Source organism: Caretta caretta, chromosome 11 (genome assembly GCF_965140235.1).
Source record: "Caretta caretta isolate rCarCar2 chromosome 11, rCarCar1.hap1, whole genome shotgun sequence".
Classification (NCBI taxonomy): Eukaryota; Metazoa; Chordata; order Testudines; family Cheloniidae; genus Caretta; species Caretta caretta.
Window position 1 is genome coordinate 73,409,758 of NC_134216.1, and position 135,243 is coordinate 73,545,000.

Below are 135,243 nucleotides of genomic sequence, written 5' to 3' on the forward strand. Positions count from 1 at the left end.
CCTTCCAGCCCGCAGAGAGGGGCCATGCTCGGGCACGGGCTCCCGGGTGGCGCCGTGGGGCCCGGAGCTCCCCACGCCCGGCCGAACGGGGCACTCCCCGTGGCGGCGAGGGGCCGCTCAGGAGAGAGGAACCAAGCAGAGGAGGGACTGAGAGCAGGCGCCTCGCCCCAACTCGCCCTCTCTACTCAGGCGCTCGCCGCAGTCACCTATGCACCGGGCCCTCTGACGTCATCTCCGCGCGGGCAGCCGGTTAGGCCCCCCTTGAGGGTCCTTCTGCTGGTGGCGTCGTGTCGGTCTCAGCGGAAGGGCGTCCTCCTGCTGCTGTGCTGGGTCCGCGATGTCCTTGCGGCTGGGGAAGCTCGCCCGCCCGGGGGCTGCGGCCGTTCGGGGCCGCCCGGGGCTCGGCGCCCTGCGAGTGGTGAGGCGGCCTCCCGCTGGCCGAACGGAGCGGGGGGCTTGTGGCCTTCCGCGCCCTAGGGCGGACCCTGGCCGGGGGACTGGGCGCTGTGCAGCGCCTGGCAGGCCGGGGCCAGCTCCCGTGCTCAGGGTCTGACCGGTCCCCCTGCGGGGCGGGGGGGAGTTTCCCCCAGGAGAGACTGGCAGAGGCCTTGGCGGGTTCCCACCTTCCGCTGCAGCGTGGGGTGTGGGTCGCTTGCTAGGATCATCTGGGGAGAAATTCCTGCCATTGAGGGGGGCCTCGGGCACTGGTGCAGCTTGGTCCCTGCTGCGATCCGCCTGTGGCACGTAATAGTCTAGTCTAGTGTAGCCTGTAATGCTTAGGTCTCATTTTGGTGGCTGGGTTTAATGTGCAGGGGCTGGGTCATGGTGGTGATCTGTGATCTACAGGAAGTGGGACTAGTCCGTTCGGCCTTAAATTCTATGACTTCTTGTAGCCTTCAAATGTTACCTCAAGCTGTGTTTAGTAATAATCCTGGGGAGAAGTACTGGATCGGTACTGCATCTTGCTGTCACAAGTGACGGGGTACCACAGAAGTGATGCAACTCGACCTTTTGCAAGGGTTCAGAGTGAAAAACGTGACATGAAGATTCTTTATAAAATTCATGTTTGGTAGCCACATTTTATTTATGTATATATATATCTATGCACGCACACATCTAGGTGAACTTAATTCATATTCTAACCTGGAATTCATTACAAATCTGAAGACATTCCTTGTGTTTTCTAACAATTTGGCTACATATTACACGTAATCATTGGCAGATCACTTGGACAGGAAGAATGGTTTTGTTATTAAGGCACAGGGCTGGGAGTCAGAAAATCAGCATTCTGCTCTTTGTTCTGACACAGGTTTCCTTTCACAAGTTATTTCAGTACTCCAGCACATTTTTTTTCTGTACAATGGAGTCCCTGATACACTACTACAGTACTCTTCCAGAGACTTGAGGCTTGATTCACCCATATTTAGAAGGCACTTAGAAAGTTTTGGGTGGAGGCTACTATAGATTAGTAAAGCGCTGTTTATTTTCTTTATTGTTTGAGAGTAGCCTGAACTCTACATTTAAGAGCTCAGTCTTGCAAAAATGTTGTTCATTTTTACCAGTCTAAATACACAATCTTCTTGCCGATTCTTTTTGATGATGATGAAAAAACTAGTGATGTTTTGCTTACCTCTATAGGGGGAAAAAGCTGTTCAGAATGGACGTTATGAGACTGTGCAGGCTGATCCCTTCAGTTTAATTGTAAATCTCTAAAAGTGGACATGCTGTTGCATAGAATATGATCGCTTACATAGCACTAGCATAGCAATGTAGCTCATGTTACGTGGATTGGAAACTGGTTAACTGACCAATCACAAAATAATTGTATGTGGGGAATCATCATCCAGTGGAGGTATTTTTAGCAGGTCCCGCTGAAGCTTTTGTTAGTGGCCTGGGAGAAATTTAAAATCATTGTTGGTAAAGTTTGCAGATGTTGTTCTTATTGGTTGAGTGGTAAATAATGATGGGGACTGGGTCAGTTATACAGAGTAATCTAGATTCATTGGAAAAGGGATCAATTGAAGAACACATGTTTTAGAACAGTCATATGAAGTGTTTGACCACTAGAAACAAAAAGTATAAGTCACACTTACAAGATAAAGGGTACTGTATCCTGGAATGCATTGATTCTGAAAAGTACTTATGGGTCATGGTAGATAACCAATTGAACAAGAGCTCCCAGTGATGTTCTGTAGCTTGGTAAAGATGATCCTTTGATATATAAACAGGGGAATAGCAAGTGGGAATATGGAATTGGTATTACTAGAGCCCTGCGCAGATACACAAATGTGTATCCCGATCCAATCTGCTATCCGCAAATAATTTTTGCGGATTTGCAGGGCTCAACACTGGGGGCTGGGCTGAGGCTCCCAGGCATCCCCCAGCCGGAGCCCGGTCGGGGAGAGCTGCGGGCAGCTGTAGGGAGCCCACGCAGAGTTGCGGACCCTCCGCCACCCAATGTCCCTGCCCCCCATCTCCTCCACCCAGGGCAGGTGGAGGAACCCAGATTCCCCACAGCTGCTAGCACAGCTCTCCCTGCTCCGGCGGTGGGGAGGGGGGACTCTGAGTCACGGCCCGGCCACAGTAATTGCCGGGCGGGGAGCTGTGGGGACCCACGGCGGACCGCTCCACCTGCCCTGGGCATGGGGCTCAAGCAGCCCCCCCAACTAGTGTCCCTTTGCCGCAGTTCCTCCTAACTGCTTGCCCGGCTCTTACCGTCAGAGCCCTGCGCGGATACAAAATTTGTATTCACATCCGTGCTGTTATCCACAGAAATGGTCCACAGATATAAAGTGGATACCCATAGATTTCCATGGCTCTAGGTATTACCTCTGTATGTAGTACCAATGAGAGCATTACTAGAATGCTGTGTCCAGTCTTGATGTCCACACTTCAAAAGGGAATTGGAAAGATTGGAATGGGTTCAGACAAGCACTCCAAGAATCATTAGAGATCTGGAACCCTGCCTTAGATTGAGTTTCCTTAGTCTCTCATTGTATTTAGTTTAGCCAAAGGAAGGTCAAGAGGTGACTTGATCATTTTCTGCTGGTATGAACACGGAGAAGCAATTTTTGTTAATAGATGGCCCTTTAATCTAGCAGAAAAAGGCACATAAGGTGATCCAATGGTTGGAAGTTGGAGCTTGACAATTTTGGAGTAGAAATTGGGAGCAAATTGACCATTAGAACAGCTTATCTAGGGATGTGGTGGTTTCTCTGTTGCTTGAAATCTTTAAAACAAATTTGTATATATTTCTGAAATATATGCTCTGGCTCAACAGATGCAGATTCTGTGATCTGTGTGAGATTCTATGTGTGTGATTCTATGGTCTGGTAAGCAGAAGATCCGTCAAAATGATCAGGATGGTCTCTTCTGGCCTTAAACTGAGTAGTGGACATAGATATGTATAAAATTATTAGTGAATTAATTGTCCCTTAAAATAAGTCATTAAAGATCTTTGGCACTTTTTAGACCAGGGATATCAATCCTTCTGGCCAAGTTCTATTTTGTGGTAACATATTGAATCACTTTAAATCATTCGTGATTTCTATTAAATACTATTTTCTTCACTTCCTGGGTTACGCTACAGTTAAACAAATTTAATCATTTCATAGATCGTGATTCTACAATCAGATCTGTAGGGCACATGGTTGTACTCTCATGGATCTGATTACAAGGTCAGGTCCTAAAACTGTAAACTCTCCAATGATGCCTTGAATTGTGTTAGGCGCTATACACACTAATGTAGGCATTGATCCTGATTGGGGCCTCTAGGTCATTGTATTAATATAAATATTATGTTAAAATCAACAACTTGAATTCATTAGTTTGGTGGTTGTGTTTTCTTGCAGGCAAAAATTCACGTGAGCTCTCAGCAGAAGTTGCGGTATGGCTGGTTGGCTTATATGCTGGGAGAGAGATCTACTAAAAAGTTCAATAAATACAGCAAAATCTTTACTGTGGATGGCAATTTATCTTCTGGGAAGGGCAAACTTGCACAACAAATAGCAGAAAAGCTAGGTATGGCTGATTCTTTTTCTGTCCTCTATAATATTTTATGGAACATAACACATTATTGCAATCCTTGTACAAGCAAAGGCACTGATTCATCAAGTATCAGTGATTTGGGGTGGCTCAAATAGTTCTTTGCTGCCATAGTTAATGTAGTGGTTTGACTAGCAACGAGAATACCAAATATATAGCAAACTGGGATTTCTGGATGTCACGTTTTCCAAATGTGTGGGCAGTTGTAGGGGTGTTGATGGAAGAAATCCTGACCCTAATGAAGTTAGTGGGAGTTTTCTCAGTAGGTTGTCCTAGGTTACACTGCAGTAAAAATGTTCTTGCAGCAACAGAGTGGGGTTATAAGAACTTTGGAGAGGGAAGTGGCTGCTCAGAACAACAGTTTAGAGGCCATTTTGAAGAAGGAAGAAGAAATTGAAAGATATAGTTTTTAACTTGGTTGTGCATCTCTAATCATGATGGCATGGTGAAATTCATTGGAGAACATTGTGTAGTAATATTTTGCTCAGAACTTGTGGAGATGAGTTATGCATGCTTGTAAATAAAATAAACTACAGTTTTAAAAATAACTAAAATGAATAGGAAATGTCCAGTTTAAACCAAACAATTTTATGATCTTGATTCCTCTTTGTCTCAGGTATGCAGTATTTCCCAGAAGCAGATGTCCATTATTTGGACAGGGTCACAGGAGATGGAACACTACTTGATGAGAAATTTAATGGCCATTGTAGTCTAGAGAAATTTTACAATGATCCTAAATGTCCTGATGGAAATTCATATCGCCTACAAGCCTGGTTGTACAGTAACCGTGTTTTACAGTATTCTGACGCACTGGAGCTCCTCCTGTCTACAGGTTAAGTTTGGTTTCAAAATTAATTGGTGAATTTGGGTTCTAGAGTTGTTAAAATGATTGAGCTGCCTTTAACAGTTTGGCTACCCCCCATAGCTGTATTTTAAAATATAAAATCTCGTTATTCCATTAGTTTTTTTGAATAGTCCTTTTTATAAAGTAGTGTTCAAAAATGAGAAACCTTCCGAATTATTAAAAAACAAAATAACAGTTCTATTGTTAATGTATATTCTGAATAATGTTTTTCTATGTTGTTTTTGATTATACCTGTCTAAAAGGCATCACACTGTGATGGTGAGCTTCATTAGTTCTTTCAGAGGGAGGGCAGAGTTACATTGGTAATCTGTCAGGTCAGCTTGGCAGAATTTTCCAGAGGAAACTGCACTTAGAAATGTTAATGTGGCTTTTTGAATATAATAATTAAGGTGGCACAGTTAAAATCAAAGTCGAAAAATACATAACTCAAATTGTATAGTCATCTTGCAGGATAAAAATGCACATTGCCTTGTAAGGCCCCATACCTGTGGCCACTCTGTGACTAAGCAGAATTGATCTGGAAGCTTAGGGGGCAAAAAAAGTGATTTTTCTAACATCCAGTCCTGCAAGCTTGACCTGGAACCTGAAAGTTAAGCTGTGGTGTTTCTGGCTCACACATCAGCAAGAATACAGATTCTGTCTCCCTTTTCAGTAGCTGTATCAGATTTGCCTCATTAACATAGATAAAAATTAACAATCTTACTGTAATCAGTGTAAAGTAAGCGAATGAGAGGAATGGATTGGTTAGGTAAGAAGTTGCTATTTCTATAGCCACTTTTTTACCCTAACTATACTTTAAGGTTCCAGCAGCAGCATTAACTCAGCCATCTTTCACCTGCTAAATACATGTATCTAAGTGCCCTTTGCGTATTTGAGATACGAGAGCACTTTCCTATAAGGAGGAACAATAATATCCTTGCCTTCACTTTAACAAACTGCATTTCAGATGGGGGTCTCCTCATGATGTATTGCTTATTGCATCACTGGAAGGCATTTGGATATCATGGTGATAGGTGTGGTATAAAAACCTTAATAGAATCGATCAATACGTATGTTCAGTAGTGTTAGAGATGTATGTTCGTTTGAACTATGCCTGGTATTATGTTGAGGGGTGAAATCTTTACTCTTTTGGTATGTTAACTTGGTTAGAGAAGAGTGTGTTCCAAGATGATGTAATCACAAGAGCCTGACTGTTGCTTATTATCTAATAGATATGACTTGACATGTTGTTGCAGCGTAGTTTTATTGAGCCTTTCATGATTAGAACCTGTTTGTAATCATAGGACAAGGTGTAGTGATGGAACGCTCCGTCTACAGCGACTTTGTGTTCATGGAGGCGATGTTTCAACAAGGCTATATCCACAAAAGATGTAAGTTCCTATCTGCAAAAAGAAACTTAATTTGTAACACTGTCTGTGAGGAATATGGTGGCCATGTAAACAGATGGAAAGGCAGCAAGTCTGAATCCTTAATGTCTGAAGGTGTCATTTAGCCAGTGGGCCATGCTACTGACCTGTACGCCAAGGAACTCTCTAGCTGCAGGATTCCAGTCCCTTTTGTTCAGTGCTTCAGTTTTATTTCTTTAACATTAAAATGGTTGAACACAAGTTCTTCCTATCAATTATGTTCTTTTCCCTGATTCGGGAACATCTGCAGAAGCTCTCCTGTTCCTTGCAACTCTCCCCCTAATTGTGCTTTTGCTGCCTCTTATGAGGACCAGGTGATCTTCAAGCTATTTACCTGATCTCTGGCCACATAACACCAGCTGGGAGACAGCTGATTCGAGCTATGCCCAATTCCACTTAAAGGGCAAGCCATCTTGTGAGAGTGTTTAAAGGTATTCTTAACAAATCAAATGAAGTTGCTTCTACAGTCTTTTAATGATTACCCAAGCCTCTTAATCTGTGGTGTGATGTTCTTCTATGTTTCCTTTCACACTTCTTATCACAACATCTGAGTGCATATAGGGGACAATTCTGCTGTGGTTATTCCCTTAGTCTTGCCTGGATTCAGTGATACCCTACTTTTTTTTTCTTTCATGAAATCATAACCTATTGCTATGGAAATAGTCCCTGAGTAAATCTGAAAGGGAAAGGGGTAGATTAGGAGAAAGAGCTAACTTGGTGATCAGCAGGCAGGAGAAAGATACAATGCAATATTATTAAATCCACACTGTCGCACAGCTGGGAATAAAACTCAGGAGTTTCTGGCTCCCAGCTCTCTGCTCAGTGCACTTGACCATGCTGCATTTGGTGCCTGCCTTCCCTGCTCCTGATGGAATTATTGAGATGCTTCAACTCAGAAGTTGAACTAACAAGAAGAATTTTTGCTATAAAATGGGGGATTTATCAGTTGGAAGTGACAGAAGAGGAGAGAGACCTGGATGTAGTGGTTGATCACAGGGTGACTATGAGCCACCAATGTGATTCAGCTGTGAAAAAGGCTAATGCAGTGCTAGGATGCATCAGGTGTGCTATTATGAGTAGAGACAGGGAACTTTCAGTAATGTTATACAAGACACTAGTGAGACTTCAGCTGGAATATTGTGTGTAAGAAAGATGAATTCAGACTGGAACAGGTACAGAAAAGGCTACTAGGATGATCTGAGGACTGGAAAACCTGCCTTATTAGAGGAGACTTAGAGCTTGGTTTGTTTAGCCTAATCAAACGAAGGCTGAGGGGAGATATGATTGCTCTCTGTAAATACATCAGAGGGATAAAAACTAGGGAGGGAGAGGAGTTATTTAAGTTAAGCACCAATGTGGACGCAAGAACAAATGGCTATAAACTGGCCATTAACAAGTTTAGTCTTGAAATTAGATGGTTTCTCAACATCAGAGGAGTCAAGTTCTGGAACAGCCTTTCAAGGGGAGCAGTGAGGGCAAAAAACCTAACTGGTGTCAAGACTGAGTTTGATCAGTGTATGGAGGGAATGGTATGATGAAACTGCATACATGCTCATTGTAGGCAATCTGTGACTGCTAACAGTAAATATCTCCAGCGGCTGGTGATGGGACACTAGATGGGGAGGGCTCTGAGTTACTACAGAGAATTCTTTCCCAGATGTGTGTGGTGGGTTTATCCCACATGCTCAGGGTCTAACTGATTGCCATGTTTTGGGTCGGGAAGGAATTTTCCCCTGGGTCAGATTGGCAGAGACCCTGAGGGGTTTTCGCCTTCCTATGGAGCATGGGTCACTTGGAGGTAATGTAAATGGTGAATTCTCTGTCACTTGAAGTCTTTAAATCATGATTTGAGGACTTCAGTAACTCAGCCAGAGGTTAGGGGTCTATTACTGGAGTGGGTGGGTGAGGTTCCGTGGCCTACAATGTGCAGGAGGTCAGACTAGATGATCATGATGGTCCCTTCTGGTTTTCAAGTTTGTTTGAGTCTATGAGGAGTGAGGCAGCTTCTTGAGCCATGTAGGAGTATTTCCTACTAGCTGAGAATGGTCCTTAGAAGCTCCAAGGCGGAGCTCCTGGGCTACTGAAAGATTCAGAAGTCTGTAGAAATGACTCTGAAATGAAGCATCAAACCTTCCCCAAAATCAGTTCTTATTGCATGGTTGTTTTTATCAAGTACAGTTTGGAATTTGTTTAAACCAGTGTGGAATTTGTTTCTGAAGTGATGTTTCAGAAAGTGAAAACCCCTTGTCTGTCTTACCCTGTATGTTTCAAATGTCTTGTCTCATTCATGTCGGATTTAGTTAAAAACAAAATCACTTGTTGCAAGAGACCACTGTCATATTGTGGGATGCCATCATATCATAGACTAGTGCCATCATAGAATATCAGGGTTGGAAGGGACCTCAGGAGATCATCTTGTCCAACCCCCTGCTCAAAGCAGGACCAATCCTCAATTTTTGCCCCCAATCCCTAAATGGCCCCCTCAAGGATTGAACTCACAATCCTGGGTTTAGCAGGCCAATGCTCAAACCACTGAGCTATCTGCAGTCCAGACCAGTGCAGAGTTGTCACCTCTTACCTGTAATGTTGAGTGCCTCACAATATTTTGCTATCATAGTTCTCGTGCGTGCAGGTCACACCCCAAAGTGTTTGTGTACTAGACCAGAGGTGCTCAAACAGGGAGGCACGGAATGTATTCTGGTGTGTGTGTGTGTGTGAGTGTGAGAAACTTTCGAGGGGGGGAAACTTACTGTGAATGTTTTACCCACAGCAATGAATAACTCTTCAAGTTTGAGGGGGACAGAGCATCCATCGTAGACCCTGGCAGCTGTTCAATATGCCGCCTTTACTTCTGCACTGCTGCTGGTGGCAGCACTGCCTTCAGAGTTGGGTGTCTGGCCAGCAGCAGCTACTCTTTGGCCATCCAGCTCTGAAGGCAGAGTGGAGAGTGGTATTGATATGGTATTGCCACCCTTCTGCTCCGCTGCTGGCGGTGGCACTGCCTTCAGAGCTGGGTGCCCAGCCAGCAGCCACCGCTCTCTCGCCGCCCACCTCTGAAGGAAGCACAGAAGTAAGGGTGGCAACAAGTGACCCCCCACAATAGGCTGGCAATCCCCTTTTTGGTCAGGAACCCGTTTGAGAAACGCTGCTCTATATACTTCAATAGCTGTGTTTGAATCAGTGCCTTACTGTTTTTCATATTTAGTGAGAGTTGAAAGACCCATCTTTCTCAGCTTGTAAGAGCTATATTTCCTTGTATCTGTCTAGTGATGGATGCCAAAGATGGCTTCAGTCCTTGCTTATATCACCAAACATTCAATGACTTTGTTTCAAGAGGCATGATAATACTCAGGGTTCTTTTCCCATCCGATGAAGTGAGCTGTAGCTCACGAAAGCTTATGCTCAAATAAATTTGTTAGTCTCTAAGGTGCCACAAGTCCTCCTTTTCTTTTTCCCATCCTATGAGTGTCCTATCCCCCTGCTGATCTCTATATAAATGCAGCTTCCATTGTTTCTGGGCAGACCTGACTTAATTTAAATAGCTGTAACATTCCCTCCTGTCCGGGTGGGAACTGTTGCTTCCTTTGTTGTCCGGGTGGGAACTGTTGCTTCCTTTGTTCAACCAATGCTTTAAAACATAATATTAATGAGTATCTATAATTCCTTCTGTAGTGTTAATATATAAATTTAACAGCCCTGGTCTACACTACGGGGTTAGGTCAAATTTAGCCGCATTAGGTCGATTTTAAAAATGGCTGCGTCCATACAACCAACCCCGTTCCGTCGACCTAAAAGGATCTTAAAATCGACTCCTGTACTCCTCCCTGATGAGGGGAGTAGAAATAAAATCAACCTTGCTGGGTCGAACTTGGGGTAGTGCAGACACAAATCGACGGTATTGGCCTCCAGGAGCTATCCCAGAGTGCTCCATTGTGACCACCCTGGACAGCACTTTGAACTCCGATGCACTAACCAGGCACACAGGAAAAGCCCCGGGAACTTTTGAATTTAATTTCCTGTTTGGTCAGTGTGGCGAACTCAGCAGCACAGGTGACCATGCAGTCCCCCCAGAATCGTAGAATGTTTCTACACTCCCCCCATCATCTCCATCCCTGAGGTTATCGCAGATTAGAAGGTGAAAAAAACCGCATTCAAGATGACATGTTTTCCGAGCTCATGCAGTCCTCCCGCACTGATAGGGCACAGCTTAATGCATGGAGGCATTCAGTGGCAGAGGCCAGGAAAGAATTAAGTGAGCGCGAAGAGCGGAGGCAGGATGCGATGCTGACGCTAATGGGGAAGCAAACGGACGTGATGAAGCGTCTGTTGGGGGAGCAAATGGACATGAAGTGTCTGTTGGAGCTGCAGGAAAGCCAACAAGAGCACAGACCCTCACTGCATCAACTGTATAACTGCCTACCCTCCTCCCCATGTTCCATAGCCTCCTCACCCAGACGCCCAAGAACGTGGGGGGTGGAGGCTCTGGGCACCCAGCCACGCCACTCCACTCCAGAGGATGGCCCAAGCAACAGATGGCTTTCATTCAAAAAGTTTGATTTTCAGTGTGGCTACAGTAAGCAATGTGGCCTTGTCCTCCCCTCCTTCCAAGCCCCACCTGGGCTACCTTGTCCATTATCTCTTCTTTTTTTTTAAGTAATAAAGAGAGAATGCATGGTTTCAAAACAATAGTTTCTTTATTTCGAAGCGGGGAGGGTGGTTGGCTTACAGGGAATTAAAATCAACAAAGGGGGCGGGTTTGTATCAAGGAGAAACACACAAACTGTCACACCGAAGCCTGGCCCGTCATGAAACTGGTTTTCAACGTCTCTCTGATGTGCAGTGCACCTTGCTGTGCTCTTCTAATCCCCCTGTGTCTGGCTGCGCGTATTCAGCAGGCAGGCGAATTGCCTCAACCTCCCACCCCGCCATAAACATTTCCCCCTTACTCTCACAGATATTATGGAGCACACAGCAAGCAGCAATAACAATGGGAATGTTGATTGTGCTCAGATCTGACCATCAGCGCCAGCGAGCTTTAAACGTCCAAAGGCACTTTCTACCACCATTCTGCACTTGCTCAGCCTACAGTTGAACTGCTCCTTACTACTGTCCAGGCTTCATGAGCCATGGGAGCAAGGGGTAGGCTGGGGTAGGTGCGACTGCTCGGTGCTGCTAGCTGGGAGAGCAACCTGAGGCAGAAGCCTCCAGCTCGCAGGAGAGTAGAGTTACAGCGGAAGCGATGGAGCCATACACCATGCCCTGGAGGTTGCTAGGAGCCGGGCAGGGAAGACGTTCCCAGAACCCCCGGTCAAGCTACATAGAATCATAGAATATAAGGGTTGGAAGGGACCCCAGAAGGTCATCTAGTCCAACCCCCTGCTCGAAGCAGGACCAATTCCAGTTAAATCATCCCAGCCAGGGCTTTGTCAAGCCTGACCTTAAAAACCTCTAAGGAAGGAGATTTTACCTGTCCAACGAGGATGGCTACCAGTCCTACTGCACCGTCTGTTGCAGGAGAGCAGAGTTCCAGCGGAAGCGGTGGAGCCATACACCATGGACGAGGACGGCTAGCAATCCTACTGCACCGTCTGCTGCGAAGGCACCCAGGAGCTGCTGCTGTGTAGCAATGCCAGCTGCTGCAGGTGTTTCTGTGTCGAATGCTTGGAGGTCCTGGAAGGGCAAGGTACCTCGGACAAGGCAAAAGAGCAAGAGTCCTGGAGCCGTTACATGTGTCAACCACAGAAGTGCTATGTGGTGTTACAGCGCTGACTGGACTGGAATGTATGGCTGCAAGACATCTTCACCAGTGACAAAGGACAGGAATATGATGCACCTACAATCTAAAAAGGCCCACACATTTCCCAGAGTCATTACCCTTGATAACAGAACGTCAATGATTGCATTGGCTACTTGGATCACAGCAGCCCCCCACAGTAGACTTGCCCACAACAGCAGCGGTGACGGTGAGCTGAGTGAGCTCCATGCTTGCTGTGGTATGGCATCTGCATGGGTAAACCAGGAAAAAAGGTATGAAACAATTGTCTGCTGTTGCTTTCATGGAGGGAGGGGGTGACTGACTACATGTACCCAAAACCACCCGTGACAATGTTTTTGCCCCATCAGGCATTGGGAGCTTAACCTAGAATTCCAGTGGGTGACACAGACTGCGGGAACTGTGGGATAGCTACCAACAGTGCACCGCTCTGTAAGTCAATGCTAGCCACAGTAGTGAGGATGCACTCCGCCGACTTAATGCGCTTAGTGTGGACATATGCAATCGACTGTATAAAATCGAATTCTAAAAATCGGCTGCTTTAAAATCGACCTAATTTCATAGTGTAGACATACCCACAGTGATATTAATCACTAGTGTGGCATTTGCTTTGAGAGAAAACCTCACTTTGTACACTTACACTACAGTAATGTTGCATGCGATCAGTTGACTTAGTTGCTTACCACTTGAGATTCAGCCCCCCGTCTTTATAGACCAGTAAATCTTTGAAATGACTTCTTTGAGACCAAGCTTCTCTCTCCTGCTGGGTGTAGATGCCATGTTGTCTTCTCCCCCACTTGCTAGTGTGAAGTTTGCTTCCATCCCTCATTAGTTTGATGTCTGTTTGCTGCTTATACGTAAAATTGAGGAGGAACACATGTTCCTTTGCTTAGGATTGACCCGTTTAACAACTCCCCTTACATACCTGTCTTTAAAATATTTTAGTTATCATTCCTGCATGTGTCCATATCTCTTAATACCCACCATGTACATACATGATACAAAATGGTAATACACAAGGCATATTATGTACAAAGATTATTACAATAGCGTGTAGGGTGTGAATAAAGTGGTGCTTAGTGTCACAACCATAGAGGAGAAATTTCATGCTGAATGGATTTGTTTGGAGAAATTTTGTGAAGAAAGATGTGTGTCAAAATAAGGCTTATAATAGAAAGTTAGTTACAACCCACTGTGTTGCTCTAATGACTCATGTTGATCATGCTCAGGAGCTTAGAACAATAATATCTTGTTTAGGAACACACCCTTGTGCATAAATCTTCTTTTATAGGAAGCAACTAATCTGTTATGAAACATCCAGCAATACTGATCTCCTTAAACAAGAAATACTGTACTAACCATAAATATGGACATCCCAGTAAAGACAGGTATCAATGGTGCTAAAGATCAACTTGCAAAACTGGAAATATCTCCAACTATTTGGTTTAGAACACAATAAAATATATGTAGCCAAATTCACCCTTAATTTCCACTGACTTTATTAGAACGGCACTAAAGATGAATTTAATGGAGGCATTCTGGGCTACAGTTGAAAAATCTACTACAGAAGAAAAGAAAAGGAGTACTTGTGGCACCTTAGAGACTAACCAATCTGATGAAGTGAGCTGTAGCTCACGAAAGCTCATGCTCAAATAAATTGGTTAGTCTCTAAGGTGCCACAAGTACTCCTTTTCTTTTTGCAAATACAGACTAACACGGCTGTTCCTCTGAAACCTGTACAGAAGAAAAGATTGGCATAGAAATCTGTTCATGGATGGTTATTTCTGGTTGTGCCCAAAGACCTCGGTCATGGTTTAAGCGAAGGGAGAGGGTCCCAGAGCCCAGACTCCAGCCCGAGCCTGAACGTCTGCAGTGCAGTTAAACAGTGCTGTAGCCTGAGCCCCATAAGCCCGAGTCAGCTGACCCAGGCCAGCCGCGGGTGTTTAACTGCAGTGTACACATACCCAGAGGGTCTTTCTTTACTGCAGGCTGAATCTGGGTTTTAACTAGTCATCCTCCACCCCACCATCCACGCAGGAAGAAAAACAGGTTTGGAGGTGCTTTAAGCCCAGGCTAATTTACTTGACTGTGGCTGTGCGTTAGAGCCCAGGTTCCACTTTAACTCTGGCTGGAATCCACCAATTTTGCTGTGAGGATGCAGGCAAGATCATTCAAGTGTAGATAGTTCTCCCGTGCCTTCCAACAGTTCTTTGCAAAGTACAGATTCTCCCACAATGGCCTGGGGAAGAACCCTAAAGCTTCTCTGCACAAAGAACCCTGGGCTATGCCCCTAGACCTGCAAGGGCAAGTGTAGAAAGTCTGAGGGTATAGTATGGCTTCATTGTGGGAATGCTTACACCTGGACTAAGCTAGATCAGGTGCTTAACCTGGGTAATCACCACCTGGTCTAACTTCTTTCCCAATGGGAGAGCACAGAGCTGTTGGGAAAGTAGCAGTAGAGCAGCAGTTCTCAACCCGCTGCCCGTGGACTGCATGCCGCCCAATTAGCTCAAAGTTGTGGCCCAGCTCAGGTGTGTGCTGAAGGCCGGCCCGCGTGCTGGGGTCCGCCAGGTTCCCGGCTGCCTGGCGCAGAGTGGGCCGGGCTGTCCCACTGCCCAGCACAGCTGGGTTGGGGTTGAGGCAGCTGCCCGGCCCTGCAAGCTCCAGGGTCCAGGGTAGCCAGCTGTCCTCTGTGGCCTGAGTAACAAATTGTGGGCTGCATCTGCAGCCAACAATGTGTAATAAGTTGAGAACCACTGCAGTAGAGAGTCGGGGCTCCACGGACTGTAGTGGGAGGGAACACTGAGCTTACAGCTCAGTGCACTCAGATGTTGGGCACCCTGACAACATTTCCCTTCCTCCGAGACGTCCCTGTTGGCGGGGGGGGGAGGTGTGTTGTGGGAGGGCAGATGTGCCTCTCACGCTTCCCCTCAGATTTCTTTAAGATGGGATAGGATGGGGTTTTTGTGAAGTGACGTGACGTGGTTATTCCTCCGTTTCTTCCCTAGACTCCCTAAACCCACTTTGCCCCGCTGCCATGTTGTCAGTGGGTGCAGCTTTCCTCATACTGTGGCTATTGGAAGTAGCAGCCTGCAGCCTTCAGGCAGTCTCTACAGCTGCCTCTGCCAGTGCCCTCTGCTGTTTATATAAGAATCTACCTGTGCAGGTTGGGGGAAGGGTCACCTTTCTGCAAGTTCATGAAAGGAGGGAGGGTTAGGGGGCAAAATGGCTAATGCAAAATAATTAAAGGGAACTGGGATTTGTGGCTTGTTGGGCTGAGGCACTTCCTGTTAATAACATTGACCTCAGTGAATCTGGCGACATTTAAGTCGGAAGTAAACTACCCTATAATGTTGTTTGTTGCTTATTTTCTATTTCTATAAGGCTATTTCAGCTTTAAATTTGCTAAATCCCCTTGCTTGGGATAAAAACCCAACCTGAAATGTGTATTCCAGCTGAAATCTTTGCAGAGAGGTAAGACTTCATAAACACTTCTATTGGGCAGACAGACTCTTCTGAAAATGAAATGCAGTTACAAATGCTAACAGAATCCTTTCAAGAGGCTGTGTTGATCATTTACCTGGTGGATGGGATGATGGTGATCAAAATCAAATTGTTTCTTTTCTGTATGTTCTTGAGCTTCATTACATACATGGTGAATACAGATGGTTATGTATTTCTATTTAAGGAATTCCCTGCTCTATTTTTGTTTTTTAGGTGTTGATCATTATAATGAAGTCAAGGGCATCAGTATCTGTGAATTTCTGCCACCTCATTTGGTGATCTATGTTGATGTACCAGTCTCAGAGGTACAGAAAAGGATCCAAGAGAAAGGAAAGGTAATTCTAGCTGTTAGCTTGCTTTTTTATGTTAAAATGTCATGATCAGGGCCTTGTGCATGAATCATGCGGCTGAGGAACTTGCTGCCTAGTCTGTCCCTCTGCTGCAGAATTGTGCTCCAGAATCTTAAGTGTTTTTTTTTTTAATTGTGTTTCTTCCTCTTGTGAAGAAAACCTTCAGAAATGTTCAGAGTCCCATCAGTGAGGTTCTGTCTTCCTGGCATACAATTAGAATAAAAGAATAGCAGGTTTGGAAGGGACCTCAGGAGGTCATCTAGTCTAACCCCCTGCTCAAAGCAGGACCAATCCCCAACTAAATCATCCCAGCCAGGGCTTTGTCAAGCCTGACCTTAAAAACCTCAAAGGAAGGAGATTCCACCACCTCCCTAGGTAACGCATTCCAGTGTTTCACCACTCTCCTAGTGAAAAAGTTTTTCCTAATATCCAACCTAAACCTCCCCCACTGCAACTTGAGACCATTACTCCTTGTTCTGTCCTCTGCTACCACTGAGAACAGTCTAGATCCATCCTCTTTGGAACCCCCTTTCACGTAGTTGAAAGCAGCTATCAAATCCCCCCTCATTCCTCTCTTCCGCAGACTAAACAATCCCAGTTCCCTCAGCCTCTCCTCATAAGTCATGTGTTCCAGTCCCCTGATCATTTTTGTTGCCCTCCGTTGGATGTTTTCCAATTTTTCTACATCCTTCTTGCAGTGTGGGGCCCAAAACTGGACACAGTACTCCAAATAAGGCCGCACCAGTGTCGAATAGAGGGGAATGATCACGACCCTCGATCTGCTGGCAATGCCCCTACATATACATCCCAAAATGCCATTGGCCTTCTTGGCAACAAGGGCACACTATTGACTCATATCCACTGTAACCCCTCGGTCCTTTTCTGCAGAACTACTGCCGAGCCATTCGGTCCCTAGTCTGTAGCAGTGCATGGGATTCTTCCGTCCTAAGTGCAGGACTCTGCACTTGTCCTTGTTGAACCTCATCAGATTTCTTTTGGCCCAATCCTCTAATTTGTCTAGGTCCCTCTGTATCCTATCCCTACCCTCCAGCATATCTACCTGTCCTCCCAGTTTAGTGTCATCTGCAAACTTGCTGAGGGTGCAATCCACACCATCCTCCAGATCATTTATGAAGATACTGAACAAAACCGGCCCCAGGACCGACCCTTGGGGCACTTCACTTGATACCGGCTGCCAACTAGACATGGAGCCATTGATCACTACCCGTTGAGCCCGACAATCTAGCCAACTCTGTATCCATCTCATAGTCCATTCATCCAGCCCATACTTCTTTAACTTGCTGGCAAGAATACTGTGGGAGACCGTGTCAAAAGCTTTGCTAAAGTCAAGGAACAACACGTCCACCACTTTCCCCTCACCCACAGAGCCACTTATCTCGTCATAGAAGGCAATTAGATTAGTCAGGCTTGACTTGCCCTTCATGAATCCATGCTGACTGTTCCTGATCACTTTCCTCTCCTCTAAGTGCTTCAGAATTGATTCCTTGAGGACCTGCTCCATGATTTTTCCAGGGACTGAGGTGAGGCTGACTGGCCTTTAGTTCCCAGGATCCTCCTTCTTCCCTTTTTTAAAGATGGGCACTACATTAGCCTTTTTCCAGTTGTCCGGGACTTCCCCCGATCGCCATGAGTTTTCAAACATGATGGCCAATGGCTCTGCAATCACATCCGCCAACTCCTTTAGCACTCTCGGATGCAGCGCATCTGGCCCCATGGACTTGTGCTTGTCCAGCTTTTCTAAATAGTCCCGAACCACTTCTTTCTCCACAGAGGGCTGGTCACCTCCTCCCCATGCTGTGCTGCCCAGTGCAGTAGTCTGGGAGCTGACCTTGTTCGTGAAGACAGAGGGAAAAAAAGCATTGAATACATTAGCTTTTTCCACATCCTCTGTCACTGGGTTGCCTCCCTCATTCAGTAAGGGGCCCACACTTTTCTTGACTTTCTTCTTGTTGCTAACATACCTGAAGAAACCCTTCTTGTTACTCTTAACATCTCTTGCTAGCTGCAACTCCAGGTGTGATTTGGCTTTCCTGATTTCACTCCTGCATGCCCGAGCAATATTTTTATACTCTTCCCTTGTCATTTGTCCAGTGTTCCATTTCTCGTAAGCTTCTTTTTCGTGTTTAAGGTCAGCAAGGATTTCACTGTTAAGCCAAGCTGGTCGCCTGCCATATTTAGTATTCTTTCTACACGTTGTGATGGTTTGTCCCTGTAACCTCAATAAGGATTCTTTAAAATACAGCCAGCTCTCCTGGCATGTCAGCTCTGACAGGTGAATTGCCCTGACTATCTCTGTGGGGCATTAGTGCTGCCACAGAAAGTTGACTGACTGTTAAAAATTGTGCATTGCAAACTCTTTTGGCTAGAATTAGAGCCTGGGAAAATTAGATGCCTAACTTCTATTGGAAATTGTGGCCTTCACTGCTAATCATTTTAGTACAGACATCCTACTCTGACTGGGCTTATCCCAAAAGCCTTAGCAACCTCCCCACTCAGCTGCAGCCTCCCCTTCTGACAACCCTTTGGGTGCAGTTATATATCGTCAGCATGTGGTCAGTGTAAAATGAATAAAACTTGGTATTCAGATAAATAACATGAGGGCTACTATTCTGATTGCTATTAACTTTCATCTTTGATTCAGTAAGAATCTTTTTTTATATTTAAATCAAATTGCCATAGATGTTTCCACATGCTGCAGAAACCAGAGGGCCTTGTTGCTGGTTCTTAAGTCCAGCTCATTGCAGAGCACACAGAGACTTGGCTATTATTTCAGTTATTCATTGTAACATAGAAATGATTTCTCTTCCTAGTCTGAAATTCTGGTACTTGAACTCTCTTGAGACTGGGATATTCTGTGAAACTCAAGGGTGTTCTCCCTTTTGTTTTCAAAGTCTTCTAAAAGCAGGATAGTTTCTGTGGGAGAACAGAGAGAACCTGCCTTTTGTTAACATATGGTACTGAAAGAAGAATAACAGTTTTGTTGACTGCTTTGACTTCTGGTATTCTCAAGCAACATGTTTTAAAATTACCCCTCTAAGGGTTCCAGAAATTTGGGTCAGTAACACCTTCTGAGAGCAGGAGAGTTGTGGAATGTTTTCATTTAACAGATAATCTGAGCTAGTTTCCCCCTCCCCCCCCCCCCCCCCAAAATGGTATTGATCCATGTATCAGTAACTGTTCCCAGATGTGCTACAAGAGCCAAATGATGTTTACCCTGCACCTTGTTCAAAGGTTACAGGAAATTGGATCTGAGTGAGGAATTTAACCATGAGAAGTCTAATTTTTTTTTTAAAAGCCTTTTATTGAGATCTTTACAAACATTTGACCACATCTGTTTTCCAAAGCCCTTTGTGTATATGGTATATGGGAGGGCAGCTTTGGTGACAGGCTTGGAAATTGCTGTACTCGTGTCAAACAAAGTTGACCATTGTTAAGGAAAGGTGTATATGGCAGTGGAAAATAAAAAAAACACAGGCAGTTTTTTGTAACTTCACTGTGATAACATTCTGCTAAGATAGGTTTGTCACTGGCCTGAGTTGCGTTGTCTATCAGTCTTGCACTTCTTTAATATAATAAAATGCCAGACAAATATTCAAACCATGACTGAACGTTACTCTTTTGTTTAAAGAACAGGATGTTACTTTATGCAACAGTAATAATGGGCCGTTCCTTTACTAGAGGAGAGCGTCTCTCTTTAAATTAAGCTGCTTTTTTGAATGATACCTTATGAAGCACTATGAGAGGTTTCTAATTTTTATCTCCCTCTGCTCATCTTGGGGAAAACAGAACTGGTCTCCTTGACCCTGCAGTCCTTTTTATTCTGGCACAAACTGCTCCGACAATAACATTTCTCAGGGGTAGAGGCTTTGAAGGGTGAATGTATTTATTAATATATCATTGTTTGTTAGCAGCAGCCCCTGGATCTCTTCTGTCTGTTTACATTAATGGCTTGTAGTTGGCATTGACTGAACAGTAATTAGAGGCTTGGAATAGAAAATACTTCTGTCTGCTCAACTGACGGAGGAGCCTAATTCTCCAAGGTGCTGCACATCATCTCTGACATACAGGTGTGAGCATTCTGTACCTCACAGGCAGGATCAGGCTGTAAATGTGTAGGGAAAGAGCAGAACAGTTCTGCTCTTAAGGGAAGAAGGAAATCATGATGAACCGTGCACTCAGGAAATGTGATGAAAGAGCTGTATAGAGTAACTGATGCCTGCCATTGATGGGTAACCCCTTGACAGTAGAATTGCAGTCCACTTAATTTATAAGAAAAAGTTGTTTGGCTTTGTATTGAGTGCACTGTTGCTCATCTGTCTGCCTGAAAATTAGGGAGGATTATATTTGGGGTGCACGCTGTAATCATGCATGTCCTAATCAATCCTCAAGAGAAGAAATGATGGTTAGTTGGCCCATTTGGTTTAACTTGCTGAAGGGCAATCCTTTTTTCTGTTTTTTTTTAAACCAGCTGACTATACGTAACTTCCTTAAATGTGCAGGTGGGTAGGATTAGTCATTTGTTTAGAAATTAATCTGTCTGGAGCCTGTTCTTGGTTGGTAATTCTGTTTGTGTAAGCTTAGAAAAATTGAGATTCTTCCACCGTTCATCTCAGCCTGGTAGAGAAGTGTCACTTTGTGCTTTCTTCAGTAGTATTTGCCTTTTTCTGTCTTTCTAGACTCTCTTATATACCAAGGGAATCCTATTAATCCGCATCATTATTAAAGGAATTGCAAAACAAATATGTTCAACTTTATGGAGAACATACAAAAAAGTACAGTGAACAGCTATGATTCTACAGCAGCTGCAGTTTATTCTGTTTGCCACATGTAGTGTTCTATATGTTAATACAATATTCTGTAATCCCAAATACTCCATATGTTAGTCATAATTTTGAAGTCTTCATAAATGCATGTGGATGTAAATGACTGTTTGGCTGTTTAATGCAGGAGCTATGTTTCAACAGATGGTGTGGGAGTCGTGGCTTCTACTTGCGATCTCTGGAATCTGTACCAGTGTAAAAAGAAAACAAACACACACATTTCACAGTGTTTTGTTTTCTTTGTGTTTAGCCCCATGAGAAAAAGGTGTCTCCTGCATACCTCCAGAGCATTGAAGATATCTACAAGAAATCTTTCCTGCCAGAGATCAGGTTAGCAGCTTCAGCCTTTTTGTGTGACAAATATTTATGCAAAACTATTTGTGCGTGTAGAGCTAGAATCGCCACACATACACTTGATTCAAACTGCTTGTATGTAAAAATCCTCCTTGTGTTTTGTTACCATATTAAACTCTGGATGTAGTAAGTTACGCACCTACACAGTTGGATCCCTATGCTAGTGCTGAAATTTACCCTTTTGAAATTATTCATTGCAGTTACCCGTCATGTCAGGGAACATCATAGAATCTTAGGACTGGAGGGGACCTCGAGAGGTCATCTAGTCCAGTCCCCTGCACTCATGGCAGGCCTAAATGTTAACTACATCACCCCTGACAGGTGTTTGTCTAACTTGCTCTTAAAAATCTCCAGTAACGGAGATTCCACAACCTCCCTGGGCGATTTATTCCAGTGCTTTACTACCCTGACAGTAAGGGCTTGTCTATACTGGTACTTTACAGCGCTGCAACTTCCTTGCTCAGGGGTGTGAAACCACCCCCCCACCCCTCCCGCGCTGCAAGTTTCAGCGCTATAAAGTGCCGCACTTCCAGTGCTGGTAGCTACTCCCCTCGTGGAGGTGGGGTTTTTTACAGAAGCCACGTTAAACTTTTTTCTGAGTTTCAGATCACTGAAGATCTCATGGTCTCTTGCCATACTTCCTATCTTTCCTACGCAGTGGGATAGTTTGCTCTTGTGCCCTTAATAATGTCTCTTTGAAAAACTGCCAACTCTATTGAACTGTTTTTCCCCTTAGACTTGTTTCAATGGGCTTAAGAAAGATAAAAGATTTTATTTGAACTTTTAGGTTTCAATAGCTTTCTTAAAAGCATAAAATTATTTTTGGGGGGCGGAGTAGTTGCTAATGGTCACTTGGATTGTATCTCAACTGGATTTCAAGACTGAACTCAAATTTCTATGTGGCAGAAACATTGAATATATTACAAGGTTTATGGACCCAAATCCGTAATTCAGTGCCTTTTGTCCTAGTATCTCCGAGCACATTATAAACAGCCTCACAACTCCACAGTCAGGTGGGGAAGTACTATCGCATTTTACAGAAGGGTGCACAATAGTGCAAAGAGTTTCTGGCTTGCTCACAACCACACAGTGAGTCAGGGATAAAGCAAGTAATAAATCCCAGGATCGGAGATTGCTGTCCCCTTTACACCAACTATGAGAGATTCATATATATTAAGGTCAGAAGGGACCATTATGATCATCTAGTCCGACCTCCTGCACAATGCAGGCTACAGAATCTCACCCATCCACTCCTGCAATAAACCTCTCACCTATGTCTGAGCTATTGAAGTCTTTAAACCGTGATTTGAGGACTTCAAGGAGCAGAGAATCCTCTAGCAAGTGACCCATGCTTCAGAGGAAGGTGAAAAACCTCCAGGGCCTCTTCCAATCTGCCCTGGAGGAAAATTCCTTCCCGACCCCAAATATGGCAATCAGCTGAACCCCGAGCATATGGGCAAGATTCACCAGCCAGATACCCAGGAAAGAATTTTCTGTAGTAACTCAGATCCCACCCCATCTAACATCCCATCACAGGGTATTGGGCCTATTTACCATGAATAGTTAACATGATTTTGGCAATTAATTGATCTTTATCCCATCATACCATCTCCTCCATAAACTTATCGAGTTTAATCTTAAAGCCAGATAGGTCTTTTGTCCCCACTGCTTCCCTTGGAAGGCTATTCCAAAACTTCACTCCTCTGATGGTTAGAAACCTTTGTCTAATTTCGAGTCTAAACTTCCCGAATACCAGTTTATATCCATTTGTTCTTGTGTCACCATTGGTACTGAGCTTAAAAAATTCCTCTCCCTCTCCGGTATTTATCCCTCTGATATATTTATAGAGAGCAATCATTATCTCTTCTCAACCTTCTTTTGGTTAGGCTAAACAAGTCAAGCTCCTTGAGTCTCCTTTCATAAGACAGGTTTTCCATTCCTCGAATCATCCTAGTAGCCCTTCTCTGTACCTGTTCCAGATTGAATTCATCCTTCTTAAACATGGGAGACCAGAACTGCACACAGAATTCCAGGTGAGGTCTCACCAGTGCCTTGTATAACGGTACTAAAACTTCCTTATCTCTACTGGAAATACCTCGCCAAATGCATCCCAAGACCACATTAGCTTTTTTCACAGCCATATCACATTGGCAGCTCATAGTCATCCTGTGGTCAACCAATACTCCAAGGTCGTCCTCCTCTTCCATGACTTCTAATTGATGCGTCCCCAGCTTATAACTAAAATTCTTGTTGTTAACCCCTAAATGCATGACCTTACACTTCTCACTATTAAATTTCATCCTACTACTCCAGTTTACAAGGTCATCCAGATCTTCCTGTATGATATCCCTGTCTCTCTCTAAATTGGTAATACCTCCCAGCTTTGTATCATCTGCAAACTTTATTAGCACACAAACTTTGTGCCGAGGTCAGTAATAAAAAGATTGGTCCCAAAACCAATCCCTGAGGAACTCCATTGGTAACTTCCCTCCAGCCTGACAGTTCACCTTTCAGAATGACCTGCTGTAGTCTCCCTGTTAACCAATTCCTTATCCACCTTTCAATTTTCATATTGATCCCCATCTTTTCCAATTTAACTAACCGTTCCCCATGTGGCACAGTATCAAACACCTTACTGAAATCTAGGTAAATTAGATCCACTGAGTTTCCTTTGTCTAAAAAAATCTGTTACTTTCTCAAAGAAGGAGATCAGGTTGGTTTGGCACGATCTACCTTTTGTAAAACCATGTTGTATTTTGTCCCATTTGCCATTGACCTCAATGTCCTTCAAATTTTTTTCCAAGACCTTGTATACTACAGATGTCAAACTAACAGGCCTGTAGTTACCCGGATCACTTTGTTTTCCTTTCTTAAAAATAGGAACTATATTAGCAATTCTCCAATCATACTGTAGAACCCCTGAGTTTACAGATTCTTTACAAATTTTTGCTAATGGGCTCGCAATTTCATGTGCCAATTTCTTTAATATTCTTGGATGAATTATCTGGACCCCCCCGATTTAGTCCCATTAAACTGTTCGAGTTTTGCTTCTACCTCAGATATGGTAATATCTACCTCCATATCCTCATTCCCATTTGTCATGCTGCCATTATCCCTAAGATCCTCATTAGCCTTATTAAAGACTGAGACAAAGTATTTGTTTAGATATTGGGCCATGCCTAGATTATCCTTAACCTCCACTCCATCCTCAGTGTTTAGCGGTCCCACTTCTTCTTTCTTTGTTTTCTTCTTATTTATATGGCTATAGAACCTTTTACTATTGGTTTTAATTCCCTTTGCAAGGTTCAACTCTACTTGACTTTTAGCCTGTCTCACTTTATCCCTACATGTTCTGACCTCAATAAGGTAGCTTTCCTTGCTGATCCCTCCCATCTTCCACTCCCTGTACGCTTTCTGCTTTTTCTTAATCACCTCTCTGAGATGCTTGGTCTACAACTCCTGCCTATGAATTTGTTCCCCTTTCTTGGGATGCAGGCTTCCGATAGCTTCTGCAGCTTTGATTTAAAGTAATCCCAGGCCTCCTCTGCCTTTAGATCCATAAATTCTTCAGTCCAATCTACTTCTCTAACTAATTTCTTTAATTTTTGAAAGTCAGCCCTTTTGAAATCAAAAACCCTAGTTGCAGATTTATTTTTGTTTATCCTTCCATTCACTTTGAACTGAATTAGCTCATGATCACTTGAACCAAGATTATCCCCTACAACCATTTCTTCTATGAGGTCCTCACTACTCACCAAAACCAAATCTAAAATGGCATTCCCTCTAGTCGGTTCAGCAACGACTTGATGAAGGAATCCATCAGCTATCGCATCTAGGAAAATTTTAGCCTTATTATTATTACTAGCACTCGTCCTCCAGTCTATATCTGGGAAGTTAAAGTCTCCCATGATCACGCAGTTTCCATTAGTATTTACTTCATTAAAAACATTGAAAAGGGCTCTATCCATATCCAAATTAGATCCCGGCGGTCTATAGCACACCCCAAGCACTATCCCAGGGGAGGCTCTAGTAGTTTTCTTCCCCAATGTATTTTTGCTCAGACGGACTCTGTCTTATCCATTCCATCGCTTCTTATTTCTTTACATTCTACCTCATTCTCGATATACAATGCTACTCCACCACCTTTACCTTTATTCTGTCTTTCCTAAGCAGCATATACCCTTCAATACTTGTAGTCCAGTCATGACGACTATTCCACCATGTTTCTGTTATCCCTATAATATCTGGTTTCACTTCCTGCACCAGTAGCTCTAGTTCCTCCATTTTGTTACCTAGGCTCCTCGCATTGGTGTACAAACATCTTAATTTTTGCTGTTTGGCCTCGCTCGTATTCTGTACCCGATTAGACACAGTCATTCTACAGCCAGTATGACCTATTGGACTGGTATCCACACTGCCCTTCCTCCTTATGTCCATTCTCCTACCCACGGCTGTATCCTTTCTTGCTTTGTTTTCTTCCCTCTCAATGCTAAAATCCGGCACGGAGATCACCTGGACGTCTCCCAGCCATCTCCCCCAAATTCCTAGTTTAAAGCTCTCTTAATCAGTTGTGCCAGCCTCCATCCTAGAAGTCTATTTCCTTCCCTACTCAGATGAAGTCCATCCCGAGAGAACTGTCCTCCGTCCATGAATGCCTCCCAGTGGCCATACATCCCAAAGCCCTCCTTATAGCACCACTGCCTAAGCCATCTGTTGATAGTCATAATCTTGTCCACACCTTTGTTGCCCTTCTCTAGGAACAGGCAATCCCACTAAAGATCACCTGAGCCTCGATCTCCTTAAGCGTCTTCCCCAGCCTAGCATAGTCTCCCTTGATACGTTCCGGTGAGAATCTACCGGTATCATTTGTTCCCACATGAAGGATAATTAGGGGGTTCTTTCCCGCTCCCTTTAGGATCCTTTTCAATCTCAGTTCTACATCCTGTATCTTAGCACCTGGAAGACAGCACACTGTTGCCAGCACCCAGTGCCTAGAGGCAAAACAACAGCAGGGGTTCGTTACCCGGTGTGTTTCACTCAATAATCACAACGGGGTGGAGAAGCAGAAAAGTTTATTTGCAGCTGCAAACAAGGTACAGGGAGAATAGAATCTCAAATCCTGCACACCAGAGCAGGTCATTACACACACTTTTATATTCCTTAATGCTACTGCACTACACATCAGCCAATTAAAACTTTGCACAAATACTCTGCCTTCCTTATATGGGTTACAACAATGTTTATTTCCTGCAACCTCTAACAAGCATTCCTAGCAACTTAAACAACCAGCACATTCTGTCTGGCCTTGTAACTATCTCCTATTATTTTTAGCTTGGCGTCAGCAAACCTTACACTATGAGGCATTATCTGCGGCTGCAACATTGTTTTAAGAGCAAAAGAGCTTACTCAAACCAGCCAGGCCTGAATTCTATTAAGGGGGGTTGAGAAGAAGCCCTTAGGCCTTCAGCAGGGAGACTTCCTCGACCCTTATGGCCTTCCATCCCTTCGACTTAACTAGTGGCCATGTCCTGGGGTCTCCAACCACACCCTTCTATTCTCTGGATCAGCTCTGGTTACAGGCCTGTCTATTCTTCTCAGTAAAGAGTCCCCAATCATGTAGACCTGCCTTTTCCTGGTGACGGTGCTATTCTCCAGTCTATCCCCTGTTCCCTCTGGTTGCAAGTTCTTTCTATTCCTATTCTCCCTTGAAATCCTCTTCAACCCATCCTGTATCCTCCTGGGGCTCATATTTGGTGTAGTCTTCATTAACTCTTCCCCTTTTCCTATAGGACTAGCCGCTCTTCTTTTTCCTTGCCCTTCCACCTTCAGTGACCACATGCTGAGCCCCTTCTTCATTTTCCAACTCTGCAAACCTATTCTTGAGCTCTGTTTCTCCTTTCCTCTCTTCTGGTGATGTACCGTGGGCGTTTGGCATTAGCATCCTGGCTGCTTATCCAGTTGACAAGATATTGTGGACAACTTATAGAGATGAAGAGAGCACTTTCCTAGAGTGGGGTCTAGTGGCTTTAGCTCTTTATTGTTGTGTGTGTTTGTGGGGGAGAGGGCATTGCAAGATGAGGAGGAGCAGAGGTTTCCTAATATGATCACCTGTCCGATTTTGTTTGGAGAGAATACTTGCTCCCCCCCCCCCCCCCCCAGAATGTTCTCATGTGGTAGCTCTGTAATAGCAACTGATGATAAAAAAAAAAAAAAAAAATTGCGGGGGATTTTCACATCCTTTTCTTGCTTTAACTCTCTAGCCTCGTATCCCATGCGGCAACCACTTTCTGAGCATACTTCTGTGGCCAGAAAGGACTCCTTAGTTGATTTTGTGGAGCTTCTGTTAAATGACACTTACTCCTCCCTAACCTGTTAGACTGGAGGTGCTCTTCTCCACAACACTCCTAGCTCTGTCCAAGTAGGAAGGACGGACCTAGGAACTGAATTTGAGTATGGCAGCTCTGAGCAGTATCGTGGAGACAGTTTCAGTTTTTCCCCTATCCCAGTTCTGATTTTAATGAGTCTCTCACATAAGAACTATCTTGTGAGCTAAATTTGCGTGAAAGTAAGTGCCTTTGGGGCAATTAACATAGGCCATTTCTACACTACAGGTGCTGTAGTGGCAGTTATGACTCTGTAGTGTTAATGCTTCCTACATTGAAGGGAGGGGTTTTTCCATCACTGTAGCTAATCTGTGTCTCTGAACAGCAGTAGCTAGTTTGATGGAAAAATTCTTCTGTTGACCTAGACACATCTACTTAAGTAAGCTTAACTGTGGTGATCTGGGGGATGAATTTTTCACACCCCTGAACACAGTACCTATATTATCTAACTTTTAAGTGTAGACCAGGTCATTATCGTGGCGTGGCGTGGTGTGATGACTCTGGTCAGGAAGGGTAACTTTCAAAGGTCACAAAGCTAATCCTGCTTTGAATTAAAACAAGGTAAGTATAATCAAGCTGGGGTTGGCTTCTAAGTTCCCTCTAAGCTGCGTGGCCACCTATTAAGCCCCGTGCAGGGGCTGAGGGCTGCGGCGGGGAGAGATGCCTCTCCCACAGCATGGACCTGCTGCGGCGGGGAGAGGCGCCCCTCCCCCAACCCAGCCCTGGCACGGACCTGCCGCTGCCAGGAGAGGCGCCTCCCTACCCAGTCCAGGTGCTGCTGTGGGGAGAGAGAGCTAGGAGGAGTCCTCTCCCCACCGGAGGCCCTGGGAAACCTCCACCCCAAACCCCTCATCCCTGGCCCTACCCCAGAGCCCGCACCCCCCAGCCAGAGCCCTCACCCCAATCCTCTGCCCCAGCCCTGAGCCCCTCTCCCACATGCGTGGGAAAAATTAGAGGGAACACTGGTTGGCTTGTGTATGCATCTGGTTATCTAGTCTCATTGATGTAAGTCAGAACAAACCTTAAAGTGTGTCATCCATCTCCTCTTGTTTTCTTGCTGCAACTCCCAAGATAAATCAGGGTAATTGTGCTGCCAGCAATTGAAATGAATAATTTCATGCCGTCATCCTGAAGCCTCTCTGTCATCTGGGGCATGAGATGTTGATGCAGCTAAGGTCAGCTGCCTCCCTTGGTGAGTTCACCCCCCATTGATTAGCAGCTAGTGCACAGCTGTAAGAACAAAGCTGGAACTAAAGGCTGAAGAGAGAGGGTGGGAAACCTTAGGACTCCCATCCCTGAGGGCAGAATTGTTTTAATTGACCAGGGAGGAGAAAAATGTTGTTTGTTCTTTGGATCAAATCGAGCCCCTGAAACATACCATTGTTACTTCATTCAGGTTACATCCTGATCTAGCTGGTCCTCCTGTGATTTCAACTCTTCATCTGTATGTGGTTTAATACACTTTTTAAGCAGTCACTCTGCTTGGCATCTCCAGTGTATGGGTTTATAACAACCTGTCAAATGAAGTTTGTACTCAGTTTCGAAGGAGGACACATCTGCCCCAAGATGTTAAAAGTTTTAACATATATGACAGTCAAGTTTCACACAACGATGGAATTCATCAGTAGTTTATGTATTAGACGAAAACAGGAGGTTGATGTCATACTCGAGATACCAGAACCTTTCCGTGCGTCATCTGATAGTCTCATAAATGACTAATGCTGGGATAGGTGCTCCTCTTCATCATATTGAACAGATCACTTCAGTCTTTTTGGTAGTCTTTTCCTGGCCAGAAGCCTAAAATTGCAAATCTGTTCTTTTAGAGTAACAGTCGTGTTAGTCTGTATTCGCAAAAAGAAAAGGAGTACTTGTGGCACCTTAGAGACTAACCAATTTATTTGAGCATAAGCTTTCGTGAGCTACAGCTCACTTCATCGGATGCATACTGTGGAAAGTATAGAAGATCTTTTTATACACACAAAGCATGAAAAAATGGGTGTTTACCACTACAAAAGGTTTTCTCTCCCCCCACCCCACTCTCCTGCTGGTAATAGCTTATCTAAAGTGATCACTCTCCTTACAATGTGTATGATAATCAAGTTGGGCCATTTCCAGCACAAAGTGATCACTTTAGATAAGCTATTACCAGCAGGAGAGTGGGGTGGGGGGAGAGAAAACCTTTTGTAGTGGTAAACACCCATTTTTTCATGCTTTGTGTGTATAAAAAGATCTTCTATACTTTCCACAGTATGCATCCGATGAAGTGAGCTGTAGCTCACGAAAGCTTATGCTCAAATAAATTGGTTAGTCTCTAAGGTGCCACAAGTACTCCTTTTCTTTTTGCGAATCTGTTCTTAATCTTCATATCCAATTCTGCTACCACTGAGCAGCTGCTGCTGCTTTGTGAAAGCCTGCAAAGAATCAAGAGGCTTGATCCACTCTGTAATGTAATTGCCAGTTTAGAACTCTGTATTTGATCAAAACCCACTATCCTTTGTTTAGTGAAACTTGAAACTGAAAATGCAAAAGTCTGTGCTGCATTGTGATGACAGTCCCCTTTGGGGGGGAAAAAAGTAAGACCGTTTTGTTCCTCTGCCAGTTCACTGTAGGGCGATGAACGTTGGAGTTGAGAATTTCAAGAATCCTGCAGCTTCTTTGAGTAGCGTCCCTATGGGTGCTCCATTGTAGGTGTGCTTGTGTCCTTGCGCTGCTGATCAGAGAACTTTGGTAGCAGTGTCCATTCGGCCTGCATGTGCTCTGTCTCCCCTCGTGCCCCTCTCACTGAATTTTTGGGTCAAACAGCTGCTAATAGTTTGGAGAGCGGTTGTCTGAATTGAATAGGAGCAGAAGTGCATAATTATGACAAGTCTCATATTAGCAAACTCTTAGATTCAGCTGTACTTAGTTTTCAGTTAATTCTGACATTGGGAATTTTAAACACTTTCATTGCAGGGAAGAAACATTGAGCAATACAGGGAGTGTTCTACTGCAACAACTTCTCCAAATAACTCCTCCACAAAAAAAAAATCTTAATTTGAAATTATTCCATTTATCTTGGTGTATTACATCTTAATTTCATTTCAGCATGAATAATTGGGGTCTTTTTTTTTCTGGGAGGCAAGGTAGCTATATCCAGTAAATTTAATATTATTTATTTTCTTTGCAGTGAGACCTCTGAGGTTTTGCAGTACACAGCGAGTGCGGCACAGGATGTAGAGAAGGTAAAAGAGCTTGCTGCATGGAGTTGATATCGTTAAGCTTTGATTAGGGAAATCTGTTTTTTGAAATGCATTGTTCTGGCCATCTTTTGTAGTTAATCTTGGATTTGCAATTTAGTCATGTCTTTTAGAGTAACAGCAACATAAAATAATCCACTCTTAAAAGAAACTAGTTCCAAGACTAGTTAAAGGGAATATCAAGTTATTTTATTACTTTGCTAGACAACTACTAGTGGATCTAAAGTTTGACTCCTTTTACAATCCCACGGATTTTTTGCTCTGAGAAAAATGTTTGTGATAACTGTAAGGGCCAACTGCTGGAAGGTAATCATGCAACCACAAATGTTGAGACTGCTAAAAGGCCAGTCACTTGATCTGTATTGACAGTTGCATATGGTATCTGTGAATTGCAGTTCTTCTCTCCAAATGGATTGATGCAGACCAGTGTGGACGTGGGGAAAATCAACCAAACTGCAGGGTAATAGGCCAGTTTATAGTATCCAGTTCGATTAGCCTGGGATTCTGTATGTGTCTTTATTCTGGAAAAATGCAATCCACTTGGTCACAGTGTGGGGAGAATTCAGAGAAGATTGTAGAGGATTGATAATGGGATAATTAAGGCCTTTCACCTCTTGTTTGTTTTGTTTCTACAGTTGCGGCTAATTTCTAATGCCTACTTACTGTCTTATATAGCTTTGGACCAGTTTGTAGTAGATTTGATCCCTCATCAAATGATGATCTTTCATTTTCAGTACACAGCCTGTTAAAGTACTATCAAATTTTATACAAGTGATAAGGTTCTGCACAGCTCTTAAGAGCTACATCACCCATATCTTTTTTTTTTTTTCCGATTTATTGAACCCCATTCTCCCCACGCGTCTTGCTTTGAAGGCCTAATATTATGGGGACCTTCCTTGTGACTTCATCAGGAGCTTGTCTAACTTAACTCTTTTCATCTGCTAGAGAAAGAGAGAGGTGCAAAGAATCCTTCCCAGGGCTGATTGCATAGCCCAAGAGATGAGACTCAGACCCCTGCATGGTAGCATGTTGCTTACTGCTGAAGGAGGAGGTGTGATGGGTTGGATCACAGAAACCCCCCTGGGGTTGATAGCTGTTGTGCCAAGACTACTTCTGCCCCTGCTTTCCCTGCCAGCATGGGACACCAGCACCCTGTCTTGCTGGGCCAGACACGCCAGTCTGCTCCAACACAGACCCAGGGTCTGAACCGCGTGCCCCAAAGCTGCAGACTTAACTGAAAGCAACTTAAGTAGTGTTCCGGTCTTAAACGCTCAGATGCTCAACTCCCAAAGGTGTCTAAACCCCAAATAAATCTGTTTTACCCTGTATAAAGCTTATACAGGGTAAACTCATAAATTGTTCGCCCTCTATAACACCCTCTATAATAGAGAGAGATGCACAGCAGTTTGCGCCCCCCCCCCCAGGTATTTATACATACCCTGGGTTAATTAATAAGTAAAAAGTGATTTTATTAAATACAGAAAGTAGTATTTAAGCGGTTCCAAGTAGTAACAGACAGAACAAAGTGAATTACCAAGCAAAATAAAAAACACACAAGTCTGTCTAAGAAAACTGAATACAGATAAAAACCTCACCCAGTAAGCTTCCTTTTACAGACTAGTCTCATTCTAGTCTGGGGCCAGCAATCACTCACATCCCCCGTAGTTACTGTCCTTTGCTCCAGTTTCTTTCAGGTATCCTTGGGGGTGGAGAGGCTATCTCTTGAGCAAGCTGAAGACAAAATGGAGGGGTCTTCCACAGGCTTAAATAGACTTTCTCTTGTGGGTGGAGACCCCCTCCTCTTTCCTATGCAAAGTCCAGCTCCAAGATGGAATTTTGGAGTCATATGCACAAGTCACATGTCCATGCATGACTCAGTTTTTTCAGGCAGCAGCCATTGCTTACCTTGAATGTCCTCAGGTAGACTTCTTATGTGGATTGGAGCATTACAAGTTTCATTGTCCTTTAAGTGTTTCTTGATTGGGCACTTAATTTGCACATTCCTTTCTCAAGAAGCTGACCAAATGCTCTACAAAGTCTACTTAGAAATCAAGCAAGTATACAGCCAATATTCATGACTTCAAGTACAAAAATGATATGTGCATACAAATGGGATTAATAGATTCAGTAGATCATAACCTTTACAGAGATATGTTACATGGCATATGTAGCATAAAACATATTCTAGTTATGTCATAATTCATAAGCATATTTCCATAAAGCCTTAAGGGGTGCACTATCAGAGAAGGGTTGGGAAGAGAGGATTTACAGAGGGAGATGGGGACCTAATTGGTTCAGGGATCTACTAGCAAGGTAATCCTCCTAGTTAAACCCAGACTTTGCTATGGATGAAACTTTCTCAGGAACAGCACAGTTGATGCATGGGCATGGAGAATGTTCTATTCAGGTTTCCATGGCAAGTGTGGAGTGGGAGGTTTTTATCAACATTTGATAAATTAGACACAGGGATGTATATTGGTCTTAAAAAATGTGCGTATGCACAGCTGTTGCCAACAGAAATTTAAACATACACATTAATAATACAGTTTCTGCCATCATGTGAAAAGGATCTTGCTCCTTCACCCTTAGGGTATGTTTGTGCAGCACCTGAGGTTTTGTTTCCCAGTATGGGTAGACAGACACTCACCAGCTCCGCTTGAGCTAATTCGCTAAGAATAGCTGTGTGGCCACAGTGGATTGTGCCAACTACCTGAGTACAAACCCGCCTGACCCTCTGCATGTGTATTTGGGTGGTGAACCCGAGCTGCTGTGGCCACATTCCTATTTTTAGCACTCTAGCTCAAATAGAGCTCACATATTTCTGTCTACCCATGCTGGGAAGTGCCATCCCAGGTGCAATATAGACACACCCCTAAAAGTTGAAGAATTCAGACATCTCATAACTTTCATGAATTTCCTGCTGCTGTGGAAAGCCCACTTTCCATTTGGTGATCAATGTGTAAATAAACACATTTGAGGACCAGTCCAGAAATGCTTAAATAAAAGTTTTAAGTAGTTAACATGGGCAGGTTCAGCCATAATATTCCATTATGCTATGTCTTGTTCTGATCAAAAACGAAGCCTCATAAGAGATTGGAGACTTTCTAACGGTGACAGCGTACTTCAAAGATGTGCGGGAGATGTGAATTTCAGCTTTACGTGGTTGCTGAGCAATCAGACAGCAGAGCAAAGTTGTAGCTTTGTAATTTTCAGAGCTCTGCCTCTTGATAAGGCTGAAAACATGAACAGAAATTTAACATTGTGAATTCATGTTGGAGCAGTTCATTACTCTGATTTTATTTTTAATGAGAAGTGATGCATTTTTGTAGGGAGTGGGCTATAAGAGCCTGGATATAATGGGATGTACATTTGAATTCAGTGCAGCACTCAGATCCAAGTATACCTCTATTTTCCACCTCTATACAACTGGGGGGATGCCAAACTGATTTTGTTTTAGCTATGAAAAAAAGCCACAAGTCTTTTACATAACTTTGCAGACTGTGTAATCTTAACTGTAATAAAAACATTGTTTTTCAGTGCTGTGTGGTAATTTCAGAGTGCTTTTCTATGAAGGACAGCACATCTAAATTTGCCGTGGGAGTGATTTTTATAGCATTCAGGTTCGTATGCTAATACCATGCTGCTGGTTCTTTCTTCCCCATACAATGATCTTGAGTTCCTCTTCTCCACCTGGTCTGCAATGAGATGCTTAACTGAAGATATTTAAATGTAGATAGTCAGTTAATAGTAAAAGAGGCTCCTGACCTGGCTACCTTACTGCTACCTTTGTGAAGTTGTTATACTAGGATTTTTGCTTTTCAGCGTTAAACAGCTTTAAAATCTTTGTTGAAGGTCACCTGCTGTCACTGCGCCTTGCTCATTGATAATGACATAATGCCACATCAGGGTACAAATGAACCATGGAAATCCTGAAATCAATTGCTTTTGGAGTCTCTAGAGAAAACAAATTGTGAACTGGAGCCGAATAGCCTCTGTCAGGCAGCAGGAAAGTCTTTGTGCCACCCAATTTCTGTTGGAATCATCTCTGTAATTTCTATTAAATCATGTTAGTTAATATTTTTATAAATTCCACTTTCTGAATTGCAGAATGAGATAGGTCTGTGTTTTGACCAGGAGCAGTACAAGGCAGAGAATGGGAGGAATGTGATGTAACGCCTACTTCCAATTGGTAGATCTCTCTAATTTGCAGGTATTGCAGCCTGTGTTTTAGCTGCATCTCATAAAAAAAAAAGTGTAAAATGAAACCTCATCCCAGGTGATGTGTGTTTAACTGTTTAATCCAGATGGTAAAGTCTAATAATTTGGTCCAATCTCCCCTTTCTTATTGATTAGTTTTGATGGGATGAGCAAACTGGCATTATTTATGTTCTGTCAACTCTATTAAAATCTTGGGTTGGGGAACCTAGTTACCTCCATGGTCATGCTCAACACAGTTGGGTGTAGAGCAGTGGTTCTCAACCTATTTATCATTGTGGGCCACAGGTTGAGAACCACAGCGTCCCCCTCAAAACTCCACACACTCCCCTATGCCTAGCATCCCCCGCCCAGAGACCCCTCCACAGAGAGACCAAGAGCGGAGCCGTGGGGCCGAGCAGCCTAAAACCTGGGAGTGCTGCAGCACCACCACAAACTCCTGGTTCTCAGTACCTCCCACCCCCTCGCTGCCCAGAACACCCCCTCCCCCAAATCTGCCCAGAGACCCACACTCCTGCACCCTACCCCCCTGATGCACTCACCAACCCCCTGGTGGCAGGTGTGCTCCAGCAGGCTGCCAGATGCTGTCTTCCCCTCAACCGGCCCTGCCCCCTTTCAGACCAAAGTGGCAAATTTTGAATTTTTTTTAGCATACAGCTATGTGCTAATTGAGAACCGCTGGTGTAGAGGAGTTCGGACTGTTCAACTGGATTACTGAGTTGTGTGAAAACCTTGGGCTTAATTATCCCTGTTACTACACTTCGCTGCACATTTTAGTCCATTTTATGTTGGTAATACAGATGTGTGTTGGATACTACTGTGTTGTAACCAGATTCCCTAACACTGTAGGTTTTGGTACCATAAATGAGGTCTTAGTGTCTCCTTGAATCCCTTTTGAATAAGCAAAGACTAATTAAGAAAATCTCATTTAAGTGGTTGGTTGAGGGACTTGTCAGGCAGCTTGATTTCAAAATTACAAACAGGGTTGGTTGGTCCAGTGTGCATATGATGATGGAGCTTGTTAACCATTTCCCCAGAACACGCATTTATAAGCAATGATTTGCGTCTCATGTTGGTGGTTATTAAATGATTGTCAAAATAATTATTGTAGAGATAAAGATGTGTAATAGCTATCATTGAAAGCTTGCTTGAACTTGTGCATAAATTGTGTTTTTTTTTTTTTTAAAAGAAAAAGTTCTTTGCATACTTTCTAAGATCCAATCTTATTTATGTATCTGATTACTGAGAGTCTTTACAATTGGCAGTCTGACATTGTGGAGTAAGAAATAGTTCTTAAGAGTTAACATTAATCCTCAACCTAATTTAAGAAAATAAACACTCAAATTTTGGTTTTTTAACTTTTAAATGATCTATCCAAACTGCTGTTTAAATAGGCCTCAGTCCTGCAGACACTCACAAGTGAGCAGTCTCTGGTCTCCATTTTACTCCTTCGGTGCATAAAAAAAGTTACGCACCTGTTGAAGTGTTTGCAGGATTGGGGTCCTTAATTTGTGCATGTCTAGATGGATACATAGTCTGTGCAGCACCTCTGATCTGTATTCCACTGTGTTATGTTCAGCTACTACAGCCGCCACACTCACTGTGGCCGTATTGGTGTGAAACATCCAGTTTAAGTACTGCCTGCAGATTTAGGAAGTGTAGTTCCTTCTTTTCTATTCTAATCTTGATGCTATTCCTAGATTTGCTACTGGCTTGCTGTTTGTTGAGTTACAAGTCTGTATAGTGCCCAAATCAGATGTTTCATAGTTGTACAACTACAGGTGTGAGTTTGCTGTAATGTTAACCTTTATTTCTGTTTCCCTTTCTAGAAAATAGGGATCGTACAACTTCCCTGGTGCTCACAAGTGTTATGAGGCTTAATTCATCTGTGTTTTAATGCATACTGGGGTCTTTGATAAACAGTTGCTATAGACATGCAAGATATGATCAAGAAAGTGGTCTGTGCTGTGACAAAGCTCTGTCCTTGTCTCTGTGGGTCCCGCATTTCCTGGCAGATTTCGCTAGCCTCAGAGGCTCACTGTGACCGTCCACATAACCCTTCTTTCTCTAGAGACAAGGGTCACAGTCTACTGAGCCTTTTTCATCATAAGCCAGAGAGGGAGGTGAGGAGAAGCTATCCTCCCTTGCACAGTCTCTGTTGTCTCCCAGTCTCAGTGATTAATCAGGGAGGGGGCAAACGGGGAGCCCAAGCCCGCCCTCTACTCCAGGCTCCAGCCCAGGGACCCTAATAGTATCCACTATGGTAGCTGACCTTTTAGAAACAGGACGCATACAATTCCCTGGGCTACTTCCCCACAACAGCCCCCACTTCCTCAGGCTCCACTTCACCCTTACCTCAGGGCCTCCTTCCTTGTGCCTGATATGGTGTGTACTGCTCAGTTTCTCCAACAGCGCAACTTCCTCACACAGCTCCTGACATCCACACCCACCTGACCAACTGGGAGGCTTTTAACTAATTTCAGCCAGTCCCTGATTGGCTTCAGGTGTCCCAATCAACCTAGCATTCTCCCTGCCTTCTGGAAAGTTCTTAATTGACCTGGAGCAGCTGCCCTTTAACTTATCCTGGTACCAGGGATTTGTTTAGCCTGGAGCTAATATATCTATCTCCCACTACTTTTCCATAGCCATCTGGCCTTGCCCTGTCACAATGTATATAAATCCACACAAGGCTGGTACAATAGGAGCACAAAAATAGCATTGTTTTGGTATGAAACTAATTCCTAAGTAATTCCTAACTAATTCCTAAGCTTACAGTCTAAATTACTAAAATGGAACATGCTGGGAAGCATTGACAGAGCCAGAAGAGTACCCAGAAGTCACCTACTACAGGGCAGGCCCAATAAAGAAAGTAACAGAATGCCACTAGCCGTCACCTTCAGTCCGCAGCTAAAACCTCTCCAGCACATCATCAAGGATCTACAACCTATCCTGAAGGACGACCCATCGCTCTCACAGATCTTAGGAGACAGGCCAGTCCTTGCTTACAGACAGCCCCCCAACCTGAAGCAAATACTCACCAACAACCACACAACAAAAACACTAACCCAGGAACCTATCCTTGCAACAAAACCTGTTGCCAACTGTGTCCATATATCTATTCAGGGGCCACCATCATAGTGTGGCTGATGTGATTAGGCCCTATCCGAGGCTCGTTCACCTGCACATCTACCAATGTGATACTGGGGGGGAGGGATAGCTCAGTGGTTTGAGCATTGGCCTGCTAAACTCAGGGTTGTGAGTTCAATCCTTGAGGGGGCCATCTAGGGATCTGGGACAAAAATTGGGGATTGGTCCTGTTCTGAGCAGGGGATTGGACTAGATGACCTCCTGAGGTCCCTTCCAACCCTGATATTCTATGATATGTGTCAGCAATGCCCCTCTGCCATGTACATTGGCCAGACCGGACAATCTCTATGTAAAAATAAATGGACACAAATCAGATGTCAAGAATTATAACAAAAACCAGTCGGAGAACACTTCAGTCTCTCTGGTCACTTGATTACAGTGGCAATATTACAACAAAAAAACTTCAAAAACAGACTCCAACGTGAGACTGCTGAATTGGAATTAATTTGCAAACTGGACACCATTAAATTAGGCTTGAATAAAGACTGGGAGTGGATGTGTCATTACACAAAGTAAAACTATTTCCCCATGTTTATTTCTCCCCCCTACTGTTCCTCACACGTTCTTGTCAGCTGCTGGAAATGGCCCACCTTGATTATCACTACAAAAGGTTTTTTTTTTTCTCTCCTTCTGGTAATAGCTCATCTTACCTGTTCACTCTCGTTACAATGTGTATGGAAACACCCATTGTTTCATGTTCTCTGTGTATATAAAATCTCCACACTGTATTTTCCACTGCATGCATCCAATGAAGTGAGCTGTAGTTCACGAAAGCTTATGCTCAAATAAATTTGTTAATCTCTAAGGTGCCACAACTATTCCTTTTCTTTTTACACAGGAGATTGTAACTTAAGATGGTTCTGGTGGTGTTAGCTCACTTCCTGCAGCTGCCACAAAAGAAAAGAGTCTAGAAGAGTCTTGACTAAGGAGATGAAGATAATTTAAGCTATGGCTACACTACGAGGCTTTTAGCGACACGGCTGTGCCGCTAAAAGGCACACAGTGTAGCTAAAAGAAAAGGAGTACTTGTGGCACCTTAGAGCCTAACCAATTTATTTGAGCATGAGCTTTCGTGAGCCACAGCTCACTTCATCAGATGTGAGAAGTGAGCTGTGGCTCACGAAAGCTCATGCTCAAATAAATTGGTTAGTCTCTAAGGTGCCACAAGTACTCCTTTTCTTTTTGCGAATACAGACTAACACGGCTGTTCCTCTGGAACAGTGTAGCTAGTGTTTGTCGGCAGGAGAGAGCTCTCCTGCTGACAAAGTGCTGTTCACACTGCTGCTTTTCGTCGACAAAACTTTTGTCGTTCGGGGTGTTAAAAAGCCACCCCCAAATGACAAAAGTTTTACTGACGAATTGCCAGTGTAGACAAATCCTTAGTGAGCCACGATGGGGAGAGCATCCATCGAGCAGTATAAAAAAGGTAGCATTGAGATTAATAGGGTGACAAGGTAGATGTCATTGATGGAGGTGGGGCTGGAGAATATGAAAGGAGGTCAGATGCAGGAGCAGATTTGTGTATGACCTTTAGAGGCAAAAGAAAAAGGTCTTAAATCTGAGTTGTTGGACAATGTGGTGCAAGTGAAGTGATTCAGGAAGTCTTGTAATGCAGTCAGATCAACAGGCAAGGAATAACATGTTCAGTACTTCATTTTGGGTGCACTAAGGAGAGATGTTATGGGTGTCAGATATGCAAGGGAGGAGGAGGCTTCAAGAAACAAGAGGAAATAAATAAGCAGGGTGTTGATGAAAGGAACAGTTGGATTTTCAATATTTTGCAGAGGAAGATACCGCAAGATTTGGCAGGACCTGCATGTGTGGGAAAGGGTGGGAGGAATCAAAAGATGATCCCAGGTTGTATGGCTATGGATGGGGATAGTCACAGGCTCAATAGGGAAGTGGAGAGGCTTTAGGAGAAAAAAATTACATCCCTTCTATTCCTTCCTGGTAACAGTTAGCAAATCCCATTGCTGACAATTTTATTTTAATCCTGTAAATTGGGGTTTAAAGTAGTCTAAAGCTCTTATTGCTCAAGCAGATATTCCTCCGGGCCAGCAATATTACATCATCACAGTACATGGCCAGGGAGTGTATTGATGACCCATGTCAAATTTGGGTTTGAGCAGCTCTGGAGTAGAGTAGGAATTTATTATTTGCAGTCATTATTTGCAAGAATAGCATACAATTTTGCAAGTTAGATGCCAAGTGGGAACCATAAACATGGGTATTAATTCTGTTTAGAAGGAACTTGTACTATATTTTCTCTTTTGAGATTGTTTCCCATTAAAGTGAAATTTTCCTTAAAAGCTGTTGGAAGATGGACAAAATCATTTGCAGTCTATAGATTCTGTAGACAAAAATACATGCACACTGTCACCCACCCACAGTAATACAATGATGTGATCTGGATAAGAAGCTGCTGAAAAGATGCTCTTTCCTACAGTCACTTGAATAAATGCAACTGATTAGAATACTGATTGATTTCACACATGCTGATTCATGATGTTTTTAGTAATTAATGCGCGGGCTCTTTCTCCAGCCATTAAATGGCAGTGATTAAAGGGTTACCTCGGCATGAAAAATAATTGCTTTCTCATTTGTCAAGTGGAACATATGGTATCTAATTTGAGTATTTGGAATCTAAAATTAAGAATAAGGAAGGGGCATTTAAACTAACTTGCCATACCATTCCCCAAGAAATATTTAGTGAAATCAAAGACAGTGAAATATAGGATATTATTTAATGCTAAAAGAAAAGGAGTACTCCTTTTCTTTTTGCGAATACAGACTAACACGGCTGCTACTCTGAAACCTATATAATGCTAAGGTACATGCTTTATAAGTCATAGACATTGTAGAGTTTGGCACAGTTAATTTAGCTCCTTATCTTGCCAATGTTGCACCTAGTAACAGATCAACAGTGGGCATAGAGAATTCAGGGTTTTCTTTAGATTCTGTCAGATTTTGAGACTATCGCACATCAACCATCTGTTTATAAGTTTACATCAGCTAAATGATTTTAAGAGAAATGTACACTGCAATGCTCAAAGTAAAATGATGATAAAAGGTTAGTAATACCTGTGTAAATCAACTCTTGTTCCTACTTAACATGAGGAACAAAGCAGAATTATTTAGGTAATATAGAGCCTTTTGTAATGTAAACAATGGATACCTTTGCCACCCCTTTCTGCCAAGAAGCATTTGTTGCTCTGTGAGGTATAGGGAAGTGATTACTATACTATGTAGCATAGAATAGAAATGTCTGTCTGTCTGTCTGTCTAAGTAAGTGTCAGTAAATAGATAAATAAGAGTGGGCTGGAACCTCTGCTGCTGTAGATTATCGCTCCCTTGAAGTCAATGGAGCTATAACAATTACACCTGCTCAGGTTCTGGCCTTGTAGATATATTACTAACTGTTTCATCTAAAGCAGTGGTTCTCAGTCAGGGGTGCATGTACCCTTGGGGGTACACAGAGGTCTTCCAGGAGGGTACATCAGCTCTTCTAGATATTTGCCTTGTTTTATAACAGGCTACATAAAAAGCACTAGCAAAGTCAGTACAAACTAAAATTTCATACAGACAATGACTTGTTTATACTGCTCTATATTACTACACACTGAAATTTAAGTCCAATATTTATATTCCAAGTGATTTATTTAATAATTATATGGTAAAAATGAGAAAGCAAGCCATTTTTCAGTAATAGTGTACTGTGACACTTTTGTATTTTTATGTCTGATTTTATAAGCAAGTAGTTTTTAATTGAGGTGAAACTTGGGGGTACACAAGACACATCAGATTCCTGAAAGGGGTACATTAATCTAGAAAGTTGAGAGCCACTGATCTAAAGGGTCTTCTTGGAAGACCTGTTAGGAACTACCCTCTTCACTACATCCTCCCAGATTTTCCCCAGCTGTTAATCCCTACCTCATAAGAATATAAGAATGGCCATACTGTGTCAGACTAAAGGTCCATCTAGCCCAGTATCCTGTCTTCCGACACTAGCCAATGTCAGGTGCCCCAGAGGGAATAAACAGAACAGGTAATCATTATGTGATCCATCCCTGGTCGCCCATTCCCAGCTTCTGGCAAACATAGGCTAGGGACGCCACCCTGCCCATCCTGGCTAATAGCCATTGATGGACCTATCCTCCATGAATGTATCTAGTTCTTTTTTGAATCCTATTATAGTTTTGTCCTTCACAACATCCTCTGTTTAACTAACTTCCTCATTTTTGTGTAGTCCCCGTTTTTGAAATTAAGTGCTACAGTGTTGGGCTGCTGTGGTGTTTTCCCTGCCACAGGGATGTTACATTTGATTATATTATGGTCACTATTACCAAGCGGTCCAGCAATATTCACTTCTTGGACCAGATTCTGTGCTCCACTTAACACTAAATCAAGAATTGCCTTTCTTCTTGTGGGTTCGAGGACTAGCTGCTCCATTTAAGGTGTCAAGAAACTTTATCTCTGCATCCCATCCTGAGGGGACATGTACCCAGTCTGTGTGGGGATAGTTGAAATCCCCCATTATTACTGAGTTCTTTATTTTTATAGCCTCTCTAATCTCCCTGAGCATTTCACCATCACTATCACCATCCTGGTCAGGTGGTCGGTAATATATCCCTACTGCTATGCTCTTCTTATTCGAGCATGGAATTACTATCCATAGAGATTCTATGGTACAGTTTGGTTCAGCTAAGATTTTTACTTCATTTGATTCTATACTTTTTTCCACATATAGTGCCACTCCCCCATCAGCACGACCTGTTTTGTCCTCCTGATACAGTAATACCAGGGTACAAAATATATCTCATTGATTATTCTCATTCCGCCAAGTTTCTGTGATGCCTATGATATCAATATCTCATTTAATATGAGGCACTCTTGTTCCCCATCTTATTATTTAGACTTCCGGCTTTGGTATATAAGCACTTTAAAAACTTGTCACTTTTTAGCTGTCTGCCATTACATAATGTAATTGAATGGGCCTCTTTTTCATTTGACTGTTTCTCATCAGATCCTACCTGTATTTTATAATCTTCCATCTTCTCCTTCTTACTGGGATGTAGAGAATCTCCATTAATAGATCCTCCCCTAAGGGATGCCTCTGTATAACAGCTGCAGTCTGGACTATGTGTGCATCTAGTCAACATCATAGCCAGTCACTTTGGAGTGTTTTGAGAGTAGCACAAACAAAGTCCCTACCAGCACCCTAAGTATTCCCCACCTATCACTCCATGGGGATGTAAAGCATCAGTAAGTGAACTCAGCAAGAGTTCCTCAAGGACTCTGGTCACTGCCTGTGGGGTGTTCTGAACATGTAATTGTTACTAACGTTTTGCATTACTGTTGGAAGGTAATAGCAAATCACCTATTGGGATGGCTTTGTTGTTTAATTGCATGTATTGTTTGCTTGACTGACTTTTATTTTTCTTGACTGAGGATATATATTTTGATAAACTCTTGTAATTGTAACGTATGCCTCTCTTTCAGGTAGTTGAAGATATTGAGTATCTGAAGTTTGATAAGGGACCTTGGCTGGAACAAGATGATGTTAGTTTCCATCACTTGAGGCTTTAGTAAGTAAACCTAATCCTATTCAATGTTGCCAGTAAGGAGAAACTTTTATTGTCTTTTACTTTGAAAAAGAAATTGCATATTTGCACCAAGACTTAGTTTTATACATTGTCTGTCAGAGGTAAACAATGAGAGGATGGTTGCCACTAATCTGGTCTGGGACCACCAACTTTTAGTAAGCCGGATATCAGATGGTGGTGGCTTTTTGGTTACTACCAACTTGAGCTAGATTCAGCCAGAGACCCACAGATAAAGGCTCCATATCCAATTAATCAATCCCCAAACCACAGAATTCTATGCTTATTTCATAATATAAGAGTTTTGCCATGAACTGTGGCTTTTTGAGCTGTAGGAAATTGTGTTTGATGTGCAAGTTATATCAGTGGAATTATTCTTGTCCCCAAACAATTACTGTACCAAGATGAGAGCGTAAAGACTTAAAAAAACAAATGCTGCAATGTGCCAGGAGCACATCAAATTTGAAGCAATCAAATTTTTGAATTGCTCTGCTCCAGCACCAGTAGTGACTGCTCCAGCTCCGTTCCAACTCAAATTAATTTTTAACTAAATAAAAAAGTGCAAACTGAAATTTTGAAAAAAACATTATTTTTATCCAGACTTTTAAAACAATTTAAATGTCATCAACAATGATACAAACTAGAATCATTCATAATTCATTCTGTAAAAAATTATTGCAGCAATCAAGTCGTCTTTCATAGCCTGCCGCAAATCATTTAAAATGAACTTTAAAGCCAAAAACAGTCGCTCTATACTAGCTTGAGTTGTTGGCATGCTCGAAGCAATTCTACAGGCAGCCTGAATGCAGTGTGGGTAGCTGTGAATGGCTTCAAAAACAGACTTAACTTTTAGCCTACCAATAGACTCCATCGCCTCACAATCTTCCCGAAAGTTTCTCTTGAATAATGCTTCATTACAATTATGAATGACAGAAACTTGCTGGCTTCTTTCTTGTCTATCCAATTCCTTTTTGAAGGCATCATCTTCTGAAGAATTGGTGCATGAATTATCTCCATTTCCCTGTGATGGTTGAAGTTGTCTCAGGGATGGATGCTCGAACAAGTTCAGAGTGGAGACAGAAATTTGAGAACAGCCTGCTATTTCTGAAGGATGTGAACTTTCCGAAACCGCAGATTCAATTGTTGATGACTCCTTTTGTTGTGTTTCATTTTCTTCAACTTCTTTCGCTGAGTTCAAATGTAGCAATAGATTTTGTTTTTTGAGTTGTCGAGCAATATCAAGGAGCCCTTCCTTTGCCTTTGGTATTTTCCTTGAGGTAAGAAGAATCCGATACTGTGGGTCAACATAAACTCCAGCAAGGAAATGAATATTGTCAAAAAGCTTCTCATCGTGCTTCTGCATGGAGGATAGAATTCCTTCTGCAATTTGTCCACCATTTTCTTGCAAAAATTTTGACAGTTTTCGCCATTCCTTCATTAAAACTCCCAGAATTACATCAACAGCTTGAAGATTCACGATTGTTTTGGTTTGGCTTTGCCAAGAGGTCTCACAGGTTCTTCACTTTGGCCCACTCAGCTTTTTTTAACCTGAGTTCTCTTGTTCCAGCAGCAGCCACTTGTTCACAGTAAGATTGAAAAACGAGAAGCTGATCAATCATCACAAATGTTGAACCCCAGCGAGTCACAGTATCCAATGATTGTTACCCCATGTAGATCAAGCAGAACACTTCGAATACTTGGGGTTCGTAGTTTGACAACAACTTGTCGAATTTTTGCCAGGAATTTCTTCGCATGTTCAGTCTGGATTGCCAACTGAAGCGTGTGAATATCACACCTCATCAGTTGGACTTTTGAGTTGTCCTCATGAAGCCATGTTGGAAGTATGAGGCTAGGGTCATTAACCCATTGCGCAGCAGTATCCATGTTGAGTTCGATTTCATCCATTCCTTTAGTTCCTTCATCAGGTAAAATTGCTTCAGTTCTGTCCACATCCCTGTTCTCAGAGGTAGAAATGATTTCATTGTCCTTGCTGAAATTTTTGATGGCACACGTCATGTTTGCTGCATTGTCAACGCAGATGCTCAGCACTTGCATTTCACTGATCCCAAATTTTTCTAAAACAGCTTTTACTTGACTTTTCACGTACAAAGAATTGTGATGCCCTTCAGTGTCGATTATGTCCAAGGTTTTTACCACTGCTTTATCTTTTCCTTCTTCGTAGTACTGAGCATTGATTGCAAGGAAATTTCTGTTTTCAGGGTTTGCATCCATTTTCAGGTTGCACAATTTTTGCTCCAAAGCTTTCTTGAGCTCTTCGCGACCAAGAAGACCAAGCTGACCAAACTCAGCTGTGCTGACAACTAAATGACGAACCACATCGTGCTCCATCGAAACGCCAAGCTGCTGACCCATTTCACGAGCAATTTTTTGGAATTCTTTGTTCTTTAGCCTGAAGGTAGTGATCAGTGTTGAACTCAAGCAAACCATTTCCATCAGCCCTTCATGGAAAGTATTGGCATCCATGGTGACTGTAACCTTTGAGGACTTCAAATATGAGTCAAGTTTTGTTTGCGCAATTTTGGGTTTCTTTTCAGATGAAGCGCCGCAAAAAATCTTTTCTCCAGGAGTTTTGAAAGAGCCAGATGAACATTGTTTAGCCGCGTCAGCTTTCTGTTTTGCCTCATCTTCCTGGTCCTTTTTTGTAACCAGAGCCACATAGTTTTCAGGATGGTTATGTTTTACGTAGGTTGAAACCTATGTAAATGTTTTACAAAGGTTGAAACTTTTCACGGCACTTGCCTCACTTGTCTTGAAGCTACATGGTTTGAGCTCGCCATTCACTTCCTTTTCCACCTTGCACGTTGCCAATTTCTTCTTTGCTTTTCCCAAAAGCCCAAATTGGGGTTTTTCAAATTCAGAAGTAAAGATGTCGTTGAGATCCTTTTCCGTAAATCGGCTATCAATCATGTGGGGCAGATTTGATTTTTTTGTTGAAGCCCCGGCCAAATCTTCTTGTGCTGCTACCGCATCCAAATGTTTCTTGTTATGATCTTCGAAAAGCAATGAGCAAAAGCATTACATTATAAAAAAATGTACCTGCTTGTGATATCTTAACCACTTAAGGTACTTGGAATTTATCTTGGATTTTCTGGAAAAAAATTATCACATTTTCTTTCTACACAAAATTATTATTAAAGTATATTTTAATATTTTAACATGTTTCTTCCAGTTTTAATGAAGTAAGTACTTTTAATATACATAATATAAATTTGTATTTATAAATTGCAAGTTCATTTTTCTTATGAAATTTTGCGGTAAAAATATTAGAAATATTTTCCAAGTTTTTGATTAATATCTCAAAAACGCTTTAATATAGATATCTCAATGAAATTTGGTATGTGCCGAAGCGTTAATACGTGCTATCACTGTTCTACAACATTGTTGGGAAGTAACGAGGCTACACGTTACAAGGTTAAAAATAAACTTTTAACGGGAAAGCGGATTCAAATTGCAAGCAGAGTCCTTTTAGTAAAGAGTGCAAATTTTTGGAAATACGTTTTTGCTTCATCAGCCTGAATAGATTATACAAGATAGAACGTGTTAATTGCTCTATCTTGTATAATGTTTCCAGCCTGATGAAGCAAAAACATATTTCCAAAAATTTCCTCTCTTTACTAAAAGGACTGTGCTTGCAGTTTGAATCTGCTTTCCCGTTAAACTTTATTTCCAACGTTCTATCGTACAACATCATTCAAATAAAATTATTTAAACTGCAGGCGTCGTGAACTGGGGGGACTGGGCCAATTTTATTTAATATTTTTCAACTCTTTGACTATTTAACAGATGCGACTCTGGAATATGATTTAATGCTCAAACATGCATCTTAATTCATTTTGTATAATTAACCGTTTCCGAGAAAACTGTTCAAAAATTTTAATCTGCTTAGCTGCTTAGAATGATAATGATGATACTTATTACTTATTTTTCAACTTTAGAACCATAAATTTTAAACATAATAATAAATAACCAAAAATTAACAACTTATTATGGAACATAATCAGTCGACGACAAGCCTTTCTTGAAATATGAAATAAAAATGACCAACCACCAGTTCGGGATGCCTATGGTTTAAATAATTTTGGATAATGTAATATGGTAACACATACTAATGCTAAGACACGGACATACTTTCATTACTTTATCTTAAAACGTTTTTGAGATATTAATTAGAAATTAACTTTTCATCACCTCCTTGAAGGGACTGTAGCTCCCTTAGGAAGAATTTTAGGACACATGTTCACAGAAACGTTTTTTCTTAAGATGACCTAAGGATTCACCCCCAAAGTTGTGTTGGACATTTTCCAATCACTCTGGATATATCACAGAAATCACTCCTACTTTATGCAAAAATGTTTACTGTGTATTTATATGCCTGCTGCACACGACTTTTTCAGTAAATTTAAAATTACAAACAAAGCTACCAAAAGACCGTTGAACAGACGACATATAAAATAAGTCCATCAGAGTGATACGGGAGCATGTACAAATGAACAAATGTATCAGTAACTGGAGCTTGAGTGAGAAATGAGCTTAAGTGGTTGATATCTTTTGCGATATCTTAATACATCAATAAACAAAAACATTATTTTTTTGCAATATACCTGTTTGTGATATATTAAATGTTGCGTCTTGCTTCACACTTTTCCGTAATCGCAGCATTCAGCGCGTCTCGTTGATGAACCCTTACAAAAGAAGTATCAGCATATACTAATTTAACTATCTAACTAATCTACGCGAGTACGTACTCGTCTAACCTTGGCACAAGGGTGGGAGAAGTCTGCAGTGTTGCCTGATGTCTGATAATTATCTGATTCTTTAATAAAACATATCTCCAAAAACTTCGTAATTTTGTATCTATACATTAAATCTTGACGGACGAAGTGAGAAGAACTGTGACATATTACGTAAAGTGGTAAAGTAGATGTTAATATCAATTGTTATGCAATCTGAAACTTTTTGGCACCTTTAGGACTTTCTTGCTAAATATCATTCATTTTGGATTGAAAATGGAAAAAAAAACAAAACTGGAGCAGTGGAGCAGTCAAGATTTTCTGTGCTCCAGCTCCACTCCAGCTCCTGGCAAAAACCTGCAGCTCCACTGCTGTGCTCCAGCTCTGGGCTTCGCTCCAAAGCCCTGCAATGTGCAGTTAGCTACCCTGTGTCTTTCACTGTCCCCTTTGTGGGGAGGTGATGACAAACTAAAACTTGCTGAGATGTGTTGCTGTTAAATTATAATGCAGCCAATCTTAAAGATTTGGGGGGAGGAGGCCCTTGCGTGCTGCACTTCCATTTCTGTTTTCAGATCTCTGCTGTTCAGGGAGAGCAACCAACAAGGAGGCTAAAGGGAATGTAGGGGAAGAAATGCAATTTATGCCAACTTGGATGGTTGACAGGAACACAGTCACTCAATCAATACTGGTTTTCCAATAAATAATCCTAGATAAAGAGCCTTAATTAATCCTAATCTAGGTTTTAGAGTATTGCCAGTTTTGTGTCTTTCACACTCAAATATTCAAAGATTTTAGAAGATTGCTGTTTCAGGACATTTTTAAAAAGGTTTCTGTTTAATTGGATCAATAGAGATAGAATCAGAAGAGAGAAGACCTTACTGAAATAATCTGTCAATGTGATCTTTCTTTCTTAGGCTAGATTGTCAGTGAATATCTACATTAAGCTCTTCAGTAGTGCGGTAGGTATTGATACTAGTGCAAAGAGTACCTGACATACAATTAACTGCCTGGACGGTCCATTTGTTCACAGAGAGATCCAGTGCGCACGTGCTGAGATAGGAGCAGGGGATTGGCTGCTTTGCTGACGAACTGTGATCCTCTTGGTGCTCTTGCTACTCTGGCAGTGCTCTCACTGACTTCGATGGGAGTTCTGCCTGAGTGTGGAGGGCCGGTTCCAAGCGCTGTCAGTTGTCGGAAAGGGAGATGCAGCACTACTTACTCCAAGCGTGGTGGGATCATATCTATAGGTGCAAGAGAGTTGAGGGAAGAGAACAGCATTGGAACACTTGCATGATAAAGAGCAGGGGCTGCAGTGTTGTGACTCTCTGAATGCACATGCTGGCAAACACAACCCACGCCAGGGATCTTGCCCCTAATTCAGTTAAGCGTGGGCACAAATTTCGTTTAATACCTCAGTTTATTTTTGAAATTACATCGGCCATTTTCACTGATTTTGCTATCTGTGAACCAACTCTAGAGCTGGAAACACTCTAACAGATCAGCTAGTCCCTCTCCTTTCATGTGCAGGATTGCCATTGGGTAAATTTACTAGTGTTTTCTGCAAGACTAGATTTAAATGGTGAATTGGTCCAGTTCCCTTGGGAGACTATTCCATAGGCAAGTAGATCCGTGGGCAAATTTTTCTTGATATTTTTCCTTTCTGAATTTCATCCTCTTATTCATAGTGTGATAGATTCCAAGATCAGGCGGGACCATTGTGATCATCCAGTCTGACTTCCTATATAACACAGGCCAGAGAACTGCCCTAAAATAATCTGTAGAGCAGATCTTTGCAATTTTTCTAAATATTGATTTAAAATGGTCAGTGATCAATAATACCCTCTCAAGGGATTATATCCTTTAAGCGTTGTAGATTGTCTGCCCTTAATCTTGTGCTCTTAGTTCAAATGCATACCAATGTTGGAGAATACTATTTCATTATGAGGATGACTTTTTGCCTTTTCACGTAGTTATATGATGAAAGTCCTTTGTTCTCAATGTTTAGATTATCCTTTTAAAAACAAACAAAAATTTGCTGTTTCATCACTAAAAATTGCTGCTTCAGTGTCATCTGCATGTAAATTGAAAGAGACAATCATTTTAAAGGGAAAAACGTTCAAACTTCATTGCTTATAAACCTACTGTAGAAGAGTAAAAGACCAAATCTAAAAACTAAAAATGATTTGAGTAGCCTTTATACTTCTAATAAGGATTTTCACTCAGTATTTCAAGACAAAGTCAGCTGGCCACTTGCACCCAGGGCAGCTTTCAAAAGCAAGTTTTGTTTTGTTTTGAAAGACAAAAAATACCATAATGTTAGTTTTTGTTAATGGAAAGCACTAAATCTATTCCTTCATACTAAAAGTGATAACAAAGGGTAATTGTTATTGCACAAAGTGTAGGAGGAAATTAAAGGTAAGCATTCAAATGAAACGGGTAATGTTTAAGTTTTATTGTGAGGACCACCATGAGTAAGCCATACTTCACAACGAAAGGCAGCAAATTACATTGCTAAATAGTTCTTTATTGAAGGTAGGAAAGAATGAGTTTCCTTTTATACGTCAGTGCTTTCATTCAAGGTACTTGATTTGTTCTTAATTATTCATGGCAAACAACTTTGGCTGTACACTTATGATATCACAACCAGTTACTAAGAGAAATATTCTGTATATGGGTTTTACTGTCGTTTGTGGCTTACTAAAAATCAAACTGTCTACCTTCATGAAGACAGTTTTGTGTTTTTAAATTCCATTTACAAGAGCGTTCAGTGTTTGTCACAACATGTTGCCTCTCAAGATTGTCTACTCTTACCGTGCTACAGTGGCACAGCTGCAGTGCTGATGCTGACGAGAGAGGTTCTGCTGTCGGCATAGTTAATCTAGCTCCCGGAGAGGCGGTAGCTCAGTCAATGGAAGAATTCTTCCATTGACCTAGTGTTGTCTATGCAGGGGATTTGGTCAGTATAGCTACATCTCTTAGCGATGTGAAAAATCCACACTCCTGAGAGACCTAGCTATACTAAAATAGATTCCTAGCGTAGACCAGGCCTAAGTAAAAAGTCAAAGGTAATGTGCTAATTTATGAATGATCAAGCTGACACTTTCCCGGGAGAGTCCCCTTTGTCTTTTTAAACTGCTTTCCCTTTAAGTCACCCACATAAAGACTGTTTATGGTAGAATCTAGGCTGATGGACTGTTTGAAACTGTGGCTGTGTCTACACTAGAAATGCTACAGTGGCACAGCTACAGCTGTGCCACTGTAGTATTGTAAAAGACACTACAGTGACGAACAGGTTCTTCTATTGCTGTAGTAAATCCACTTCTCCAAGAGGCAGTAGCTAGGAAGATTTCTTCTAGTCTATGGTAGAGCTATGGTTGGCTTAAGTATGTCTTTCAGGGGGTGAATTTTTCACACCGCTGAGCAATGTGGTTTATTTCTGTGGAAATTCTGTGCCAAAAAAATTAAAAATTCTGCACACAATATTTTAAAATTCTGCATTTTTTTTGTCAAAATAACAATATAATCACACCAGTTTCAATTATTTTGGTAATTTACTTCAAAATACCTGTCAGCAAGTATGTCTGGAACAATACAGACAACAAAAAAGATTCAGGAAATACTTTTTGACAAATAGATTCCTTACTAGGCACATTAATACAGATCTCTGAGTAATAATTCATTTAAACTACAATACAGAAACATATTTCCTGCACCCCTCAGAAGCAGTGCAAAGGCTTGGGGGAGTCCATTACCCCCAATGGAGGACCCGACGGAGAAGGAAGTAATTGCTGGGCAGGAGCCTGGGTGTGAACTTGGAGGGTTGTTGTCTGTGGATGGGAGAACTATAGAACAGGTTTTTTTGGTGGCAGGGAGGGATTCTTAGGGAGCTGACCCTGGCTGACCTCTAGCCTCTCTCATTCAGTCAAGCACATCTGCCCCTGTCCCCAGGTGTCCCTGCACCCACCACTCAGCCACCTCTTCCCCCCCGTCCTCATGTGACCCTGCGCCCCCACTCAGCCACCCCCTCCCCTCATCCCCATGTGACCATGCATACTCTAAGCATTTAAAATTGGCAATAACTAAAGTATGATCAATATTTAAAATATAATATATAATAAACCAATTAATAATACAGCTGTTTATATAGCTCTAGCCACCAATGATATAAATAAATCCTTTACATCCTGTAATCTACAGCAAGCTCCTTTCCTGAATGCCCAGAGTTAAAAAACTATGGAGAGCTTTCCTCAGCAGAACTCAAGGAGCCTGCCCTGGGCGCAGAAGCCCTATTTATGTGTGACTTATCAAGTGTTAAACGCTTTTATTTGTTATGGAAGAATCTACTTATATATTTCTCGTGTGTGAGCTGCTGTCCATGTTTGTGCACATGCTGCCCCCGTGTGGACATTAAAAGGGATAAGCTATTAACTTAAAGCCTCATTCTTTGATGGAGTTACATAGGTTATAGGACTCTAAGGGACATCTTGGATCACCAAGTCCAGTTCCCTTCTGTTGCAGACAACACCATAGAATCATAGAATATCAGGGTTGGAAGGGACCTCAGGAGGCCATCTAGTCCAACCCCCTTCTCAAAGCAGGACCAATCCCCAACTAAATCATCCCAGCCAGGGCTTTGTCAAGCCTGACCTTAAAAACTTCTAAGGAAGGAGATTCCACCACCTCCCTAGGTAACGCATTCCAGTGCTTCACCACCCTCCTAGTAAAAAAGTTTTTCCTAATATCCAACCTAAACCTCCCCCACTGCAACTTGAGACCATTACTCCTTGTTCTGTCATCTGCTACCACTGAGAACAGTCTAGATCCATCCTCTTTGGAACCCCCTTCAGGTAGTTGAAAGCAGCTATCAAATCCCTCCCTCATTCTTCTCTTCCGCAGACAAAACAATCCCAGTTCCCTCAGCCTCTCCTCATAAGTCATGTGTTCCAGTCCCCTAATCATTTTTGTTGCCCTCCGCTGGACTCTTTCTCCAATTTATCCACATCCTTCTTGTAGTGTGGGGCCCAAAACTGGACACGGTACTCCAGATGAGGTCTCACCAATGTTGAATAGAGGGGAGCGTTCACGTCCCTTGATCTATTGGCAATGCCCCTACTTATACATCCCCAAATGCCATTGGACTCCTTGGCAACAAGGGCACACTGTTGACTCATATCCAGCTTCTTGTCCACTGTAACCCCAAGTCCTTTTTTGCAGAAGTGCTGCTTAGCCATTCGGTCCCTAGTCTGTAGCAGTGCATGGGATTCCTCCGTCCTAAATGCAGGACTCTGCACTTGTCCTTGTTGAACCTCATCAGATTTCTTTTGGCCCAATCTTCTAATTTGTCTAGGTCCCTCTGTATCCTATCCCTACCCTGCAGCGTATCTACCTCTCCTCCCAGTTTAGTGTCATCTGCAAACTTGCTGAGGGTGCAATCCACACCATCCTCCAGATCATTTATTAAGCTATTGAACAAAACCGGCCCAAGGACCAACCTTTGGGGCACTCCACTTGATACCGGCTGCCAACAAGACATGGAGCCATTGATCACTACAAGACGATCTAGCCATCTTTCTATCTACCTTATACTCCATTTATCCAGCCCATACTACTTTAACTTGCTGGCAAGAATACTGTGGGAGACCGTGTCAAAAGCTTTGCTAAAGTCAAGGAACAGCACGTCCACTGCTTTCCCCTCATCCACAGAGCCAGTTATCTCGTCATAGAAGGCAATTAGATTAGTCAGGCTTGACTTGCCCTTCATGAATCCATGCTGACTGTTCCTGATCACTTTCCTCTCCTCTAAGTGCTTCAGCATGGATTCCTTGAGGACCTGCTCCATGATTTTTCCAGGGACTGAGGTGAAGCTGACTGGCCTGTAGTTCCCAGGATCCTCCTCCTTCCCTTTTTTAAAGATGGGCACTACATTAGCCTTTTCCAGTCGTCCGGGACCTCCCCTGATTGCCATGAGTTTTCAAAGATAATGGCCAATGGCTCTGCAATCACATCCGCCAACTCCTTTAGCACCCTCGGATGCAGCGCATCCGGCCCCATGGACTTGTGCTCATCCAGCTTTTCTAAATAGTCCCGAACCACTTCTTTCTCCAGAGAGGGCTGGTCACATCCTCCCCATGCAGTGCTGCCCAGTGCAGTAGTCTGGGAGCTGACCTTGTGCGTGAAGATAGAGGCAAAAAAAGCATTGAGTACATTAGCTTTTTCCACATCCTCTGCCACTAGGTTGCCTCCCTCATTCAGTAAAAGGCCCACACTTTCCTTGACTTTCTTCTTGGTGCTAACATACCTGAAGAAACCTTTCTTGTTACTCTTAACATCTCTTGCTATCTTCAACTCCAGGTGTGATTTGGCTTTCCTGCTTTCACTCCTGCATGCCCGAGCAATATTTTTATACTCTTCCCTGGTCATTTGTCCAATCTTCCACTTCTTGTAAGCTTCTTTTTTGTGTTTGAGATTAGCAGGGATTTCACTGATAAGCCATGCTGGTCGCCTGCCGTATTTACTATTCTTTCTGCACATCGGGATGGTTTGTCCCTGTAACCTCAATAAGGATTCTTTAAAATACAGCCAGCTCTCCTGGACTCCTTTCCCCCTCATATTATTCTCCCAGGGGATCCTGCCTATCAGTTCCCTGAGGTTGTCAAAGTCTGCTTTTCTGAAGTCCAGAGTCCGTATTCTGCTGCTCTCCTTTCTTCCTTGTGTCAGGATCCTGAACTCGACCATCTAATGGTCACTGCCTCCCAGGTTCCCAACCACTTTTGCTTCCCCTATCATAGAGTCCTGTCCATAAAGTTAATTCTCAAATACAGCATGATGCATTTTATAATTTTACATCATGATCATTCACAACAAATTCCTTCCAGTTTGTGTAGAGTAACACTAGCCCCTTAAGTTTGATTTAACGTGAAAGAAGCCTGTTCTAGGTTCCCTGCCATTAACTAAAATACAGATCTGGTGGCTAAGGCACAGGTATGGAAAACGAGACCTGGGTTCTATTCCCAGCTTTGGTGGTGGCCTGCAGGGACCCCTTGAGCAAGTCACTTCCCACCTCTGTGCTTCTATTTCCCCTCTCACCTTTGTCTGACTTGTAAGCTCTTTGGGACAGGGACTGTCTTTAACTGAGTTTGTGCAAAGGCCAGCACAACAGGGCTGTTATGCATAAGAATGGCCATACTGGGTCAGATCAAAGGTCTTTTTAGCCCAGTATCCTGTCTTCTGATAGTGGCCAATGGCAGGTGCCCCAGAAGGAATGAACAGAATAGGTAATCATCAAGTGATCCATCCCCTGTTGCCCATTCCCACCTTCTGGCAAACAGAGGCTAGGGACACCATCCCTGCCCATCCTGGCTAATAGCCATTGATGGACCTATCCTTCATTAATTTATCTAGTTCTTTTTTTAACTCTGTTATAGTCAACCTGTGGAAATCCTTGCCAGAGGATGTTGTGAAGGCCAAGACTATGTTGTGTGAAAAGATACTTCCTTTTATTTGTTTTAAACCTGCTGCCTATTCATTTTATTTGGTTCCCCCTAATTGTGTTATGAGAAGGAAGAAATAACACTTCCTTATTTACTTTCTCCACACCAGTCATGATTTGATAGACCTCTATCATATCCCCCCTTAGTCGTGTCTTTTCCAAGATGGAAAAGTCCCAGTCTTATTATTCTCTCCTCATATGGCAGCCGTTCCATACCCCTAATAATTTTTGTTGCCCTTTTCTGAACCTTTTCCAATTCCAATATATCTTTTTTGAGATGGGGTCACCACATCTGCATGCAGTATTCAAGATGTCAGCGTATCATGTATTTATATAAAAGCACTATGATATTTTCTGTTTTATCTATCCCTTTCTTAATGATTCCCAACAAATAATATGCAAATAATAAATAAGTTAAACAAAAGGGCAGACCCCCTCCCACATATAACAAACCCTGTGTAATAAAATCTCTTACCTCCCTGTCCTCTTTTCCTTCCCAAAACACTTGTGAGGGGAGGCGGGGGAAGGGCCTCTGCATCATAGCCTGAAGGTAAAAGATTATGACTATTTCAATGTGGGGGGGGGAAGAGGGGGTCAGAAGTCCAAGGGCCCTCTCAGAGAATGCTTTACCAGTATCTCCCATCCCTATGTTTCAAGACTCCCATTGACTTCAACAGGCTTTGGATCACACCCAAAGAGAAGCCCCAGTGTGATTGCTATCTGAAATAGAGAGAGGTTCTCTCTCAAGTGGCAGATCCCAGGCCATTTAAGGCAGCATTAACACCTTTAAACTCCAAAAACCAATGGGCCTGAAGTGCACCTCATGAGTACTGGTGACATACTCACTTAACATGAAAAGAAAAGGAGTACTAGTGGCACCTTAGAGACTAACCAATTTATTTGAGCATAAGCTTTTGTGAGCTACAGCTCATTTCATGCATTCAGCCCACGAAAGCTTATGCTCAAATAAATTGGTTAGTCTCTAAGGTGCCACAAGTACTCCTTTTCTTTTTGCGAATACAGACTAAAACGGCTGCTACTCTGAAACCTGTCACTTAACATGTGGGCTGCTGGATTCCACTCTAGCTTCAGCTTCTGACTGGAGTTAATTCCTAGTAGCTTGTGGAGCATACGATAACCCAGTTTGGAGGAGACAAAGGAGTATCTTCTGTTCCAGGACTTGTGTGTGTGTGTAAATAAGTTACTGTTGGAATATTCCCAGATGGAGTGTTGCTTCCCTTGGGAAGCTAATCTGCCAAGCCCAGGATATCTGCTATGGTTTGGCAGAGGGTCAGTGCTGCTGTTAGAATGAGACACGGCTATTGATAAATTGGAGGATGATATAAAGCCAGTGCCTTTAGGGCCCAGGGCAGAAAGATGCTTAAGCACCATGCCTAATGCTAACCATGTGTAAAGTCCTATTGAAGTCAGGAGCCATAGTTTGATATCTTGTAAACAGCTAGTTTAAGAGGAAATTGCTGTATGAATGGATGGAAGTGCTGGCTGCACAATGAAAATGCAGATTATAACTCATTATTATTTTATTTTATGTATTACCATAATGCCTCAGAGACCTAATCGTGGTAAGTTCTGTATAAATACAGACCAAAAAGACAGTCCCTGCCATAGAGCGTTTACACTCTATAGTGCTGACAGACTTTCCTTAAAAGGGGCTGTGCGTAGATGTGAAAAGAGTCACTACTTGGAGAGATCCCTTCTGCATGGGAGGAGGCTAAGTTAATTCCACTTGAATGGCACTGGGTGTTCCAGCTTGTCCCTGTTCTACAGAACCTATATGGACCAGATTTAACATGTGGCAAGGACAGAAATGCTCTTTGCTGAGCCAGTGGAATTCACAATGGGAATTGATGTGATTTTTATAATATTCTTTCAAGCAAAACTTACTCTGCCTTCAGTTCCTGCTTCTCTTGGGGTGGGAGATGAAGGTATGGGAGAGTCATTGGCAGCGTGGCTCCTAAGAGACCCATATTTGTCTTGGCTAGAGGGCCCATCTTCCTGTCCTGTAACTTGTGGATGGTGCTGGCTTTGGAAACCTGGCTTCCTTGTTACACCCAGAACTCCTCTGGTTTTCCTGGTAAACACCATCTTGGAGATAGGGTTATAAACCCCCAAACCTGTTCTTAAAAAAAATCCCAAAAAACAATACCAGTCCTCTCCTGCCCCACTATACTAAATTGGAAGGGAAAAAGTTATCTCTGATTAAGGGAAAAATCACAGTTTTGTGATAAGTAGTATGAACAATGTTTTTTCAGTTGTAGGAGAATTTCTTTGACATTATTTCATCCTAACTTTGCCAAATGATGCCAAATGAGCATTTATTTTTATTCATTTTCTGACCTTGGAATAATATTCAGGTTGTTAGTTCAGTGTTGTTTTTATGTTATCTATCTGTAATAGAGTGGCACGTAGATTTATATCTTAACACACAAACCATTTGGGTTTGTATTCAGTTGTGAATTAGCTAGCTAACTACTCATGGGGCAGGGACTGTGTTCTTCTATGTTCTAGACAGCACTGAGCACAGCGAGGTCCTGATTTGAACTCTTGGAGCACTACTGTAATACAGATGATTAACTTAATCATTACTTAATCATTAACTTAATCAGTAATTGTAATTGAGTAACCGTTTTCTGCACCATATTACTCCTTTGCATTCTTGTGTAAATGTTTCTAGAGAAATGACAGTCCCTGAAAACCAAAAGCACAGCTGTGTTTGTGTACCTCTGTGTTTGAATTCATTGTCAATTGCAACGTCATGATTGGTGTGATATCCTCAGACTTTATATAGATGGCACTGTTCCTCTGTATATAATTTCTTCATCTAAATAGTTGTGCGTTTCTAGCAGTCTCTTAAGCTCTTCAAAAAATGTTAGATTTTTGAATGTGCTTAGTGTTGCCACAGAGTATCCCTTTTATGGTGGATTGCTGCTTATATCTGTACTGATCAGAGCTGAACTGCAGCAAAATCCTAATAGCACAGCAAGGTATCTCTAAATGTTTCCATTCTGGTAAAGGGACACTGTTGACTTCAAAATCATGTTTCCAGCTGAAATTCTGTTACTGTTTGTTACATTAACCCTCAATGTTACAGGCAAATAAAACATTTGGGATAGGAATTTTGGGGAGACAAGCATGAATCTAATATTTTTGTTCTGTTTGGGTCTACTTGGCAATATTTTTTATATAAATCTTATGATGAAATGTCACAAAGTGATGAATTTGATATAGGAATAAAGCAAGGGAGTACTGTACAATGTGAATTTTCTTTATATGAAATTAATGCAATATATATTTTAAAACTGTTTCAACTTCAAAACTTTTGAAACACTTGGAGCAGATATTGAAAAGTATGGAAATGCAGGGTTATGTTACTCAGTGTTATCTATATCCCCAGGATGCACTGTTTCTGGGCATAGCAATTTTTTTGTGATACTAAGTTCCAAAAGCCGGACCACTTCTACACAAGTCAATAACTTCTCTTGCTTCTGTCTTCTCCTGAGTGTCTTGTCCAGCTAGCACCTCATCTTTCCCCAGTCCTATCCTCCTCCTCAGATGGAAAAGAGGGCTTGTTAGGAGCTCATTAGTATGATATTCCGGGGTGCAATCCTGACGATTGAGGGGCTGTATCACCACCTGCCCTGCAACTTGTGTGCCTCACAATGCTTTGCTGCTGTAGGTCTCACTTGGGCCACTCGCGGACAGAATGCTGGTAACACCCTGAGTGTCTGTAGATCCACAGTCCCGGTCCAGCAGTTCTGCCCCCTGCAGCCTGTCAGCAACTCACCAACCGCACTCTGGCTTCTAGCAGCCTTGGTTACTGCCTGCAGGGTGACCCCAACACACTGCCAGCCCTGGGTTTTCCCCAAAAAACATGTGTTCTGCATTGTCCAGCCCTCTCCTGGACAGTCCAGATGGTCCCATTGCCCTCTGAGTAGATCCATATACAACAGTTTGCTACTCTAAATGGAGTTACTTACACAATTTTGTTTAAAGACAACACTGGATTCGTTTTAATTAAAGAATAAAACAAGTTTATTTAACTATAAAGAGTTTGTGAGTACCACTATAAGGCATTTAAGTGAGCAATGGTTACAAGAGAAATAAAGATAAAATGCTTTCTAAACTTAACTAACTAGGTTTGGGTCAAGTTGAAGTCCATTCCCACTAACATTGTTGATCAAATTCTCAGGTTGGAATCTACTTCCAAAGTCCAACACCTGTTTCTTTTGTCATCTGAGGTGAAAAGAGAGAGATGGATAGGGAGAGAGAACTTGGGGCATTTTGCCCATCACTTTCATAGTTCAGTCATCCTTTGAAATACATTGTACTGAGGATTACCCTATTAAAGTTCATTCAGACAGTAAAGAAGGCAACATGGTGTCCGGTGGTGAAAGAGGTTGCACACAATTTCTTCTCACCTCTGCTGAAATGCAGATTTTCCTTATCTCCTGTCTTCTCCCTCTCACTATCTGAGGACCCTGTTTACAACTTGCATGTAAATTGAGGTAAACACATATTTCTGTAAGATCTGCTTGACCAGTCCTGCCTAACTGGGGCTACATGGGTTTGAATATGTGCTACCAACATCATTCAAGGAGAATTCATAACTTTATATATAATGTTGCTACACACATTTCATCATTGTTATTGACCAGTGAGTGATTAGTTTTCAAATGATACCTCACTAGGCATATTTTTCACAAAGATTATTACAATGGTGTGTAGGTTGTGAATACTGGGTACAAGCAATCACAATTGGGCACTTGTGGAGAGCGCGGAAACATACTGCTGTCATTGGCACTTGTCTTTCTAGTTTCCCCTCTTGTTGTTTTCTTTCCCATGACCCCCTGCCATGACATCTTGTTGAGAGAGACTAGAGAACGATTGGCTAATGTAATCTGAGCTAGCCTAAGGAACACTGTAGCTTCACACAGCGGTAAAACAGAGTTTTGCTGTGAAGAATGGTAGCACACCCTCTATGCATTGAGCATATTTCCTCTACTCTAGCCTCAGATCCCACCAGCTGAGAGATTGCCAGTAATTGAAGATGGTGTTGTATGTGACCATGTCAAGAGCTACTATTGGGCCAGTTCTTGTTCTGTTGAATATTTGTGCACATGGATCACCTGGTATGTTGCCAGGTACATTTAAAAACACTTTCATACAAACTCTTTACTGAAAAAGTAATAGAATTTAGATGCTGCATATTGATAGCCTCGTAATGGAAGAGGAGACCATGAGTGTATTAAATTATTTTGAATGCATTTAGAATAAAATGCAAGTAAGATCTCTATTTCATTAGTTGGGCTAAACTTAATCTACACAATTTAAGCGAACTCAATTAAAAAAAAACCAATGTGAAGCTATTGTATTAAGCTCAAATTTTATCTGGGACAGAGCCATACGTGTGCGATTTGTTCATTTCACTAGAGATGGAAATATAGATTAATATTGATGAGAAAAGCATCCTTCCACTGCAAATGAAATGCCAGCGCATGGACGCTATTTGCAAAACATTAACGGAGTACAAAAAATCCATCTGTTTTATTTATATCTGTTACTGAGTTACAAAACCGAAACGTTCATAGAAGCAAGTAGTTGCAGCTCTCTGACACACCAGGCTTCCAGCAACTGCAGAGCTACCATTAGAAGAGTTAGCCTTTCTTTCAAATAAAGGCCAAATGGGAAAAGGGCTATATTGAAATGGGATAGGGAAGGGTGCAAGGGGCAGTCTGTTCATGCATACAGTAGAACCGAAAGAGGACCCTACATCTGCAGAAATATAGTTTAAGTAGGAAAAAAAAATCATTTTTTTGTATTTGGTTTGCCTGAAGTAATGACTTCTTTATTGTCCTTTGCATCCAGATTACTAATGCATTTCAGTTTTCCAATATCTCTCTGAATTTCAAAGTTGATTGAATTATTTCCAAGAAGGATGGACATAACTGTGGTTTTTTTGTTTTGTTTTTTTCCCTTTTTTAGTATGGAGGACAAACATAAAGTGGTGAACCCTACAACTATCCCTCGCTACATCCCAGAAATCACAATTGGAGGCAATGAATTTGATAAAATATATTACCAATACAGATCGGTAAGAAATGTCTGGAGGGAATGAAAATGTTGTGGACAGGAAAGGTGTGGGAATGGACAAGATATTCCAGACTATGGCCCCAACCCTGCAAAGGCTTGAGCCCACGCATAAAGCGCTCTGTGTAGCTCAAAAGCTTCTTTTTCACCAACAGAAGTTGATTCAATAAAAATTATTACCTCGCCCACTTTGTCTCCCTAATATGCCAGGGCAAGTACAGCTAGAACCACACTGCATAACTCAATTATGTCAATTTTATGCATAATATGCTGATGTCTTTCCAGGAGCGGGGCCTCTTATCATATGTGCTAGCTTTGTATAGAACCCAACTTTTCTTAAAATCTAGCTCCTATTTAGGGGAAATAATGAAGCAGATTATTAGGCTGATAAGCTGATTCTTTTTTTCTCTCTCTAAATTTGGACGAAAAGGTAAATCCTTTTTTAATTCATCTTTCTGCCCTCTGATAAATCTAAAATATTCCTTAAAGTCCAAAGAGAAAATTGAAACACCTTTTTTGATACAACTATAAAATACTTGTTGCTTTCGAAAAGTAGGTGCTGAGGATGTGAACGTTTCATTGGTTCAGTGAAATGTTATTGCTTTAAATAAACATGTTCCTATGAGCCTGCAACCTGCTGCACCCCTTCCTGCAGCCCACAGACGATATGTCTACACTGCAGTTAAAAACCCATGGCTGGCCTGTGGCAGCTGACTCAGGCTCAGATCTAAGGGACTGTTTAATTGAGGTGTCAACGTTTGCGCTCAGGCTGGAGCCTGGACTCTAGGATCCTGCAAGGGTCCCCTTAGCCAGAACCCCGCAAGCCCGAGTCAGCCAGCTTGCCTCTAATTTCAGTGTAAATGTACCCCGAGATTCCCAACCAAATTAGCTGCTTACCTTGCTAGTTTTGGAGATAATGGCTTGAAATTGGCTTCCTACCTTTATGTAGTCAGTCCTGTGGTATGATCTGCATGGGATCTTGTGGGACTTGGTGAAAATTAACATCACCTGCTCTTCAAGGTACTCTGCAGAATTTCTGTAGGACTTACTACTATAAGTTCTTAGTTTGTACAAATTGAACAGCCAGCTGATGGTGGTGTCTATATATTTTTAAACTGTGTGGAAACTTTTTCTCTGCTGGCTGCTTGGGGAAACTAGGGCAGGTAAAAGTTCAAGGAAACTGTATTTGGAAGTTGTAGTGAACTATAATCTGCAGAGTCAAAACAGTTTAATTAGTGCACTAGCAAGGTTAGAAAAATCACTTGTGGTAAGTATAATTAAAGTGTAAAATTCTGGTATTTGAGAGACTGTGAACTTTTGAAAAAAAAATGTCTATTATGCATCAGGTTTAGAATTTCCAATAAATATTACCCCTTCTCTGCTCCTACTCAGTCTGTGCAGACGGGGCTGTAGAGAAAGATGCTCTGGGTTCATACAATTCCACATCTTTTTGAGATCTGTATTAGAAAGCATTCTCTCCGGCTTGTAAATGGGATTAGAATCACAGAAGGCTTCTCGCTGTTGCGTAAGTTCAAATCAGTTGATGGCTTTGAATACTCCCTAATAAGTTCAAGGAAAAAATATTTTCAGAATTAAACACCTTTATGGTAGCTTTTGGCATCATTTCAAGCATGAATCTGAAACTTTGGACTTGATGACTAAGTATATTTGTTCCAAGAATTAGGATTCTTGTGTTTCAAAATTAAACAGAAACCTTTGTGTGCATTATTGCATATTTAAGGGTGTTGTTCTGGTATGTGCATTGTCATAGTGCATCATCTAATCTATACCTACTATGCCTGTTTTGCGTAAGACAACGGACTTTCCCTGCTAAAGGATCATGTGGTGGTGGAGTTCAGAACTGTAGGTGTGTGTTGAGCTCTCTCAGTAGGTGACCTCAGTGCATCATATTGGGAACTAGGGATGCGAGTTCTAAATACACTTTTTTCCTAACTTTTGTAACTGACAATCTTGCGTTCGGCAACAAGGCAAGGGTGCCCTGACTTAGTTGGAAATTGGCTTTCAAATAGTGAGATCCACTTCCCAGATATGATGGAAGGATATCTGGCAGGAAGAACTGTGTAAGCCATCTCTAGAAAGGAAGACAGGAAGCTCAAGTCGCACAGTTTCTCCCTGATGCCAATCAAAAAAGGCATGATATTCTTAGGGACCAAAACCATCCCATGAGACTGTGCTTAAGTATTTTCCTGTATTGGGGCTGTACTTCCTACTGCTGTTTCTCTTCGTCTTTTCTTTTTACTTGGCCAGTATGTTTAAATTATAGTCATAACCCTTCTGTACTCTCACATGGCCGCTCTAGAGAAGGATTCCTACCCAAATGATGTATCTGCCCTCAATCTGGCCTTCAACTTCTGGGCTCTTTTTCTCCTCCTTCCCCACTTCCCTCCTGCAAATGTGACCCAGCAGCTCCCTTTTTCCTCCTCCCACTCATATCTGAAACCTGTCTGCTCCTAGGTAGCGTCCCTCCTTTCCTCACAGGCCTGTCCCTGCATAGGTGCGGCATAAGAATCATCTCCTCCTCCAGCCAACCAGCTGCCCCTACACTAGGAAACACCCCTAGAGTTAGGGGGCCACACGAGCCACAAGTGGCTAGGGAAGCCCAGGGCCAGTGTCATGGAGGGGGCGTAACAGAGCACAATGCTACAGAAAGTCTGAGCTTGTAGGCCTAGTCAGCTAGTAACTCCAGGCTTAATGATCCTGTAATTAAAACATCACAAGAATAGTAAACTTTTCATTTTGGACAATGTGTGCATGTTTAAAGTTAGTGGAAGTAATACTGTGAAGTGTGTCCTCCACCCTTTGTAAGTGTGTCCTCCACCCTTTGTAAGTGTGTCCTCCACCCTTTGTAAGTGTGTCCTCCACCCTTTGTAAGTGTGTCCTCCACCCTTTGTAAGTGTGTCCTCCACCCTTTGTAAGTGTGTCCTCCATTTCATAAACCTTTCACATGTGGCTGGTTTCCCCCCTCCCCCCCCCCCTCGGTGCGGTGAGGACCTGTGCAAATACCTTCCTAAGAACCCAGAAGGTTTAAGGCATACACAACTTTTTTTTTTTTTTTTTTTAACAGTAGTGAGGCAGCTGCAGAAAATTTTTGTTTTTACCTTTTTCAAACTCAGTCATAGAAGTATTGGACTGGAAGGGAGCTTGAGAGGTCATCAGAACCTGCACTGAGGCAGGACCAAATAAACCTAGACAATCCCTGACTCGTGTTTGTCCAACCTGTTCTTAAAAACCTTCAATGATTAGGATTCTAGAATTTAACTACCCTTAGATATAACTACCTTTAACTACCCTTCCTTCCATTTTTTTATTTTTTGTTGTTGTTAAATGATCTCTCCATTTCTGAGACAAGACTTGCTGCATCTTTCTTTTACTATTAAGTAAGTTGTCTGGCTCGGTTCAGCAGCTTTTCATAAATTTTAAAGATGTGTGTTGGGAGGTAAAAGGAAACTCAGTAAAAAAAATAATTTTGTGTCAAGTCATGTAGATCACTGGAAGATAAGCATGTTAATTCTGACAGGAAGCAGCAAAGACTTGCAAATTCTTTAACAAGTGCCCCTTCGCTCTTTCCAATGATAGACTTTTGACAGAGAATACTCCAAAGTCCTCAGGCTTCCTGGGATACTGGGAGTACTTAGAGGTGTCCGCAGAGGGGAAGGAATCAAATAACACTACGCTTCACACTCCCAAACTCAATCCGTGAGTGCTGCTGGAACCTTCTAGGGATTTCTTTTCTCACCCCTCCAAACATGTCCTCTCTCTTCTCCCAAAATTGGGCAGATGGTTATTTGAAGGGAAACATTAACACAAGCAGCATTTGTATCTCAGAAACCAGAGCTGGATAATTCCTCTCTTCTCACTGCAGATCACAGGAAGACTAGTCGGTGTTTCCTGTGTATATGTACACACACGTACACACACACACACACACACACACACACACACACACACAAAACCTTTGATATTGCTGTTAATTGAGAACTAAATAAAATTAGTGGGGGCTAATTATCACTAGTCATCCTCAAGTCTGAGGCTGGTACTGAAGTCCACTGCTCCCTGTACATTCGTTCAGTAAACAGCATGCAAATCATTCTCAGTGTGTCAGGTTCACTTGGGATTTCTCTGGAAGTGCAGCTCTGAATTAATAACCATGCAGCCCAGCAACTTGTCTCTCTTGTGGAATGTATATTATAATTACAGTAGATGGAAGTCCCTTCTCATTTGTCTATGAACAGGAAGAAAACATAGCTATTGCATTACTGGATCAGACATGTGGTTTGTCTAGTCCAGTGTTCTGTCTCCTACAGTACCTAAACCAGCTGCTTTAGAGGAGGGTCTAAGAAACCCTTCAGCAGACGAATGTAGGATAACTTGTCTCCCTGTAACTCTTGTCTTGATCCCTACTAGAGATCTAGCTTAAGCCCTGAAATGTGAAGTTTAATATCTTTTCCCATTTATTTAGGCATTAACTACATAATTGTGGATATTCTTGTCATCCTTACAAATGTCCATTCCCTCTTAGAATCTTGTTCAATGACATCTTGTGGCAATTAGTTTCACAGTCTAATTACATGTTGTGTGAAAAAGTATTTCCTTTGATTAGTTTTGAATTTACCACCATTCAATTTCACTGAATGCCTACTCCTCCTTCCCCAGCAAAAAAACCCAAACCCTAAAGATAAGATTTCTATAAAGAGAGATATTTTTACTGTATAGTGATACTAGCCCAAGAAGATACAGCCTGGGCCCTCACTTTGTGTGAAGTGCTACTCAGACACATTCTAACAGCTCTGGTTGGGGTGGGGATGATGCCTAGAATGGGGATAAACACTCAGGCAGGCCTCCAATCTTCCCATCCTTCTTCATTAGTACAGAGCACTCTCAGGGCTTCCATACTAATCCTCCCTTTACAATAAATACAAGGACACCACAGAGAAAATACTTTTAGATGCTGGGGATTCCAGAGTCCGGGTGAGCAACAGGGAGGTTGTGTCAGAATAAAGAACAGGAGGACTTGTGGCACCTTAGAGACTAACCAATTTATTTGAGCATGAGCTTTCGTGAGCTACAGCTCACAAAAGCTCATGCTCAAATAAATTGGTTAGTCTCTAAGGTGCCACAAGTCCTCCTTTTCTTTTTGCAAAGACAGACTAACACGGCTGTTACTCTGAAATGTGTCAGAATAATACATGTAGGGTTAACTCCGAAATAATTGTACTGTGGAATAATAAACATTTTGGCCATTGATCTCAGATTTTAGATATGGTGATTGAAACAAACACCATGTTACCTACACAGAAAATGTCCTCAATACGTTGAAAAGAAAAAATTATTTCCAAGCCAGACATTGTCAATGTTTTTAGAACACTGCAGCTCTTTTTCTTTAGTGTAAGTAATTACATTGTAAATTGTGTTTCAGTTTAGCCTCTCTCTGTTTTTCCAAAATTAAGGAGGCTAATTATTGTTAGGGTAACTCCCTCCCTTCTTACGTATGACTTTATCAAAGACAGCTGCTATGGCAACACCATCTTCTGTTTTCTCCCCCCTGCTATTTTTTCCTTTGCCATCTTTAGTTGTTTTCATTTTTCTGGATCAAGGTCTCCCTTTCCATTTTTTATTTTAATGGAGATATTTGACAGCTTTAATACAGAGCGCGGTCTGTTCTCAGAGCTAGGAAGAAAAAGTTTAATAAAGACAGACGTGCAATAAGCAAGAAAAGGCTCTAATTTCTAAGTGTTCTGCTTTGTGAAATATTTGTCTCTTCAAAATTACTTGTTTAGCAGATTCCAAACTAGAGTAAATAAAATTGTTCTTGCCATCAAATTTAATGTTTGTGCATATTATATGAAAATACCATTGTCTGATAAATTATGAGTCTAACAAACAAAACCCAGTAGATTTTAAATGAACTACCAAACTATCTTTAAAGCTGACCTGCAAAGGGGGAAAATGGGTGTTCTGTGCTTTTCTTTTCTTCACTTATAAAATGGAGCATAAAATTTTTGTTTTTGTTCTGCTTTGCTTTTTGCTTTAGAATCTGTAGACAGCTAGAGAAATGGTAGGATTATAAAGTAGAGTACAAAGGAAGTGAAACCAGTGTAAGTGATGAGTTTGAAGGCTTGGTAGACTGCTTCAGAACTTTTTGGGGACTTTTTGGTAGCACCAGTTGGTTTATTTAAATTTAAATGATAAAAATGTCTATCCAAGGATTTGGATTCCATGATGCATCATTACTAATACAATAAAATAAAATGCCAGCACCCTTAAAATATTCATTTCAAACAGGAACTCGGTCAGCAAGAAACCTAAAAAAAACCCCAAACCTCTCTCTTCATCATTGTGAGAAGCGTGCCGTCAGCCCCCTCCAACGACCCTGTTGAGCGGATGTCTTTTGCAGCATGCCTGTAAAGTCACCAAATTCAGGCTGTATTGGACCAAGCAAGTTCCAGAGTTCTGTAGCCCTCACAGAGAGTGCCTCCTTTATAACAAGGGAGATCCAGCTTGAGTGTTTCTACTGACCACTATGGCAGCATGATGTGGGGAGAGGTGATTCCTCAGATATGCCTATTTAACTCAAACAAATAGCTGTGAAGAAAGTTTTGTTAAAGATTAAAATCCCAGCTATGTCACTTCTGGGATGAGAGAGCTCCAACTCCCCTCCTCTGGGCCACCCAGGAGGCTAGCAAAATCAGGGAAGACAAAATTTGATGATGATCCTAGTATCTCTTAGACTAGAAACTATTTCTTAGAATGGGGAAAGACTTCAGGCTGCCTTTTTTTAGATCCTTTACTGTGCAAAGGACACTGGCCCCATTATTTTCCCTTTGGTTATTCCTAACTTGCTCTGTAAGGCTGGATTCTGCAGGGCTTTCAAATAATTGAAAATATTGCATTGTTTATATGCTGGATTTTGCATAGGCTAAAACTGAAGGGTCAGTTTTAATTTCTGAATTTCTTGATTTGTGAAGTACATTGTTTTGAAAGCTCTCACTGATGAGAAGCACTTCCGACAACACACAAACTGAATTATGTGTAGAGCTAACTTTCTGGCATTAAAACTGGCATTTCTAAAGCCTGCTGCTACCTTGCTAAAATATATTAATGTGGCACTAACCATAAGTTAGCCTAGAGGTAAGAGGCTTCAGATGCATTTTAGTACTGACTAATCAGAAAAATAAATACCCAGTTACAATAATCACTTTATTCAGCATGGCACTAGTCAGTTGGTTCTACAGCTTCTCTCTGTGGTGTCATGTGGTGGTCTGGGTCTGCTCCACACTCTGCCACTGGCCTGATGGGTGACCTGCAACAAGACACTTCATCTCCCGGTGCCTCAGTTTCCCCATCTGTAAACTGGGGATAATGATACTGTATTGTATCATTGTAAAGTGCTTTGAGATTTACTGATGACAAGTGCTAGATAAGAGCTAGGTATTACCTTACTGACTAAAGTCAATGTTTACTATTAGCACTGTTCTGCTAAGAAAGAGCAAGGTGGATTCTGTTCCGCTGTGTATATCAGCGCCTAGAATAGAAGTTGTAGTGATTTGCCATTATAGAAGTATATAATTTTGTTACTAATCTCTTTTAATCAGCTAAATTCTGCTGCCTGAATCTTTATTACTGGCAGTGTTGTAAAAGCAAGAACACAGCCGTACTCTAGGTTGTCTATAGTGCTGATAGTTGGAGAAATCAACTATTAATTTGAGCAAGTTTGGTAAGTTAATCGGTGAAAGAATACGAACAAGGAGTCCCAGAGATGTCATTGTTAATGACTCTTCTCAGCACTCGAATATCTTAAGTAGTTTTCTGACAGTTGACCCAATATGAGTACTGGATGGAAAATATTTCACCTGGCATTGTACTCTTATGCTGCTGGAACTACAGATGTTGTTTTTCAGCATTCTGGATATGCCAGCAGAGAAGACTCATAATTTCTAATTGATGACCAAAATCTTTATAATACAGCTCAGTTTATATGCAGCAACATACATCTATGTAAAATTTCAGAACATATCAGCAAGAAAAAGTGTTGTGAACGTCAGTGTTACTTTAAAAAAAATTGTATGATTTCATTTTCTTTATTTTTTAGCAATAATATAGAAAATATTTGGATTGCCCTGACATTACTCTTGCTTATATTGGCATCATAACTGCAGCTTAGATCACCCTTTTCATGCTTGTCTATACATGTATTAGGCCAAGACCCACCCTTTGAAAATCAGGGCCCTTTAAGGTGTTGTCAAGTTGGGCGCCCAAAATGAAATCACTGATCATAGAATCATAGAATATAAGGGTTGGAAGGGACCCCAGAAGGTCATCTAGTCCAACCCCCTGCTCGAAGCAGGACCAATTCCCAGTTAAATCATCCCAGCCAGGGCTTTGTCAAGCCTGACCTTAAAAACCTCTAAGGAAGGAGATTCTACCACCTCCCTAGGTAACGCATTCCAGTGTTTCACCACCCTCTTAGTAAAAAAGTTTTTCCTAATATCCAATCTAAACCTCCCCCACTGCAGCTTGAGACCATTACTCCTCGTTCTGTCATCTGCTACCATTGAGAACAATCTAGAGCCATCCTCTTTGGAACCCCCTTTCAGGTAGTTGAAAGCAGCTATCAAATCCCCCCTCATTCTTCTCTTCTGCAGGCTAAACAATCCCAGCTCCCTCAGCCTCTCCTCATAACTCATGTGTTCCAGACCCCTAATCATTTTTGTTGCCCTTCGCTGGACTCTCTCCAATTTATCCACATCCTTCTTGAAGTGTGGGGCCCAAAACTGGACACAGTACTCCAGATGAGGCCTCACCAATGTCGAATAGAGGGGAACGATCACGTCCCTCGATCTGCTCGCTATGCCCCTACTTATACATCCCAAAATGCCATTGGCCTTCTTGGCAACAAGGGCACACTGCTGACTCATATCCAGCTTCTCGTCCACTGTCACCCCTAGGTCCTTTTCCGCAGAACTGCTGCCTAGCCATTCGGTCCCTAGTCTGTAACTGTGCATTGGGTTCTTCCGTCCTAAGTGCAGGACCCTGCACTTATCCTTATTGAACCTCATCAGATTTCTTTTGGCCCAATCCTCCAATTTCTCTAGGTCCTTCTGTATCCTATCCCTCCCCTCCAGTGTATCTACCACTCCTCCCAGTTTAGTATCATCCGCAAATTTGCTGAGAGTGCAATCCACACCATCCTCCAGATCATTTATGAAGATATTGAACAAAACCGGCCCCAGGACCGACCCTTGGGGCACTCCACTTGATACCGGCTGTCAACTAGACATTGGAGCCATTGATAACTACCCGTTGAGCCCGACAATCTAGCCAGCTTTCTACCCACCTTATAGTGCATTCTTCCAGCCCATACTTCCTTAACTTGCTGACAAGAATACTGTGGGAGACCGTGTCAAAAGCTTTGCTAAAGTCAAGAAACAATACATCCACTGCTTTCCCTTCATCCACAGAACCAGTAATCTCATCATAAAAGGCGATTAGATTAGTCAGGCATGACCTTCCCTTGGTGAATCCATGCTGGCTGTTCCTGATCACTTTCCTCTCATGCAAGTGCTTCAGGATTGATTCTTTGAGGACCTGCTCCATGATTTTTCCAGGGACTGAGGTGAGGCTGACTGGCCTGTAGTTCCCAGGATCCTCCTCCTTCCCTTTTTTAAAGATTGGCACTACGTTAGCCTTTTTCCAGTCATCCGGGACTTCCCCCGTTCGCCACGAGTTTTCAAAGATAATGGCCAATGGCTCTGCAATCACAGCCGCCAATTCCTTCAGCACTCTCGGATGCAACTCGTCCGGCCCCATGGACTTGTGCACGTCCAGCTTTTCTAAATAGTCCCTAACCACCTCTATCTCCACAGAGGGCTGGCCATCTCTTCCCCATTTTGCGATGCCCAGCGCAGCAGTCTGGGAGCTGACCTTGTTAGTGAAGACAGAGGCAAAAAAAGCATTGAGTACATTAGCTTTTTCCACACCCTCTGTCACTAGGTTGCCTCCCTCATTCAGTAAGGGGCCCACACTTTCCTTGGCTTTCTTCTTGTTGCCAACATACCTGAAGAAACCCTTCTTGTTACTCTTGACATCTCTGGCTAGCTGCAGCTCTAGGTGCGATTTGGCCCTCCTGATATCATTCCTACATGCCTGAGCAATATTTTTATACTCTTCCCTGGTCATATGTCCAACCTTCCACTTCTTGTAAGCCTCTTTTTTATGTTTAAGATCCGCTAGGATTTCACCATTAAGCCAAGCTGGTCGCCTGCCATATGATGAGAATCTTGACACATTTTATGCATTAAGAACCTAGAGGAAACCAGAGATAATTAATAACTGTTCTACTAACGAGCCTGTCAGCGTAGCAGGACAGTTGCTCGTCTGTTCATATTGTAACTTTTTTTACGTCCATGAAGAATAGGTTACTTTAATATTAGGTCAGTACTCCTTATTCAGGCTAAAAAACCCATTGACTTCATTGGGAGTTCTGCCAAAATCAGGAATTGTAGCAGCGCCTTAAAAATTAGCATCCTAATTAGTATGCTATTCTTCTGAAGCGTGTGTATCTAGCTTACAGGTTTTTTATTTTCTATTAATTTTCTATAATTTTGCACTGTAGCAAGTAATACCAAGCCTACCCCAATAAGTCCAGCACAACCAATATTTAAAGAGTTCTAAGAAGAAATGGTATCTGAAGTGAAAACCATGCACTTTAATTTACAGCCAGTTAAAATAAACCACCTTAGCTATAAACCTCTGAAAACCAGGGCTTCTAATGGAAACAGCAATAGACCTTAACTAATAGCAGCAATGACAGGTGCTGCTATGGTACTTACTATAAATGGTCAGCAAATGAAAAGGCTTGGAGATTGGTACAAGCCTTTGTGCTTTCCAGGGTGATGCCTTGTGTTTTTAAATACTATTTGATCAACAGTCTTCAAACCCTGTTATTTATGGACCTATTTTAGCTGTTAAGCATAGCGGTGTAATGAAAGCAGCCAAGGAGTTGGGGGAAGGAGAGTAGTTCTTCTCTTTGGTCCAGAAATTCTGGAAAATAAGACAGGCTCCAAACTCCATGATGGATTTAGACATTTCCAGATTGTTTAAACTCTCAGGCAGCTCTGGCTCTGCATGTCTGATTTTCACTTTTTTTGAGGATCTGTGAAATGCAACTGTAGTGTACCGTAAACACCTCATTGAAGCTGTTCATTATTCTACAACATATACCATTTTAAAGGGGCATTTCATCATATTCATGGTCTTGACACACACTTCTGTGGTATAGTTTTTTATTTAATTATTAAAGTGATCTTTTATTTTTTATGTAATTTGCTTTTTAAAAATCTGAAGAAATTAATTCCTTTGTATGAGTCAGTTCTGTCTTCGGAGCAGCAATTCAGTTTGAGGAGTTGATGTGTAACATACTTTTGTTAAGGTGGGCCCTTTGGTCAAGTTTAATTAATTCAGTGCAGTGTTACGTGGGAGATCCAGGCTTGATTCCTGGTCTCATACTTCTCTCTGCTAGGATAATAGAAAAGGCTTTGCTGGGAATGGGCGATGCGATGGATCACTTGGTGATGACCTGTTCTGTTCATTCCCTTGGGGCACCTGGCATTGGCCACTGTGGGAAGACAGGATACTGAGCTAGGTGGACCTTTGGTCTGACCCAGTATGGCCATTCTTATATTTTGCATTACTCAGCAGTGACTATGCTGGAAGGCACATTTCTGTTTTGCAAGGGAGATGTACTAGAATGATATTTCCATTGCTCATTTGTGTCTGTCATCCCATCTTGTGTTTGACTGGAAGCTCTTTAGGGCAGACACTTTTTTACTATGTTTGCACAGCATCTGGCCAAGGCCTCTAGATGTTGTTGCAGTAGTACAGATAACTTGGCTTTGTTTACTTTGTCACAAGGTGGTTTCTGGGATTTGTGTATGAAGATAAACTGCACTCCACAATCCTCTTCTACTTGGGAACCTTAGGGCATGGCTACACTTGCAGATGTAGAGCGCTGTGAGTTGAAGCAGCCCTCAGAGACCACAGCAGGGAAAGCGCTGCAGTGTGCTCCCACTGTCAGCTGCAGGCGCACTGGCGTGGCCACATTTGCAGCACTTGCAGCGGCATTGGGAGCGGTGCATTATCACCTTTTCCCATTCTGGCGCTGTGGCTTGTGGGAAGGGTGTGGGCGAGGCTGCGGGGCATTATGGGTCCTGTTCCAATGCCCCGTGGTGCATCACTTCGCATTCCAGCAATCCCTGTGCTTCCGTCCACATTTGGTGCCACCGTTCAACTTTTTTTGTACTGCGCGCTCTGTCTTCCCTTTTGGTCTGCAGGAATGGACCCCGAATTGCTGAGGAATATGCTGATGGGTCGCGCCAGCACGTCACAAATTGCAGTAGAGTTACTCCTTAAGCTACAAACTTACAGTGAGGAGTCTGACGGTGATGTCGACTCGCATAACACATATGACACTAGATTGCTTGTGGCATTCACGACATGCTGACCACCGTGGAACGCTGCTTTTGGGCTCGGGAAACGAGCACTGAGTGGTGGGATCACATCATCATGCAAGTCTGGGATGACGAGCAGTGGCTACAGAACTTTCAGATGAGAAAAGCCACTTTCATGGGACTATGTGATGAGCTCGCCCCCACCTGGCAGCGCAAGGATACGAGATTGAGAGCTGCCCTGCCAGTGGAGAAGCGGGTGGCTGTTGCAGTCTGGAAGCTGCCAACTCCAGACAACTACCTATCAGTCGCTAACCAGTTTGGAGCGGAAAAGTCGACCGTTGGAATCATGTTGATGCAAGTTTGCAGGGCCATTAATCGCATCCTGTTCAGAAGAACTGTGACTCTGGGTAACGTGCGTGACATTGTGGTTGGCTTTGCACAAATGGGTTTCTCTAACTGTGGAGGGGCAATAGATGGGACATATATTCCAGTTCTGGCGCCAGCCCACCTAGCCTCAGAGTACATAAATTGGAAGGGGTATTTCTCTGTGGTTCTCCAGGTGCTTGTGGATCACCGTTGGCATTTCATTGACATTGTTTCATTGATGCAGGCTGGTCTGGAAAGGTGCATGACACACATCTTTCGGAACACAGGCCTGTTCAGGAAGCTGCAAGCCAGGACTTTTTTCCCAGACCAGAAGATCACCGTAGGGGAAGTTGAAATGCCCATTGTGATCCTTGGAGATCCCGCTTACTCTTTAATGCTCATGAAACCCTACACAGGGAGCCTCCTTGACAGCAGCAAGGAGTGGTTCAACAACAGGCTGAGTTGGTGCAGAATGACTGTGGAGTGTGCTTTTGGCCGTTTAAATGGCCGCTAGCGCTGTCTGTATGGGAAGCTGGACCTGGCCAAAGACAACATCCCCGTGGTTATATCTGCGTACTGTACCCTCCATAACATTTGTGAAGAGAAGGGTGGAAGATTCACTCAGGCATGGACCTCAGAGGTTCAACACCTGAAGGCTGAATTTGAACAGCCAGAGAGTAGGGCTGTTAGAGGGGCCCAGTGCGGGGCTGCAAGGATTAGGGATGCCTTGAGGGAGCAATTTGAGGCTGAAAGCCACCAGTAATGTCTGGTGTCCTGCACAGGAGTGAAGTGCAGTGGTTCCAATGTTAATAGGAATCTGTTTTTGCTACTATGATGCACTGACTTTCAGTGCCTGTTGCTTTCCTGGGCTACGGTATCTTTTACTTAATGCAATCATAAAAAATGTTTTCAAAGCCAAAAAATTCATTTATTGAAAAGAAAATTAATTTCTTGAAAAGAAACACAACTGCTTGGGAAACAAAGGGCATGACATATCTGTGCTGTGTGGGACGAGGGAAGGGGGTGGGGTGGGGTGGGGAACGGTACAATCACAGATTTGTGTATGTCCTGTTATCATACTCAGCCTTCCTGTCTGGAGCGCCGTGCAATGAGTGCTGCACTTCAGGTTGGCTAAAATGCATGGTGATGGAGGTTGAGTGCTGTGGGTAAAGGTCGTAGTTTGCAGGGCTGGGTGATGAAGCTATAGGTGTTGGAGGCAGCTGGTGGTGATAAGAACATAGATGTTGGGGAAAGTGGATTGGAGGTGACATGGGGGAACAAGAGAAAGAGTTTTGGGACAAAGGCTGCGGGGGGAGGGGAGGAGGCACGGAAGTGCACCGCCTGTATTGCTACGAGCACCTGTATCAAGTCCGCTTGGCGCTCCATGATGCTTAGCAGCCGCTCTGTGCTTTGATGCCAGTGATCCGCCTTCTGCTGGCGGACCCACCTTTCACTCTCCCACCACTCCTGCACTTTTTTATTTTCATTAAGGGACTGCTGCATTACTTCATGCAGCAGGTCCTCTTTGCTTCTTTGTGGACGCTTCCTGATTCTTTGGAGTCTTTCGGCCGTTGATAACAAGGATGGCTGGGATCTCAAGGTTGCATCTGTAAAGCCAAAATGCAACACTTAACAGAGGCAGCATTGTTCACACCAGACAGAGCAATGATTCGCCTGTACTTAAAGACAAGCACAGTGTAAACAGTAGCAGAAATTGCCCATCCCAAAGCGAGCGCACATAACCTACAGGAGCCCCAAAATGATGAGTAAGCACAGGGGTAAGGGGGACTGATTTGTTTCACGGCCGTACTGTCCTCTGGAGTTCTGTGCTTTGGGGAGAGCCAACAGCTGCAGGGGGCCCCTATACTGAACACTGTCCCCACATTTTCCACAGGATGAGTTCGTTCTGGAAGATATCTCGCCACTGAGGGTGGCCTGGGAAGCAAGGGAGGGTCTTCTACTACAATGCGGCTTCCGCTCTGGCCCATATGCAGCTTTCCTGTGTGCAGCAATGGTCCCCCTGCCCCTCACAGCACAGTGGCGCAGACATGTTAGCCTTACTTGGACAAGGAGCACAGTAGCTCTGCCAAGGAACCTGCACAAGTGGATTGCCCAGCTTCTGTATGAGACCTTTGAAGAGATCACTGAGGCCGATTACTGCGATGTGAGAGAGCACATCAGTGCCCTGTTCCGCATCGAGACATGCATGCAGCCCTAACGCTCTTTGCCCCAAGAGCCCTCACCAAACAACTTCCTTCCCAAAATAAAAGCCGCTTACCGGGCACCTCCTCTGCTGTGTGTTCTTCCACAAACACTGTCCGTTGTGACTGGCTATCTTTCTCCTGGCTTGAAAACAGCTCTTGGCTGCATGTATCTAGGGATGCCGGGCTGTCCCCCTCCTCCTCAGCACCCTTGCTCCCGCTTTCCACCTCCTCCTGCCTTGTTGCACTGGGCTCTGAAGTATCTGTGGTGGCCTTCAGAGTGGAGGTGGGGTCGCCCCCAAGTATTGTGTCCAGCTCTTTGTAGAAACGGCAGGTTGCAGGGGCAGCACCAGAGCGGTGGTTTGCCTTGCGGGCTTTGCAATAGGCATTCCCCAGCTCCTTCACTTTAGCCCTGCACTGCAGTGCGTCCCAATCATGGCCCCTTTCCATCATGTCCCTTGGTATCTGCCCGAAGGTATCGTAATTCCTATGTATGGAGCACATCTGGGCCTGGACAGCTTCCTCCCCCCAAACACTGATGAGGTCCAGCACCTCACCATTGGTCCATCGTGGGGATTGCTTGGCGCATGGAGGCATGGTCACCTGGAAAGATTCGCTGAGAGCACTCCACGCCTGGATGAGCAAACAGGAAGGGGATTTTCAAAATTCCCAGAGAATTTAAAGGGTGGGTCTGACGGTTGGTCACTTGAGGGCAGGGCAGTAGAGTTCAAAGTGATGAACAGAGTGGCTAGAACAGGCATTGTGGGACACTTTTGGAGGCCGATCAGAGCGCATTAATAGACCAGGGCGTCCACACTGGCACCGCGGCACTCCTGCTGGGGCGCAGAAAGCGTTGTGCTTCTCGTGGAGGTGGATTACCAGGAGCACTCCAGCCGCGGAGTCTGCGCGCTCTACGTGCCTTGCCAATGTGGATGTGTCATGAGTTAGGGTGCCCGGGGCTGCTTTAATGCGCTCTAACTCACAAGTGAAGGCAAGCCCTGTGTAATGACAGAGTCCACAGATCTGGCCATGCTGTGTGCAGTGCAAGGCCCAGGAGGAATTAAAAGGACAAAGGTGGCTTTGTCTGTGTTTCATACCTCTCCTCCCTCCCTAATCATGGCACTTAAGGTTGCCTTTGTTCCCAGGGGCAATTCAAACAGTTGGGGATAGGCAGAGATAGCAGTGTTCAGCTACACCCCTTTCCCTGGCCGCACACCCTATGCTAAAGGCTACAAGAGAGGGTGGCATAGGTTCAACTATGCTGCTTCTGCCTCACCGGAGAAATCCTCTAAACCGGGCATTCTTTGGCTGGCCATTTATGTCATCACAAAACAGATGTAATTGGGACAAGATCCTGGCCCTAAATGTGTCCCTCTTAATTGTATGAGGAGACGCTTGTTCTGATTTTTACCTTGCCAGTCAGCTGCATCTTCCCTTTAGTCTAATTCAAGCCTTAGTGAAGTCGACTAGTTTTCTCAAGCACAGAGTAGTACTGCAAACGGGCCAGCCACTCTCATTAATTATGTGGATTAACTGATTTTCATTACTGCTCTCTGAGAAGTTGTTTATTATCCGTTGCATAATGACAGGTTTCAGAGTAGCAGCCGTGTTAGTCTGTATCCGCAAAAAGAAAAGGAGGACTTGTGGCACCTTAGAGACTAACAAATTTATCTGAGCATAAGCTTTTGTGAGCTGCTTGCGAAAGCTTATGCTCAAATAAATTTGTTAGTCTCTAAGGTGCCAGAAGTACTCCTTTTCTTTTTATTATCCATGAGACTTAGAACTTTTCTAACTCCTGTTAGAACAAAAGGGAATGTAGCAGGTAATCAGGGCGATCTTTCCGCACCTCTGACCAAAAAGGTGTGGGTGTAGGTAGGTAAGATGGAACCCCCTCCTAGGAGCCCAGGTTGTTGTTTTTTTTTGTTTTTGTTTTTTGGGTGGGGGAGGACAGGGAATGGGACTGAGATGCAGTGCATTTCAAGTACTTCTTCTGCCTATTACATAAAGAAAAAAAGTTGACTTATGACTAAAATGTACTTACCCACAAGTTATTTTTAAATGCATGTTTAAATGACATAAAAGGACTTCACTAGAATCACTGGAAAATATTTTCTCAGACATTCTACATTCACAGGAAGGTGGCATTCTCTGTGAAGTGTGCTCAGAACAAACCATATCTATATTCTTGTAATAATTTTGGAGTTACATCACTTTTTCAGTTAAGTCCTCTTGTATCCACTTCATTGCTGCAGGTTTGTTTTCTGAGTTGTTGCTACATGGCATGGCTTACTAGATATGTGACTTCATTTAACTGTATTATTTTCCCTTTGAATTTTTAGCAATTTAAGAGCCTGTCTAGTAATACGTCCTCAAATTCATATAATCATGGCTCTGTATTTTAACAAATGTCTTTGCCAAGGCCCAATGCGAAAGCCTGACTGAACAACTCAGTCCCTCCTTCAATTAATACATATTATAACAATGGCTTTGATGTACTTTATATCTCTAACAAAAAACACATGGCATCTTTGTACTGGATAATTTGAACTGTGGTGGGGCTACAATATGGGGTTTTTTAGAGTGGATATTTACTCAGAAATGAAATAATAAAATTCATGTTTTTTTTCCCAGAGACCCCCTTTGCTTTAATAATCTGGGAATTTCTTTAAATCTGCCTTAACAAGGCTGGGGAGAGCAATTTTTGTGCTAGAATTAATAGATGCAGGCTGAACACACCAGCCCTGATGCCCTGAGAGATTTTTTTTTTCTCCAGCTTTCCACTGTAAATTTGTGTTGCAGAGATGGAAACAAATGACTTGCTATCACAAATCTACTCTTCAATCAGCAGGAGTTGCTGTTAACAGGACTGCATGATTGCGTCTGATATTTAGACAAGACATTAAGAGGCAACTTTTAAATTAAAAGCCTTAGAGAATCTGATCAAGGGTGACTTGTAATAGTTTCTACTAGGTGGGTTGTGTGTGTGTTCGTGTTCAAGACATGGAAACTATTTGTGACTCATTTGATCTCTGTCGTAACAGACGTTGCTTTCTTACCTTAATCCAGGATGAGGCCATTTCTGTTAAATACATAAATACTCTGTGGCATAGCAAACTGCTATCGACCACATCAATACCTAATTGGACCCCTCTTCCCATGCTGTGAACAGGTGCACTTACTCTAAATAGTTCTTTGTTCAGACTTCATTTGTTCTTTAAAAAAAGAAAAATGATAAGCCTGTGGTTCTTGCTATATCACCGCTATCTATGTGGGGAAACGAGGCAGGGAAGTGTTTTGTACATCAGAGATCAATGTTTGGCATTTAAAAAGAAATCGTTGAGATCACAGTAGATTTTTACAGTTACGTTTTCTTCACATGCTGAGCATCATCTTACAGAACTGTGATGTACTTTGTATATTTGATGATAGTTATGTACCAGCTCATTAGAGGGGTAGACGGCTTTTGTTATCTAATGGGGCCTGCAAATAGGAACCTGAGAACTTCTGTCATTCTTAGGTCATTGTCCGTGCCTCCTTCAAAGGCATTGTTAACAGCTCAGAGTTTAAAAAGGCTGAGATGTATTTACCTCTGTTTGGCCTCTCACTGGATTTGGGGGATTTGTTGCCAAAGTAGGTATTTGATGTCTGGTTTCACCCATATGGATCAGACTGTAGACTCAGGCCTCCGTATGTGTCCACTGAATACGTTCAGTATTATAGATGTGTTGGTCCCAAGACCTGAAGAAGAGCTCTTGTGTAAGTTCGAAAGCTTGTCTCTCTCACCAGCAGAAGCTGGTCCAATCAGGTATTACCTCACCCATGTTGTCTCTCTACTGGGTGTGTTAGTTTGCACTGGGTCTGTGTTAAAACTTTCACTAGTTTATTAATATTGGCTAGGGGTGTAACTTTTCTTATGTTTCTATACCAACATAGGCCTTATAAAGCCGCAGTTTTAGTGGCATAAAAGTGCATTTGCTAATGTACCTTCTTTCACTTGGGGAACTGAAATAAGCTTTGACAGCCAGAGCACCTTTTTGCCAATATCTGTTCTGTCAGGATAGCTATCCCAGCAAACCTTTCCTAGTTTAGGCCTGGCCTTAGACACTATAATTTGTAACCCTTTAAAAATGCTGATACTCGAAACACCCCACGGCCCCCACCCCAAAATCTTAGCAGCTTGAAATTTAATTTTGTATTGCAGTTGGATTTTTCACTGTGTACTCTGGGGTGGTTTTGTGCTGTTCCTGGATACTGAAAATGTAGGCTGTGTAATGCTTTGGTTCTACTTCCTGTTCACGTGCACAGGCAGGGGACTGTGCTGTCCTGGCATTGCTCCGCAAGTCTGCCTGCGCTTCTTTCCTTCCACCTCCTTGCAGGAAGTAGTTCTTGAAGTAGAAGAGTTGTGTGTGTACTGAGAAACTGCATGAGACTGTCCATAAAAGGATTGTCTTTTTTAATGTTACACTTGAATTTTCCACGCTCTTGCTCACGCTCAGAAGGTCTGCTGATCCCCTGCCCAGCTCAGACATGGATCCCAGAGTTGCTTCCCATTAAAGCGTCCCATCCTACCAAGCAATAGGATTCTTGTTCAGCTCTTCCCATGCACCTTTGCTTTACTTCCATCTATAACCCCCCTTCCTGTCCTCTCTCAAGTTAGGATTTATCCTGCTGCGCTATCTCCTTTCCTAGCAATCCTGGCCACTCCCCTTTTCTCTGCACTCCCCACCTGTTCCTTGGTTTTCACAATTGCACGCTTCTCTCCACTCATTCCTCTTACCTGTCAGCTTCAAGTCCTGATCAGCTTCCCTTTCCCTTATGGTCTTAGGCCGACACATCCTAGAGGGTTGGGCCTGGGCTATACCACAGAAATGGTCAGCCAGAACTGTTTTTAGATAAGTAACTGTCTAAAAAGTTGGATCATGCCAGCTGGAGGGTCCATTGGGATCCCACTTGAAGGGGACATGAGATGTTTGGGCAGACTGAACTTTCTAGAATGTTAAGGGGAGAGCTGTCTAAAATCTATCCAGAAGGCTGGTTTCCATTTAAAAGGGAAGCTAAAGTGGATGGGACCCTGGGAGGCAGTGACCATGAGATGCTCGAGTTCAGGATCCTGACACAGGGAAGAAAGGAGAGCAGCAGAATACAGACTCTGGACTTCAGAAAAGCAGACTTTGACTCCCTCAGGGAACTGATGGGCAGGATCTCCTGGGAGAATAACATGAGGGAGAAAGGAGTCCAGGAGAGTTGGCTGTATTTTAAAGAATCTTTATTGAGGTTACAGGGACAAACCATCCCGATGTGTAGAAAGAATAGTAAATATGGCAGGCGACCAGCTTGGCTTAACAGTGAAATCCTTGCTGATCTTAAACACAAAAAAGAAGCTTACAAGAAGTGGAAGATTGGACAAATGACCAGGGAAGCATATAAAAATATTGCTCGGGCATGCAGGAGTGAAAGCAGGAAGGCCAAATCACACTTGGAGTGGCAGCTAGCAAGAGACGTTAAGAGTAACAAGAAGGGTTTCTTCAGGTATGTTAGCAACAAGAAGAAAGTCAAGGAAAGTGTGGGCCCCTTACTGAATGAGGGAGGCAACCTAGTGACAGAGGATGTGGAAAAAGCTAATGTACTCAATGCTTTCTTTGCCTCTGTCTTCACGAACAAGGTCAGCTCCCAGACCACTGCACTGGGCAGCACAGCATGGGGAGGATGTGACCAGCCCTCTCTGGAGAAAGAAGTGGTTCGGGACTATTTAGAAAAGCTGGATGAGCACAAGTCCATGGGGCCGGATGCGGTGCATTCGAGATTGCTAAAGGAGTTGGCGGATGTGATTGCAGAGCCATTGGCCATTATCTTTGAAAACTCATGGCGATCGGGAGAAGTCCCGGACGACTGGAAAAAGGCTAATGTAGTGCCCATCTTTAAAAAAGGGAAGAAGGAGGATCCTGGGAACTACAGGCAATTCAGCCTCACCTCAGTCCCTGGAAAAATCATGAAGCAGGTCCTCAAGGAATCCATGCTGAAGTACTTAGAGGAGAGGAAAGTGATCAGGAACAGTCCGCATGGATTCACCAAGGGCAAGTCATGCCTGACTAATCTAATTGCCTTCTATGACAAGATAACTGGCTCTGTGGATGAGGGGAAAGTGGTGGACGTGTTGTTCCTTGACTTCAGCAAAGCTTTTGACACGGTCTTCCACAGTATTCTTGCCAGCAAATTAAAGAAGTATGGGCTGGATGAATGGACTATAAGGTGGATAGAAAGTTGGCTAGATTGTCGGGCTCAACGGGTAGTGATCAATGGCTCCATGTCTAGTTGGCAGCTGGTATCAAGTGGAGTGCCCCAAGGGTCTGTCCTCAGACCGGTTTTGTTCGATATCTTCATAAATGATCTGGAGGATGGTGTGGATTGCACCCTCAGCAAGTTTGCAGATTACACTAAACTGGGAGGAGAGCTCCAGGAGATACGCTGGAGGGTAGGGATAGGATACAGAGGGACCTAGACAAATGAGAGGATTGGGCCAAAAGAAATCTGATGAGGTTCAACAAGGACAAGTGCAGAGTCCTGCACTTAGGACGGAAGAATCCCATGCACTGCTACAGACTAGGGACCGAATGGCTCGGCAGCAGTTCTGCAGAAAAGGACCTAGGGGTTACAGTAGACAAAAAGCTGGATATGAGTCAACAGTGTGCCCTTGTTGCCAAGAAGGCCAATGGCATTTTGGGATCTATATGGTGGGGCATTGCCAGCAGATCAAGGGACATGATCGTTCCCTTCTATTTGACATTGGTGAGGCCTCATCTGGAGTACTGTGTCCAGTTTTGGGCCCCACACTACAAGAAGGATGTGGAAAAATTGGAGAGAGTCCAGCGGAGGGCAACAAAAATGATTAGGGGACTGGAACACATGACTTATGAGGAGAGGCTGAAGGAACTGGGATTGTTTAGTCTGCAGAAGAGAAGAATGAGGGGGGATTTGATAGCTGCTTTCAACTACCTGAAAGGGGGTTCCAAAGAGGATGTCTCTAGACTGTTCACAGTTGTAGCAGATGACAGAACAAGGAGTAATGGTCTCAAGTTGCAGTGGGGGAGGTTTAGGTTGGATATTAGGAAAAACTTTTTCACTAGGAGGGTGGTAAAACACTGGAATGCATTACCTAGGGAGGTGGTGGAATCTCCTTCCTTAGATATTTTTAATGTCAGGCTTGACAAAGCCCTGGCTGGGATGATTTAGTTGGGGATTGTTCCTGCTTTGAGCAGGGGGTTGGACTAGATGACCTCCTGAGGTCCCTTCCAACCCTGATATTCTATGACAGTGTGTCAAGTAATATTCTATTTGGAAATGCATTACACTGTGTATAGGTAGCATGTAGTAATAAAATTGTGATGTGTCCCAAACAAAGATTGTCATCACTTTGTTTTCAGATGAAGTTGTTGAGACCTGAATAAATGGTATGAGGAACTTTAGCTGCCATGTTTCAGAGGAGCAGCCATGTTAGTCTGTATTCGCAAAAAGAAAAGAAGTACTTGTGGCACCTTAGAGACTAACAAATTTATTTGAGCATAAGCTTTTGTGAGCTACAGCTCACTTCATCGGATGCATTCAGTGGAAAATACAGTGGGGAGATTGATATACACAGAGAACATGAAACAATGGGTGTTACCATACACACTGTAACCAGAGTGATCAGGTAAGGTGAGCTATTACCAGCAGGAGAGCGGGGTGGGGGCGGGGGGGAACCTTTTGTAGTGATAATCAAGGTGGGCCATTTCCAGCGGTTGACAAGAACGTCTGAGGAACAGTGAGGAGTGGCAGCGGCGGGGATAAACATGGGGAAATAGTTTTACTTTGTGTAATGACCCATCCACTCCCAGTCTCTATTCAAGTGTAAGTTAATTGTATCCAGTTTGTAAATTAATTCCAATTCAGCAGTCTCTCGTTGGAGTCTGTTTTTGAAGTTTTTTTGTTGAAGAATTGCCACTTTTAGGTCTGAAATCAAGTGACCAGAGAGATTGAAGTGTTCTCCAACTGGTTTTTGAATGTTATAATTCTTGACGTCTGATTTGTGTCCATTTATTCTTTTACATAGAGACTGTCCAGTTTGACCAATGTACATGGCAGAGGGGCATTGCTGGCACATGATGGCATGTATCATATTGGTAGATGTGCAGGTGAACAAGCCTCTGATATTGTGGCTGATGTGATTAGGCCCTATGATGGTGTCCCCTGAATAGATATGTGGACACAGTTGGCAACGGGCTTTGTTGCAAGGATAGGTTCCTGGGTTAGTGGTTCTGTTGTGTGGTGTGTGGTTGCTTGTGAGTATTTGCTTCAGATTGGGGGGGCTGTCTGTAAGCAAGGACTGGCTTGTCTCCCAAGATCTGTGAGAGTGATGGGTCGTCCTTCAGGATAGGTTGTAGATCCTTGATGATGTGTTGGAGAGGTTTTAGTTGGGGGCTGAAGGTGATGGCTAGTGGCGTTCTGTTATTTTCTTTGTTAGGCCTGTCCTGTAGTTGGTGACTTCTGGGTACTCTTCTGGCTCTGTCAATCTGTTCCATGCAAATTAGGAAACATTTGTCTGTTAAATGCAAATTGACAATGCAATGAAAACACTGACCCCTGGAAAAAGTTTTCTGTTTTAATAAATTCAAGTTAGATCTGCATATAAAGGCTGAATATTAATGTGTTTTAAATGGACTAGTTTTACTATAATAATTAACTGGATTTTTCATGCATGCCATCTTTTGTATTTTTAATTTGCATTTAGTTTGGGATTAGTTTCTACACTCTTACTCCGTTTCTGTGGGACAAACTACAATGAACCCTTTAAACGTTTAGGATCCTTTCTCATTAAGATTACTTGTTAGGATATCCTAGGAAGGTGTCCAGGTTTCTGAAGCTGTCAACCAAGAGAAATATTGGCCAATGGTTTTTTTAAAGCAACATCTCATTGTGGATGCCCATTTGAAGTTACTTTAAAGAGGCCTGATGTACAGGAAGTAATGAGCGGTCTCCCCCTGAAAATTGGGCACCCAAAAATCACTTGTCTTTTTTTAAATTGAAATCCTGGCCAAACGTGTTGGGGGTGGGGAGGTGAAGTGTGGAAGAAGAAGAAGAAATGATTTATCATCATAAATGGCCTAGCCCTGACCGGACTTGTTTGTTTTTCTCTAGCTTCCTGGTCGCAATTTTGACAAAGGTTACAACTCCGAGGTGGGGGACAAGTGGATCTGGCTGAAATGAAACCCGCCGTGCTTTGAAGCCCTGACACTGAATGACCACAGAACTTGAATGATATAGAAGCTGCTTTCAGTCTCTCTGCTCACCATTGACTGTATATGCAGCACAAAGAACACACATGTAAATGGTCGAGAAATTAGAGTGTAAGAGAATGGTCTCAAAGTAAACCAAACCACCGTAATATTTAAGGAAACGTCTTGACTCTTCATGGAATTCAGCTCATTTTTATTTTAGAATGATCCACAATAATTGTAATAATATGACATTGCAGTGGTAGCCTTTCTAAGATCAACAGGGAATCGTCATCAAAACGGGGGCTTAATATTATACAGGATTGTGATTGTTTGACTGAACTGAAAAGAAATAAAACCTGTATCCTAATGATTTTTTCAATTTATATTTCCATCCCCGTGTCATACACAGTTCTGTTAGGCACACCATTCTGATGCAGCTGTATTTCTATAAATAGGTCTTTCATAGGTAAACAAATATATATAATATTATAATATATATATTTGCTTTCATCAAAGCAAACAAATATATATATATTTTTAAAAACACCACCAAGAGAAGGAAAATGGGTAGTGCTCACTTTTAAACAACAACAGTATTTTTTGCACTTAAAACTGTAAAGATTTCATAATAATTGCCAGCTGTTGAGCACTAATTTCTTCCTCTAATATAAAACCATAAATCAAAATGTTGGAGTATAAAAGGCAAAGTAAAAGTCATTATTATTTTATATGTCTCTAAAAATCTAAGTTACAGAGTTCTTTTAAATAAATGATTCATTTGGCTTTAGTTACCAGTCATAAAAATTAGGCTTCCTGGCATTACTTCTAGCAGCGCTGTCCAGATTCAGTCTGTCATAATTCGGCATTTTCTGCTATGGGCTAAGTACTTTAATCATTGAATGAAAGTGCTGCCAGGCATTCCAACATTTAGGGCAATGCTCTTGTCTAAGCAACCACGTCTGGCCAGCTCCCTTTTCTTGCACTAAGCCTATTGTGAAAAGACTTCTTTAAAAACTGCCTTGGGGGCCCTGTTAGATGTTGAGATAGGCAGGAAGGGGGCTTGCCTATTTCCTTGGGCTGATCAAAAATCAGCCTTTTTGCTCGTGTATTGCTAACTCCCCGATCACAACCAAGGCTTCAGATCAGCTTCTGCAGTTCCAGCGTAATGTCAGATGTGCAAGTAAAGCAGGAAAGTCCTTAGAGACAAATGTATGTGCCCAACCACCTGGGCTACAGTTCCCCATTCCAGACCGGCCTGTAGCACTGCAGAGCTCTCAGGCTGTGGGCCTCAACAGATCCTCCAGCCTCAAAGCTGGAGCTTGGCATTTCCCCCTGTGGAAATGCGCATATGCGGGTACCACTCAGAAACTTATCTGCCACAGGAGAGAGGCAGGTCTAGGGGCCAAAGAGTGCAGCAGTAATTGGCAACACAGTCACACAGTTCCTTAGTCCTCACACATATCCAGATGGCTGTATGCCAGCTCTCCCTTCAGCATAGGCCAGTTTTGAGGCTCCTCTTGCCACCTAGACCATTGTATTAGCCTTGCAGATGAGATGCGAGCTGAACGGTAAGTGTGCTAGGATATATTTTACTAGCTTTTCCTTCTGGGCTTTGAGTGCCACCCTACAGCAATCATTAAGGAGGGGTGGAGGAGAGATGACATCTGCTGGGTTTGCTGTGAACCTTAAAAGTCCTTTTTTGAGAGGTCCAACTCTGTTTTCATAAGCTAATCCTCAGGGTTTTGCAGACCTTGGTAACTCACTTGGCATTGCATGTGCAAGTGTGATATAAACCCCTCCGCTGGAATGTGAAGTTCTGGTATTTGGAATGCTGGAAAAGGCGCTCTGTTTAATTTTCCAGTGTGGGTGCTCTGTCTTTGTGTGGTGTGGAGTGGTTGGAAGCAAAGAAACAAATCTTCCCCTAAAATTCCAAGAGTCCTGTTTGACGAAGTGCATGTCCCCCAAGCCCTGCTTTAGATGGAACATAATTCCAGTCAGAAAATTCCACACAGCTTACATTATGACACAAAACATACAGCATAAACCTTCTCTCCAGATTTAACTGGAGCTTCAAGAACTGTAAACTAAATATATAAGAAAAGCAATGTTCCTCCTTCTGATTCCGACTTCTTTACATTTGCTGTTACTTTTTCCTTTCTAGGAAAAGAGTTCCCTCTGAAACAATACTGAAAAAGGTATTTAGATTCTAATTCCATTAATTAGCATTCAGTGTCATGCCAACGTCAACTTACAGATCCCTGATCAACTCTCTCCTGCCTTTTAGTAGATTTGAAAAGGTTAAGAATCTACAGTCATCAAGACACCATTGGTTAAAGTTTGTTCTGTAGTATCCAGCGTCTCTGCAATATAGGCTTTAGTCTGTGCTGTCACCAAGATCTCTTGCCATTCGCAGAGTGCGAATCCGATTGGAGTTTAAAGTCTCCAAAATGCTACAGCTATGAACCGAACCAATCACTGGGTGAAGTTCCCTAGCCTATGCTATCCAGAAGTTCAGACTAGATGATTGCAATGGGCCTTTTTGGCTGTTAAAATCTGAGTTGATGGCAACCCCTGTCTAATTATAAAACTAAGGGTATGGCTACACTAGAGAGCTTACAGCAGTGCTGCCGCATCAGAGGGCTCTCCCGCCACTCATTGGGGGTAGATTAATTATGTTGTCAGGAGAAGCTATCCTGCCGACATAGCACTGTCCACACTGGTGCTTAGGTCAGTGTAACTTATCTTGCTCACGGGGGTGGCTTATTCAACCCCCAAGCAACATAAGTTATACCAACGTAAGTGGTAGTGTAGACAGAGCCTTAGTTCACATGGGTTTATGGAGTTCTGGGTTCCCAGTAAACCCTCCCACTCCAACCAGCGCTGCAGTTGACAACTGGCTTGTGTTTTTGCACTTGAATTGTCCATTAGTAGTTTCCGTATCAGTTGATGGAGAGTTGAAATATTGCGGTGTTTAACAGGGTCAGTCTGTCTACATTCGTTATCTCCAAGCACTCTGAACCACAGAGCAAACGCTGTATTTAAACTTGACATTTTAATTCCACACCTTCCCTCCCTCCTAAAAAAAAAAATGCTTCCCTTTTAGAGAATGAGCAATGACACTTGGCTCAGGGGCCATGGCTATGGGATCCAATGAGTTTTTCTGTTCCCTATCTTAAGGTGCCTCCTTACGTTTTCAAACAAGATGGTTTTTATAGAATCGTAGAAGATTAGGGTTGGAAGGGACCTCAGGAGGTCATCTAGTTCAACCCCCTTCTCAAAGCAGGACCAATCCCCAACTAAATGATCCCAGCCAGGGCTTTGTCAAGCCTGACCTTAAAAACTTCTAAGGAAGGAGATTCCACCACCTCCCTAGGTAACGCATTCCAGTGCTTCACCACCCTCCTAGTGAAAAAGTTTTTCCTAGTATCCAACCTAAACCTCCCCCACTGCAACTTGAGACCATTACTCCTCGTTCTGTCATCTGCTACCACTGAGAACAGTCGAGATGTTAACCACACGGCTTTTTTGTTGAGAGTGAATGCAGTGATAAACTATACTCTGCTGAAATAGAACAGAAGACAAACTTGCTGTACCCCCACCCCAGACAAAATTAAAACCATTCCTCTCTGTGGAAAAGCTTGCTTGGTGTCAGGTCTACACGAGAAGTGCTACGTTGACGCTGCTGTAGTGCGTCTGGTGAAGACACTCTGTGTGAATAGGAGAGCGTCTCCTGTAGACAGAGCGGCGGTGTGGACAGCGCTTCAGTCTGTGTAACATGCGTCGCTCGTGGGCGTGTCTTTTTCATCCCCGAGCGACATAAGTTACCTCAATTTCAGCAGCAGCATAGACCTGTCCTAAGCGAATGTAATGTAGATCCACAACACATTCTAGCAGACTAGGGATGTTATTTACAAAGGAATGGGCAGAACACCATTTGTGTAAAGGTTAATAGAAACAAGTGTAGCAGAGGCTAAGTAGGGGAGTAGTAACTAGGGAGCTCTCAGTTCAAGCCTTGGGGGTAAAACCACAAGTGTACTGAGGTCAGCGGTCTCAACTCCTCCTGCTGGGAGAACCACACCATTATTTGGCCATCTGTCATTACAAGAACTTATGTCCAGGATTAATGTGCTCTGACTACACTTCATGGGGAACGACTGCATACAGCCTAGCTACATGACACCTGATTTTAAGACATAGAAGTTACTTAACAAAACCATGTGGAAGTCAGGGCTTCCTTCTTTTCCTGGCCTTTTCATGGGGTTATATGGGATCCTGGGCAGGTAATTTTGGACCGGATTTTCAGAGCTGTTAAACACCTGCAGCTCTCATTGATCTCAACTGGAGACATGGGTGCTCTACATGTCTGAAAATCAGGACTTTATCCTCTGTCTGTTTGATTTCCTCAAGGGTTGGTTGTAAAACTACTGTGTTTAAAGCAGTGATCCCCAAACAGTGGGATGCACCCCCCTGGGGGGCAAGGAAGAATGCTTGGGTGGTGATGGGGTATACTCATCCTGCACTAGACTGAGACGGGCTAATGTGGGCTGAGGAAGCCACGCCCACCAAGCCCTGCTGGGCATGCTCCAAGTATGGCAGTAGTATAAAGAGGAGCAGCTCAGTCTGGGCAGACGGCTAAAGGGGAAGGATCGGCTCCACTCCAGGAAGCACCAGAGGCTCCGACAGCAGGAGCCAGACACGCCGAGACCCAGGCAGAGAGGCAGACATCCAGGAGAACCAGGATCACTGGGAGCCATCTGTGCCAACGAGCCTGGAGATGTCTGGACCATGACTACAAGGGACAGAGTAGGAAGTAGCCCGGGGGGGGGACACCAGCCGCAGGGCTGAGAATTGTCCCTGTGTTGCGGTTAGATCCCCATTAACTCTGTGATGGAGACCCTTGCAACTGACAGGGCCCTGGGCTGGGACCCGATGAAGTAGGGGGGACTCTTAGGCCTTATAACTCAGAGAGATAGAACAGTGTGGTGAACCTATTTGTGGATTGGGAACACCCCTTTGCATGCAAGGAGGATGGGGAGCACCCACCTTGCACTAGATGTGTCCCCACCCCATCACAAGGGGGTGGAGCAAGGCCTGGGCTAGACCCCACAGGGGGCAAGGAAGGAGCACCACCCAGCCATGCCCTAGCCATGGCTTGGCCCACAATCACAGCCATGGCCCCGGTTCAGCCCGTCGCTCCCAGCCCAGTCCCCAACCATGGCCCTGCTCTTGACCGCGGCCCCACTTCTGGCCCAGGCTCCCAACCACTGCTCCTAGGACTTGTGGACAGATCACGTTACAGGTAAGGGGGTAAAAAGTTTGGGGACAATTGGTCTAAAGCATTGGGATAATATGTGCTATGGGAATACAGAGGAGTTTACCAATATCCTTCAGTGATACCAATCTGTTGCATTAACACACCTCTCCAAAGGAGCAGTAGAAGGTCTTTTAGTGTAACAAGATGCTATGCAATAAAATACTTAGATCTAAAAGAAGTAAACAAGTGTCTTTGTAAGGGTCTGCAGAGTTCCAGATGGTGGTGGGGTCTCCCAGTCACACACATCCTCACCCTGTTTAACATGAACGAATCTTTTGGGGGCTAAGACTTGTCTGGTCTGTAGAGTAGATTCCCTCCTGGTCGGAGCACTGCAAGGAAGATTGCCCAGCACTCATCTTGGCCTGCAGATAAAGGGAGCGCATCAACCTTCAGGGAGTTCTGGTGTGTGGTACATACGACACCAAGGGCATGTCTACATGGTGCCACAGTGTGAATCAAAAGGGGAGTGCTCTAATGTGGGTGCACTCTAAATGCCTTGTGTAGACCCTGCTGGTATGCTCTAAAAGTGCACATTAAAAATAACCACGTTTGAAATGGGACGACAGCAATGCGATCTAGGTACCTTTTAGTGTGTGCCAGCAGGGTTTACACGGGGGAGCGGTTCTGCAGTTCACTCCCCTCTAGTTTGCACTGCAGAAGTGGTAATTGTGCTTGCATCCACACTTGAGCTGAAGCACATCATTGGAGCATCACTGCCCTCTGGGGATCTATTCCACAGTCCCTCAGGGCAGTGACTTGTGGGACACTTCAAAAGGCCTTCTGGGATCTCAGCGAATGGTAAGAAAAGAGGTCAAACTCCCATAACTTCTTGGGGACTGACACCAATTCCAGCTAGGCTGGGCTGACTGATCTGCAGGAGGTGCTGGGGGGGTGGAGGGTATCCTGGCGGAGAGTTGAGTTTGGAGTTAGTATTGCACAGATGTATGGCTGCCGTGGCTGTGCACAGCCCTGCACTGCAATAGCCAGTACTTGAAGCTGCTGCTCACTGGGTGAGGCATGTCTGGGGTCCAGCCCGTGACCACAGCCAGGTGGGAGTGGCGTTGCTCATGACTGGAGTTGAGCAGCAACGGCTGCAACACTCGCACGTGTGAGAAGCCTTTTCTGCCCGTGTGGCGAGCTAGCCCTGATGTTACAGCACCAGGCCATGGGGGTGGACGGTCCCCTCACCAAGGGAATGGGAGTGGCAATCGATCACCCTGTGGAAACTAGCTGGTGGTGTTACTGATCAGTTGAGCACCAGTTTGGGCTTGGGACATCAGCGCTGTTGTGGTGGGGAATGCATGGCAACGCACACTGTGTGCAAGGCGAGTGTGCCGGAGATGGATCCCTGAGACATTTGAACAATTGGGTTTTCTAAATAGCACAGGAGCTACCAATAGAGCCCTGTGCCCGTTCCCCCTCGCCTGCTAGAAAGGTGCTTTAAACATGAGGCTTAAATGATCAACAGAGCAGGTTCTTGGGTGGGTTTGTAGCATGGCCAGAGGGCATGTGGCAATGCATGATGACCCTGCACACCAGCGCTCATGAAAACCATTCCCAGACTATGTGCACGTGGAGAAACACTGTCTCCACTACCATTCCTAGATCATGGGATGTGGGTGTCTCCTGAGCCAGCCCATGTGCATCTGGTTTCCCTGGTCCTAGTGTTCTTCCCCTGCCCGCTCTTTCCTCTCCATGGCATTGTCTGGAGCCTGCCTGCTACACAGAAGCACACTAGACTAGGGTGAGAGCCGAAAACTGAGGAATCAGTCAAGCTCCTCACAGACCAGGCATGTTTTCCACCCTGCACTGGAGCTAGGAGTACCATGCCCACTCTGGTTGTACTGAGCCACAAGGCTCTTGATCTTTCCACGGTACTGCGTGCAGCTCAGAGTGAAGCCAACACACCGTGTGGTCGCTCTGACACGTGGCCATGGACCAAAGGATTCCTTATGAATGCCTCCAGCTGGGCTTGGATTTCATCCCCAGGGGCCGCATGTCTGTTGCAGAGTAGCTGCTGGGCAGCGTGCTCAGAGCAAGGCCACCAAGGAGCAAGGCTCTACCAAATTCACAGTCCATTTCGGTCAATTTCATGGCCATAAGATTTTAAAAATTGTAAAGTTCATGATTTCAGCTATTTAAATCTGAGGTTTCATGGGGCTGTAACTAGCGGTCCTGGCCCGAAAAGGAGCTCTGTGTGTGTGTGTGTGTGTGTGTGTGTGTGGGCGGGGGGTTGCGGTGCTGCTACCGTTACTTCTGCACTGCTGTTGGCAGCAGTGCGGCCTCCAGAGCTGCGCCACTGGAGAGCGGAGGCTGCTGGCCGGGAGCCCAGCTCTGAAGACGGAGCCGCTGCCAGCAGCAGTAGCGGAGAAGTAAGGACGGCCTGGTGTGGGACTGGCACCCTTGGTTCTCTGCTGCTACCTGCAGAGCTGGGCCCTCAGTCAGCATCTGCCACTAACCGGCCGCCCAGCTCTGAAGGCAGCAGTACAGAAGTAAGAGTGGCATGGTAGGTATTGCCAGCCTTACTCTGGGCTGCTGCTGGCGGGGCGATGCCTTCAGGGCTGGGTGCCTGGCCAACAGCTGCCGCTCTCCAGCTGCCCAGCTCTGAAGCCAGCGCAGAAGGGTGGCAATATCATGACCACCCTAAAGTAACCTGGTGACCCCCCCTGCAACTCCCTTTTTGGGTCAGGACACCCAATTTGAGAAACACGGGTCTCCCCCATAAAATCTGTATAGTATAGGGAAAAATCACACAAAAGACCAGACTTCACAGGGGAAGACCAGATTTCACTGTCCGTGATGTGTTTTTCACGACCATGAATTTGGTAGGGTTCTACCAATGAGACAGGATGGTGGCAGAAGCAGGACGAATCCAGTTGCTGCTGAGGAATCTGATTTGCTTGGGAAACTAGCATCTAGCAGAGTCCCGTGATATCTGCTGTGAGTGTGGGGAGCGGAGTAGAGTGGACCCAGGGAGCAGTGCACTGGGGACCAGGAGTGGGGGGGGATTACTTGCGCTGTTTGGGCTATTAGGCCAGCAGATCCTGGCATGACACTGCTGGTGACTGGCCCAGGGAAGGACCACACCCTGGGTAGCCTTGCCTGAAGTCAACATGACCACCTGAGTCCTGCTGGGTGTGTCTGTATGTGTGTGTGGACGTATGGCAGCTGGGCCAGCCCTTGGGTACCAGTGGCAGATGCTCAGTGAGCACAGTCACTGGCATAGTTAACTGAGAGCTGAAAACTGGCATTTTCAACAGAGTTTAAGGGCATTCAGTGAACAACTCCCATAGAAATTCAGTAGCAGCTGGGTACCCAGCTCCTAGGCTGTTCTGAAAATCTAGCTTTAAGTATTGCATGTAGGATCCCACCCTGCCCCTCCAGGAGCTGCTGGGCATGGTGCAGAGCTGCAGCTATTGCTTCATAGGCTGGAGATGGCTATCGCGCTAGCAAACTGAGCCCAGACGCCACGCTAGGGAGCTCTTCTGAGAAAAGGGAAACCATTTCCCCCTCACAAGCAGTCAGCAAGAACCACTTAGCTTGATCTGACCCTTTTAACCCCGATAAGACGGCAGCGTTCCGCCCAGAGTTATTAGGCAGATAGCATCGTGGTGTTTGCTCGAGAGGCACCTGGGGAGCACAACGTGGGCAGGTTCTGCTTCGCTGAGCTGCCAGCTGAAATGTTTTGTTTTCCAAACGCATAGTCACAGCCAGATCACAACAGGATGTCGTCTGTGCTTAACCTCCCAGTGCCTAAATCTCCAGCTGGTTGTGTCGCTGGTGGGCTTCTTTCTTTGTGCGTTTCTGCCACTCTAACCCTAACCCTTAACATGATGTCAGGCTTCAGCCAATACCCACGCTCTGCGGGTGCACAAGAAGACACCATCTCTGTTAGCTTAGTGCGTACTGAACATGGCCAGAGATGTTAAGGCTCCCTAACCAGTCCCATGCAGGCTGTTTCCCTAAAGGAAAGACACAGAACCACCACCCCCACACCACGAATGTTGGTGCATTTAGTGCACAGCACTGCCATGGAGAGAGAATCCCAAACAGCAGTGCTGGGAAGGAGCTAAGGCCTGTGTCCTTTGTTCAATGCGCCTCTTGCTGTACCGAAGGAGAGCACGTTCTCAATGCTGAATTCTCTCCTTCACACCCATTCCTGCTCCTGCTGGGGCATTGGCAGTGGATTTAGTGGCACAGCACCCAGCAGTGTTCCTGCTTTTAGTGCTCTCTCACTGTTGTAAAGTACCCACCCTTTCCCCGCGACTCGCCTACCTTGATCTGACAGATGAGAGAGCCGGGCCTTTGTCCTGATCAGTATTCATTGACTGAAAACAAACCTGCCTCGGGGGACCTGAGAAATCCAGCTCTTCCCATTGCCTTCCACGAGTAAGTGTGGATCTTCCCCAGCACCCACTAGGTGTCACTGTAGTCCTGTTTTCCAGAGGAGGGTGGTGCTGGGATGGGATTGCCAGGCTGGCCCGTGTTTCTCTGCCTTCGGATTTTCCAGTGAATTCAGTGCTTGCGCTGGACAGCCAAAGTCCTCAAAACAGATCCACGCTGGGCAGTGATGAGCTGCCAGAAGCTCAAGAACCGGTTCCTTCACTCGCTCCGGGTCTTCGGCGGCACTGAAGGACCCGCCGCCGAAATGCTGCCGAAGGCTCGGAGTGCCACCAGGTCAGTAAAAATTCACATGGGAGCCTCCCCAGCCAAGAGCTCGGACGGGATGTTCCCGCGGGCCACATCCTGTCTTCCCTCCTGAGCTTCCCCACCCCTTTAACAACCAGTTCTAAACCGGCTTCAAAATTTAACAATTGGTTTGTGTGAACCGGTGCAAACCGGCTCCAGCTCACCACTAATGCTGGGCACTCCCTAGTGCTGCCTCTCTCATTTGTAAGAGCCCTGTGTAATTTGGTGCCTAGGTGGTTCTTACTGCTGAGATGCCCCATTGTTAAGTCCATTAGGAACATGGCCAAGGCCTCCAACATGCTTTCCATAGGCCGTTGACCAGCTGTCAGCTACTAACGGCTTCCAACACCTCCTGCTGGTGCTGGGATTTGAACCAGCAACCTAACAGCAAGTGGTGCCATAGCCCAATCCCAGTGCTAATTCCCTTCCCTGTTCTGTAACCACACATGAGGCTTTTGCAGCTCTTGGAGCATGGATTTTCAGTCGTCTTTGCTTGGTATGACACAGGGCTCATCCAAGGAATTTGCTTCTCCTCTGGCTGTAGTGTCCGAGGCGCAGACTCCATGGGTGTTCCAGGGCTGGAGCACCCATGGAAAAAAAGGAGCATGTGCTTAGCAACCACTGGCAGCCAAGTTTCCCCCTCCCCCCCCAGCACCTCTTGCCCGCTGGAAACCCCTTGTCCGTGGGCAACCTCCCCCCCGCCCCCAGCATCTTCCACCACCACAATCAGCTGTTCCGGGAGGTGCGGGGAGGGTGGGGGAGGAGCAGGGGACAGGGCACACTCGGGAAGAGAGGGAAGAGTCAGAGCAGGGGTGGGGGCAGGGCCTGGGGTGGGGTGGGAGTCAAGCACCCCCCTGCCACTGGGGGGTGCTTGACCCTGCCTCCTATTCAAGAACGTCACAGACTTTCCTCTCCAGCTGCCATCTTGACTGACACTGGGGATTGAACCGGGGCTGGCCAGTAGTAAAAGATTAAGTTAAAGAGCCAGACTCTGTCGCTGAGGGCTGTAACAGGCTCACAACCTCTGAGGATCCGCCCCTGAGGGTGACAAGTGACGCACACTGACCTGTGGGTTACACCTGTTCACTGAGGTGCTGGTGAACAAGTAAATAAGGCCCTGATCCAGCCAAGCATTTAACAGGTGCTTCACTTTGAGCAGGTGCCATTAATGAAATGACTCCAGCTTGGCTAAGTGCATAATGAAGAGTTAATGTTTTCCACTAAAAATATTTCTTGTTTTCAGGGTGAGGAAGTATCTGAATTTTCAGCACCAGGGATCATAGCCTGTCTTTGTTAAGGAAGGAAAATGCCTGTCTTCAGACTTTTAAGCTATCTAGTGGAATGGTATTATTATTATTTATTACTTCTTTGTATAACTGTGGTGCCCAGGAGCCCCAGCCATGGAGTAGGACCCTATTGTGCTAGGTGCTGTACAAAGAATACAACAAGAAACAACAGATGGAGACAGACAGACAGATGGGAGAGAACAAGGAAACAATGAGACCATGCTGGTCAGCATGACAGGCAGTGATCAGAGCACACCAGCTGTCTAACCATTGTGAAGGTTTAATGGTCTGTGGGTTTTTTTGGGTGTGGTTTTTGTTCTGTCAAACAATCAGCGAGCTGAGCCATCTCTGTGATGTCACTCCCTTTCACTGTTGTGCATGCCGTGATATCGCCTCTTCCTTGTTTAAGTAGGATTTTATCTGGAGATCAGAAAACATTTGGGGCTGGATCTTTCGAATGGAATAGCATTTCATGGCAACCTGGCCAAAGGAAGTTGAGTAATGTTAATACATAATATTTCCTAGCGGCATAATTAGCAGCAGCTGCTTTGGAACTGAAACAAATTACCCTTAAAGAAAGAGTTTAAACTGGAGAGAACTTTGAACTGAATGACGGCATAATCTACTGCATTATAAATCCTTTTGTTTTATGAGGAGGGAGTGGAGTTTGGTGCTTAGAACAGGGCTAGAGGAATCGGGCTGCCTATGTGCTCTATGCAGCTCTGGCAACGGGTGAGTCATTAAGGCCCGAAGTGCCCACTAAATTTTGGGCACCCTGGGTGCCCAGCCTGGAATGCAAATAAAGACACTTCCGAGTGTTAACGGCAAGGGTAATTAACCACTGGCACAGAGTAGCAGAGTAAGTGGGTGATGCCCCATTGCTTTCCCTCTCTAATTCAAGTTTGGATGGCTCTGTCAAGCCAAGCTGTTGTCGTGCAATTCCAGGTTATTGGCTTGATAGTGGGAAGAACAATTCTTTCCACTGCAGGCATTGCTTGGTGGAATTCTCTGGCTTGTGTTATACAGGAAGTCAGGCTAGATGATCATGATGGTCCCTTCTGGCCTTGGGATCTATGAAATACCCAGGGTTTAACGCTCCAGTAATTCGGTTGTTGGGTCACAACTCTGACATAAACTCAGGTTGGGCACCCAGAAATAACAGACACTCAGAAATGCTGGCCTAGACTTCTGTTGGTCTGCACAGCAATAAGAGACTCGAGGCAGGCCCGGCTCGGCTAACTTTGGCGCACAGGGCTCAGACTGTGGAGCTGTAAAATTTCAGTGTGGATGTTTGCACTCAGGCTGGAACACTGGCTCTGGGACCCTGGCTATGGGAGTAGAGGTGGTCTCAGAGCCCAGGCTCCAGCCCAAACCCAAACCCAAATATCTACACTGCAATTTTAGCCCTGCAGCCTGAGCCCGAGTCAGCTGGACTCAGAGACTCGGTGCTGTGGGTTTTTTGTCACTGTGCAGATGTGCCAAGGTCTGTTTCCCCATCTCTAGGCAGTTGACCTACAAGATGGTGGTATGGAAAGGCTTAATTAATTACTCTTTGCACGTACGATGCTGACACCTTCCTCCTGAGGATTTCAAAGTGTTTTACAAAATATTCATAGTAACTGCCCTTTTTCAAATAATTTACTGCCAGGCTGTGAATCATCAAACATATTGTGCTGCAGCTGCTTCCCTCTACTCCATGGATTTTCAAGCCAGAAGGAACAACTGTGATCGTATCGTCTGCTCTTCTCCGTAACGCAGGCCAGAGAATGTCACCAAGTGGCTCCTCCAATCACAAGCCCTAGTAGTTGGGGATGAACTACTCCAGTCTCTCTTTTAGAAAGGAGCCCAGTCTGGATTTCAAGTCTCCAAGTGATGGAGAATTTACCACATCGCTACATAAGTGGCTCTGGTGGTTAATTACTGGCATTGTTAAAATTGTGCCTTATTTCTAATCTGAATTTGTTCCAGCCACTGGACCGTAGTATGCCTTTGTGCAATAGATTAGAGAGCTCTACTACCAGAAATTTTCTCCCAAGGTAGGTATTTAAAGATTGTGACCAAGTCACCTCTTAACTCTCCCTCCAGTAGCTGTGATGGCTCAGCCCTGACCGAAGGCCCAAAATGTGCAAAAATGGGGAGGCAGGTGGGTGCCTGTCCCTGCCCCTGCCCAGCAAAGTCTTTCTGTGTTGCCACGGTGCAGTAGATACCCTGCAGGTTTGGGGGTAGGAGAGTAGCAGTGGTGGAGAGGAACACACATCCCTCAGGTGGTTGTGACCTTACAAGAACAAATCCAATTGGGCATTACCGTTGGCTGAGCTACCAAGGTTTCTTCTCTGTGTTGGCCCACCCCCCAATCCAAGTGAAAGCCAGAGGGGGTGGGGACAGCTGTTCCTCCCAGGTGGTGGGGACTCTGTGTAGATGTCATTTGACCCTTCCCCTCCAGTGTTTAAAGACAGTCCTCGTCTCTTCTCACTGACAACTGGAGCTAAAGTCGCAGATGAACAGACGGAGCCTTAGACCTGGTGTGGGGGCGGAGCTGCAGTGAGAGAATGTAGAGGAGGCAGCAGGAGTGAAGATCTGCACTACCTGTTGAAGTCACTGTGGACAGGGGTAGGTGGTGGAGGCTCAGGACACAGCCTCACAACTAAAGGCAGTGTATTGGCAGCAGGACACCCTCTACCCAGCAGCCCCAGTACTGTGATAACTTATCGCTGGGCTAGTGCTGTGGGTCTGGACAGTGGGCAGCAGCAAGAGGCGTTACTCCCGCCCCATGGGGCAGGAGGTGAACCACTTGAACGCAGTCCCAGTGGGTGTTGGGACTTTGGTGACCCCAAACAACAAACCCTGAGTGGGATGCAGCAGAGGAAAGGGGGAGTGGTGTGTGAAAGGGACAGTCGTCCACTGGACTCTCACATCACAAGGTGGGAAACTGAAGCAAAACTGCCCCAGGTACGGTGGGGTGGGTGTTCTACTTCAGGCTGCATACTTTCTAAGTCATTGCTGCAGTATTTTCCCAGCCTAATGTTGTGTTCTCTCTCCCCTTAATAAAAGTTGTTTGTTGTTTTTTAAACGTAGATTCAGAGCTTGCGAGTCAGAAGCATTGCTTCTTAGAGGCATCCAGCGGGTGGTTGTTTAGTTTCCCCAGTTTTCTGCATGAGATCGTGAGCCGGTTCTGTTCTGTAATGCTAAGAGGGAACCCCTAGATATTGGATCCTGTCTTTGTCGCTGCTAACACCTCCTGGCAGAAGGATTACGTCATTAAAAATTGGGTTTTCTTTTGCAAGAGAAAAGACTCTCTCTCTCTTCCTCTTTTTTGAAACTTTTCCTCCCTCTAAAACAGGAGTAATAAAGCAAGAGAGTGATTTTCCCCGTGCTGAAACAAAACAATTTTTTAAAAAAATCACAAAATTTGGAATTTTTTCATTGGAAAAACAAAAACTTTTCATTAAAAAGGAGGTTTTTTGGTCAAAAAGGCACTTTTCTTAAAAAAAAAAATATTGATGGATTTTTTTTGACCATGTATAATACTGAAGGTTTTAAAAACTATAAAATGCCTAAGTTCTTCTTGTGGCCCATTGTCTCGTAGGGGAAATATGATAGAGTAATTTGCCAAATGCTATTTTATAACATGTACACAAGAATGGCCTATCGACACTGAAGAGCAGGAGAATCCCAGTCACTGTCCTTTGATGTCGCAACAAAAGTCTGTTTAAGTATATTTGTTAAATGCATGAGATCTTTAAAGAGAAAAAATATTGGAAGAAATTGTACTGAAAATCCAGGCCCTGTGCAGCTGTCCCAGTGCTACACAAAGTAGACCTACTTTGAGTTAAGCTAAACAGGTTTAGATTAACCTCAGCAGGACCAAGTCTACTGGTCGATAAATACAATAGAAAGGTGTTGAGAATGCAACATCCCCTTTTGCTGGGTCATTGTTGGGCTTTTTTCCAACACCCCAAGTGCCTGAGACTGCAGATAGAATCTGTGATTGAAGCAAAGGGCTGGAAGTCATGTGATCTGGGTTCTAAGCTTGGCTATACGGTCAATTTGCTGTGTGACATTGGCAAGGTCATTTAACTGGTTAGTGTCTGTTTTCCCATCTCTGCAGTGGGAGTGAGACTATTCCTTTATGTCAGAGGGGGTTGGGAGAACCCAGCAAGTTAAAGAAGTATGGGCTGGACTATAAGGTGAACTATAAGGGGGATAGAAACCTGGCTAGATCGTCGGACTCAACAGGTAGTGATCAATGGCTCCATGTCTAGTTGGCAGCCGGTATCAAGTGGAGTGCCCCAAGGGTCAGTCCTCAGGTTTTGTTCAATATCTTCATTAACAGTCTGGAGGATGGTGTGGATTGCACCCTCAGCAAGTTTGCGGATGATACTAAACTGGTAGATACGCTGGAGGGTAGGGATAGGATACAGAGGGACCTAGACAAATTAGAGGATTGGGCCAAAAGAAATCTGATGAGGTTCAACAAGGAAAGTGCAGAGTCCTGCACTTAGGACGGAAGAATCCCATGCTCCACTACAGACTAGGGACCGAGCGGCTAGGCAGCAGTTCTGCAGCAAAGGACCTAGGGATTACAGTGGACGAGAGGCTGGATATGAGTCAACAGTGTGTCCTTGTTGCCAAGAAGCCTCACGGCATTTTGGGCTGTATAAGTAGGGGCACTGCCAGCAGATCGAAGGACGTGATCACTCCCCTCTATTCAGCATTGGTGAGGCCTCATCTGGAGTACTGTGTCCAGTTTTGGGCCCCACACTACAAGGAGGCTGTGGAAAAATTGGAAAGAGTCTAGCGAAGGGCAACAAAAATGATTAGGGGGCTGGAACATATGACTTATGAGGAGAGGCTGAAGGAACTGGGATTGTTTCGTCTGCGGAAGAGAAGAATGAGGGGGGATTTGATAGCTGTCTTCAACTACCTGAAAGGGGGTTCCAAAGAGGATGGATCTAGACTGTTCTCAGTGGTAGCAGATGACAGAACAAGGAGTAATGGTCTCAAATTGCAGTGGAGGAGATTTAGGTTTGATATTAGGAAAAACTTTTTGACTCGGATGTGGTGAAGCACTGGAATGGGTTACCTAGGGAGGTGGTGGATTTTCCTTCCTTAGAGGTTTTTAAGGTCAGGCTTGACAAAGCCCTGGCTGGGATGATTTAATTGGGGACTGGTCCTGCTTTGAGCAGGGGGTTGGCCTAGATGGCCTCCTAAGATCCCTTCCAACCCTGATATTCTGATTCCTTGTAAAGTGCTCAAAGCTCCTCTGAGGAAAAATGCAATGTCTACATCCCAGGCTAGTGTAAATTGCCATTCTTCCACTGGAGTCACTGGGCCAGATCCCCAGCTGGTATACATCACTGTATCTCCATTGATGCCAACACCAATTTACACCATCTAAGAATCTGGCCCACTGTTTTTAAACATGTATCTGCTGCTAGAGGAGGAGAAGAGGCGCAGAAGGAGGTGGTGGCAGCAGCAGGGGCTTACTCATAAACTAGATAAATTAAACCACATAAGAAAGAACTTCTTGAGGCTGCAATGGGCCGTATTTCATCATGTGCTGACTGCACAGTTTGTATTTGAGACTTTTATCAGAGGCTCTGTACACTTGACAAAGCTCAATTGTTAGTCTTGCATCATCTGTTGCAGGTAAAGATATGTCTATCTAATGAAGGAGGAGACCAGTGGCAACATCACACAAGAGATGCGTGACAGAGCTGGGAATAAACTTCAGATGTCTTGAACACCAGTTCTTTGATTTAAAAGCTAGAGACCAGGGCCCAGACCCTCAGCTGGCATAAAATCACATAGCAAATTTATACTGGCTGAGGATCAGGCCCTAAGCTTCGTAATTAATCAGACACTGATGGATGCAGAAGAGCAGAGCCAAACCTGGGACTGGTTCAGGAAGTGGTATGTGAAAGTAGGGCACAAAATACAGCCCTCGGCTTTCACCATCAAGCCCCCTGCTCAGAGCAGCTCACCTGGCTCTGTCAGAGCTGCTTCACAAGGGAGCATGTGGGTTGGTTTTCAGTAAATATCATCAAGGAAAAACCCGAGTGTGAAATTTCATTTCCAAGTGCCATGGCGGCAACCTGTGACAGTGACCGTGAAGTATGTACTCTGCTTCCCCTTCTGCCTGGGAGTTAGTGGATGCATGTGAGGCTCTGCCCTTCCCTTCCCAAGTTCTGTAGGGAGCCTATGGGCTTGTCTACTCTCAGAAGTTGACTGGTGTCAATGATATTGTTTTGAAAACCCATCCAGTTAAACTGATGCACACCCCCGTTTGGACACTGATTTTGCTTTAAAAGTTGCTTATTTTGGTTTAGCTTAAACCAATTCCTAAAGTCTGGTCTATACAGAGAGAGGCACTGGTTTAACTTAAGGTGTGATTTTTAAACTGGTTTAGTGAAAGCGGGGCAAAAGGCGGCGTGGCTGCTCTGATTTCAGCTTAAAACTGAAATAAGCCTGGTTATTTTAAACTGATTAGGAATCCGCTTAAGCTAAACCAAAATAAGCTACTCTGAAACGGAACTAGAAGTGTGTTGGGATCTGCAGCCTGCTGGCCATCAGGGCAAGCAGTGGGTCAAACAGTTTCCTGAGCTGCTGTTGGTCCGTCTCCTACCACTCCTTCTCCCATGCCAGCTGGTGCTTCTGGAATTCATATGGTGGTCCAGCCTGTGGCTTAAATTCTGCATTTCTTAGAGCAGGTCATCCTTGATCCTTTCCCTTCCCTCCAGTTATTCAAGGTCCTCACCCCAGGAGGTTGGGTGGCTGCCTCGGGCCAGCAGAGGTGAAAGGCTCTGCCACGGCCAAGTGTGAGGTTTTTATGTCCATGGAAAGACAAAAAAGTTTCTCCTTTTTAAAGTTCTGCGTCACAGCAAGACCACAAGTTGACATTTTTATCTTCTCGCTAGACTTTTATTAGTATGCATGATATTAGTATGCATTAAACGCACAATATTAATAACAATTATACAGCCCAAATTAGCCTATATCTTTTATAATTCTGCATCCCATAACACCCTGCATTAGCTGAAGTAAGTTTTGCCTGCGGTGAATAGGAAAACTGTCAGAATCAGGATATATGAGGTTTTTTTCACCATAGCAACAAGTAGGTGACACTCTAATAGGTCAGTACTGGATTGTCCCCCCAAAAGGACAGGACATACCCTAGTACAAACCTCGGAGGTGACTTCACAGATCAGTACCTGCAATGCTTATATCCAAGACAAAGATAAGGACAGGAACAGACCAACAAGTAAAGAACTGGGAAAAACTGATGGGTTGGATTTTAGTGACATGTAAAGAGATATGTAATCTTATTCCTGGGGCAATTCTGCGCCAAAAAAAATTAAAATTCTGTGCACAATATTTTATAATTCTGCAAAACTCTGCATATTTTATTTGTCAAAATAACACTATATAGTCACACCAGTTTCAATTATTTTGGTAATTTATTGCAAAATACCCATCAGTAAGTATGTCTGTAATAATACAGACACACACAAAAATCCCCCCAGGAGTTGAGAGTTAAAGAAACCACTATGACAACCCAGTTCCTGTTTCTCTGCCCCCAGAGCCCAGCCATGGGACACCCCCTAGCCCAGATACCTGCACCCTTCCCCCCCCCTTTTTGCATACTGCTGCTTCAAACAGGAGTAAGTCAAAGCACGCTGGGGAACTTTCAGTGCACAGCAGCAGGGTCCACATGGACATATAGAGTGCAGCACGCTGGATCACTGTAGATTTACACCCCACTGGGCCATGGATTAATTCCTTGTACATAAATGTCTTCATTTAGCAATCAGCAGGTAAACCCCAGCTAGAATAAATCACTGGGTGCATGTAATTTTCTCCCCACTTGGAATCCATCTTGGATCACACATTATAGGGGGGAGGAAGGGTGTGGCTTCCGTGCTCAACTGAAGCAAAGTCCACTCCATCACACTTACTATGCTCTATGACAATAATTCCATTGGTCATAAACAGTTAAAATGCTCCGACTTCTGCTGCAACTCCCGCCCAGGCTATAACAAAAATGGTGGGGGTTTCTTACCCAGCTGTGACTCTGCCTCTGAAGCTGCTTCTTCTCTGTTCTGTTCCCCAGGCCCTTCCCCAGACAGGTCTATGGACTGGAGGACATCCTCCAGTCGGCCTGGCTGCATGGTCTGGTCTGGGGGCTGTTCCTGCTTCCTCAGCTGCCCGGGTCTCCTCTGGCTCGGCTGGTCCCTCTCTCCTAGTCTAAAAATCAGACTGATTCACTTTAATAGCCCATCAAGCCAGGTACTGGGCACCGGGCTTAGGGCAGGGCTGAGCACCTGGCCCTACTCTTAGTAGGGGCAAGTGAATGATGAAATCCAGATTTGCCACTGGTGTCCTTTGCCTTGAAGTATATGCCCTTAGCAGTATTTTATTTCTCTGCTGGCACTGAGGTGCACTCATCTTAGTCTTCTCCTCCAGCCTCTCAGCAACGCTGTTGTAGAGCAGCTGATTTTGGGTGCACCTCCTGTAATCGTGGCAATGACTGGACCCACAGCAGAGGTCCACCGGACCCTGGGTGTGCACCTCTGGCCAACTGGCAGCCTGCTGGGATGAAGCGGTCCTGGGCAGCATTGTGGTACCAGCGAGCTGTGAGGGAACGGGACAGGCTGTGCAGAGTGAGGGGCGTGACCACTGACCAGGTGTATTTAAACTGGGAGGGACACCAGAAGTGAGGAGGAAGAAAGGCAGGAACTACTGCCCTGGGGGAATGGTGGGAAGGCCTTGGAGAACTATCACAACCCGACCTCTGTGACCCAAGGCTTCTGCTGTGTCCTGAGTGCCAAACTTATACCCACAGCTGGGCAAGCAAGCTCAGGTTCAGTGCCATATTGAGCTGGGTAAAAGTGCTTGTGTGTGGATATTTGGGGAGGTTGGGCTAAACCACGGGTAAGAGCCTGTGTTAAGTGTGTAGTGAAGGCCAAAAGAAATCTGAGGTTAAACAAGGACAAGTGCAGAGTCCTGCACTTAGGAAGGAAGAATCCCATGCACTGCTACAGGCTGGGGACCGGCTGGGGACCGGCTAAGCAGCAGTTCTGCAGAAAGAAGCTGGGGATTACAGTGGATGAGAAGTTGGATATGAGTCAGCAGTGTGCCCTTGTTGCCAAGAAGGCTAACGGCATATTGGGCTGCATTAGTAGGAGCATTGGCAGCAGATCGAGGGAAGTGATTATTCCCCTCTATTCGGCACTGGTGAGGCCACACCTGGAGTAGTGCGGCCAGTTTTGGTCCCGCCCACTATAGAAGGGATGTGGACAAATTGGAGAGAGTCCAGGGGAGGGCAATGAAAATGATCAGGGGGATGGGGCACATGACTTATGAAGAGAGGCTTGTTTAGTCTCCAGAAGAGAAGAGTGAGGGGGGATTTGATAGCAGAGTTCAACTATCTGAAGGGGGGTTCCAAAGAGGATGGAGCTCGGCTGTTCTCAGTGGTAGCTGATGACAGAACAAGGAGTAATGGTCTCAAGTTGCAGTGCGGGAGGTCTAGGTTGGATATTAGGAAACACTGTTTCACTAGGAGGGTGGTGAAACACTGGAATGCAGTATCTAGGGAGGTGGTGGAATCTCCATCCTTAGATTTTTTAAGGCCTGGCTTGACAACGCCTAGGCTGGGATGATTTAGTTGGTATTGGTCCTGCTTTGAGCAGGGGATTGGACTAGATGACCTCCTGAGGTCTCTATGATTCTATGATACAATGGACCCCACTAGCTCCTGCAGTGACAAACCACGGCACCTCCTTTGCAAGGTTGCTCTTGTCAGACGTCAGCTTGTTTGCCATTACAGAGAAATACAGGTAATGTTCCTGTAAAGCTGTCATTCCTAATGGGAACTCGGTGTGGTTACAGCCCCGCTGGGGCAGCAAGAGAGCTAGATTTCTAACCTTAAAATCAGCCAAGTGTAGTAAGTTAATGATTAGATTTATTCTACAGCAATCTAATGAGAAGCAATACAGCTAAACACTTTCCATGCAGTGACGCAAATCTGAATCTTAATAGAAGCTGACAGCCTGACCCTGCTACCACGCTCTGGCCAAGGAAAATTATCTTGATCGCTCCCTGGAGAAACTAGCCAGGGCTTTAATATGCTTTTTCAAAACGTTTATTTGACCAGCTTTAAAAAAAATAATCCTGTAGTGATTCAGGGCTGGCTTACATGACCTCCACTAGCTCTTCCCTTTCTAGAGTCATTGCTGTGTAGGATGCTCAAGATAATAAGGTGGACCACAAAAATTCTTCGGCAATACCAGTGACCTAGTGGAAGGAGTCACAACAATGGCTAGGCAAAATGCTGGTAAAGAATTGTGGGTGAGCATTAAAGTAATCCAGCTCATGTAAATTATAGATGCATGGAAAAGTGTGGGTGCCTGTTATATATATGTGATTATGAATATTAGTTCCTGTGAAGATTATCTCCATGGGCTGGGATTTTCAAAGAAGGAGCCAAGTCACTTAGATGCTGTTGAAAATCTGACCCCAATTCCCGCTGCTGTTCAGTGGGGTTGGGCACCTTAGAGTAAATCACAACCCACTAATATTTCAACCATTTCCATGTCAACGTTCCCTTCCTGCCTCTTCCCTGCTTTCTTCTCAGGTGATGGGAAATACAGCCAGCTCCCTTGAGCCAGCCTGGTCTGAGCTCACCATAAGTAGAAAGGCAAGGAGCAGTGGAAGCATGGCTAAGAAGTCATTAAGCTTTGATTTGAGATTGCAGAAGCAGAAGAGGAAAATTAAAACCATGGCTATGAGCTTTATTATGGGATAGTAAATCGTTCTTAGCAAGTCACTGACTCCATTTTTCTGCTCAGATTTAAGCTTTCTTTGTCAGGAATTGTGTCTTTCCTTCAGGTTTGCACAGCACCTAGTTTGATGGGGCCTGCCTGGGGCTGATCTAATTTAAATACTAACTCCTCCATAGCTATTCACCAAATAAAGTCTATGAATCCTTTTTGCTTTCTGGACTGTGGGTGAGCTATTTTTTGTGAGTAGTCATTAATTTAAGTTTGAGCTGTGTTAGTTTGATTTGATGCAGGTCATGTGGTCTGGCTTCTGTTCACATGTTGTATTCATGCACAAAAGCCATGCCCAGTTGGTGTGGCATTCTTCCCCCTTCTGCTGGTAGCTAGGCCACCTAGAGATTGATGTGTCTGCTACCAGCTTGGCTATCCCACACAAGTGTTTTTAGCTCAGACAGGAGACACTCAGGAATTGAGAACTGATGTCCTAGGTTTAATTCCCACTGTTGGTGACCTAGCCAGGGCACTGGTATGACATATGTAAGGTCCTGTAGTCTGAAGCCTTCAAGAGCAGAGAGCTCACTATTGACACCTGTTGACATACAGGGAGAAGAATGGCTCAGAGCTGCTTGGGAACTCCAGATGAACTGAGGCTACACAGGGGAGGGAGCTATTTGATGCCATCTGTTGGGGAACAAGGGTAAATGACTGAGTGGGCCACATCTCATTTGCGTTTCAGCTATGTGACAGTTTGGGGCACTTTTGGTTAACATACAGTTGAGTTTTGAGCCTGGGGGAAATAAAATGCTGTTGCCCCTGTTGGGAAATGAAGGGATGAGAGAACTGCACCAAATGTGCTTGGGGTGAGGGGTCACCCTGACTGCAACTGTAATCGGGCATGATTGGGTAAAGGAGCTCGGCGAGGGTAGGCTCTGGTTCTACTTCCATGGGACTCTTTGGGGATGAAGTACTCTGTTAAGGATCCTATATGCTATTTATTTCTATCTAAAAAGTTAAATAGCAAATGTAGTACAACAGTGAATGGTAAAGAGCTTACTTGACAGATGAATCTACCAATAGGATTCTGGTTTAAGCCTCCCTTCCTAGTAATTAAAGCTGAAAGCATCTCAGCTGGGTCATAGAGTAGAGCCTTTTTAGCAGCTCAGACACCACTGACCTCATAGAACCCTTGGACTCTATCACTCTAGGACAACAAACAATTGAGTGGGGAGCAGGGATATGGTAGAATGCATCAGCCACTTACAACTACCAGAGGAGGAGTGAGGTTGTTGGGACTATTGCTGAGATACCTGAGGTGGCTGGGGGAATTTTACATAAAACTGTTCATTTATTAATTGCTGGTTTTCCCAAATTCATTCTGTTGTCCATGTGCTTTTCTCTCTCCCTCCCCACCCAGTAAAGTTCTCTTGGTTTTAAACCCCTGCACTCAATGCTTGTGAGTGAGGAAGTATTGCCTATCAAGGGCACACAAGGCGGTATATATATTTTCCCAGGTTTCGGGGGGGGGGGGGGGGCTTGAGCTGGTGTTGCTTGGCTTTAGAAAGAACCCCTACAGAATTGAACCTAGCCCTTTATGCTGCTGACAAGACCTGGTAGAAATGGTTGCACGTGTAAGTCTTATACCAGAAGCCTGACTGTGAATATTCCTATTTCTAAACTTCAGATTTGCTTTCTGTGACTACTCTTTAGCATTCATGTCGATTTCCCTGTTTGGTGAATATCTCTGCCAGCCAACTTCTTCCCTAGAATATTTTCAGGAATGCGTCATGAGAAGGGGCCTGCAGAGCCAAAGTGAATTGGATGATTTTATTCCAGGGAATCTTTTTGGAAACTTGTTGCAGTGACAACCTAAAACCCAGCCAAAATTAACCACTTCCCTCTCTGGGATGCCTTTGACCAGGAAGGAATGAAACCTATAATCCTGATGTCCGCTAGGAGGGCAAGGTGGAGATCAACTTGCGCTACAGCTAGCCTTACCATTTGGTCTATGAAATGATGTACACAAACCCCCAACATTACTGATGCCTGTCGGCCGCGACCACACCACTATGCACAGCACCCAAGAGGCTGGGTCTGGAACTGTTCATGCTTAGTTGAGCAATATAAAAATGGAACTTTCCTTCTTTACCCAACCTGTGTAAGGGGCCGTTCCCACAGCCCAGGGGTGACTAAAATAGTGAGTATAGTCTCCCTGCCCTTGTGGCCGGTGCCCCAAGAGGACTCACTGAGGGGTAAACTGCTCAATGACGTCAGCCCCATGGAGTGCATGAGATTCCATCAAGGCTGTGGGCAGGCGTGATGTGGACTGGGAGTAAATTCCTGCTACATGACATTTGGCAGCCCTCCTCTCCTGAGGGCATGGGGTGTGTGGAATATACTGGTAGATTCTGGCTCTCCAACTTATCCAGGCTAGTGAATGGGATGGGAAGCCCTGCAGTCACCAGGTTTTTGTCACAGAAAATGGAAGGAATTGATTGTGCCCAATGTGGTCTGCCTAGACATGCTCTTCAAGTGACCGAGTGCAGCGGGGTGCATCAGAACAGCCCATGCCAGCTACCCAGCCCAATGATCCAGTGCCCAGTTTCCTTGAAGCCCCGTTCGGGTCTGTCCATGGTGAGGGTCTCTGCTGCATATTGGGAACTAAATCAGCACATGAAATTTCCACTGACTTAAATGGTCGTTTCCCCCTTGGAACCAGTACAAATTATTCCCCAGAGCTGTGCCCTGAGGGTTACGCTTCTGAAGGGCTCATTAGAGAGGGAAATTCTGGCCTGGATGAATACCTCGTAAAGGCATCATTAAATATTAATAGGCCATATCTCCTGCACCTTTGGAGCTGGAGCCAACTCAGCAGAGAATGGTTACCTGCTTCTCAGAGACTGTCTTTTTTCCTATAAAAAGACACTGGCCTTTGAAATAAAAACCAGAATAAAGCATCACTGGGGCGGGGGGCTCTGAGTCTAAACATTCAAGAGCCAGGGAATTCAGTGCTGAGGGTGGTAACTCTGACCAGTCCTCCAGCCATATATAAATGCACCCTGATTCTGGAAGAATCCAAACCCAGCTCTGGTTTCACATTCTATAAGGGTTCCTGAACCAAAACTTCATTTAGCAACTTCCCAAAACGTTGGAGCATTTGAAGAGTGATGGTCATTAAGGAACAACTTAGCTGGGAGACATGGTGGATTCTCCATCCTTAGTCTTTAAATCAAGACTGGATCAGCCTTTCTAAAATATATGCTCTAGCTCAACCACCAGATATGGGCTGGATTCAGGAATGTGGGGTGAAATCCTCTGGCCTGTGCTATGCAGGTCAGACTAGATGATCCCTTCTGGCCTTAAAATGGATAAATCTCTGAACTCTTCCTCCCTGGCTTGAGCCATCTCTAACATTAAGCTAGGCCGAGCTTGAGGCACTTGGCAAGGTTTATAACTGTAAGGCTGGACTGTGCCTTAGAAGCACTCTATGTGGGGGATTGATACTGTTATCCCCCCTCACCTGCAGGGAAGCCAGTATCCTTCAAGGAAATATACCAGTCTCCAGAGCTCCCTGGCATGCAAAGTGTGATGCAGCATCTGCTTTTCCCTGAAGCTGAAGCAGCGTGTCCTCTGCAGCTCAGCCGCGCCACTGGGAGCCCTGGCCTGTTTCTGCAGGACTGCAATTGTGCCAGAGAGATGACTCTAGGAATGGAAGATGTTGGCACCCCGGCATGCCCATATCACCACCTTGCACCTCCACACAGGGGCAGAGCACGGGGCAGGGGTTGGGGGGTGGGTGGGAAACAGCTTCCTTTACCTGAAAAGGGGACCATGTGCTAATTAGATCCCGAAGCCTCTGGAGTTTGCTAGGATACAGCTTGGATGTGGCTCTGCTCTGACGATGTTAATGGGAGATGTTCTGTTGGGACGGTGCAGCTCACGCTGGACTGTTCTCAGTAATGCACATTTTGACTGGAAAATGATGCTACACCTGCTGGAGTGTCACTAGGGGGTGCAGCAGCACACAGACTGGACTCAGCAATTAGTATAACGTCACTTAAAAAATTGCCCCTCCTTGAAAATCCTCTATTCTTAAGGCCACCGCAGAACTGTATCTTTCCCCCTCTGTAGACGTTTGCAGGAATGGCCATTTCACAGCCATTCTGGCCACACACAAAATTCCTTGTTCGACTAGCACACGGCCCCATTGCCTCTGCTGCACCTGCGTCTCCTGCCCAGGACAGGCGTGCACCATCTTCTGCAGGGTGCCGGTGGCGTGCGTAGAAGGCAGGAGTGGCTAGGGTCTCAGCAGCACTGGGGGCACTAGCCTGCAAGTTAGGAGCCCAGAATTCAATTCCTTCATCCGCAACAGGCTTTTGGAGTGACTTGGGGGAGAGCCACTCGGGATTGGCTCCTCAAAGGAATTGCCTCTGTAACTCAGTTCTCCATCTGACATGGGGACCATAATGCTGCCCTCCCTCACAGGGGTGTTGGGAGGATAAATTAATTGAAGACTGGGAGGTGCTCAGATACTGTGGTACCGGGGACCTTGAAAATATATTAGAGAGAGATTTTCCCCATGTTTGGGGGAGTATTTGGGCCTAATTGGGAACAGGATCCGAAAGGCTTTGGTTTACTTTACATTTAAAAGAGTGACTAAAAGCCACAGGCAAAACACCAATCAGCTGGGAATATGGTGGAGCTGTGTGAAATATTTGCAGAGAAATCCAAGGAAAAGGCAACTCTGTGGAAAGATGGAGGGTCTTCCTTGGGCTGCAGGCAGCGAGTCTGAAGCCTTACAGCCTACAATATACTTGGCTAGGCTGCAGATCACCTGTGTGATGGTAGCCAAGTCACTTGGGCCAGATCCTCAGAGGTGTTTATTTTATACTTTAATTCTTCTGGGCCTTCATGTCTTTTAGTCTCTCTGTGCCTTGGTTTTTCTATCTGTAAACTAGGGATTAAAGCAAATATACTGATTTACCTCATCTCGTTTGGTTACAAACTTGAAACCCGCCCTAGGTTTGCCTAAACATTCATGGAAGGTCTGTGAAGCTCAAATGAACCTGAGCCTTCTTGGAAAAATGTACACAGACCTCACAGGTTTGCCTGCTTTCCCCTCAAACCAGGGACTGGGTCCTGCAGGTCTTTCCCCAGGCAAGTTGTCCTTACTCATGCTTGTAATCCATTGATGCTGATATCGGCTCACCTCTGACAAGAAGGACATTTCTGTAGACGCCTACATATGGATTTTGATGCCTCATTGTGGGCTTTCACTTTGAAGATTTTGGACATAATATTTAGCACTGAAGTCGTCCACATGTGGTACAGACATTAGCTAGTCCTCACACCTGTCAGACAGGTTTTATAGTTGGGGAAACTGAGGTAGAAGATGAAGTAAGTCATGGCCACTAAGGGTACTAGCCTTAAAAAAAAAAAAAAAAGCTCCCTGTAGCAGTGATTCTGCGAGCCGAGAGGTACACCTGCACTGCTATTTTTAGCCCCTGAGCACGAACCCTGAGAGCCTGAGTCAGTTGTCCTGGATTCTGAGACTCACTGCCATGTTTTCTGCAGTGTAAATGTACCCTCAGTGAATTAGTGATGGAGTCCAAATGAAAGCAAAGGATTTTCTGCCTGTCTGTCCTGCTTGCTTTCATTCCTCTGGACAGGAACAGGCCCCTTCCTAACTGGCTAAGACTTGTTGCAGCTCAGTGCATGGAGCATCGGGACAGGCAATTCTGAGGGTCCTAGAGGAGCCGAGATCAGTTGCACAACAGCTGCAACTCACAGAACTCCTCCTGGATGCAGCTTTCTGGTCATACCCTATCCCAAAGGCCTTGGTGATATGAGATAACATGCAGCCAGATACTCAGCTCGTGTAAATGAGCATAGCTCCAAGGGTTTCAGGGTAGCTGCTCTTTTACAGCAGCTGGAGAGCTCACCCTTTGACTTCAATGGAACAGTGCCAATGTATACTATTGGCTCTAATAGAGCTACATGGATTTACACCAGTTGGGGGTCCGGCCCATAATGGGATACTTGCAATTTCTAAAAATTCTGTTTTGGTTTGTACCCCTTCCAATCGCTGTTAAATAAGTTACAGTGGCTTGCTGGGTTCTTGGAATTTTGCTATCCCATCCAAATCAGAACTCTTGGAGTTATGTATGAATGGCATATTTCAGGAATTAAGCGTTTTTTCTCTTTTAAGCCAAAAATCTGAGTAAAGTGCTGAACATTTTGCCTGTGTATAAAGCCAAGCATGAAATTCAAGAGTTGCCCCGGTGCGAGTCAAGTCTGTAGCTATAGTCATAACATTGGTTGCAGAGAGAACTGCCCCAAAATAATTCCTAGGGCAGATCTTTCAGAGAAACATCCACTCTTGATTTACAAATTGTCAGCGACGGAGAGTCCACCACAGACTTTGGTATGTCTAATAACACCTCCAGCTCCAATGCCCAGGTGCCCTTTGACTCTCTCGGCCCTCTGACAAAGATTTAAAATCTACTTCCAAATTGAGGCACAAAAAGGAAGTGCTGAGATTGGGATCCAAACAAGGCAACTCTGGCCTAGCTGCATTTCTCTAGAGGCTGGTGAGGGGGGATATCCAAGGGTTTGGTTTGGGCCTAGGCCTGGTTCCCATGTATAAATTTGTCCGCTGTGGGATATTGCTTTCTTATTCTTCTAACGGTTCCCCAGCTCAGTATGGCCAACCCCAGGCATTAAAGAAATATGAGTCGGACTCCACCCCCACCATTATGAGAAAGAGAGACACACACACTTTGGATTCTTTTTTATTTGCCTTCTGGTATTTGAAGTGAGTCCATGTCCCCCTGATTGAAATGCTTAAGGCTTTAACTGCCTGAATGACAGAACCAGACACCTTAGCTCAAATCTAGTAGCAGGCTCATCAGCTGCTCCATATGGAGTAACCACAGGGGGCACAGGGAGCTACTGGGTTAGGCCTGGGTACTCAGGCATATACTGCCCATGTAGTGTATGTTTGATGACAAAAACAGTAAACCAAGTACACGTTTAACCAGGAAATTAAAAGGAAAAGAGCCCCCCACATATGTGATGTGCTGAGCTTAATATTGGAGGTGAAACCTTAGCTTCTGCAATTCCTAACTTAAAAATTAATGAACAAATAAATAATAATAATAAAGCCCAACAATGAAGCAAAATAAGGCAAACAAATACGAAAATCCAAAACTATTGTAAGCTTTGGGATATTTAGATCAGTGAACCAAGTTTTATTAGCAGGGCAGAATGAAAGAGGAATTAAGCGGGGCTAGTTTATTCCTAAATTAATGTAGGTTAGGCAGTGAAAAATTCTGGTCAAAATTATCAACCCCAGGTGCCTACATTTCAGCTCCTAACTCTGTGTTAAATCTCCCCCCCCCCACACTTCCTCCCTGGGTTACTCGGCCCTTGACAGGCAACACTCCCCTTGACAGTAAAGAAAATCCTGAGTATCCCAGTGGTGATGCTGGATGGGTAGGAATCCTCTGTCCACCCCTCTGCTGCAGTCCTTTTACTTGTAAAGGAAACTGATCCTAAACGAGCCTCCAGGAGTAAACCTGAGCTTATCTATGCATTGGATCTAGCTCAGAAGTAGCAATTATAACCAACAGACAAACAATATCCTCTTAGACTACCTTAGACACACCTTTACTTATCCTTTTAGAAAACCATAAGGTAACAAACTGAGGTTAATTAAAATGTCACAACCCCTTTAAATCAGCAGGGGCACTTTAGTAAATCAATTAATAAACGGCAGTTTACATCAGTAAATAAAATGTAACCAACTGCCCATTCACACCAGTTACCCCACCCCGGAGTGTGCACCCCTCTGACTGTCAAAGGTCTGAACACTTGCGTGGGCGATTGTGAAGATCTTGAAGCCCAGGACAGCCCTCTGTGGGTCTGGTAAAGCAGTCCAGCGAACACAACAAGGGGCAGAGTGATTTTCCCATAGGATCATTCCATGCTGTTATCACCAGAGGTCAGTAACCCTGGATCCTGGTTAGATCTCAGGCTCAGGGAAACCTCTTGCTGTCCCCCTTCCCCTGCAAGCACTTTGCCAAACAACAAGGTGGTGGTTACTCCCACTGCCTTCATGCAAGACCACCTCAGTCAGATCTGGGCATCGCAACAGTCTTGGCCCTGGCTCCTGTGAGGCCCAGCAATAGCCTCCGGGGCTCTCTGCTTGGTTAAAGCCCAGCAGTTTCCCAGACCTGGCTGCTGTCTTGGACAGAGCTCCACAAAGCAATCTCCACTCCTTTGGCCAGGATTTCCGCTCCCCGCCAAGAGGGAGCCCACCACATGCTTCCCCACAGAAGTCTCTCTCTTCCCCAAGGCACCATGGGAACTGTAGGTTGGGTGCAGCACTGAGGATCTTCCTGGCTGGCATGGTCCCAATGATGTTCAGAGGCCCCTCTAGCAGAGGGTGCCTATATCCATGTTTAGGTTCCTAAATAAAAGTGGTCTGATTTTCAGAGGTGCTTAACTCCTGCGCTGACTGCACTGGCTTTGCAGGTGCTCAGCAGTAGGATTACCAGGTGTCCGGTTTTCAACTGGAACGCCCGGTCGAAAAGGGACCCTGGTGGCTCTGGTCAGCACCACTGACTGTGCTGTTAAAGTCCGGTTGGCAGTGCTGCAGGGCTAAGGCAGGCTAGTCCCTGCCTTTCTTGGTTCCGCGCTGCACCCCCGGAAGCAGCCAGCAGGTCTGGCTCCTAAGTGGGGGGCCCACAGGTCTCAGCGCGCTGCCCCAACCCTGAGCACTGGCTCCGCACTCCCATTGGCCAGGAACCGCAGCCAATGGGAGCTGGGGGGGCGTTGCCTGAGGGTGAGAGCAACACCTGGAGCCTCCTCTTCCCACTGCCTAGGTGCCAGACCTGCTGGCCGCCTCTGGGGTGCAGTGTGGAACCAGGAGACACAGACAGCCTGCCTTAGCCCCCCTGTGCCACTGACCAGAGCCGCCCGAGGTAAGCCTGTGCCCCAACCCCGAGCCCCAACCCCCTGCCCTAGCTCTGAGCCCCCCCCAAACCCGGAGCTCTCTCCTGCACCCCAAACCCCACATCCCTGGCCCCACCCCAGAGGCTGCACCCACAGCCAGAGCCCTCACTCCCCCCTGTACCCCAACCCCCAGCCCCAGCCCAGAGCCCCCTCTGACACCCTGAAGCCCTCATCCCAGGCCCCAGCCCAGAGCCCGGACCCCCAGCCCACAGCCCCTACCCCCTTCTGCACCCCAACCCCCCATCTCAACCCGTAGCTCTCTCCCACACTCAGAATCCCTCAGCCCCACCCCGCAGCGTGGAGACCGCTCCTGCATTCCAAACCCCTCATCCCCGGCCCCACCCCAGAGCCCACACCCCCAGGCCAGAGCCCTCACCCCCTCCCATACCCCAACCCCCTGCCTCAACCTTTATCCCACACCCCAACTCCTTGCCCCAGCCCAGAGCCCCCTCCCACACCCTGAACTCCTCATTTCTGGCCCCACCCTGGAGCCCGCACCCCCAGTTAGAGCCCTCACCCCATCCCGCACCCCAGCCTTCTCCCCCAGCCCAATGAGTGAGGGTGGGGGAGACTGAGCCACCGAGGGAGGGGGAATGTAGTGAGTGGGGGCGGGGCCTCAGGGAAGGGGCCAGGCTCTGGTGTTCAGTTTTGTGCGATTAGAAAGTTGGCAACCCTACTCAGCAGCCAGGCCTCTTCTTTTTAGATGCCTAAATCTGGATTTTGGAGTCAAACTATAGGCACCCCCATCTGACAATTTGCAAGGCAGACTTTCTTCTAATAAGAAGATATGCAGCTGGACTCGGAATACTATATTCTCAGACGGACCTGAGAAATGCAAACCACGGGTGCTAACCCATTTAGAAAATCCTGCTCTTCCTAAACGCAGGAGCTGCCCCGTTTCTTCTTTTCCAACACTCCCTTCCCCTCTGAATTCACATATTGTTCCACCCACCCAAGGCTGCAGTGTCAGTTTTCAGGTGGATACAATATGTCATGTAAGTACCATTCTACGATGCAGCTTCCCAAACCTACACAGCTTGTGGGAACTAGTTTGTGTGCAACCAGATAATGAGGCAATTAGGTGTTTCTTATTCTCCAATTCTGAGATTCTTTTTAAAAAACGTGGCTTCTCCCCCACTACACTGCAGACAATATCTGATCTCAAGCAGGTGAGTCCTACACAAGACCCTTACTTTAGGGTTGGTGACTTGTCAGCATAGTGCATGTGGTGTTCTGTATTTTCCATGTTGCTTCTAGTTACTAAATAAAGTCATTTTTTAAATGGACCAAATGAAATAAAGGCATGTAGCTTAAAATGGTCACAAACATTTGTGTAGCGTGCATGTGTGTGTGTAATAAATATTTTTAATTCACATGTTAAGATAGCAACAAAAGAGTGGTAATTTACTGTACAACTATGGCAATAACTAGCTCTACAAATACAGTGGTAATCAAGTGTGAAAATGCACAGAGTGCTATATTCACTCTTGGCAACATGCAGCTAGGTGCAAAATGTCTACACAGGGTCGAATGTACCACTTACCCCAGCAGTAGAACTGCACAGAGGAGGTGCTGTCGGGGGAACAATCACCCAGAACAGTAGCTGCACCCCCTGTGCACTATAAAGGAGGGTCTCCAGGCCACTCCATGGGGGTGGTTGGAGGTGGGCTGGGGAGTGGTGCACAATGATGTCTTCTCTGACCTGGATCCATTGAGCCAAACCTCCCTATAAGGGATGCTGAATAGCCATAGAAGGGCTGTGTTGCAACCTTGCACCTTTCCAGGGGCTGGAGGCTGAATTCCATCTTTTATAATTCCCTGCACCAAGTTTGACTGCTTATGAAAAGTACAAACTGCAATGGAACTGTATGGGGAAGTGGGAGACTAGCTCTGCTAGGCCCTCCATGTCACAGGGCTGGGCACTGCAACAATTCTCACTGTAGTACTGCTCGCTAGTGGCCAGCCCCACTGAAAATATGTTGAAGAACTCTTCAGCAGATCCATTCTGGACATGAACCGATGCAATGAAGTGTAGAACACACTTGAGCTCTGGCATTTGTGTCTGAAAGCTCACTGCTGGTGGGCTGATCCAGACATTCTGCTTTTTCATTATACATCTGCAGGTGAATGGTGGCCTATTGAGACACAGTAGTGACTAAAGATGAGCTGGAACCAGAGCCCAATTTGGGGGCTGGTCCTTATCTCACTAATGAGCCAAACCCTTCTGAACTTTGAGAAGGTTCCGCTCTTAAACTGTCCCTTGCTCCTTGGACCTCTCTCTTGCAGCTTCCCTCCCAATCAGAAAAGCTGTCTTCAAATCCATCTTCCTTTTAAGGAAGGCATTTAAGGAATGTCTTTATGTCTGGGCATCCCCAGTGCTTCTTTAACCTGTGCAAGATTGCCACTGCCTGTAACTGAGGTGGGGAAGGGATAGTACGCAGTGTATAATGTACTACATCTGTTTGTACTCATTACACAGAGATGTGTTTAACAACTATGCAACTGTGCCCCCTACTCTCTATTTCATAGAATCATAGAATATCAGGATTGGAAGGGACCTCAGGAGGTCATCTAGTCCAACCCCCTGCTCAAAGCAGGACCGATCCCCGACTAAATCATCCCAGCCAGGGCTTTGTCAAGCCTGACCTTAAAAACTTCTAGGGAAGGAGATTCCACCACCTCCCTAGGTAACGCATTCCAGTGTTTCACCACCCTCCTAATGAAAAAGTTTTTCCTAATATCCAACCTAAATCTCCCCCACTGCAACTTGAGACCATTACTCCTTGTTCTGTCATCTGCTACCACTGAGAACAGTCTAGAGCCATCCTCTTTGGAACCCCCTTTCAGGTAGTTGAAAGCAGCTATCAAATCCCCCCTCATTCTTCTCTTCCGCAGACTAAACAATCCCAGTTCCCTCAGCCTCTCCTCATAAGTCATGTGTTCCAGTCCCCTAATCATTTTTGTTGCCCTCCGCTGGACTCTTTCCAATTTTTCCACATCCTTCTTGTAGTGTGGGGCCCAAAACTGGACACAGTACTCCAGATGAGGCCTCACCAATGTCGAATAGAGGGGAACAATCACGTCCCTTGATCTGCTGGCAATGCCCCTACTTATACATCCCAAAATGCCATTGGTCTTCTTGGCAACAAGGGCACACTGTTGACTCATATCCAACTTCTCGTCCACTGTAACCCCTAGGTCCTTTTCTGCAGAACTGCTGCCGAGCCATTCGGTCCCTAGTCTGTAGCGGTGCATGGGATTCTTCCGTCCTAAGTGCAGGACTCTGCACTTGTCCTTGTTGAACCTCATCAGATTTCTTTTGGCCCAATCCTCCAATTTGTCTAGGTCCCTCTGTATCCTATCCCTACCCTTCAGCGTATCTACCACTCCTCCCAGTTTAGTGTCATCTGCAAACTTGCTGAGGATGCAATCCACACCATCCTCCAGATCATTTATGAAGATATTGAACAAAACCGGCCCCAGGACCGACCCCTGGGGCACTCCACTTGATACTGGCTGCCAACTAGACATGGAGCCATTGATCACTACCCGTTGAGCCTGACAATCTAGCCAGCTTTCTATCCACCTTATAGTCCATTCGTCCAGCCCATACTTCTTTAACTTGCTGGCAAGAATACTGTGGGACCCATCTCTGCTTTATGTGAATGAGACAATTATCTTAGGAGAGGGTTTCGGTTATACATGGAATGAGCTGGAGGACTGATAGGTTTGGAGGTGTTTGTTCTCCATATGAATACAAACAGCACTGACTGTTTTTTATTGGTTGTCTGTAGAGGATATTGGCCTTTCTATGGATGTTTTTGTGGGCATTGAGAGCTATAGTTGAGTGTGTCATCTGTTGCCTGATCTTCAAAGATGTTTTTAGTGTCCCGCTCCCTTTTTATTTCCCATCTTTTGAAGTTGCATTTCTGCATCCCAGCACAAACCCTGGAGAACCAAAAGGCTGAGATGCAATTATCTTCCAGTGCATTTCAACAGACAACCAGGTGGGTTCTTTGTATCAGCACTAATTTTGCAACAGGACTATATTTATGCTGCACAAACATGAAAATTGCATGGAACTTTTAACCAATGTCCATGTAAGCATGTGACTCCTGGCCAAAGCATCCCCTGGTGGCCAGGCAAGGTGCAACAGGCTCTCCTCCTTTAGTGCCCCCTGCAGTGGTCTGCTTCTTGCAACTCAGCAACTCAGCACTCAGTCCCCTACAGTCCCTCCCCTTCCAATAGTCCAACAAAACAGGCAAACTCAGTGTTTCATGGACTCTATGCCAGACGCTCAGCCCCCATCTGGGACCCACTGTTCTTGGCCTCTTTCAGTCTTGAAGCCTGTACTTCCCCTCTGGGACTGAAGGAGATAATTGAACCCAGGCCCACGCTCTCCTCTGTGTCCAGCCCAGGGACCCTGGTTAGATGGCTGTAGACTCTTTCTTCACTCCCCCAGCACTTCCCTGGGCTGCTCCTACCTTTTCCTGCTTGTCAGCACCTCCCACAGACCAGTGAATGCCACTGTGGATTGGTGGCTCCTTGTGGCTTCTTCCTAGCTAGTGACTGAGTTGCTCCCAGTAGCGGCAGCAGGGCTGTATTCCAAACAGTCCTTCTGGCTTCCTTCTCACAACAGGAGTCACCCAGCTCTCCTCCTTGAAGCTGGATGTGTAGCATAGGCCAGATGTAGGGAATAGCCAGCTTCTCCTTCAGCTGGCCCCTTCTCCCCAATTTGTCACAAGGCTCCTAGGATTCAGCAGGCAGGCCAGCCCTCTCCGGCTGCATGACGGCCAGCCATCTGCTGTCCTTTCTAGTCAGCCCCAACCTGGACACTGATTGAGGTGTAGCAGAGCAGGGCTGATTGCAGCTACAGGCTCTCCTTAACTCCTTCAGGCCTATTGTGACGAATGGGCATGGGACTGAACTATAAACTATCAAACTGCTCACTCCTATACCTTATCCCTCCAAGATCTGGTTGGAGATGTTTATGCTGCTGTTTCCTTTGCTATGCTTATTCTGTGGGTAGAAAGAAAATGTCTATTGTCAGAGCTGTCAGTACTGCCATCAAAACAGCAAATACAAATGTGCATGCAAGATTTTTTGTTTGGTTTTTGCTTTATATTTTTTTAAGTAAAAATTAGTTTGAGACGAAGAATATCTGCAGGTAGGGCATGGAATGCCAGAGGGTGTTACAAGGAATGGCACCAGGGAGCTTTTCCATCTCTGTGTTTTTGCTCCACGTTAGCATTAAGCTCTATGCGCAGACTGGGGAACAAAATCTCTGATAGGTATATTCTGATAGGAACATATACGCAAGTAGAAATACAGGCAGCTCTGAAATGACATTTTGGAGGGCAAAGTCATGAGTGTTTATCACAGATGAAATTTTAAAACTTGAACAAAACAACTGTGAGAAGCGCAAATGTTCTGGAGAATTTGTGACATCAGGAGAAATATTGCCTAGAAAAAATATTCTGAAATTGGATCACAGTTTGAAATTTGCAAGGTTTCAATTTTGCCATGTAAATAACAAAGGTTCCACCTGGTAATCTGAGCTGTTCAGGGTTTTCTGGGGAGATCTGAATGCTCACTACCAGCACCTAAAGCTGCTTCTGAAGAAGTATGAGCTGGCACAAGCCAAAGATCTGCACTAATTTTTTAAAAGCCTTTTATTTATTAAACCTCTCTGGATTAAGGTTCACTTTCTTTGCGCTCAATATTTATTATTACTTCACCTGCCTTGAACCAGGAGCTGCAAGCACTTTGATAAATGGATTGTGCTTCCTGGAACAATGTCCCATTGTCTTCCAATTCTTCAGCATAATTGCCAAAGTACCACTCTTGAAATCAGAAAGAGCAAACACCAACGTGTAGGGCCTGCCAGCTTCAGACTGGGTACCAAAATCTAGATATCCAACTCCCTGCTATCTTGGATCACCCCAGCTCTCTGGCTTCTTCCTGAGGTCATTGCTATGCCAGCTATAGTTAACTAACTAGTAATTTCAAGTAGTACCAGACTGTCCCAAATTACCAAGGGCTAGATTCTATTACCTGTGCTGATGCTGAGTAGTACTGTCATCTCTTTGCCAAGCAGGAGCAGATGTTGGGAACTTGCAGGTCAGGTTCCCACTGGAGGAGAAATATGGGTATATCAAAGAATCATAGAAAATTAGGGTTGGAAGAGACCTCAGGAGGTCATCTAGTCCAACGCCCTGCTCAAAGCAGGAACAAACCCCAACTAAATCATCCCAGCCAGGGCTTTGACAAGCCGGGCCTTAAAAACCTCTAAGGATGGAGATTCCAGCACCTCCCTGCTTCACCACCCTCCTAGTGAAACAGTGTTTCCTAATATCCAACCTAGACCTCCACCAATGCAACTTGAGACCACTGCTCCTTGTTCTGTCATCTGCCACCACTGAGAACAGTCTAGCTCCAGCCTCTTTGGAACCCCCCTTCAGGTAGTTGAAGGCTGCTATGAAATCCCTCCTCACTCTTCTCTTCTGCAGACTAAATAAGCCCAGTTCCCTCAGCCTCTCCTCATAAGTCATGTGCCCTAGCCCCCTAACCATTTTCATTGCCCTCCCCTGGACTCTCTCCAATTTGTCCACAGCCCTTCTGTAGTGGGGATCCCAAAACTGGATGCAATACCCCAGATATGGCCTCACCAATGCTGAATAGAGGGGAATAATCACTTCCCTCAATCTGCTGGCAATGCTCCTACTAATGTAGCCCAATATGCCATTACCCTTCTTTGCAACAAGGGCACACTGCTGACTTATATCCAGCTTCTCGTCCACAGTAATCCCCAGGTCCTTTTCTGCAGATCATTAATGAAGATATTGAACAAAACCGGCCCCAGGACCAACCCCTGGGACACTCTGCTTGATACCAGCTGCCAACTAGATATCGAGCCGTTGATCACTACCCGTTGAGTCTGACAATCTAGCCAGCTTTCTATTCACCTTATAGTCATTTCTTCCAATCCATACTTCTTTAACTTTAATAGAGGGACCTAGACAAATTGGAGGATTGGGCCAAAAGAAATCTGATGAGGTTCAACAAGGACAAGTGCAGAGTCCTGCACTTAGGACGGAAGAATCCAGTGCACCGCTACAGGCTAGGGACCGAATGACTAGGCAGCAGTTCTGCAGAAAAGGACCTAGGGGTGACAGTGGACGAGAGGCTGGATATGAATCAACAGTGTGCCCTTGTTGCCAAGAAGGCCAATGGCATTTTGGGATGTATAAGTAGGGGCATTGCCAGCAGATCGAGGGACGTGATCGTTCCCCTCTATTCGACATTGGTGAGGCCTCATCTGGAGTACTGTGTCCAGTTTTGGGCCCCACACTACAAGAAGGATGTGGAAAAATTGGAAAGAGTCCAGCGGAGGGCAACAAAAATGATTAGGGGACTGGAACACATGACTTATGAGGAGAGGCTGAGGGAACTGGGATTGTTTAGTCTACAGAAGAGAAGAATGAGGGGGGATTTGATAGCTGCTTTCAACTACCTGAAAGGCGGTTCCAAAGAGGATGGATCTAGACTATTCTCAGTGGTAGCGGATGACAGAACGAGGAGTAATGGTCTCAAGTTGCAGTGGGGGAGATTTAGGTTGGATATTAGGAAAAACTTTTTCACTAGGAGGGTGGTGAAACACTGGAATGCGTTACCTAGGGAGGTGGTGGAATCTCTTTCCTTAGAAGTTTTTAAGGTCAGGCTTGACAAAGCCCTGGCTGGGATGATTTAATTGGGGATTGGTCCTGCTTTGAGCAGGGGGTTGGACTAGATGATCTCCTGAGGTCCCTTCCAACCCTGATATTCTATGATTCTATGAACTTGCTGGCAAGAATACTGTGGGACACTGTATGAAAATCTTTGCTAAAGTCAAGGTGTATCACCATATCTTTCCACAGAGCCAGTTATTTCATCATAGAAGGCAATCAGATTGGTCAGGCATGACTTGCCCTTGTTGAATCCATGTTGACTTTTCCTGATTACCTTCCTCTCCTCTAAGTTCTTTAAAATGGATTCCTTGAGGACCTGCTCCTTGATTTTTCAGGGGGCAGAGGTGAGGTTGACTGGTCTGTAGTTCCCCGGTTTCTCCTTCTTCCCTTTTTTAGAGATGAGCACTATATTTGCCTTTTTCCAATCATCCAGGACCTCCCCCGATCACCACGAGTTTTCAAAGATAATGGCTCTGCAGTCACAACAGCCAATTCCCTCAGCACCCTTGGATGCATTGCATCCAGCCCCATGGACTTGTGCATGTCCAGCTTTTCTAAATAGTCCTTAACCTGTTCTTTCACCACTGAGAGCTGCTCACCTCCTCCCCATACTGTGCTGCCCAGTGCAGCAGTTTGGGAGTTGCCCTTGTCTGTGAAGACCAAGGCAAAAAAAAACATTGAGTATTTCAGCTTTTTGCACATCATCTGTCACTAGATTGCCTCCCCCATTCAGTAAGGGTCCCACACTTTCCCAGACCTTCTTCTTGTTGCTAACATACCTGTAGAAACCCTTCTTGTTACCCTTCACATCCCTTGCTAACTGCAACTCCAATTGTGCTTTGGTTTGATTACATCCCTGCATGCTTGAGCAATATTTTTATACTCCTCCCTAGTCATCTGTCCAAGTTTCCACTTCTTGTAAGCATCCTTTTTCTGTTTAAGCTCACTGAAGATTTCACTGTTAAGCCAATCTGGTCGCTTGCCATATTTGCTATTCTTTCTGCATCTCGGGATGGTTTGTTCCTGTGCTTCTTTAAAATACAGCCAGCTCTCCTGGACTCCTTTCCCCCTCATATTAGCTTCCCAGGGGATCCTGCCCGTCAGTTCCCTGAGGAAATCAAAGTCTGCTTTTCTGAAGTCCAGGGTCCATATTCTGCTGCTCTCCTTTCTTCCTTTTGTCAGGATCCTGACATCTCATGGTCACTGCTGCCCAGGTTGCCACCCACTTCTACTTCCCCTACCAATTCTTCCCTGTTTGTGAGCAGCAGGTCAAAAGGAGCTCTGCCCCTAGTTGGTTCCTCCAGCACTTGCACCAGGAAGTTGTCCCCAACACTTTCCAAAAACTTCCTTGTTTATCTGTGCACTGTTGTATTGCTCTCCCAGCATATGTCAGGGTGATTGAAGTCCATCATCTGAACCAGAGTCTGTGATCTGGAAATTTGTTAGTTGTCCAAAGAAAACATCGTCTACCTCATCCTCCTGGTCCGGTGGTTGATAGGAGACACCCACCACAACACCAGCTTTGTTGCTCTCGCTGCTAAACTTAACCCAAAGACTCTCAACAGGCTTTTCTCCAGTTTCATACTGGAGCTCTGAGCAATCATACTGCTCCCTTACATACAGTGCAACTCCTCTAGCTTTTCTCCCCTGCCTCTCCTTCTTGAACAGTTTATACCCATCCAGGGGTCCAGTCATGTGAGTTACACCATCAAGTCTCTGTTCTTCTAATTACATCATAGTTCCTTGACTGTGTCAGGACTTCCAATTCTTCCTGCTTGTTTCCCAGGCTTCTTGCATTCGTGTACAGGCACCTAAGATAACTTAGGTTATATCCTTAGTATCTCTAGTTTATTTATAGTATGTACACCAGTCCTGGAACAGAGCTAGTCACCAATGGCATGCAGGGAAACTCCTCATTCAGGAATCTCAGTCAAACACCAGAGTCCCACCCCCAGAGAGCATCTCTGTGCTAAGAATCAACTCTAGTTAGAGAGATTAAGGCAGAAATTCTTGCTGTTTGCAACCACTTTCCCCAAAGAATCTACATCACAAAACTAACAACAATATACATTTCTTCCAAGAGTGCCCACTGTTCTCATATGAAGGAAAAGAACTTGTAAGACTGTGTGTAACAGTGTCATCTGGTGGCTTCTGCCCTAATAATACAGTTCTCCACATGCAGGCCAAGATTGCTTGAAGAGTGAAGTACTACTCATCTCATGAGTGATCAGTACCTAAATTAATGATGCATATGGGTGTGACTTAATTAGGATAAGTTTGGTTTCGGACTGATGTTCTGGTTTGGACCACAATGTCTGGCTAACTGGAACCCAAACCCTGACACCTCCACCAGCCTATACTCCAGGGATGCAGATCTGGAGATGGGCCCTGTCACAGGCAAATCAGCTAGCGGGCCCTTGCTCATGTATCTATGATGGTTCTCAGGGTACCCAGGAATGTGAGTCGGCTTGTTACCCCCTGCCTCCAGCATAAGGGAGTCTTGCTTGAGCCTGGCTCGGTGTTAGCTTGCTAACACCACCAGCCTGTTAGCCACTCAAGCACTCTTCCCTGGGCTATGCCAGCCCTGTAAACAACTTGCAAATTAATAATAAGTGTACCCCAGTCCCTGAGCCCCTTTGAAGCATTCCCCTGGGATATCCAGCCCCTGACACTGGCTACTCACAGAATTGCCGTGTCTGCTGTTCCCAAAGGAACTGCATATATACCAGCTTTTGTGATTCAACTCAGAATCAGCACTTTGCTAAATGTATCAGCACTTAAATGTATTTATAGTGAAAACAAGAATAGGTTTATTATCAAAGATTCAAGTGATAGTGAGTAAGGATACTGGAAACAAAGGGTTACAGATATCAAAATCATCTAGTCCTTTTCTAGAGACTAAACTTAACTAACAGGTGAACCAAGACGTTCATGTCACCCAAAGCCCTCTGCTGCATTTTCAGCCCAGGTTGGCTGAGATTCTGTTTTCATGTATGTTAACACACTGTTTACTTCCTAGGTGCAGGATGGTGGGGTGTTTCCTTTGCTTCCTAGATAGACCCCCTAAAGATCATTGTCTTCGCAAACAGCCAGGGCAACCACCTGTGGCTTGTTTTTTCCTATGTGTTATGTTCCTGTTGACTTCATATCTTTTCAAGGATTTCATATGGAAATGGGTATCCATTGTGTAAGCTTACAATGCTTAATTTACATCTCAGCAGAGAGTTAAGTGAATGAACCTACCCGACAGAGACAGGTGAATGAACATCTCTTGTCTGGCCAAAAACCTGTTTTTCACCTCTGCTGATGATAACTAAGGCTGCGAGTTTGTCATGGAAGTCACAGACTCCGTGACTTTCTGTGACCTCCATGACTTCTGAAGAGGCTGGTGCACCTGGCCTGGGGACCACCTGAGCAGCTCAGGCAGCCCCTGGGCCAGTGGCACTGGCCATTGTTGGAGCAGTCTTGGGCCACTGCGCCCCCTGCCCTCCCCAGCAGCAGCAGGAGTTTGGGTGTGGGAGGGGGCAGGAGGTTGGGGCACGGGATGGGGTGAGGCAGGTTCCGGACAGCACTTACCTCGGGTGGCTCCCCAGAAGTGGTGATATCCCCCTCGCTCAGCTCCTAAGGGGAGGCATGGCCAGGGAGCTCTGCGCACTGCCTTCACCTGCAGTCACCATGACCAGTGGGAGCTGTGGAGCCGGCGTGTGGGGTGGAGGCAGCACACAGAGCTGCCTGGCCACACCTCCACCTGGGAACTGAGTGAGGAGAATGTCACCACTTCCTGGGAAGTGTGGGAGCCAGGTAGGAACCTGCCAGTCTCGCCAACTTCCTGTCCCCCTCCCCCCCCGAGCACCCGCAGGGGTCCTGGGCCGTCCCACCTCCAGCACCGACGGCACCCTTTGGGTTGCCTCCCTCAGCACCAATTAATTAATTGCCCCAACAATTAATTGCACCAACTCCCCAACAATTAATTAATTGCCCTCCTGCCCCAAGATTTAGTCAGGGGTATATAGTAGAAGTCATGGACAGGTCATGGGCTGTGAATTTTTGTTTACTGCCCGTGACCTGTCCATGACTTTTATTAAAAATACCTGTGACTAAAATGTAGCCTTAGTGATCATAGAATACCAGGGTTGGAAGGGACCTCAGGAGGTCATCTAGTCCAACCCCCTGCTCAGAGGAGGACCAATCCCCAATTTTTGCCCTGATCCCAAATGGCCCCCTCAAGGATTGAACTCACAACCCTGGTTTAGCAGGCCAATGCTCAAACCACTGAGCTATCCCTCCCCCATTAGTTATTAGGTATGATAACTAATACCTTGCACAGATTATAAGAACATAGTTTCAGTGTATATACATAATTCCTTACATAGTATCTGTACATACATTTCACAAAGATAGTAATAGCCAGTGTGAGGTCCGCTTTAATCTGAGACCTCACATGATGTTCCTTGGGGGAACAGAATGTACACGCTGACTTCTGGGACTTCTGTAGCCCCTTGCCAGTTGGCATGGAGAGTCCTGGGTCACCGTCGTGCAATGCAATGGGGCCTTATTTTCAGAGGAGCTGACACCTGCCCCTCTGAGTGCTGTCAGGTGGAGTTTTGGGTGCTCGCCCTCTGAAAAGCAGGCACAGGAGACGTGCCCTGCAGTGGCACAGGTCGGAGTCTGATGCAGAGGGGCCCAAGAAGTGGTGGCTCTGTTGGGCGGGCAGAAGACCCCGGCCTTTTCCTTCCACGGGGAGGATGGACGAGAACACCACTTGCGCCTCAAACTCCTTTATCCTTCTTCCCAGAGCCACGTAGTCCGTAGTGATCCGCTCAAGGTCATTCTTGGCAGTATCATTGGTGCCCACGTGAAGAAGCAGGAAGGGGTAGCGATCCGAGGGCTTGATGAGTCTCGGCAGTCTCTCCGTCACATCGCGAATCTTAGCTCCTGGCAAGCAGCAGACTTCTCTGTTTTCCCAGCCAGGGTGACAGATAGATGACTCAGTCCCCCTGAGGAGAGAGTCCCCGACCACCACCACCCGCCTCCTTCTCTTGGGAGTGGTGGTCGTGGAACCCCCAACCTCAAGACATCGCATCTCATGCCTTCCAACCAGCGGAGTCTCCTTCTGCTTTCTCCCCCCAGATGTATCATCTAGTCCACTCTCTGCAATGGTACCTGTGGAGAGAACATGAAAACAGTTACTTACCTGTGTCTGCGTTGCTGGTACCCGGACATTCCCCTTTCTTCTTCTGGAGGTCACATGTTGCCAAGCTTCTTCACTGGCCTCTTGGCTCCGCTGTGCAACCTGCTCTAAATCTTTAGAGCTTTGTGCCCGTAGAAGCATATCCTGACTTTTGTCCAGGAAATCCTCAGATTCTCGTATGCAACGCAGGGTTGATATCTGTTGCTCCAGACCTTCAATCTTCTCTTCCAATATGGATACTAGCTTGCACTTTGTACAGACAAAGTCGCTTCTGTCCTGTGGAAGAAAGACAAACATGGCACATCCAGTGCAGGTCACAATAGCTGAACACCCCCCCTCCATATCACCTTCCTACTATGAGCTTCTTCAAAGAAGCTGGCAAGATGTAAGCCTCACTGGGCTCACCCCAGGCGAACTCCCAGGCAAACTCCCAGGCAAACTCCTGCTGTGTGCTGCTCTTGTTTGAGGTTAGTTTTAAGTTCTGGTTATTGCTAGCACTATCTTTGATTTGATCTGATCCCAAGTCTTGCGACATCTGCTATATTTGGTAAAGCCCCAGCATCCGCAGTCATGTGATCACAGGAGAATCTCCACTTTCATTTAAAAAAAAAAAGACGTTTCTAGCTCTCATGGTTGTGAGAAATGCTTGTGAACATCACCTGAGTGTGTCCCTAAAGGTTCAAACCCCGGAGGTCAATAACAAGAACCCCAAATGTATTTCTGTAAAGTTTCATGATTTTGGTGGGCCCGCCTCCTGATTTTTGGCAGCTTTGGGTTGGCAGTACTGCTGCACCCTCTCTTCAAGAGCATCTCTGCCCCTGCCAACAGCCCTCGGGCCGCCGCGACTGTAGTCTCCCTAGGTAGCGCTTATTTCTGTAGCCTTGGACTTCTCTAATGACTTACAGTGAGAGCTGGGTGCCAAACTCCTTTACTTGCCGTAATTCTCACCTCATAGTGCTTCTCCAGCCTCTGTATTTTACAAACATTAACTGAATAATGATACCAGTACAGTTTTTTAAACTGAATGCTCCGTGTGGAGATTTACTGCAGCCCTGGAAGTATTCAGTAGGTGACACCGACAGTTGTTTTAATGGAGCTGTGGAAAAGACCGACCTATAATTCTTACCTAGCTCTGCCCAGAGGGCTTCAATGATTGCTGAGAATCATCTCATGATAACCCTTCGTCTCGGCGTGAGGTCTCGTCATAGAGAGCTGCTTTACCCAGGATGCATGTGCCTCACTCCTGTGAATGTTAACAGGGGTTGTACATGTGCCTCAATGGAAGGTTACATCAGGTTAATTTGTCTTCAGAAAAAAAACATTGTGTTTCCATTTTCTTCTCTGCCTTCATGTCAGGGCCCGTAACACTGTCCCTTTTCGTCTATAGCGAGCTAAATTGGGCATTAAGCCTCCTATGGAATATGCATGGGGGGAAGATAATTTAAACAAGTGTTCTTGTGCTAGTTGATAGATCTTCAGCACAGACCTCTATTTCCCCTGAATGCACTTGGACTCAGTGGAGCGGTAAATGGCTGGCAAGGAAGAGCTCTGGTAGCTAGCCTACTGGTGCAATGGCTAGCAGCCCACTGCTGTGTGCTAGATGTGGCTTTGACGGCTTTGCTCCCTGGATGTGGGTAGCCCATTCATATGTCAGAGGGGATGTGCTTAGCTATGTGCATGAGCAGTGGAGCGAGCAACTGCCACCTGGCGTAGGAGTACCTCTGTCTTTATCGTTAATGTATCCACCCATCAGCCTCAGGAGAGGCTGCAGCCTACTCCCGGGCAACCTCCACCTTCTGAGAGAGAGGCCAGTACAGACACCACCACCCATCATGCTGACCAGGATTGTTTCATCATTTCCTTATCCTCCCATGTCTGTCTGTTTGTCTGTCTCCACCTGTTGTCTTTTCCTCATACATCAATGGTCAGCTCTTTGGGGCAGGGCCAGTTTTTTGTTCTGTGTCTGCACAGCACCTAGCAAAATAGGGCCCTGGTCTACAGCTTCTAGGTGCTATGGTAAGATAAGAATAAATAGCCACTGTGAGGGATGGGGCCAGCAGAACCAAGTACAGGTGTAGCAGCCATGCGAGATGAGCCCTAGCCTCCCAGGAATGTAGGGGTACCCTCCCCAAGGGACACTTTAGAGTTGGGTGGTTAACCTTGGTTCCTTGCAAGTTCTTGAGGGCTTCATACCCACTCCACTGCAGCGGCTAGTGCCTGGAGAACTGCACACCAGGAATTTTTCTGCAGGACATTCCATGCAAGCACTGTGTCCTGACCCTTCCAGCCCAGAAAGTTTCAGAGTGCAAATCACTAGCAGGCCATCTGGGCATATGCAACCCACCTCTGGGGAGAGGAAACACAGATCATGCCGGGAGACTGAGGTATGTCTACAGAGCAATCGGGAGGTGTGATTGCAGCACGTGTAGGCAAACCTGAGCCAGCTTGGATCGATTTATCTTGCTAAAAATAGCAGTGTGGCCACAACTGCATGGGCTAACCACCAGGGGCATGTGCAGGCATAAAAATTTGGCCACTTTTGGAGGGGCACTTTCTGTGCCCCCTGTGGCCAGAGGAGCTGGCTCTTCTCCCCACCCTGAGGAGCTGGCTGTCCTCCCTTCCCCCTCCCCATTGCCAGAGGAGCTGGCTCTCCTCCCCTCTCCCTCCATGGCCAGAGGAGCAGGATCTCCTCCCCCACATGCCCCGCAGCTGGAGGAGCTGGTTCTCCCCACCGCCCTGGGGCTGGTGGAGCTTGCTCTCTCCGCCCCGGCCCCAGAGGAGTTCTGACTGGGGGGACCCATGCTCCTGTTCCCCCTTGTGCATGTCCCTGTTAACCTCCTGAACACATGCTCAAGCTGCTGTGGGTTTGCAACTAGTTTTAGCAGGCTGGCTAGATCAAGGCTAGCATTATTCCAACTTGTTTCCACTGCAAGGAGATTACAAACACCTGCGCGAGCAGAAAGCTTTGCTGTCATTCACATCCAATCCCAAGAGTGTCTCTGGATCTATCCTGGATCCAGGGCCACACAGATGTTCAGAGCTCCCCTTACCCTTCCCACAAAATTAGGGGAAATGGAGGTGGTGGGAAGTGAGCTGTAGAGCAGGCTTGCCCCACACTCACCCCTCAGGGACAGCTCCCATCCTGTGGGGCTGGACCCAGCTCCCGGCTCCAGGCCTCATAGCACCACTAAAGCTTGGACTGGCCTCCCCTCTGTCATGGCATCCAGGCCAAGCCTGAGTGGACTTGGGACCCCATGTGCAGGTCACAATGCCACTCAATTTGGGGACCCTCTCAAGCTGCCCCTTTTGCCTCCCCCCGGGAGGCCCTGCCCATATACTCCACTGAATCAACCTCGCGTCAGAGCGTTGTTTGTCTCCGCATTGCTGGGTTGTGGCCCTTTGTAGGCATTGAGGACAATCGGTGGAAAAGCTAAGGCAACGTAATTCCAGCACCAGTAAATCTAGCAGAGCACAGGGAGTGCCGCAGCCTAGACCTTTGACTTTTCCTAGTGTTTCAGCAACTCCTTTGGGGTGTATTTCTTGTATTGGCTCTCCACTGGGTGTCCTGGAGAGCACAGGCACTGACTTCCTCTCTACCTGGGGGGTGCTCGATTCCCCCTCAGGCCCCACCCCCAATCCACGCCTTCCCCCAAACCTCCACCCCCACCCTGCCTCTTCCTGCCCCCGCTCTGCCCCTGCCCCCACTCTGCCCCTTCCCCAAGGCCCCACCCCCACCTCTTCCCTGCCCCGCTCCATCCCCGCCCCACCTCTTCCCCACCTCCCCCCCCGAAATGCGCCTCATCCCTGCTCCTCCCTGTCTCTCCCAGCGCCTCCGGCATGGAGCGGAACAGCTGATCGCAGCGGGCAGGAGGAGCTGGGAGTGAGGGGGAGGAGTTGATCAGTAGGGTCGCTGGTGAGCAAGAGGCGCTGGGGGGGTGCGGATGGGGGGGTACTTGGCTGCTGGTAGGTGCTAAGCACCCATTAATTTTTTTCTGTGGGTGCGCTAGCAAAATTGGTTCCTATCCATAAGTAACCAGAGGTTAATCTCATTTAACAGTGAGAAAAAAAGAATTTAGCAGCTTGTCAGTTGCTAACAGCTTGTGATAAAATGTGAGACCAACAACTGACTCCTAATTAGTTGCTTTACTTTTTTTTTGGCTTCCAATATTTTCTTGAAATGCCTATAAATCCTCATGCTTCCCTGACAGGTTGTGCAGATTCCACCAGGGAAATAGTTAACCCTTTTTCCTGGTGAAAGGTTAGACCTGTCTCGGCTTTATTGCAGAGACCCTCAGGAGAGGATAGAAATCGGAAGGCCTTCTTCCTCTTAGTCAGGTTCCTTTCTCTCCTGGTGTAAGCCACTGCCTCACCATGCAGTGCATACAACTGTGTGGTAACCCTCTGTACTGGCAGTTTACGGTTGCCAACCCTCCAGGATTATCCTGGAGTCTCCAGGAATTAAAGATTCATCTTTCATTAAAGATTATGTTCTGTGATGAAACTTCCAAGAATACATCCAATCAAAACTGGCAACCCTATTTCTTTCTGATGCCTTTGAGTGACTGTCCAGTTTTGTCTTAACTAAGGCGAGTAAACATTGGTTTATAGTTAAACTTGGCTGCAAACTAAGTAGGGCAAACATGCATACAGACAAACTGGGGTACTTCAATAGCAATTAAAGTCATTGGTCATGTTTTTAAGGGTGTCCTGTTTACATAAATGCAAAATGTCAGTCATCTGTATAAACCCCCTTATGTGCATGTGTAGATTGGGTTGTTGCCTGAATTGTCTGTGCGCAGCTCCAGTAGCTGAGTGTGCAAACAGGCGCACATGCAAATTCAGAGCTCTCAGCGATCCGCTGAGGCTAACTTTCAGAAACAGTCTCCCGTTTTGCC

At 44.8% G+C, this 135,243-nt stretch overlaps 1 protein-coding gene and 1 long non-coding RNA gene across 3 annotated transcripts in view; both read left to right on the top strand.

The window, feature by feature from the left end:
• The first annotated feature begins 262 nt into the window (after positions 1 to 262).
• NDUFA10 (NADH:ubiquinone oxidoreductase subunit A10) lies at positions 263 to 86,718 on the top strand. Its single transcript, XM_048869334.2, has 10 exons — positions 263 to 418; positions 3,852 to 4,020; positions 4,661 to 4,876; positions 6,193 to 6,279; positions 15,806 to 15,927; positions 21,034 to 21,113; positions 30,687 to 30,741; positions 43,618 to 43,703; positions 61,962 to 62,070; positions 86,272 to 86,718. Exons 1-10 carry the CDS (start codon positions 338 to 340, stop codon positions 86,338 to 86,340), a joined length of 1,074 nt encoding a protein of 357 aa, XP_048725291.1. The 5' UTR covers positions 263 to 337; the 3' UTR covers positions 86,341 to 86,718.
• Positions 86,719 to 99,870: 13,152 nt separating this feature from the next.
• The window catches only part of LOC142068585 (uncharacterized), a 65,346-nt gene continuing 29,973 nt past the window's right edge, over positions 99,871 to 135,243 (top strand). The window contains exon 1 of one of the 2 annotated variants that reach the window (XR_012664464.1): positions 99,871 to 100,250. This is a non-coding gene — a long non-coding RNA (uncharacterized LOC142068585). The remainder of the gene's footprint in view (positions 100,251 to 135,243) is intronic. The other variant, XR_012664463.1, reaches the window with a different exon arrangement.

Coding starts and splice junctions, on each gene's coding strand:
- NDUFA10 (XM_048869334.2), top strand. CDS start 338: ATGTCCTTGCGGCTGGGGAAGCTCGCCCGCCCGGGGGCTGCGGCCGTT. Junction 6,280..15,805: donor AGGCTATATCCACAAAAGAT/GTAAGTTCCTAT, acceptor TTTGTTTTTTAG/GTGTTGATCATTATAATGAA. Junction 21,114..30,686: donor TCTTTCCTGCCAGAGATCAG/GTTAGCAGCTTC, acceptor TTTTCTTTGCAG/TGAGACCTCTGAGGTTTTGC.